This window comes from Tachyglossus aculeatus, chromosome 3, assembly GCF_015852505.1.
Source record: "Tachyglossus aculeatus isolate mTacAcu1 chromosome 3, mTacAcu1.pri, whole genome shotgun sequence".
Taxonomy (NCBI): domain Eukaryota; kingdom Metazoa; phylum Chordata; class Mammalia; order Monotremata; family Tachyglossidae; genus Tachyglossus; species Tachyglossus aculeatus.
The window spans coordinates 82,690,293-82,799,672 of NC_052068.1; the positions used below are offsets into that span (position 1 = coordinate 82,690,293).

Consider the following 109,380-nt stretch of genomic DNA (forward strand, 5'->3'; position numbering starts at 1 on the left):
TGATCACAAAATGACTAAATGTAGCATTTAGGCTGGGAGTGGAAAGTCAAAACCAAAATAAGGCAAGGGAACTATAATAAAATGCAAAACTCAGCTGGAGAAATCATGCAAGATGTGGGTAAAAGATGAAGTTGCATGCAAGAAACTGGAAGGCCATTTCAGTCACTTGTCTGCTGTGTGATCTTGAGCAAGTCATTTCACTTCTCTGGGCCTCATCTGTAAAATGGGGGTTGAGACTGTGAGCTTCACGTGAGACATGGACTATGTACAACCCTATTTAATGTACCCACCCCAGCATTTAGTACAGTGCCTGGCACATAGTAAGTGCTCAATAAATACCACAGTATTATTATTATTATTATTTAAAAAGAAAATACCATATTAGAGACTCAAGTTAAATATGTCATGAAAACACAAAATGGCAAGACAATAGAAAAGCTATCTAGCAGAGATGGGGTGCATAACGGGTTGGTGGGGAAGGGAATGGGGGAATGGAAAGCTTACCAGAGTGAGAATAGTTAATAAGAAATGATCCTGCAAATATATCAAAAGCATATAGCAGACTAGGAAGGTCATATTGAAAAATTAAAACAAATAGCCAAGAGGTTCAGTGGATTCATTAGTTTGGTCTTTGCTGAGGAAAATGTTAGCAAGATGCCCCACACCCAGCTTGTTTTTTGGGCAGGGAAGTCAGGGGAATCAGATTGGATTGTGATAATAGTTCAGGAAATTTAAGTTCCCAATTGATAAATTAAATATGAACAAATGACATCAGCCCCAAACTGGCTGAGGGTAGTTGGTGAGAAAGTTGCCAGACGCCTGGTAAGACGCTTTAAGCCCTCCTTTAAAAAGCTTCCTAAGCAACAAGAGACAAGGAGAAAAAGAGAAGACAGCACTAGGCATTGCCAATGTGAAACATGATAGCACCACAAGGGACACTCATTTTAGGAAGAAAGTAATAGAGCTGGAGAATAAGCAGGAGAGAGGACTGAAACCAAAACATAGGTTGGAGTAGCCTCTACATGAGTTTAAGGTGAAAAGATTGTGACTCCCGTGTGGAAATATCAAGGCTCTTGGGAAATAAGTGTGAAGTTTATGAAAGATATGACTAGGGGGAGCATACAGCTGTTCACTAAATAATAATAATAGAGATAATAAAAATAAGGGTATCTGTTAAGCCCTTATGTGTTGAGCACTTTTCTAAGCGCTGGAGTACATGCAAGATCAACAGATCCTACATGGGGCTCACATTGAATCCCCACTTTATGGATGAGGGAACTGAGGCGCAGAGCAGTGAAGTAACTTGCCCAAGGTCACACAGCAGGCACGTGGCAGGGGAGGGATTAGAACCCCGATGTTCCAACTCCCAGGCCGGTGGTCTTTTCAGTAGGCCTTGCTGCTTCATGACACCAGACCGAGCAGGAGCCCCAGCTTGGTCAGCTGCCACTCCTGGAGGTAGAATCCTGGGCTGGGTGGACCATTTCTCTAACCTAGTAATGGCATTGTTTATAGTCTTATGTTCTTATGGGAGGGTTGTACTGAAGTGATGGAGACCAAGGAGCCAAGTTGAACAGGTTTGTACATAATAATAAGAGTAAGAAAGAGAGAGAGAGAAAAGATTGAGAGAAGCAGCATGGCTAGAGAAGCAGAGTGGCTCAGTGGAAAGAGCATGGGCTTTGGAGTCAGAGATCGATCATGGGTTCAAATCACAGCTCCACCAATTGTCAGCCGTGTGACTTTGGGCAAGTCACTTAACTTCTCTGTGCCTCAGTTACCTGATCTGTAAAATGGGGATTAAGACTGTGAGCCCCCCGTGGAACAACCTGATCACCTTGTAACCTCCACAGCACTTAGAACAGTGCTTTGCACATAGTAAGCACTTAATAATCAATCGTATTATAATACGATTATATACGATTAATATAATAAATGCCATCATCATTATTATTATTATTGAGGCAATAGGTAGAGGGTGAGCACTAACCAAGTTGCGTTTGTTTTTCCTCAATGTGCTATTTAATCAAGTGCTTAGTAAAATGCAGTGTACCCTAAGGGCATTTAGTACATTCTTGTGAACTGAACTGAATGTTCTGCATGAAAAAGACCAAGCATCCAGTGGAATAGAGGCACTCTTTTTCCACAAAGGTACAGAGTTACTGATCAAGGAAGTGGTCATAACCCGCTGAGACAGAGTAAACTGCCCTGGATTGCCTTAATCAGGTAAGTTAAGCAAGAAAAAGAAGGTATAAGAGGCCTCTTATACGTCTGACTTCCAGAGAAGATCCACAGGAACGCTCTTCTTTGTGTTTTTGACTACTATTGCTATAGTAAACATTTCAGGACTGGTAACATCCTACTTCCTCTCCCTTCTGTGTCACCCTTACACTTAGATCTGTACTCTTGGGACAGTACAACAGAGTTGGGAGACACATTTCATGTCCACAAGGAGCTTCCAGTCTAGAGGGCGAAGACAGACATTGAAATAAATCACTGTTACATACATAAATTCTGTAGAGCTAAAGGTTAGGTGAATATCAAATGTTTAAAAACTACAGAACCAAGTGCATAGGCAAAGTAGAAGGGAGGGAGTAGGAAAAATGAAGGGAGTAGTAGTTTGAAAATAAGTGGGAGAGTAGAAATAAAAGAATAAAAGGAATAAGGAGAGTATGTTTACACATATCTAAGACACATAAAAAGGTCTTTGATTACCAGGAAAGGAAATCAATAACACCCTAATGTCAAAAGAGGCGTGCATATTGCAATAAGCATATCTTTCATTCTTTCAATTCATTCCTTCAATCGTATTTATTAAGTTCTTACTGTGTGCAGAGCACTGTACTAAGGGCTTGGGAAAGTACAATACAACAATAAAGAGTGATGATCCCTGACCACAATGAGCCCACAGCCCCGTGGCCGGGAGACAGACAGGGATACAAATAAACAGTGGGTCTGCTGAAGGACGTCAATACAAATAAATGAAATTACAGATATATGTAAGTGCTGTGGGGCTGGAGGGCAGAGGGAAGAGCAAAGGGAGCAAGTCAGGGTGATGCAGAAGGGAGTGGGAGATGAGGAAAAGTGGGGCTTAGTCTTGGAAGATCTCTTGGAAGAGATGTGACTTCAATAGGGCTTTTAAGGGGGGAATTGGGATTTTCTGGCAGATTTGAGGAGGGAGGGCATTCCAGGCCACAGGTAGGATGTGGGCCAGGGGTTGTCAGTGAGACAGGCGAGATGGAGGCACAGTGAGAAGGTTAGCACCAGAAGAGAGAAGTGAGTGGACTGGGATGTAGAAGGAGAGAAGCAAGGTGAGATAGGAGGGGGCAAGGTGATGGAGAGCTTTAAAGCCAATGGTGAGGAGTTTTCGTTTGAAACAGAGGTGGATGGGCAACCACTGGAGATTTTTGAAGAGGAGGTCGATGTGTCCTGAATGTTTCTGTAGATAGATGGACTGGCAGCAGAGTGAAGTCAGAACTGGAGTTGGGAGAAGAAGGAGGTTGGGAGGTCAGAATGTAGCAGACCATATTTTGAGAATTTGTTTGGAAAATCATTACAAAAGAGAAATCCAGTGATGAAATTACTATATTGTCCTGTTTGATCCAGAAATGCTTTAGAAATTACCTCTCTGACCTAATATCACCGTTTCTTTCATGATGTTTCCATGATAACACCACGAGGAGCAGCAGGATGAAGTAGAAAGAACACAGGCATGGATGTCAAAGGACCTGGTTCCTAATCCTACCTCTGCCAGTTGCCTGCTGGGTGACCTTGGGCAAGTCACTTAAATTCTCTGGGCCTCAGTTTCCTCAGCTCTAACATGCGGACTTAATACCCGTTCTCCCTCCTGCTTAGTCTGTAAGCCCCAAGTGGGACAGGCATAGTGTCCACCCTGATTAACTTATATGTACCCCAGTGCTTAGAACAGTGATTGACACATAGTAAGCATTTAATGTGACAATAAAAATAATAATGATGATGATCATTTCTGTGAAAGTGCTATAAATCCAAGTCATCACTGACTCCTTGAATCTAATTCAGCCAGGCCTGGTGCTAGCATTTACTTTATGTCTCTCCTGGAGTAAATATTACTTGAATAATTATTAATACTTCAATAACAATGGCTGGTCATTACCACCATTTCAACATCATCATCCAATGCATTTTAAATGTCAGTTTGAATGTGTCATAGGATTAACTGTCATACAACACAATTTAAATAGGTACATTCCTTGCCTCCTGGGAGCTTAGATTATTAATTAGCAAGGCAAAATAGTCACGAACCTACGGTCATATTTATGTCTAGTTTTAAATTCCTCCTCCTGCAATTGAAACTCATTTCCTCCTCTACATTTTTAAATAGAGTTGGAGACAAAATGATCGCTATCATGCACACAATTTCTTTTTTCTTTAAATCGCAGCTCCTAATCAAGGTGTTCGCAGCCCTCCATTAAGGGACTAGCTTCTGCTCTCTTTTTACCTACTCCCCAGCTACACTATGTTCCAGGAACATTCTCCCCAGATTGCCACATCCTCTCTCTTCCTTCGTTCAAATAGTTTCCAAGGTCTATCCTTCTCCTCCACCTTCTCCACCTCCTTCTCCACCTCTTTATCCTCTTCCTTCTCCTCCTTCTCTTCCTCCCCCTCATCCTTATCTCCTCCTCTTTCTCCTCCTTCTTCTTCTCCTCTTCACAGATTTGCATTAAATAAAAACTTTTGACTTTGATAGTGGTGTCCCCAGACCCTACCCCCTGCTCCAGTCAGACAACCCTATTTACCATTCCTTGTTCACAGCTGCTCTTGGGTCTTCATTCATTCGATCACATTTATTGAGCACTTTCTGTGTGCAGAGCACTGCACTAAGCACTTGGGTACAACAATAAACGGACACATTCCCTGCCTGCAGCGAGTTCCATCTCCTGCCTCTACTTTCTTACATCTGCCATTCCTTTGGCCTCTGAAAAGCCAGAGTATCCTTCAACTCACGGATCATGACTTACCTCTTCTACAGAAACTTCCTCTACTTACCAGTTGGACCCACTAATGCAGCAGTCATGTTTCTGCCACTTGAGCTTTTATACCAATCTTCCCCTCCTGCATCCCCCAGATTTATTGAGTGCTTACCATATGCTCTGTACTAACTCAATAGAGTAAAATAGACACTATACCTGCCTGCAAGGAGCTTACAATCTAATGAGTGCACACATTGATGTGTAACCTCCTTGAGTCCAGAGATCAGAACCGGCTTTCCTCTTTAGCTCCTCACAGCATGTAGTCTACACACAATGAATGTTGTTGAATAGTACTTTCTGTATATGCAGGCTGCCTAGTCAGTAAACATTTATTTTGTGTTCATTTTCTACAGAGCATTATACAAGGAGTTATGGGGAGTTATTGTTATTCTGGACTCAAGGTACCATGTTATCCGGTAACAAAACTATTCCAATAGCTCTTCATTGCTCTGGCAATGGATTTGCTGAATCACAGGCAAATTTAGAAATTAGGAAACTATCTTGTACCTACTCCAGTGCTTAGAACAGTGCTCAGCACATAGTAAGTGCACATAGTAAGTGCTTAACAAGTACCATAATTACTATTATTACTTGGACATACCTCATTTCCTATATATTTGTTTTTGTTGTTGTTTTTATTTATGCAAGTGCAGTTTCATCAACTCTGTTCAAAGTCTTTCTCTGAAGTAGATGGGTCCAGTCACCTATCACTCTTGACTCTCTTTTCTAACTCCAAAATATGGTATGGTTTCCTTTTCTTTGGCCAAAAACTGATTTGAGATTCTCTAAGAGATGTTGTGCCAGTTGATAGTCTCTTGGTAAAAGTTGTTTAAGAAATATTGTTCTGTTTTGATTTACAGTGCATTTGAGTGCTATGTACTTTTCCACGATTTGTTCTTCTGGTCAGATCTTGGTGATTGTTTGATCTAGTTTATCAATTTGGCCAAAAACGTTCTATGTAGTCACCATAATTCATTCTTTCATTCATTCAATTGAATTTATTGGGTGCTTACTGTGGGCAGAGCACTGTACTAAGCTCTTGGGAAGTACAATTCGGCAACAGATAGAGAAAATCCCTACCCAACAACGGGCTTTTGATAATAATAATAATAATGATGATGATGGCATTTATTAAGCGTTTACTATGTGCAAAGCACTGTTCTAAGCACTGGGGAGGTTACAAGGTGATCAGGTTGTCCCACGGGGGGCTCACAATCTTATTCCCCATTTTACAGATGAGGGAACTGAGGCACAGAGAAGTTAAGTGACTTGCCCAAAGTCACACAGCTGACAGTTGGTGGAGCTGGGATTTGAACCCATGAACTCTGACTCTAAAGCCCGTGCTCTTTCCACTGAGCCATGCTACTTCCCCTAAGCAGCTTCCCCTAAGCTGCTTCCCCTTGATCCAAGACAGTGAAATCTATTTTATATATTTTGCACGTGTTTAGGTTTAGGAGCCACTACATGGACACTGCTTCAGGCAGACTGAAGAGTGGGTAAGAAGTCAGGGCTGGAGATACAGATCTGGGAGACATACATGGTAATTAAAACCCTAGCTGAAAGCGAAGTGCAACTGGCTTCCTTTATCCCCCTGGAGTTGGGAGGAGTACAGTGTTTGCGGGAGCACTGCCCCACCCTAAGGCTGAGCATCAGATGTCAATAGTAGAAGAGTCAGGCCCCCCAAATCATCTCTCTGTGCTTTGGCACCAAAGTTCCCTTGGGTTTCCTTCAAATCTAGAGAAGCAGAGTGGCCTAGTTGATAGAGCACAGGCCTGGTTGTTTTGTTCTCTGTCTCCCCCTTCTAGACTGTGAGCCCACTGTTGGGTAGGGACCTTCTCTATATGTTGCCAAATTGTACTTCCCAAGGGCTTAGTACAGTGCTCTGCAACACAGTAAGTGCTCAATAAATATGATTGAATGAAAAGTACCTGGGTTCTAATCCCAGCTCTGTCACTTACTTGCCGTCTGGTCGGGAGCAAATCACTTAATTTCTCTGGGCCTCGGTTTCCTCATCTGTAAAATGGGTATTCGACATCTGTTCTCCTTCTTCCTTATACTGTGAGCCCCAGTGTGGAGCAGGGACTGTGTCTGACCTGATTTTCTTGTATCTACCTCAGTGCTTAATAGCAGCTTGACTTAATGGCAAGAGCATGGGCTTCAGTGTCAAAGGTTGTGGGTTCTAACTCCCGCTCTGCCACTTGTCAGTTGTGTGACTTTGGGCGTCACTTAACTTCTCTGGGCCTCCGTTACCTCATCTGTAAAATGGGGATTAAGACTGTGAGCTCGACATGGGAAAACCCGATTACCTTGTATCTACCCCAGTGCTTAGAACAGTGCTTGGCACATAGTAAGCACTTAACAAATTTATTACTATTATTATTATTATTATTATTATTATTATTATTATTATTACTGGTACAGTGCTTGGCACAAAGCAAGCCTTAACCAATACTTCAATTATTATTTTGAGTGCTGGAGAGAAAAGGGGGCAAGGATACTGCAGGAGATAAGAACTAAGAGGGGACAAGTTTCAAAGAGCTAAGAGGACAGAAATCAATTATGTGGAATCTTTTCAGCCCTTTTGAAAACCTTTGGGTCTTGTCAACCACTTGGGGAGGGGAAATCTGGGAGTCCAAACACAAAAAAGCTACAGGGGTGATTATTCCTATCACCCCCATGGTGTGAACAACTCAGTTTGTAAATGTTTTCTAGACTGGGGTCTGATGGGCTAACAATTCCTAGGTAAACTCAGAGAAAGCAAAGGGAAAAGAGATTAAGTGGTAAGATGGATTAAGGTAAATTTATTTCATAAGAATATATCATTCCATCCAACCCACTGTTTTGTCTCCAAAAAGAGCAGTACAGCATTTAGAGGGTCAGTGTGATAGTCATCTTCCTTCACATACATCCTAGAGACTGGAGATTTACTACCTAATATCCCAAACCTTTTCTTCTGCACTCCTATCTTCCATTCTGCGAGTCCATTTTGTGCCTGTGGTTCATAAGTGTATCCTAGGCCCTCTTAATACCTACTGCTTTCTGTGGCAATAAATTTGACTTGTTATCCCATAGCATTTATAAACCACTCAGTCATTTTTTTATGCACTTTTGGTTTGCCTGCTACTTCCTTGTTCCTTCATCAATTCATCAAAATCCATATACATTCAGTTCTACCAATATGCATGCTTTCACACCATGTTTTGACTAAAGTACAGCTGGGAAATTAAGGAAAGTTTTGACAACACAAACTGGTTTGGAGTCACTGAACCACAGTGTTGAAAGAAACTGTTGTGCACCCAGGGATGTGCTGACATAACATCAGAAACCATGAGTACTACAATGTGGGTTTTTGCAAAACCACATTATAAGAACACTGGGGCTCCTGGCATTTGTTGAGGGAAACTACAAACCATTTTCTTACAGCCTTCCTTCCCAGAGCTACGGGTATTAATTTTTCGCTTTGGACATTAAAGTGTGACTAAAGACATCATCTCCATTAGCAAACACAGCCCGTGGCTACTGTTCTTCAAGCATCATCTTAGCTACCATTCTGCTACTCATTTTGGAGGCCTTGTTCATATATTTGAGTTGAGAGGGGCTGTGTTACATCTTGTACCCTCTTCTGTTCCTCCCCAATGTGGTCTATGCCCACTGCTGTTCCACCAAGGCTCTTGGATAGATACGATTGCAGCTGTGCATCCAGAGATGTTATTTAAAACCCAGCATGCCCATGTCCCCCATCCACTGTCATTCTGCCCCTCCCACTCCCCCGCACTTCTGTGTTGCCACATTCCCTCAAGGATGTGGTACAGTCAAGATGCAGCCCATAAGACTGTTCTCTCCTTCAGCACAGAGGAAACACTACTAAATCCTCTTCTGCCACCCTCAATATCCCCAGAGTGTTCAAACAGTTCTTTCCCTCCATTAGAGCTGTTAATAAACATCCGAACAAAGAGCTAAAAATCTAATACGGCAGCCTGGTTCCAATTTTCCTTCTTTCAAATTGTTTTAACACTATTTTCCTGTGACCTTGGGCTCACAGTCTCAATCCCCACTTTACAAATGATGTAACTGAGGCCAGAGAAGTGAAGTTACATGCCCAAGGTCACACAGCAGTCAAGTGATGGAGCTGGGATTGGAACCCATGACCTTCTGACTCCAAGGACTGGGTTCTTTCCACTTCACCATGCTGCAATTCCCTCATCCCAGTCTCCCCTGTTCCCTTGGCCCTGTCCCTCCATTATTTCTAAGGGCTTTGCTGACCCTGTCCTCCTCAATTTTGTTTTCCTCCACCCTGGTCTTCCCATCTCCAGTGGCTACCAATCAACCTAGGCATCAGGCAGAAACTCCTCACCTTGGGCTTCAAGGCTGTCCATCACCTCGCCCCCTCCTACCTCACCTCCCTTCTCTTCTTCTACAGCTCAGCCCACACCCTCCACTCCTCCGCTGCTAATCTCCTCACCGTGTCTTGTTCTCGCCTGTCCCGCCATCGACCCCCAGCCCACGTCATCCCCCGGGCCTGGAATGCCCTCCCTCTGCCCATCTGCCAAGCAAGCTCTCTTCCTCCCTTCAAGGCCCTACTGAGAGCTCACCTCCTCCAGGAGGCCTTCCCAGACTGAGCCCCCTCCTTCCTCTCCCCCTCATCCCCCTCTCCATCGCCCCCGCCTTACCTCCTTCCCTTCCCCACAGCACCTGTATATACGTATATATGTTTGTACGTATTTATTACTCTATTTATCTATTTCTTTTACTTGTACATAGTTATTGTACTTATTTTGTTAATATGTTTTGTTTCGTTCTCTGTCTCTCCCTTCTAGACTGTGAGCCCACTGTTGGGTAGGGACCGTCTCTATATGTTGTCAACTTGTACTTCCCAAGTGCTTAGTACAGTGCTCTGCACACAGTAAGTGCTCAATAAATACGATTCAATAAATGAACGAATGAATCTCAGCCTGTTAGCAAGGGAATGGGTGTCTCTTTCAGAGATCGGACTCCTGAGTCCCACCTCCAAACCCTGTTGTCCCAGCTTCCTCTTTACTCTCTCTCTCCCCCACCACCCGGGCTCCAGAGTCTCTGCTGCCATCCCCTCCCCACTTTGGAGCTCAACCCCTGTTTGATCCTTGGGTCCCCCAGGACCTCCAATCTCTACGCACAGCTGATGACTTCCCTGCTTCCTTTTGTCTTTCCCCCCTGCCTCTCCTCACTCTCCGCAGATGAGCTTCAGGCATCAACAACAGCCCCTGTCTCCCTGTGTGTTGAGCTGGGACATTATCAGAGAATCTTAAGTAACGCGGTCATTTAAAAAAAAATATGGGAGATTGGGAGGAAAGAAGTGAGAGAGTCTGGAGAGAGAGGAAGATTGCTCAGAACAGACCCGCGTGAGAGGAGGAGGAGTGAGAAGGGAAATGATATCCCAGCAGGGATTTGACATAATGTTGGACAGGGCTTTCAGATCCAGGAGTCCTTCAGCAATTAGTATTTCTCCGGATTTAATGTAGTGTGATTGTTCAGAAGTGGGGATACCCTTGTGCTATGTTTCATTTTCGCCAAGTGGCAGGTAGATCAAGCCTGATAGTCCATATCTGCCAGAGAGTACGAGGGAGATATAAAGCGGCAGAAGGCTCTCACAGTCCATAACTTTCATCCCACAACTCTTATTGTATCTACCATAGCCAGATTTACATGGCCTAGCAGAGAGGATCCTAATAGCTGCTGAATAGCAAAACCATTCCCAATCTTGTTTTTAATTCAGTGGAAACAGGGAATAGATTCAGTTAAACCTTGAGGCTACAGAGCTAGGTCACTAGAGTGAAATTTAAATTTACAGAAGGGAAAAAGGTGTTTTGTTTTGTTTTGCTTTAAATGGTATTTGTTAAGTGCTTACTATGTGCCAGGCACCTAGTAGACACAGTGGGGTAGCTACAAACCAGTCGAGTTGGACACAGTCCATGTCCCGCATGGGACTCCCAGTATTAATCCCCATTTTTCAGATGAAGTAACTGAGGCACAGAGAAGTTAAATGACCTGCCTAAGTTCACACAGCCAACAAGTGGTGAAACCAGGATTAAAACTTGGATCCTTCTGATTCCATGCCAGTGCTCTATCCGCTAAGCCAAACTGCTTTGGAGGTATATCCCGAAATATTTTGGATTAATATCAAGGACAACCACCTCAAGATTTTTCCAAGTATCCTATTGCTACTGTTGAAGATAGAACACTAGTCTGACAGAGACAATAGTCTGGCTCACTGATGGCACTGCTTATGTTCTTACAATCTTTAGACTTATATATTCACAGGGATTCCCCATTATTGTGTGCTCCCCAAATCTACCTTCCCATCATAAACAACTGGATATAATTATCAACTTTTCAGGATAAACTTTCTGCTCACAGTAGACTGAAACTAATATGTGAAATGGCTGTTTCCTCATTCTTAGGAGAAGCTTATGAGAAGCCAGGCTTCATTCATTTGAAATTACAGAACTTTACACAAAAGGTCAAGAAACTTGAGAGTAATGACCTGAAAATGCAGTATGTTGTTGCCTCCACACCTCCTAGGGGCAGGGAAGTGGTTAGGGAACATTTTTTCCCTGGAGTTCAAAAGGTTCCACCCAATCTTAGAAGAGAAAACAATCTTTCATAATAGGTTTGGTGGAGGGGAGGTTGGGGGAGGAGGGGATGCCAGTTTGTTTTGGCCTTGCTACTTATTAAAAGGCAGGTCTTTAAATCTTGTAGCTAAATTGAAAGCAAACTCAAAAGGCCTGATTTTTGCTTTCAATTCTTGATTAATCAATGGTATTTATTGAGCACTTAACTGTGGGTAAAGCGCTGTTCTAAATGTTTGGGAGAGTAGACTGCAACAGAGTTGGTAGACAGATTCCCTGCCCACCAGGAGCCTACATTCCAGAGGGTGAGATAGACATTAAAATGAAGTATGTATAAACATATACATACTTGCTCCATAAATGTATGGAGCTGAAGGTGGGGTGAAAATCAAGTACTTAAAGGATACAGATCCAAGTGCATAGGTGACGCAGAAGGGAGAGGGAGTAGGGGAAATGAGGGCTTAGACAAGAAAGGCTTCATGGAGGAGATGTGATTTTAAGGTGGGGAGGGTGGTGGCTTTTCCAATATGAAGGAGGAGAAGGTTCATTTTACGGTAAGCACCAATTTATGGGGTACAGCAAAGGAAGAAGAGCTGGAATTTTTCATCTCTCATCCCGAAAGCAATTTTTATCAACTGGGATATGTCCCAGATACATGCCATCTGGATCATTCACACTCCCAAGACATTTTGGGGGCTAAATTATCTGGATATTTTAGGTAAGTGGGGGGTTTTGTCCACAAATATATAGATAATTCAGGTCAAAATGCATATTGGACTGCTGATTTGGGTCTATCTAGACCAAATTTGTTCTAGTGATAAATAGAGTAAGGATGTTATAGAATATATTCGCTAAAAGGAATGTACAGAAATTATTTACATAAAATTTCTCCCCAATGAGTGGTCACCTAGGGATTAGTTCATTGAGTCCCTTCCTGCTGGTCTAGATTCCATGTTTTATAGGGCTGTCTCACTAATGGATAGCCACAATGACTATCCCTAAAGTAATGTCAATCAGTAACATTTAGAGAGTGCTTTCTCTGTGCCAAGCACTGTATGAAGCTCTTGGGAGAGTAAACGTCTTACTAAAATGATAATGATAAACAATCATGGTACTTGTTATGTGCCAAGCACTGTACTAAGAGCTGGAGTATAACCAAGATTATCAGGTTGGACACAGTCCCTGTCCCACATGGGGCTCACAGTCTAAATAGTAGGAAGTAAGATTTAATCCCCATTTTACACATAAGGAAACTGAAGTATAGAAAAATGAAGTGACTGATCCAAGGTCACACAGCAGAAAAATGGCAGACCTGGGATTAGAACTCAGTTTCTCCAACTCCCGGGCCCATGCTATTTCCATTAGGCCCCGCTGCTTATCTGCTACTAGGCATGATCCCTGCCCCCAGGGAGTTTACATTCTAACTTAAGGTTTATAAAATGGGGACATTTTTAAATTGACAGCGGTTTTCTGCAACACATTAATCAGCTCAGAAAAAAATTCAAAATGGTGGTGGTTGTGGTGGTATTGCCATCCAAGGGACTTCCCAAGAAGAAAGACTTTACCCTAAAATATCAATAGCTGATGATTAGACATATTATGCTCTTCTTACAAACTCAATCAATCAATCAATCGTATTTATTGAGTGCTTACTGTGTGCAGAGCACTGTACTAAGCGCTTGGGAAGTACAAATTGGCAACATATACTCACTAAGTAAAGAAAAAATTGGCATCTTAGAAGAGCAGCACAGCATTGTAATAGCTACCATTAAGGTTCAGTTTAAAATGGATAGGGAATTTCATCTCCGTACGTGGGCTAATAGCAAGCATTAGAAATGACTGTCACCTTCTGGAAAATGCATTGCAACACTCTTTAAGAAGCATGATACAAGGCCCTACAAGTAGTTCCAAAAGTGATCTGCATAATGACTTCCTCCAGAGTTTCCAAATCTTTGGACCTGTTAGAGTATACTCCTTTCCCTAAGGAAATACTAGAGAGATATGATGCCCAAAGAAGGCTTCTGAAGTTGAAGTTAAACATTTCTTCCTTCTTGCTAACATCATGAATAATGGTAATTAGTTTCTTACATGTTATAAATGGCTGAGCAATAGATATCCAGGAATCCCAGCTTTTACAGTTCACTGCGGACGGAGAAGGTGTCTACAAACTGTTATATGGTACTCTCTCAAGTGCTTAAAACAGTGCTCTGCTCACAGCAAGCACTCAATAAATATGCTTTTTTATGGTATTTGTTAAGCACTTACTATGTGCCAGGCACAGTACAAAGCGCTGGGCCAGATACAAGCTAATCATGTTGGACACGGTTTATGTTCCACATGGGGCTCACAGTCTTAATCCCCATTTTACAGATGAGGTAACCGAGACACAGAGAAGTGAAGGACTTGCCCAAGATCACACATCATACAATAGGCAGAGACAGGATTAGAACCCAGTTCCTTCTATCTCCCAGGCCCATGCTCTTTCTCAATTGATTAATTGATTGATTACATTTTCCATTTAAAATGTGAGGACACCAGAGCTCTGTCACAACATTACAAACCATTTACTGTGGCACATCATCAGGATGCGGAGGTGGATGGGAAACTACTGGAGGTTTGTGAGGAGTTGGGAGATGTGGACTGAAAGTTGTTTTGGAAAAATGATCTAGGCATCAGAGTGAAGCAAGAACTGGAGTGGGGAAATACAGGAGACGGGGAGGTCAGCAAGAAGGCTGATGCAGTGGTCAAGGCAGGAAATGTGGAGTGCCTGGGTCAGCATGGTAGCAGTTTGGATGGTGAGAAAAGGGCAGACTTTAGAGATGGTATCAAGGTAGAACCATCAGGATCTGGTGACAGATTGAATATGTGAGTTGAGTGAGTGGTTACAGAATTGTGAGAAAGACAGGGTGGTAGGGTCGTCTACAGAAATGAAAAAAGACATGGGGAAGACAAGGTTTGGATGGGAAAATGAGGAGTTCTCTTTTGGCCCTGTCATGTTTGACAGGCTTCAAGGCCTCCATCACCTCACCCCCTCCTACCTCACCTCCCTTCTCTTCTTCTACAACCCAGCCTGCACCCTCCGCTTCTCTGCCGCTTATCTCCTCACGGTGCCTCGTTCTCGCCTGTCCTGCTGTCGACCCCCACCCACGTCCTTCCCCTGGCCTGGAATGCCCTCCCTCCGCACATCTGCCAAATTAGCTCTCTTCCTCCCTTCAAAACCCTACTGTGAGCTTACCTCCTCCAGGAGGCTTTCCCAGACTGAGCCCCCTTTTTCCTCTCTTCTTCCCCATTCCCCCTGCCCTACCTCCTTCCCCTCCCCACAGCACTTGTATATATTTGTACAGATGTATTACTCTATTTCACTTGTACATCTTTACTACTCTAGTTATTTTGTTAATGATGTGCATATAGCTATAATTCTATTTATTCTGATGGTTTTGACACCTGTCTACATGTTTTGTTTTGTTGTCTGTCTCCCCCTTCTAGATTGTGAGCCTGTTGTTGGGTAGGGACCATCTCTATATGTAGCCGACTTGTACTTCCGAAGTGCTTAGACCACTCTGCACACAGTAAGAGCTCAGTAAATATGATTGAATGAATGAATGTTTGAGGTATTGGTGGGACATTCAAGTAAAGATATCCTGAAAGCAGGAGGAAATGCAGGACTGTAGAAAAGGAGAGAGGTTAGGGATGGAGAGGTAGACTTGGTAATCGTCCACATGGAGATGAAAGTTGAAGCCGTGGGAGTGAATGAGTTTTCCAAGGGAGTGTAACTAGATGGACAATCTTTGAGGGATTCTTACGGTTTGGGGAAGGGAGACAGAGGGGGAGCCTGCGAAAGAGACTGAGGAAGGAGCAACCATTGAGTAGGAGACAAGACAGCCTCAGTAAAGCCAAGGTTAGGTAACATTTCAAGTAGAAGTGGGTGGTCCACAGGGTCGAAGGCAGAACAGAGCTTGGCACATAGTAAACGCTTAACAAATGTCATTATTATTATTATTATTACACCTACCAAGATCAGGTTGCATTTTCAGGTCATTACCCTCCAGCTCCTGGACCTTTGGTGTTCAGTTTTGTAATTCCAGTTGAATGAAGTCTGCTTTCCCATAAATTTCCCTGTTGAATGAGGAAACAGGCCTTTCAAGTATTAGTTTCAGCCTACTGTACCCAGAGGGTTTATAGTGAAAAGACTTCATTTCTAAGAATCCATGCGAAGGATTTCAGGTGGATTGTCAGAGTAGAAGTGGTATTCATTCAGTCATATTTACTGAATGCTTACTGTATGCAGAGCAGTGTATGGACAGCTTGGAAGAGTACAATACAACAATACAGTCTAGAGCAGGGGAGACAGACGTTAATATAAATAAATAAATTACAGATATGTACATAAGTGCTGTGGGGCTGGGAGAGGGGAAGAACAAAGGGGTTGCTTAGTCAGGGAAGGCCTCTTGGAGGAGATATGCCTTCAATAAGGTCTTGAAGGTGGGGGAGAGTAATTGTCAGATTTGAGGAGGGAGGGCATTCCAGGCCAGAGACAGGATGTGGTCGAGGGGGTGGCAGTGAGATAGGCGAGATTGAGGCACAGTGAGAAGGTTAGCATTAGGAGAGCAAAGTGTGCGGGCTGGCTTGTAGTAAGAAAGTAATGAGGTGAAATAGGAGAGGGCAAGATGATTGAATGCTTTAAAGCCAATGGTGAGGGGTTTTTGTTAGATGCAGACATAGATGGGCAACCACGTAAAACACTGTACTGAACTTCACCTTCCAGATGAGCCAACTATTTTAGTAATAATAACAACTGTGTCTTTTGTAAGCTCTTACTCTGTGCCAGTCCCTGTACCACACAGGGCTCACAACCTGAGAAGAAGGTAGAGTAGGTATTAAATCCCCAATTTACAGATGAAGGATTGAGGCACACAAGGGAACATGTCTGCTAATTCTCCCAGTGCTTATTATAATGCTCTGCACATAGTAAGTGCTCAATAAATACCATTGAGTGATTGATTGATTGATTGATGTGTCCAAGATCACAAAACAGGCAAGTGGTAGAGCCAGGATTAGAATCCAGGCCTGTGCTCTTTCCACTAGGCTATGCTGCTTCGCAATTTTCAGAATTTCTGCTGGAGCTATCTCACAAGCTACCCAAGGTGGTGAGAATCTATGCCACTGTTGTCCCTGCTGCAGCAAATAATCCCCTTCCTGTAGCTGTTTCACCCTCCCTCCACGCTGACACCAAATGGGTCAGATTTACGGTCTGGGACAAGGATTTGCTAATTTTCCACTAAATGGAAGTTGCAGCAATATCAGAAGCTGCCAAGTAGGTCGGATTGTCCTTCGGGAGGCTGGCGGATGGAGTGTGACATCACGGCAGCATGAAGTTCCAGGGCAATGTCAACAACTACTGAGCGACAGCCGTATCCAAACTTTCATCTGGCCGTTCTGTTTGTCATTGGAATTTTAAAAGGAAATCTGTTTGATGATAGTGAAACTACTCAAGAAGTCAGATAGGAATTCTGCAACTTGTTGCACTTACTGTATGTTAAGGACAGTTCTAAGCACTGGAGTAGATGGGAGTTTATCAGCTTGGGTATAGTCCCTGTCTGACATGAGACTCACGGTCTAAATTGGAGGGAGATGGGATTAATCCTCATTTTATCAGTGAGGTAACCAAAGCACAGAGAAGTTAAGTTACTTGCCCAAGGTCACACAGCAAGCAATTTGCAGAGTCTGGATTAGAACCCAGGTCCTGCTCTTTCTACTAGTCCACCCTGCTTCTCTTTTGCCCATGTACACATAAAAAAGTCCCTACCATGATCCTACTGTGGCTCTGTAATTAATTTGCAGTTTTCTCTTTTTGAAATCCTGTGGCCTTTCAGTGTCCTACATCTCGAGCAAGGGTCTGAAGTTGTACCAATTTTTAATTTGGGGTTGGAGGGTGAACTGGGGCTGGATTATCCAAGGGAATGGGGCTTCCAGAGTGGGAAGAAGAGCTGGGAAAAAATGAGAAACCCATGGAAGAAACATGGCCCAGTGGCAAGAGCACGGGCATGGGAGTCAGAGGATCTGGGTTCCAATTCTGGCTCTGCCACTTGTGTGCTGTGTGACCTCGGGCAAGTGACTTCACTTTTCTGTGACTCAGTTCCCTCCTCTGCAAAATGGGTAGCAATGCTGTGAGTCCTATGTGAGCCAGGGACTGTGCCCAAACTGATTAGCTGGGATCTGTCTCAATGCTTAATATAGTGCCTGGCATATAGTAAGCATTTAACAAATACCACAATTATTATTATTACTATTATTAACCAATATCATTTTAAAAAATAAATGGAGTAAGACAAGGGCTGTTCCAATAGGAGCTTACAGGCAGTTGGCAAGACACAGACAGAATCATGACCTTGCAAATGGGTAAGGTTCAAGAACAGATTGAGTAAAAAACATACCCAGTTTAATGATGAGTTCAGGTGCTGAGAAAGCTGCTGTGATGGAGTGACCTGAACAGATAAACTGGAGAAGGTTTCATTTAGGAGATGGGGTTTTAGTAGGATTTTGTAATTTCACAAGGTCTCCAATTCACCAATTCTTGCCATGACTCAGGAAGAGGCAACAGGAAGTCAAGCCATCAGGGGCAGTCAAAAAGATGGGGATATTTTAAAACTTTTGTTATCCAGAGCAGAGGGGTAAAATCCATCCTTTCCTCTCCATCCAAATTGCTCCCATATTAATCCAGTCACTTGTCCTATCCTGCCTGGATTACTGTATTAGCCTCCTTGCTGACCTCCCTGCCTCCAGTCCCTTCCCACTCCAGTCCATACTTCAATCTGCTGCATAGATCAATTTTCTACAATCATTCATTCATTCAGTCGTATTCATTCAGTGCTTACTGAGTGCAGAGCACTGCACTAAGCACTTGGAAAGTACAATTGGCAACAGATAGAAACAATTCTAAAAACCTTCAGTATATGTTTCACCACTCCTAAAGAAACTCCAGTGGTTGCCCATCCACCTTCACATCAAACAAAAACTCCTCACCATTGCTTCAAAGCACTCAGTCTCCTTGCCTCCTACCTCACTTCATTACTCTCCTACTACACCCAGCCCACACACTTCACTCCTCTAATGCGAACCTTCTCATTGTACCTCTATCTCACCTATCTCACCACCAACCTCTCACCCATTTCCTGCCTCTTGTCTGAAATGCCCTCCCTCCTCAAACCCAAAAGGCACTGTGATCTCAGCCTGGCACATATGGCTGAGAAGCAGCATCGTTCAGTGAAAACAGCACGGGCTTTGGAGTCAGAGGTCATGGATTCAAATCCCAGCTCCACCACTTGTCTGCTGTGTGACCTTAGGCAAGTCACTTCAGTTCTCTGTGCCTCAGTTCCCTCATCTGTAACATCTTCTCCGAGAGGCCTTCCCTGACTAAATCCTCCTATTCTTTTCTCCCACTCCCTTCTGCATCACCCTGACTTGCTTCCTTTATCATCAATCGTATTTCAATCATATTTATTGAGCGCTTACTATGTGCAGAGCACTGTACTAAGCGCTTGGGAAGTACAAATTGGCAACATATAAATTATTCATCCACTCTCCCAGTCCCACAACACTTATGTACATATCTGTAATGTATTTATTCATACATATTGAGAGAAGCAGCGTGGCTCAGTGCAAAGAGCAAGGGCTCTGGAGTCAGAGGTCATGGGTTTGAATCCCGGCTCTGCCAATTGTCAGTTGTGTGACTTCGGGCAAGTCACTTAACTTCTCTGGGCCTCAGTTACCTCATCTGTAAAATGATGATGAAGACTGTGAGCCCTCTGTGGGACAACCTGATCACCTTGTAACCTCCCCAGCGCTTAGAACAGTGCTTTGCATGTAGTAAGTGCTTAACAAATGCCATTATTATTATTATTATATTAATGTCTCTCTCCCCCTCTTGACTATAGGCTTGTTGTGGGCAGAGAATGTGTCTGTTTGTGGTTGTACTGTACTCTCCCAACCTCTTAGTACAGTGCTATGCAAACATAAGCACTCAATAAACATGATTGATGGAATGAATGAATGAATAAAACCCAGAACATTGGAATAACTCACAGAATATGGAAATTAGAGCAAGCATCTCCATCCACCTTTGATGGCAAATGGCTTTTTCACCAGACAAGCAAGATGTCAGGCCTAATCAGGACCTTGGGAGGGTGAAGGCGCTGAAGAGAATACTGAATTCTTCCTAGTACTCCTGCCCCACAAGACTGACAGCGGATAATAAGTAGTTTTAGCAGAAGCTGTTTAGGGACGCTTTGCCTCAGCAAGCCAGTGCCAGGTATGCTGAGCAGAGGCGGGTACGAGTTTCTCTTTGGGCTGAAGAGTTTGCAGATGCTTTTGCCTCAAACCTTACAAGGACATGGAAAATATTTTATTTTTTTTCTTCTGAACCTTCTGCAAGGAAACACTCTGTAATCAATTCATACTTAAACGCAGCACTCACATCCACCCAGAGAGGGATTGGCAGGACTCTTGGAAGTTCTCGTGGCTTTGGCTTGAAAGTAAGCTCACTTTGGTCAGGAAACGTGCCTAACAACCCTATTGTACTCTCCCAAGCACTTAGAACAGTGCTCTGCACACAGTAGTGCTAAGCAGTGTATGGGGAAGCAGCATGTCTTAGTGGGTACAGCAAGGGGTAGGGAGTCAGAAGGACCTGGATTCTAATCCCAATTCTGCCATTTGTCTTTGAGAAAGTCACTCAACTTCTCTGTGCCTCAGTTACCTCAGCTGTAAAAAATGGAGATAAGAGTGTGAGCCCTATGTGGGACAGGGACTTTGTCCAACCTGATTCATCTGCATCTACCCCAGCACTTCGAACATCATTATCATCATCAATCGTATTTATTGAGCACTTACTGTGTGCAGAGCACCGTACTAAGCACTTGGGAAGTACAAATTGGCAACATATAGAGACAGTCCCTACCCAACAGTGGGCTCACAGTCTAAAAGGGGAGACAAAACCAAACATGCTAACAAAATGAACAGTGCTTGGCATGCAGTAAGCTCTTAACAAGTATTATTATTATTATTATTATTACTATTATTATTATTATTATTTCTGAGCTTAGCAACTAGATCTGCTTCCTTTCAGCTAGGGGGTGTCAACCACTTTGAAGCCCAGCTAAGTTATCATTCTAGTGTCAAGTGATTGACATGGCAGAAAACAGCCCTGGAATTTGTTTGTATTCAGGAAAAAAATTTTAGGGGAGCTAAAAAGTTGAGCCCCACCTAGATATGCCTAATATCCTTATTAATCACTGTCCATTATGCTATCAAGATTTATTCTTCCATGGGTGGGTGGAGCTGAAAATCAGTGCTTGGATATCAGTCCTATATATAAAGACTGCCTTTAGTTCTCCTAGAAAGCTATGGTATGGAGAATCGGATGAGGATTGCCTGTCTGTCTCTTCACCCCTTGGGCTTCTGGCTGTCTTGACAAAGTGAACCTCAGAATCTCTGCCTCCTGGACCCAGGTTGGTGGCTCTCCATCCCCTCGCCCCCTCCTACCTCCCCTCCCTTCTCTCCTTCTCCAGCCCAGCCTGCACCCTCCTCTCCTCTGCCACTAATCTCCTCACCGTGCCTCATTCTCACCTGTCCCGCCGTCGACCCCCGGCCCACGTCATCCCCCGGGCCTGGAATGCCCTCCCTCTGTCCATCCGCCAAGCTAGCTCTCTTCCTCCCTTCAAGGCCCTACTGAGAGCTCACCTCCTCCAGGAGGCCTTCCCAGACTGAGCCCCCTCCTTCCTCTCCCCCTCTTCCCCCCTCCATCCCCCCCACCTTACCTCCTTCCCTTCCCCACAGCACCTGTATATATGTATATATGTTTGTACATATTTATTACTCTATTTATTTTACTTGTACATATTCTATTTATTTTATTTAGTTAATATGTTTTGTTTTGTTCTCTGTCTCTCCCTTCTAGACTGTGAGCCCACTGTTGGGTAGGGACCATCTCTATATGTTACCAACTTGTACTTCCCAAGTGCTTAGTACAGTGCTCTGCACACAGTAGGCGCTCAAGAAATACGATTGAATGAATGAATGAATGAATGCTGTTACTTTTTCCCAGTATTCCCGACCTCTGTTATGTTGCTGCAGGTGGTGTTCCTGGACAATTCCTATGGATCTGGCAGAGTGGAGAGGGCACAGGCATGGAAGTGAGAGGACCTGGGTTCTAATCCCGGTCCAACGCTTGCCTGCTATGAGACCTCAAGTGAGTGCTTGTGCCTCTGTTTCCTCATCTGTAAAATTGGAACTCAGTACCTGTTCTCCCTGTGATTCTAGACTGTGAAACATACATGAGACAGGGACTAAAGGACCCAAATGTCTGATATGTGACCCTGTGGTCAGTACCGTGGTTGGTACATATTAAGCGCTTAACAAATACCCCAATTATTATTGCCCTAGTGGAGCACACCGTGGAGAAGTCATTTGAGAACACTTCTGCAGTCTCTCCATAATAATAATAATAATAATAATGGTATTTGTTAAGTGCTTACTATGTGCCAGGCACTGTACTAAGCACAGGGTAGACACAGTTAATCAAGTTGGATAGAGTCCCTGCCCCTCACATTCTTAATCCCCCAAATAATAACATTAATAATAATAATAATAGAATCCCCATTTTACAGATCAGGTAACTGAGGCCCAGAGAAGTGAAATGACTTCCCCAAGGTCACACAGCAGACAAGTAATGAAGCCAGGATTAGAACCCAGGACTTTCTGTCTCCCAGGCCCATGCTAAATCTATTAGGCCATGCTGTTTCTCTATACATGGACCGGCTACCAAGAGAAATGATTTTACTTGTAATACCTGTTCTCTGCAAAGAGGTGGGCTGTGTTTAGGACCCCATTGTTTTATTTGGACTGTAAGCTCCTGTGGGCAGGGAATGTGTCTACTAACTCTGTTGTATTGTACTCTCTCAAGTCCTTAATACAGTTCTTTGCACACAGTAAGCTCTCAATAAATACCATTAATTGATTGATTGATTGATACCCACTCTGTTGCATTGTACTCCCCAAGACCTTAATACAATGCTCTACATACAGTAAGTGCTCAGTAAATACCATTGATTGATTGATTGATACTAACTCTGTTGCATCATACTCTCCCATGTGCTTTGTAAAGTACTCTGCTCAAAGTAAGCGCTCAATATATGCCATTGTTGATGACGATGATGATGATGATAAGTAACAAACCGTTGAAATAAGTTGCCCTAATATTGAGTTATAACATTGCAGTGGTCATCAGTGCAGTTATAAACCTCTACTAGTAATAGTATTTTTAAAATGCTTACTATGCAGGAACTGCTACTACTTGAAAAAAGTGGTTCAAGCCACTTTTAATTTAGCATTAGATAATGACAGGTCTCTATCATAGATAATTTCAGAGCACCTAGTTTATTATCACAGAGTGTCTTTTGGCTGAATAGGATGTGAAAGTAATACATGAAATTAAATTAGACATAGGTACAAATTTTAAAAAAGTATTCAAAATCTCAGTACGTATTTAGTCAATCACCTACTTTGTGCTGAACACTCACCCTCCAGTAACTCTTCTAACTCTTTAGACAAGACCTATCATCAAGTGTCTTGAGAGACAGCCCCCACACCCAGACTCTGTTGAATGTTGATCACTATTCTCTGGAGACCCCCAGAGAAAAAGATATCCAAGGGAGAGAGATCAGGAACCGTTCTGCTGAAAGGGCCCAGGATGGGACACCAACAGCTAGCCTGAAGAAAACCGAAATAAGGGAGCAACCTGTACCTGCTGAAGATTTCCACTACAATTCAGATCCACACCTGCCTCCAAGTTCTGCTCTCTAGGAATCACTCCATCCAGCATGCACTGATAGATTAAAAAAAAAAAAAAAGAAAACTAAATCAATAAAGCTTGCTTGACTTTCTGAAGCTTGGCAGACAGTTCCCACAGCAGATATTGTGCCAAGCACCGAGCAGGTAGCAGAGCTCCAGGATACGCTTTAGACTGTAAGCTCGTTGTGGGCAGGGAATGTGTCGGTATGTTGTTATATTGCACTCTCCCAAGTGCTCAGTACAGTATTCTGCACTCAGTAAGCTCTCAATAAATACAATTGACTAATTAACTTCCTGATCAGTACTCCTTGTGGTTATAAGGCTGGGATCTGTCTCACAAGTCTGAGCTGACTTCTTGAATGGCTTCACCAGCACCATCTAAGGACCAAACTTAATGTCAGTGGTAAATGGCAAATCAGGCTCACCAACAGCCTATCAACCTAAGCATCAAGCAAAAACTCCTCACTCTCAGCTTCAAGGCTCTCCATCACTTCACCCTTTCCTAACTCACCTCCCTTCTATCCTTCTACAGCCCAGCCCACACCCTCCGCTCCTCTGTGGCTAACCTCTTCACTATACCTCATTCTCACCTGTCAATCAATCAATCAATCAATCTTATTTATTGAGCGCTTACTATGTGCAGAGCACTGTACTAAGTGCTTGGGAAGTACAAATTGGCAACATATAGAGACAGTCCCTACCCAACATTGGGCTCACAGTCTAAAAGGGGGAGACAGAGAAAAAAAACCAAACATACTAACAAAATAAAATAAATAGAATAGATATGTACAAGTAAAATAAATAAATAAATAGAGTAATAAATATGTACAAACATATATACATATATACAGGTGCTGTGGGGAAGGGAAGGAGGTAAGATGGGGGGGGATGGAGAGGGGAATGAGGGGGAGAGGAAGGAAGGGCCTCAGTCTGGGAAGGCCTCCTGGAGGAGGTGAGCTCTCAGCAGGTCCTTGAAGGGAGGAAGAGAGCTAGCTTGGCGGATGGGCAGAGGGAGGGCATTCCAGGCCAGGGGAAGGATGTGGGCTGGTGGTCGATGGTGGGACAGGCGAGAACGAGGTACGGTGAGGAGATTAGCCGTGGAGGAGCGGAGGGTGCGGGCTGGGCTGGAGAAGGAGAGAAGGGAGGTGAGGTAGGAGGAGGCGAGGGGATGGACAGCCTCGTCGACCCCCAGCCCACATCCTCCCCCTGGCCTGGAATGCCCTCCCTCCACACATCCGCCAAGCTAGCTCTCTTCCTCCTTTCAAAGCCCTACTGAGAGCTCACCTCCTCCAAGAGGCCTTCCCAGACTGAGCCCCCTTTTTCCTCTCCTCCTCCCCACCCCCCTGCCCTACCTCCTCCCCCTCCCCACAGCGCCTGTATATATGTTTGTACAGATTTATTACACTATTTATTTTACTTGTACATATTTACTATTCTATTTATTTTGTTAATGATGTACATTTACCTTTAATTCTATTTATTCTGATGATTTGACACCTGTTCACATGTTTTGTTTTGTTGTCTGTCTCCCCCCTCTAAACTGTGAGCCTGTTGTTGGGTAGGGACCATCTCTGTATGTCAACAACTCATACTTCCCAAGCGCTTAGTACAATGCTCTGTACACAGTAAGCGCTCAGTAAATACGATTGAATGAATGAATGAAAATTAATCAGGTTGGACACAGTCCCTGTCCCACTTGGGCTCGGTCTAAATAGTCGCTAAACAAAGGATTTACTTCCAAGAGAGCTGCTGACAGGGGTTGTATTTTGTAAAGGACGGGTATCGTGTTTGATTTTGCTCACATTTTTAGTTATTTTTGGTTTAAGTTGATGCATTTTGTTTTCCTGTCTTCCCCATGTCCAAGTCATACAGAAGAGAATCATAAACACTTTCAGGCCTCCTGGGGACCATCTGATACATTACTTGCTATCTAAGAATGATTTAGGCAATGGAAGACAAGCTGGCTCTTTAATTTCTAAACACATCAATGAATTAATCAATGGTATTTATTGAGCAGTTCCTATATACAGAGCACTGTTCTAATCACTTGGGAGAGTACCATACAATGGAATGAGAAGGCACATTCCCTGCCCATAATGAGTTTATTTATTAGTACGGTCCCCACTCTGAGGCATTGGAAGACTAATTTTGTACATGGGGTGTCAGCTTTCCAAAATAAAGTTTACAACTCAATACAGACCCTGAAACATGCTTTTTCATTATTGTTTGATTCTTTTGAATGTGCTTATCTCAAAGAAGGCATTAATATGTTCAAATAATTAATGTAGGGCAGGAATCATCAGTTTTTCTCTACAGTAGAAATATTACTTCTCCAATGCCCTGGCTTTCTGCTCTGATTTTGGAATGTGTTCCTTACAGACTGGAATGAGGGAGTAATTTCCGAATGATAATTCATTTTTCAATGGACTGGTTTTCCCCTGACATTCCTTTGCTTTTCCACTTCTTCTGGAGCACATACCTGATTCTGAAAAAAAAAAAAAGATTTTCTCCCTGGTGGTGACAGGAAAGAGATGGTTGTTGATTTGATAGAGAACCAGAAATAAGTTGAAAGACAAAAAGGTACTGATTTTTTAGGACATCTGAATTCTATATTTTCTTATGTACTATCTCGACTGTACACAAATAAATGGTATTAGAATAAATTGAATGCCTTGATAAGGCCAGAGATGCAGTAAGAGAATTGGGCAAAAAATTGGACTGTTAATTGTCTCTCTGGTGATGACAGGTTGGTGATGATTGTGGTATATATTAAACACTTAATAGGTGTCGAGCACTGTACCAAGCATTAGGCTAGATACAGTTTACTCAGATTGGACACAGTTCTAGTCCCACATGGGACTCACAGTCAAAGTAGGAGGGAAGACAGTTATTGAATCCCAGTTTTGCAGATGAGAAAACTGAGACCTAGAAAAATGAAGTGACTTGCCCGAGGTCATAGAGCAGGTAAGCAACAGGGCCATAATTAGAACCCAGGTCCTCTGACTCTCAGGACTGTGATCTTTCTACTTCACCATTCTGCTAATTAGAATCAATCAATGGCATTTATTGAACACTTACTGTGTGCAGAGCACCATACTAGGTGCATGGGAGAGTACAGTGCAACAGAGCTGGTAGACATGTTTTGTTACACCACATTTCACAATAGATGGGTTCTCAACTGAGAGGCAAACTATGCTCCTTTCCTTCTTGCTCCTCTTGTCCTTCCCTCCCTCTCCTTTCAGAACACTATGTCTGCCCGCCATCTAAAACTCAACATTGTCCAAGACTGAACTCCTTTTCTTCCCTCCCAAACCCTGCCCTCTTCCTGCCTTTCCCATCACTGTTGACGACACTACCATCCTTCCTGTCTCACAAGCCCGCAAACTTGGTGTCATCCTTGACTCCACTCTCTTGTTCACCCCTCACATCCAAGCCGTCACCAAAACCTGCCAGTCTCAGCTCTGCAACATCGCCAAGATCTGCCCTTTCCTCTCCATCCAAACCGCTATCTTGATGGTTCAATCTCTCATCCTATCCCGACTGGATTACTGCATCAGCCTCCTCTCTGTTCTCCCATCCTCTTGTCTCTCCCCACTTCAATCCATACTTCACGCCACTGCCCGGATCGTCTTTGTGCAGAAGAGCTCTGGGCACATTACTCCCCTCCTCAAAAATCTCCAGTGGCTACCAATCAACCTACACATCAGGCAAAAACTCCTAACCCTCGGCTTCAAGGCTGTCCATCACCTCGCTCACTCCTACCTCATCTCCCTTCTCTCCTTCTACAGCTCAGCCCACACCCTCTGCTCCTCTGCCGCTCACCTCCTCACTGTGCCTCGTTCTCGCCTGTCCCGCCATCGACCGCCGGCCCACGTCATCCCCCTGGCCTGGAATGCCCTCCCTCTGCACATCCGCCAAGCTAGCTCTCTTCCTCCATTTAAAACCCTACTGAGAGCTCACCTCCTCCAGGAGGCCTTCCCAGACTGAGCCCCCTCCTCCCTCTCCCCATCCTCCCCATCCCCATCCCCCCACCTTATCTCCTTCCCCTCCCCGCAGCACCTGTATATATGTACATATGTTTGTACGTACTTATTACTCTATTTATTTATTTTACTTGTACATATTTATTCTATTTATTTGATTTTGTTAATATGTTTTGTTTTGTTGTCTGTCTCCCCCTTCTAGACTCTGAGCCCCCAGTTGGGTAGGGACCATCTCTATACGTTGCCAACTTGTACTTCCCAAGCACTTAGTACAGTGCTCTGCACACAGTAAGCGCTCAATAAATACGATTGAATGAATGAATGAATGAATGACTGAACCCTAAAGGTAAAGGAATGAGAAGGGTGAGGCTCTTTTTTTTCTTCTTCTTCAAAAGACACATCACTCTAGTTTGACAACTTTTCTCAGTGAAAGAACTGTACTGAGGTGACAAATGCAGTCTCACCCTGCCTCGCATCAGTTCTGGAGGAAGAATATTCAGAGAAGCAGCGTGGCTCAGTGGAAAGAGCACGGGCTTTGGAGTCAGAGGTCATGGGTTTGAATCCCAGCTCCGCCACCTGTCTGCTGTGTGACCTTGGGCAAGTCACTTAACTTCTCTAAGCCTCAGTTACCTCATCTGTAAAATGGGGATTGACTGTGAGCCCCACGTGGGACAACCTGATCACGTTGTATCCCCCCGCCCCCCCAGCACTTAGAACGGTGCTTTGCATATAGCAAGTGCTTAACAAATGCCATTATTATTACTACAATATTGGGTTAATAATAATAATAATGGCATTTGTTAAGCGCTTACTATGTGCAAAGCACTGTTCTAAGCGCTGGGGAGGATACAAGGTGATTAAGTTGTCCCACGTGGGGCTCACAGTCAATCCCCATTTTACAGATGAGGTAACTGAGGCTCAGAGAAGTTAAGTGACTTGCCCAAGGTCACACAGCAGACATTTGGCGGAGCCGGGATTCGAACCCCTGACCTCTGACTCCAAAGCCCGTGCTCTTTCCACTGAGCCACGCTGCTTGGAAAGTGTCACCGGGGGACCTTATGAGAAGTAGCATGGTGTAGTGATTAGAGCACAGGCCCGGGAGCCAGAAGGCCAAGGGTTCTAATCTCAGCTCTGCCACTTGTCTGCTGTGTGACCTTGCACGAGTCATTTCACTTCTCTGGGTCTCAGTTACCTCATCTGTAAAATGGGGATTGAGACAGGGACTGTGTCCAACCCAATTTGCTTCTAGCCATCTCAGAATTTAGTATTGTGCCTGGCACCTAGTAAGTGCTTAACAAATATCACAATTATTATTATTATTATATTAATATATCAATAATATACTATTATTAATTATATTAATAATTATATGATAATTATATTGATGATATTATTGATAATAATAATAATAAAGAGAAAAAGTTCACGAGGAAGCAAGTCTGACACTGAACATGGGGTACACAACGGCCCCTAGTGGCCTGAGAGAGTTCCTGCACCTTCGCAAGCATCTACCCAGGAAGGGATTTGGGCAGGTAGAGAAGCAGGAGCTGACCTCCCTCCTGTTTTGTGTAATAGAAGGAAAAGGGTGTAAAGATCCCCAAACAAACATACGAAAAGGTTAGGGGACACTACCCCCTTGGTTTCCAGGCAGTCGCTGTCATGGCAATGAATCAGCTCTCAACTGTCCATCTAAAAGAATGAGAGAACTCCCCCTCAGCTCTGTAATAATAATAACAATAATAATAATAATAATAATAATAATGGCATTTGTTAATCAGTCAATCGTATTTATTGAGCACTTACTGTGTGCAGAGTACTGTACTAAGCGCTTTCACTGTACTAAGCGCTTGTACTAAGTGCTGTTAAGCGCTTACTATGTGTAAAGCACTGTTCTAAGCGCTGGGGAGGTTACAAGGTGATCAGGTTATCCCACGGTGGGGGCTCACAGTCTTAACCCCCATTTTACAGATGAAGCAACTGAGGCACAGAGAAGTTAAGTGACTTGCCCAAGGTCACACAGCAGGCAATTGGCGGAGCCTGGATTTGAACCCGTGACCTCTGACTCCAAAGCCCGGGCTCTTTCCACTGCGCCACGCTGCTTCTCTGTAGATACTGCCTTCAAAGCACCAGGAAACTATTTTACTTGCACATATCTATTCTATTTATTTTATTTTGTTTGTTTGGTTTGGTTCTCCGTCTCCCCCTTTTAGACTGTGAGCCCACTGTTGGGTAGGGACTGTCTCTATATGTTACCAATTTGTACCTCCCAAGCGCTTAGTACAGTGCTCTGCACATAGTAAGCGCTCAGTAAATACGATTGATGATGATGATATCTATTCTATTCATTTTATTTTGTTAGTCTGTTTGGTTTGGTTCTCTGTCTCCCCCTTTTAGACTGTGAGCCCACTGTTGGGTAGGGACTGTCTCTATATGTTGCCAACTTGTACTTCCCAAGCGCTTAGTGCAGCGCTCTGCACACAGTAAGCGCTCAATAAATACGATTGATTGATTCCAGCCAATAGTATCCATCAGTGGCATATATAATAATAATGCATGTATGTAATAGTACATTGATATGAATATCTAGGGTATTTAGGGTTTTGACATTGATGTTGGGACATTTGGTACATTTGGTACTTGTGGGTACATTTTTACTATCTAGAGAGCTTCCTCTCTAGGAAGGGGCATCCAAAACCTTTTTAAAAAAGGAAGAATGGAAATATCACAAAATGTCAGAGTTGTTGGTGAAAACAAATTCCTCAGTCAAGGTCAAAACCCTTCACCAGGAACTATTTGCATGACTCTGTGTTATTCATGCACAACTAAATTCAACCCTGGGTCATTTTCATGCGCCTCCCATTAACACCAACAGAAATTGCGTGCGAGGATTTGAGGGCAGAATTTTGTTGAATGTGTTTAATAACTGAAGGGTGTTGCTACTACACTTCCTGAGAAGCCCCATGATTGACACTTATTTATGGCAATTAGAGCATTAACGTTTTCTTGTTTCAAAAGAAGAAATAAACTTCATTGCTGTATTTCATATCTGATACAGAAGTGATCCTTTGCATCTGCTTGGCTCATTTTGTATCCAGTCTCCCGGCTCCAGCCCAAACTTCACTCTGCTGCTTTGATTATTTTCTAAATGCCAAACTGCTCACATGTAATCCTGAAAAACCTCTAAAGGTTGCCCATTACTCTCTGCATCAAACAGAAACTACTAACCATTGGTGTTAAAGTACTCAATCAGAGCTTCCCCTCTTTCCTTTTCGGTCTCTCTCTTTCCCTCTCTCTCCTTTATTTATCCACTCCCTTCTCAACTACCATACCACCTCACACTTTGTTCTTCTCAGGATAATACACTCTCTGTACCTCATTCTTTTCCCACTCACTTCTTGTTCATGCCTCCCCCGGCAAGCCTGGAGCTCTCCATTCAAAATACCATGGCTCTCCCAATTTTCAAAGTCGCCCTGAGATCATATTTCCTCCAGGAGGTCTTCCCAGAGAAACCAATCATTTTTCCCCCTTGTATCCCGCAACTATTGCCTGCCTCTCCCCTCCCACAGTACCGAAACTACCTTTAGTCATTAAAACCTCTACATATATATAATAATCTGTTTTATGTAGGATGTATATATCCCATGTATACATATATATATATCCCATAAAACCGATTTTTCCCCTATCTGAAACTTCTTGTTTCCTCTCCTATACTGGGAGCTCCTAGATGGTAGAGACTCTGTCCTCTAACTCTATTGCATTCTCAATACTCACTCACAAGCACTTAGTGCAGTGATCCAAGCACAATAAAAGCTCCATAAATGCTATTGATGATGATGATGAGGAGGAGGAGGAGGAGGAGGATTAATATACATGCTTAAGTTAAGCAGATAACAAAAGTTTTCTAACTTGTTTGTGCTACAAAATAGTGTTGGTGTTTATTTTTTATTATATAATAATAATAAAAATAATAGTGATAATAATTGTGGTATTAATTAAGTGCTTAGTGTGCCAGACCCTGTACTAAGCGCTGGGATGGATACAAGCAAATGGAGCTGATACAGTTCCCGTTTCATGTGGGGCTCACAGTCTCATTCCCCATTTTACAGATGGGTTACTGAAGCCCAGAAAACTAAAGTGATTTACCCAAGGCCACACAGCAGACAAGCGGTGGGGATAGGATTCGAATCCATGACCTTCTTACTCCCAGGCGCTTGCTCTATCCACTACGCCATGCTACTTCTTTAAGCAGTGATTGATGTAAAATGTCCTGTTTTTCCCACTAGATCTTTCTTCGGTTGAACTTGCTTTTTTCTCTTTTTTAGCCTTGAAGAACATTCCATATTTTAAACTTGATTATACTGAATCATCGTCATCATCATCATAATAATGATGGCATTTGTTAAGCACTTACTATGTGCAAAGCACTGTTCTAAGTGCTGGGAAGATACAAGGTAATCAGGTTGTCCCATGTGGGGCTCACAGTCTTAATCCCTATTTTACAGATGAGGTAACTGAGGCACAGAGAAGTTAAGTGACTTGCCCAAAGTCACACAGCTGACAATTGGCGGAGATGGGATTTGAACCCATGACCTCTGACTCCCAAGCCCGTGCTCTTTCCACTAAGCCATGCTGCTTCTCATGTGGAAGATCAAGAACACTATATGGGCTGTTTTTGCAATACAGAAAATGTAGATGGGAAAAGCTTTGCTATTATACACAACTTACTGTCAAAGTCTGTTCTGCAAGATACATACTATAGGGTTTGACATACTGTGACATATTCTGTCTAGCTTTAATATTGTTACTAAATATTTTCCAAGGATTGGATGCTTGCCTCTGACCAATTATCTGTTTTGAATAAGAAGATTACATAATCCATTTGATTGTCCTGTTGCTCAGTACACGTTTTGTAATGTGCAACGAATTGCATTCACTTTTGAACTCGAAAACACCCACTGAGTCTGAAAAGTGGAGCGGGATGATTTCAGATGCAATTAACGGGGATTACCGTAGATGAACTTTTAAACTCGCTTTGAAAAAAAAAATCTACGTTTTACATATTGTGACGTGATTTTCCATTTGTTTGCCCCGTCATGTAATGTCTTCATTTTCAAGGTTTAGTTATTTGAGAGGATCCTGTCTTTTGGCATACATACTGTAAGCTCGTTGTGGGCAGGGAATATGTCTACCAACTCTGTTGCACTGTACTCTCCCAAGAGCTTAATAGAGCACTCTGCGCACAGTAAGCACTCAATAAATAGGACTGGTTGATATATATGGTTATGCCAATATGTCAACTGGGTTTCTCTTGCTTTTGGCCACTCCTGGTTGATCTGGGCATTGATGGGCTGTCAAACTAGTATCCATTCCTTGCATCCACCATTTTATTTCTTGGTGCTTTTCACTACTGAGCCCAAGGAAGGAGCAGACAGTCCACCATCCTGAGACCCCATGACCTCCGACCTGAATACATAAAATCATGCAGGGCGTGCAGGGCAGAGAAGCAGCATGGCCTATTGGATAGAGCACAGACCTGTGAGTTAGAAAGACCTGGGTTCTAACTTGTCTGCTGTGTGAACTTGGGCAAGTCACTTCACTTCTCTGTAACTCAGTTACCTCATCTGGAAAATGGGGATTAAGACTGTGAGCCCCATGTGGGGCAGGGACTGTGTCCAAACTGATTATCTTGTACCTATCTCAGGGCTTAGAACAGTGGCTGGCACGTAGTAAGAACTTAACAAATACAATTAACAACAGCAACAGCTCACAACTCACAAATTATAGCATCATGATGTCATATGCAACATTTGGGGGAAATGTTTAAAAGCTTAAGCATTTGCTTGTTTAAGCACCCCAGGCATTCCACCTCTGCCCCACTAATAGATCTCCTGCTTCCAAACAATCAGTCAGTGGTATATATTGAGCATTTACTGTGCACAGAGCACTGTACTAAGGATTTGGGAGAGCACAATACAATAGAGTCATTCATTTGATCGTGTTTATTGAGCACTTACTGTGTGCAGAGCACTGTACTAAGCTCTTGGAAAGTACAGTTCAGCAACATATAGAGACAAGCCCTACCCAACAATGGACTCAGAGTCTAGAAGAGGGAAACAGACAACAAAGCAAAACAAGTATTTGGGCATCAATACCATCAAACTAGATAAATAGAATTATAGATATATACTCATCATTAATAAAATAGAGTAATAAATATGTACAAATATACACAAGTTCTGTGGGGAGGGGAAATATTTTTGCAGTCTGGGATTTTGTGCTACATCCCATTGTCCTTTGCCTTCTAAACATCCCTGGGATTTTGATTTTCTGTATCTGCCTTAAAATGTTAAGATCCAGATGCCAATGATGGTTCCAGTCTACAGGGATGAAGCATTTGAGAACTGAAGGAAATGCTTCTTGCTCTGAGAATGATGGGCTGAAAGTTGCTAAAATAAAAGCTAATTCTCTTCTCTTTCGTAAAGCAGTGGAGGAAGCTGAAGCAGCAACTTGCTATATAATCCACATTTTTTCAGAACCATAAATGGAAGGTGTTGGTTGTTGAATATGAGCTTAATGATGCATTCCCTACATTCTTCCTCATACTTTAGCTTATGCCCTAGATGTTTTGAGGTGTGCTTGGTATGCTAAATAACACGTGGCCAAAGCACTCAGACAGAAGCTCAGTGGATCTAAGTAAATAGTCCTCATTCACTAGGAAAACAAGGAAAAAAAATAGTACTAGAAAGCAAAAGCTTGTCTTAAAAATAGCACTCTGAAGAATTAGATTCAACACTCTGGCAACACAAATTTTTCACTCCCTTCTCTTTCCTTTCCTCTAATCACAAATAAATAAATGCTAAAAGAAAAGTCCGTACCCAGCCCAGAGCAGCTAGATGAAGGGCTTGAGGAAGTATCAAGAAGTGAGAAACACTAAAATAAGTAAAGAGAGTGTGGGAGGTGGGGGAAGAGATTGACTGATTGATTGACTGAGGGAGAGAGAAAGATGACAGAAATTAAGGGAGAAGAGAAAGGAAAATGCCTGGCCTTTTTTCTGCTCTTTCTTCCACATTTGTTCACCAGAGCTCTATCCCTTCCTATAGCAACAATTTAAGAAGATGGAAAAGAAAAATGGGATTTCCTTCCACAGTGGGGAATGGGGGCTTTGCTAATGCCCTGTGAGACCAATAGGGAATAATTTTTCTGAATAATTTTAGGCATTGTCTTAAAAACTTGGGGAGAACAAATTTAGAAATATCAGGTTTTTTGTTTTGTTTTGGTTTGTTTTTTGACTGAAGTTCAGAATGTCAGTAGCCTGCCTGTGCTAACAGTTTTCTGACAGTGACAGCCTTTAGGACACTGGGACATTAGCTTTGAAACAGAGTGACTTAAACCTCAACAGTGGGGAGGGAATTAAGAAAGGAGGTCAGTAACTCTTCCCCCCAAACAGAAAAAGTAGTCATATAACTATTGCTGATTTTGATTGGCTTAGTTCGTCTTGTTTTTTTCTCTCTACTTCTCTCTTTTTCTCCTCCCCACCCTTTCACTCCATGTAAATTGTGAGCCATGCAGAGCTAGGTCTTAATATATGTTCATGGGTTCTTCCAAGGACATTGTAAATGCTTAATAAATGCTTAGAGAAGCAGTGTGTCTCAATGAAAAGAGCATGGGCTTGGGAGTCAGAGATCATGGGTTCAAATCCAGTCCACCAATTGTCAGCTGTGTGACTTTGGGCAAGTCACTTCACTTCTCTGTGCCTCAGTTACCTCATCTGTAATATGGGGATTGAGACTGTGAGCCTTCCGTGGGACAACCTGATCACCTTGTAACCTCCCGAGAACTAAGAAAAGTGCTTTGCACATAGTAAGTGCTTAATAAATGCCATTATTATTATTATTTTATTATTTGATTGTTCATATTCAAACAACAAATCTCATCGACCAGCAGGTAAACATGTGAAATTCCTTTGAGCTCTAAAGGAAAATACAGCTCAAACTTAAAGTTGAAATCCTGCTAATAATAATAATAATGCACTATGTGCTAAGCACTATTTAAACTCTGGATAGATACAGTACAATCATATCAGAAAAAGTCCATGTCTCACAAGGGGTTGCAGTCTAAGTGATCCCCAAGACCCTCGGGGCCTTAAAAAACCCATTTATTCATACTTCAAAATACAATCTCAAATCTGATTTTTGAATGGCACCCACACCCCCTCAAAAGGACAAATTTAAGTCTTAGTACAGTGCTCTGCACACAGTAAGTGCTCAATAAATATGATTGAATGAATGAATAAGAGTCCATGTGCCTATCTGACACAATATTCTCCAGATGCACAGAATTCCGGGGACTTATTCTTCATTTCCTCCACAACCTTTTGTAAAGTTTATTTCAGGAGAGATATCATTTACATTCCTGTCTCTTATCCACACCCTATTTCAAGTCAGCTATACAGCAGAATCAAGATTTCGTTTTATCTTTATCCACTAATATTTGCAAGTCGCATTTTTTTCTGAAAATACCCTCCCGTGTGTCAAGAAATCAAGCGCAGGTCCTGCGATCATTGAAGATTTACTCGAACATCAGCTCTGGAGAAGTGATGTGCTCACTTTTTCAAATAAGGTAATGCATGGATTGACTCCAGCTATGTGCTTTTGAACTTTAATATAAGTAAGCTATCAACACCTATTAATTAAAAGTGCTGAAGTAACTAGCCACGGGAGCTGCAAGATTTTACAAGACCTACCCCTCTGTCCTTTGAAATAAGTTAACACCCTGCTCGAGGAGTATTGAAATTCTGTATTAAGGAGAGTTAGCCTAATGTAAACTTCAAACAGAAATCAAGGGAATGTCCCAATGAAAAGAGCACATACCACTCCTGCCAGAGGAATGGAGGTTGGGGTGATATAAGATTCCCAGTTGAATCTCCTTGACTACCACCCAATATTGCAAGTACTGGGCACCTACTCCATGACCCCACAACCCTCTCCTTCTCCTCCTCCTCCACCACTACCAGCCCTGAGTCTGGTTCTTCCTCTGGATTCCTATTTTGTTCCCTTTCACTCCCTGAAATCCATCCTGCCAAAACTAGTGATAGAAAACAGAAGCCCTAGTTGGGTCGGGGGGATGATAGAAAAAAAATGTCTTTTGTCTTTGCCCCCTTTTTTGCCCTTGGGCAGCCTAAGAAAATGGATCTAAGAAGGAGATGGCTGAGGATGAATTCCCATTGATAAAAATAATGATGGTATTTGTTTAGTGCTTGCTATGTGCTGTGAAATGTAACCAGGGTATGTACCCCAGAGCACAGGGATAGATACAAGTTTATCAGGCTGGACACAGTCCCTGTCCCACATAGCATTCACAATCTCAATCCCCATTTTACAGATGAGGGAACTGAGGCCCAGAGAAGTTGAGTGACTTGACCAAGGTCACACACTAGACAAGTGGTGGAGCTGGGATCAGAACCCAGGTCCTCTGACTCCCAACTACATGCTCTATCCACTAGGCCATCCTCCTTCCCATAGCTATCTATCACCCAGCACCTTGCTTGCAGGCTTTCATACCCTCACAAAAGAAAGGTGGGGTGGAAAACTGTCATTGGCATGGAAGGCGATCAATCTAGGCTCCCATTGCCTCCTGGGTTTGATTCTGAACTCATTTTTCCAGGTGAGGGAGGAAAAGTGCTGAGATTCAGGAAAAGAGAGCAGGACCGAAGCCAGGACTGGCTGCGCTTGAAGTGTAGATTACAGACTGCTGAATCACAGAGCCGACAGAGCTGTTTAATCCCTGCCACCCGGCAGGAAAGCTAAACTAGTCAGGACAGGAGGTGTTTATCCCAGTCTTAAAGAACTTCAGTCCCAGAGATTGATTGGTGACCTTTCCAGGGTTGAAAAAGTCATGATCAGGCAGTTCGTCCTTAGAGCTAGCTCAAATCCCTCTTGTTTTGATGTAAACCTACTGGGTGGTTGTTTTGTGGTTTTTTTTGTTCTAGCCTCTAAGTGAGAAGAGAGCAGCCTAGAAGACCCTTCTGTGAACAATCTCTCAACTACCTTGAAAATTAATGTCATTCATAACCTTTTTTAGCCTAAATAGAATCACCCCCCACACACACACCACTCAACTTTTACTCAGGTACTATTTTCCACCTTTTAAGCATTCTCTGCATTCCCACTAAAATGTGGAGGCTAAATCTGAGAAGCATTCTTTAATGAGACTCCAAATGCAACCTGAAGGATCAAAGAGTTAGTTCCCGTGTGATGTTCCAGTTAATGCACCTCAGCTTCAACAGGACTGTATCAGTGACTCATATTCAGCTTGTGGTCCACTATGACCCCAGGATCTTTTCAACTGCATCAGTAGCCTTCGGACTGGTTGGATGTTTGTCTCTTCCCTTCTTCCAAAAACAAGATTCTAGTCTACCCAGTGCTTGTGACTCCTTGATTTATAACACTTCTGGAAGTGAGTTAATTCTTTTAGATTCCCAAATTATTATTCCTACAATTGACTGAAAGACTTCCTGTCCCCAAAGGAGTAAATGAGCCCCACTAAACACCCAAGTTATTATCAGGGAATCTCTTTGACATTGCAAAGATTTGGACTTTTAGAATGCTTTATAACTGTTAAGCCTAATGTGTCTAATAGGAGTCTAATCGCTCTTTCATTTTCCTTTTTTCCTAAATAGAATGAAGTGATCCTGAGCCCACAAAGACCAAACCATCCCCCTGTGGTTGTCCAGGGTCCTGAAATGAGCATTTCACTTAGCCCAGTTCTGTCCAAGACTGTCAGGTAGTAAAGTTGTCTCGAGAAGGTGATGCGAACTTCTTTCTGGCAAAAAAGAGCAATGAAGAGCAGTTTTACCTGTGCTTCCTTCAGAAAATGAAAAAGTGTAACAAAAAATGCGTATTTTTCCAAGTTCACTGGCAGTATGGCCAAATGGAAAGATCACAGACGTGGGTTAGAATCCCAGCTCTGCCATTTGCCTGCCGTGTGATCTTGGATGAGTCATTTAACTTCTCTGTGCCTCAGTTTCTTCATCCATAAAATGGGGAATCGATGCCTGTTCTCTTTCCTAGTTAGACTGTGAACCCCATGTGGGACAGGGATTGTATACACATTTGATTAAGTTGTATCTACCCCAGCACTTAGAACAGTGCTTGACACGAAGTAAACACATAACAATTATCATTTTAAAAAAATTATTATTATTATTACTTGGACAGACATTTATTTTTGTTACGCATTAATGTTTTGCATATATAGAGTCATCAATATTTGAGTAAATCATCTTTTTCTGCTTTCCCTCAATAACAGTATATATTAGATACTTGCTGTCAATCAGTGTCATAAATGAACTCCTGCTGAGTGCTTAGCACTATAATAAAAACTTGCAAGAGTATATGGAAGTAATAGATTCATTCCCCAACCCCAAGGAGTGTACAATCTCACAGGGAAGTCAGAGGACCTAGGTTCCAATACTGGCTCTGCCACATACCTGCTGTGTGTGACATTGGGTAAATCACTAAACTTCCCTGTGCCCCAGTTTCCTCATCCATAAATGTGGAGTTGATACCTGTTCTCCCTCCAAGTTATTCCGTGAGCTCCATCTGTGTCTCTCCCAGCGCTTAGCACAGTGCTTGGCACATTTTAAGCCCTTAATGAATACCACAACTACTATTTAAAATGACGTATAAATAATAGAAGTAGGAGGAAGATATAGCTAAAAGTAACACAAACCTATCGGGATGAAATAGTTGAATGAGTAATTTGAATATACACAAAAATATTGAAATAAATATTCAATGAAAATATATTTCTGCAATTAATTACAGAGGATAGAAATGCAATCCGCAGATTTTAAGGATGCCGTCAGGTAGACATGGCTTGTGATATTAGGAATTAATCTGAGAAGACTTCATAGAGAAACCTTCAGCATGTATGTCCTTGCCTTGCTGGGCAAGGGACATGTCTGCTCACTTATACATCCTCCACAGGGGCTATGTACCTGCAGGAATTTTATTATTAATAATAATAATAATGGTACTTGGTAAGCACTTATTATGTGTCAAACACTATTCTAAGCACTGGTGTAGATACAAATTAAGCAGGTTGGACATAGTCCCTGTCCCGATATGGGGCTCACATTCTTAATCCCCATTTTACAGATGAGGTATCTGGGACCCAGAGAAATGAGGTGACTTGCCCAAGGTTGCACAGCTGCAACTGAGGATAGGTCATGAGAGCCCCACTGGGCTGTGTCACCAGAGGTCACATTTCATAAATGGGATTACTGAAGGGTGGGAGGTGATCAGAAGTTCCCTTAAATCCCCTAGGAGGGAGTTAGTTCCAGGCCCTGGGGACAACGTGAGCAAAGGGCCTGAGGTGGGCAAGATCAGAACAGGGCATAGCCAGAGTTTGCGAAAAGGGGAGAAATGTGGAGGAAGAAACAATGTACTAGTTGGTGAGAGAAGCTAGTAAAACCTTGAAGCCAGTGGTAAGGAGTCCTTGCTCGATGCAAAAGGTGATGGGCAACCACTGAAAGCTTTGGAGAGATGACAGGGTCTCCAGAGACCCCTTTCCCACAACCTACCTCCAGCCTGGAACTTGCTTCCCCTCCATATACACCAGACCACCACTGTCCCACCTTCAGAGTCTTATGAGGTCACATTTCGCCCAAGAGGTCTTCCCTAATTAAGCCCTTTTTCCAGTTCCCCCTCCCTTCTGCGTCATCTATGCGCTTGGATCTGCGATGTTTGGACTTTAGACATTCAGTCCCCCTTCATCTCCACAGCACTTATGTACAAATCCATTAATTATATATATAGATAGGATTTTCTTCTTCCAGTCTTTGTTCATTACCAGCAATTGTGATACTCCAGGAGGATATTTTTATCATCAAAGATCGATTCGATTTTATTACACAGCATTTCTAGTTTTCCTCCTCCATCCCAAAGATTCTCCTGATAGTCACCATATCTCAAACCACTCTTGTAGCTTTGACACCTTCCTGCTCTAAATCCTGTCCTTGAGATCAGTGGGCCTCGAGTCCATCTGGAGCTGTTTTCCCTTGGCTGAGACTTTTCCTGGTTCTCCCAGGTCTACTACTCTTTGGCCTGACTTGTGGCAGCAGCAATCGGAGCAGCATTTATCGAGGGCTTGTGAGTCATCATCATCATCAATCGTATTTATTGAGCGCTTACTATGTGCAGAGCACTGTACTAAGCGCTTGGGAAGTACAAATTGGCAACATATAGAAACAGTCCCTACCCAACAGTGGGCTCACAGTCTAAAAGGGGGAGACAGAGAACAAAACCAAACATACTAACAAAATAAAATAAATAGAATAGATATGTACAAATAAAATAAATAAATAAATAGAGTAAAAAATATGTACAAACATATATGCATATATACAGGTGCTGTGGGGAAGGGAAGGAGGTAAGATGGGGGGGATGGAGAGGGGGACGAGGGGGAGAGGAAGGAAGGGGCTCAGTCTGGGAAGGCCTCCTGGAGGAGGTGAGCTCTCAGCAGGGCCTTGAAGGGGGGAAGAGAGCTAGCTTGGCGGATGGGCAGAGGGAGGGCATTCCAGGCCCGGGGGATGACGTGGGCCGGGGGTCGATGGCGGGACAGGCGAGAGCGAGGTACGGTGAGGAGATCAGCGGTGGAGGAGCGGAGGGTGCGGGCTGGGCTGTAGAAGGAGAGAAGGGAGGTGAGGTAGGAGGGGGCGAGGGGATGGACAGCCTTGAAGCCCAGGGTGAGGAGTTTCTTCCTGATGCGCAGATTGATTGGTAGCCACTGGAGATTTTTGAGGAGGGGAGTGATATGCCCAGAGCGTTTCTGGACAAAGATAATCCGGGTAGCAGCATGAAGTACGGATTGAAGTGGAGCTGTACATCTCAGCTCCTCTAGCTCTCTCTTAGGGGTCATGGAAGTGCTGGGTTATTCCCAGAGGAAATTGGCTGATGAAGAGTGATATCAGCCTTCCACCAATTGTCAGCTGTGTGACTTTGGGGAATAATAACAATAATAATAATAATGGCACTTGTTAAGCGCTTACTATGTGTGAAGCACTGTTCAAAGCGCTGGGGGAGATACAAGGTCATCAGGTTGTCCCACGGGGGGCTCACAGTCAATCCCCATTTTACAGATGAGGGAACTGAGGCCCAGAGAAGTTAAGTGACTTGCCCAAAGTCACACAGCTGACAATTGGTGGAGCTGGGATTTGAACCCATGACCTCTGACTCCAAAGCCCATGCTCTTCAACTGAGCCATGCTGCTTCTCTGTGCCTCAGTTACCTCATTTGTAAAATGGGGATTAAGACTGTGAGCCACCCGTGGGACAACCTGATCATCTTGTAACCTCCACAGCACTTAGAACAGTGCTTTGCACATAGTAAGCACTTAATAAATGCCATTATCATTATTATTATTTTGTAATTCTCAGTAGCCACTGACATTCTGGGGGGTTATGATGCTGCTTTCAAAAGCAGCTCCACCAGCATTCTCCTCCTCCTCCCCTCCCCTAGCAGTGGAACTGTTTCAGTCCATTGATTTCTGATTCTTCCTATCAATGAATATCATTTGCACCTCTACCCCTCACTTTCCACTCTTTTCTTAAAGCTTCCTTTGAATGGCTTCTTTCCTTACTATTGACACATTTAGAGAGCTTCAGTGCATTTTCTTTGAACTTCTATCACTGTCTGTGACCTATTTACTCTTCCCTGACTGCTTCATTTTGTTTCTCATTTTCCAGTTTTCTTGAAATACTCTAGCTCCAACTTTCACGTAGCATATTATCTAATGCTGAGCATTATCTAGTTTTTTCCTACCCAAAAGAGAGTAAGACGATCCCATGGCAGGTTTACAGATAAAAGACGATTTTGTGTTATAACTCATCCAAGATCTTTTGAGTCTGGTTTTCACCTCTCTGCTCCAGGTGGTTTTAAGAATGATTGTCTTCTAGACTGTGAGCCCATTGTTAGGCAGGGACCGTCTCTATACGTTGCCAACTTGTACTTCCCAAGCGCTTGGTACAGTGCTCTGCACACAGTAAGCGTTCAATAAATATGATTGAATGAATCTCGATTGCCATTTATTGAGAGCCATCGCTCCATCTCTCTCCAGTGTTCTCTGCTTCTACCAAGCTTGGGGAGGGAAGAAGAAGGAGGGTGAAGAAGGAAGAGAGAAGGGGCTGCCCACTGTCTTAAGTATAAGGTGATCTTAGGTGGGCAGGGGCTTCAAGTGGAAGAGGCCAGAGACTGATGAAGGAGAAGGGGAAAGGAAGTATTCCCATCCACCGCCTTTCTCATGCCATCATAACCTCCCAGAATTGCAGTGGCTACTGAGACCTGCCCAGGTGGGACCAGCTAGATTGGGGCCACTGTCAGGTGTGGGCGGGCGAGGAGATCAGCCCCTGCTCTGAAACTGAACCCTGAGTTTCACCAACCACCCCCCACCCCAATCTCCTGCTCTTCCTTACACTATGTGAAGTAGAGGGGGGATGGGAAGGGAAGGGTGTGGGGGACAAAAGGGGCTGGAAGGACGCTTCCCCTGAGCTCATTCACTCTAGCAGGAGAGTCTGAGTACTTGCTGGTTGGTGGGTAGGCAGTCTATCGGCTCTCATCTTTATCCCTGCTGCCTTTTGGAACTGATTTCTAGGCCATTTTCCTTTCCTTGTTCTATCTTGTCTCTTGCCTTTATGATCACTTCAGAAGAGTGACGGTTACGTCCAGAAAAACAATGTGGGGTTTTGTGGCGGTGCCTTCCCCAGAAAAAGGACGGGTCTCGGCAAACTGCGGATGGCTGCATTTCACTGCAGGAAGAAATTTCAGATTTAAGGGGTTTTGCAACCCAAACCCTTTCAAGTGATGCCTGAGCACCATCTGCTGGGGAAAGCTAGCTTGGTTTCACAATCCTCATCTGCAGTCATATTAACGATATTTAGTATGAAATTGCAGTGGACTGAGGGAAATAGCTCCCTTTTCATCTGGTCGAGAAGCACTAACCGCTTAATCAATACCACCCATCTGGGTACATATTGGCATCTAGTGGGCTCAATTTTTAATGCATTTTCCATATTTTCCTTTGTCTTAGACTTTTCCTGTGAGATTGCCTAAACGGATCAATTTTGGAAATATAAATACAAAAACTAATAATAATAATAATAGTGGTATTTGTTAAGCGCTTACTATGTGCAAAGCACTGTTCTAAGCGCTGGGGAGGTTACAAGATGATCAGGTTGTCCCACGGGGGGCTCACAGTTTTAATCCCCATTTTACAGATGAGAGAACAGAGGCACAGAGAAGTTAAGTTACTTGCCCAAAGTCATACAGCTAACAGTTGGTGGAGCTGGGATTTGAACCCATGACCTCTGACTTCAAAGCCCATGCTCTTTCCACTGAGCCACGCTGCTTTGAAATTCTTTATATAGACATTGACTTATGAAACTGATGAGATGTTTCGAAAATTGCCTTCCATAAAATGTATATCCATTCAGTGAAAACCGCAATTTTGCTAGCACTGCATCACTTCTGGATTTAGTTGGATGTATGAGAAGTTGATTGTATTCAATGATACAATTAGGGCAGTGAGATCTTGTGAAAAGACCACAGGTCTGGTAATCAAAAGACATAGGTTCTCTAGTCCCAGATCTGATAATAATGATGATAATAACAGGTATTTGTTAATTGCTAACTGCATACCAAGCACTGTACTAGATGCTGGGGTAGATACAAGATAATCTGGTCGGACACAGTCACGGACCTACATGGGGCTTGCAGTCGAATGGGGAGGGAAATTGCATGCTGAATTCCCATTTTACAGGTGAGGAAATGGAGCTCCAGAGAAGCAAAGTGACTCGCCCAAAGTCACTCAGTAGGCAAGTAGAGAAACCAAAATTAGAACACAGGTCTTCTGACTCCCGGGCCCTTGTTTTTTCCACTAGGCCTCGCTGCTTCTTTGGCATACTTGGTTACCTTGGGCAAGTCAGTTAATCATTTAATCTCTCTGAGCCTCAGTTTTCTTATCAGTAAAATAGGGATAATATAGAGTTCCATGTGGGAGAGGATCTCTGCCCACGTCATCTGTGTCCATATCACATTAGAGATGCAGCGTATCTCAGTGGAAAGAGCATGGGCTTTGGAGTCAGAGGTCATGGGTTCAAATCCCAGCTCCACCAACTGTCAGCTGTGCGACTTTGGGCAAGTCACTTCACTTCTCTGGGCCTTATCTGTAAAATGGGGATTAAGACTGTGAGTCCCCTGTGGGACAACCTGATCACCTTGTAACCTCCCCAGCGCTTAGAATAGTGCTTTGCACATAGTAAGCACTTAACAAATGCCAACAATATTATTAGAGAAGCAGCGTGGCTCGGGGAAAAGCATGGGCTTGGGAGTCAGAGATCTTGGGTTCTAATCCCAGCTCTGCCACTTATCAGCTGTGTGAATTTGGGCAAGTCACTTAACTTCTCTGTGCCTCAGTTACCTCTGGAAAATGGGGATTAAGACTGTGAGCCCCATGTGGGACGACCTGATTGCCTTTATCTCCCCCAGTGCTTAGATTAGTGCTTGGCACATAGTAAGTACTTAACAAATATCAAGATTATTATTATTATTATTATCAGTTGTGACCAATCATTATTTTCTATGTCAGTGCTTAGACTATAGAAAGTGCTTAATAAATTCCATTATTACATTCTCAAGTTCCTTATTTTTTAAATTGAAATCACCTCAACTTGTGACACTCACATAAGGCAAGATTAGCATGACATACACAAGGGAAACAATAAATGTTCAAAATAAAGAACTACGCTCAGAAAAATCTGTACATTTTTGCTATGCGATCTTACCTTAGCCCAATGCTCTAACACTTGGAAAGTATGTCATTGGCTGTATAGCCAAATGTTAGGAAAACTGCTCTCTTTCTACATAGTTTTTTTAAAGTAACAAGCTACTACAATATTGCAAGTTTGCTGTAGGGATTTTAGAGTAAAAGGTGAACAAAGAGAAAGGTAAGAAAGAGAAGAATAATACAAATATAGATGCATAAAGAATTGGCACCTCTGTAATATTGTCTCCATCAACATGTCTTAGCCCATCAACTGCTGGCTTGTCCATTGCCAGTAGCAGAGACTCCTAGAAATAATTCTACTGGTCATTCTTTAAAAACTTACACTCATTAGGCAGGCTCACTACCAGTCTGCATTATGAAATTTAATCTGTGTCATAAATTAATGTTTTTCATTCTTTAATCACTAAAAGTAAACTCTCCTTTTTCCCAATTTCTGCTTATGCCACCTCAAAGCCTGATTCCTCCAGAAAAAGTATAAGCAATTTATATCTTCCCTATATATTTTTGATTACCTGCCTCCACCTACCAAAGAACCATACACATTTGCAGTGCCTTCCCTGGTTAAATAACCCCAGCATTCCAGCTGTGAGTTGTACATATGCCTACTACCTGCTCTTCTGCCTATCTGCTTTCCTCTCCCACCCCAGAAGAAAGTTGAGCCCCTTTTTCGGTATTTGATACTACTCAGAACTCCGTGAGTCTTTAAAAATAATGGTGTCTACTCAGTGGACTTCTAACTCGAGCCTGAAATAAGGATTAGAAGAATACAGAGTACATCAAGTGAGCAGGTGATCTGAAAATATCCATTTCTTGATAGTATTGCTTCTTGAAAAGTTTTGCGGATGAATCTCTGCCTACGTGATGCCTTCTAGACTGTGAGCCCGCTGTTGGGTAGGGACCATCTCTCTATGTTGCCAACTTGTACTTCCCAAGCGCTTAGTACAGTGCTCTGCACACAGTAAGTGCTCAATAAATACGACTGAATGAATGAATGATGTATGTTACCAAGAGAAGTCTCTCTGAATATCAGAGAAAAGAATAACCATCTTTCTAGAGGAGTTCAGTATAGTCTTACTGGGAATCATGAGGTAGAACTGGCTTCATGCTTCTCCATATGGGGACAATAATCGTTGTGGTATTTGTGGAGCACTTATTATGTGTCAAGCACAATGCCAAGTTTTGTGATAGATGTGATATAATCAGATCAGACACAATCCCTGTCCCATATGGGTTGCACAATTTCGGGTAGGAGACAGGGAGATCAGGCATTTAATCTCCATTTTGCAGATGGGAAAAATAAGGCACAGCAAAGTTAACAATAATAACTATGGTATTTGTTAAGTGCTTACTATGTGCCGAACACTGTTCTAAGCACTGGGGTAGATACCACGTAATCAGGTTGTCCTATGTGTAGCTCACAGTCTTAATCCCTGTTTTGCAGATGAGGCACAGAGAAGCACAGAGAAGGCACATGAGATGAGGCAGATGAGGCGGATGAGGCAAAGAGAAGTAAAGTGACTTTCCCAAGGTCACACAGCAGACAGGTAGCAGAGCAGGGATTAGAACCCAAGACCTCTTTCTCCCAGGACCTTGCTCTTGTCACTAGGCCATGCTGCTTCTCTAAGTGACTTTCATTCATTCATTCATTCATTCATTCATTCAATCGTATTTATTGAGTGCTTACTGTGTGCAGAGCACTGTACTAAGCGTTTGGGAAGTACAAGTTGGCAACATATATAGCCCAACAATGGGCTCCCAACTAGAATTGGGAGACAGACAACAAAACAAAACATGTGGACAGGTGTCAAGTCATCAGAACAAATAGAATTAAAGCTAAATGCACAGTGCAAATGACTTGTCCCAGGACCCACAGCAGGTGTGTGGCAAAATTGTGATTGGAGCCCAGGTATCCTGACTCCTTCCTCCATGGTTTTAAGAGACCTCTGCTCACTATCAGTCAACCTAAGGGATTGATCAGTCAATCAATCAGTCAATCAATGACTTGAGCACCTACTTTTTGCAGAGCATGATACTAATGCCATCATCCTCCCAGAGCCCTGACAGTGAGCTCGGGAATGGGGAGCAAACCGGGAAGGGTTTAGGCAAAGCATGGGGGACTCCGGTGGATGGGGGTCTCGGGAGGCCTGGGGGGTCTGGTCATGGGGCTGGGCCTCCTACAGGGCTCCACATACAGTGAGCGCTCACTCAGTCAATACATTGATTGATTGGGGCGGGGGTACAGGCCTTGGGGAGGCAGGGCAGGTTGTGCGGTTCTTTGCTCCACTGGTTCAACCCCCCGCCCCCACCCCCTTCTTCCCGCTCTGACTCTGGGCTGACCCGCCCTCACTGAATGTCCCCAAATCTGATCCTGATCCTCAACTCCCCAAACCCTCCAGCCCTAATAATAACAATTATGGCATTTATGCCAGGCACTGTTCTAAGCACTGGGGTAGATACAAGCTAATCAGGTTGGACACAGTCCCTGTCCCAAGTGGGGCTCACAGTCTTAACCACCATTTTACAGATGAGGTAATTGTGGCACAGAGAAGTTAAGCAACTTGCTCTACCCACCCCTTGCCTCACTTAAAGTTCCTTCTCTCCCTACCCCAGTTTTGCTGAGTGCTTTCTGTCCCTCATCCTGCCCAAACCCCTAGTCTCGTTTATTCTATCTGTAATTTATTTATTTTTTTATCTGTTTGTGTATATTAATGTCTGTCTCCCCCTCTAGACTGTTGTGGCCAGGGAATATGCCTGTTGTTGTATTGTGCTTTCCTAAGCACTTAGTAAAGTGCTTTGCCTACAGTAAGTGATCAATAATTATGATTGAATAAATGAATGAATCTGGGGGACAAGAATGGAAGAAAAACATATATTCTCCCTGCCTTTATATATATATATGATCCAGACCCAAAATTACTTACGGTTAGGAAAACAAAAAAAGACAGTGGAAAGATGGATATTTGAATAAGTGAAATACACGATTACTTAAAGAGGATTACTTAAAGATGCAAAACAAAAGTGCTATGGATAGCTGTGAGTACATCTGTGCTGATAGGGTGCTCCATTGGGAGGAATTTAAATACAAATGTTCTTTGAGTGACTACAAGCCCAAAAGGGAAAATGCCATCTAGTCCTTGGAAATACCAAATTTGAAGGAAAGCCCCACAGAGCCTTCTAATAATAATTATTATGATATTTGTTAAGCACTTACTATGTGCCAGACACCGTACTAAGCACTGGGATGGATACAAGCAAATTGGGTTGGACACAGTCCCTGTCCCACATGGGGCTTACAGTCTCCATTTTACAGATAAGGTCACTGAGGCACAGTGAAGTGGAGTGACTTGCCCAAGGTCACATAGCAGACAAGTGGCAGAGCTGGGATTAGAACCCAGGTCCTTCTGACTCCCAAGCCTGTGCCCTATCTAATAGGCCACACTGCTTCTGTGCCCATCCTCTGTCCAAGGATACCCATCTTTCTTTTCCTTTTCAGTCTCTCTTCACATCTCTCAACTTGTCTCCTCTGGCTGTTAGAAACCCTCAGTGGTTCCAGGGGGAATTCTTCACTGAATAACTTGTAAAATTAACCATTGCACAAGCCCGCACATCTGGAGAAAGTGCTGTAACAAGGGATGAGGAGATCTGAGCCTGCATAACTACCATGCCGTTAGTTCCAACTGCTTGTTAGCTCCCTTCACTTCCTCCAGCCACGACTTGCACTTGAAGAATACAGATGAAGTTGTCTCTCCGGTCATTTAGGGAATGTTGTTTTTGACGGAAAGGTTATCTCAGCTAAACCAAGACATGTAGGGAGCACAGATGAATACTTCGGAGTCGAATTTACCAGCATATATTCATATTTTCATTTCATTTGGTCTAGGAACTGCTAACCAATACAGACATGCCACACCCCTATATATCCTTACTCCAAAACTGAAAATCTCTATTTCTTGAGTTTACTGCATAATAACTGCATAATAAGCTCTTACTGTGGCCAAGCATTGTATTAAGTGCTGGGGTAGAAACAACATAATCAGGTTGGACACAGTCCATGTCCCATGTGGGGCTTAAAGTCTAAGAAGAAAGGAGAACATGCATTTGATCCTGCGGAGATGGAGGCACAGAGAACATAAGTCACCTGCCCACAACAGGCAAGTGGCAGAGCCAGGATTAAAACTCAGGTCCTCTGACCTCCAGACCTGTGTTCTTTCCATTACACCATACTGAAATTGCCCCATTTCCCAAAGATATGTAGGCTTGTTGAAATGGCTACTGATTGTTTGACCTGCAATCTTTCTGGATGTTGACAAAATCAAAAATATTTCCATTGATCAGGCAACAAATTCTGTCTTGGGGTTTTTTTTCAGGTGTTACTGTAACTAGTGACACCTAAAGGCACCCAAAAAGCTAAATTTGAGGTTGGTGTTGGACCAGTGCTCTGCACACAGAAAGCACTCAATAAATATGATTTAATGAATGGATTCTTACAGGGATTGTTAAATTAATGCACTACTAAATTGATTCAGTTTGAAATTGGTTTTTCATGTTTTTTGTTTCGTTTTTCACCTTGGAACCTCTCTGACCCAAGACACCTTTGCAAACATGTTGCATTGAATTCACTAGAGCTCCAATATTATCAAGATTTTTTTATTTGATTAAATCTAAAACTACCCTTTAGATAACCACACAGATCTAATGTAAATACGATGGACTCTGGCCTTGGCGGAGCTTACCTCTCTCTGAAGAAACTAGGATAGATAACCCATTTGTTTGGGCTGCTCTAGCAGAGCTCTTCTTCCTCCAAACAGGGAAATGAACTATGAACCCCAAAGGGCTAACATAGCCCTGAGATTTTATCTGTGGCTGATCTCAGGGAAATGAGCTTCTGTGAGGTCTTGGTCATGTAAGAAATTTGATTTTTTTTTAATGGTATTTGCTAAGTGCTTCCTATGTGCCAGGCACTGTACGAGCCCTGAGGTAGATCCAAGCTACTTAGGTTGGACACAGTCCACGTCCTTTGTGGGGGTCACAGTCTTAATCCCCATTTTACAGGTGAAGGAACTGAGACACTCAGCTAACCCAAGGTCATAGAGCAGATATGTGGTGGAACCAGAATTAGAACCCAGGGCCTTCTGACTCTCAGGCTCATGCTCTATCCACCAGGTCATGCTGCTTCTCAGGACACCTCCAGAAGTTTGAGATTCTCACAGGAGGCTGGAGAGTGTGTGTGTGCACATGCGCGCACACACACGCACACACACGCACACACACACACACACACACACACACACACACACACACCCTTTTCATCTCCTGGCTTTTTTATTGCTAGCACTTGAAAGGTCACAGAGTTGGTTTTGGAGATGCGAGTGAGAGGGATGGAGGAAGGGCAGCATGTGATTTTAGGTGCAGGGGAAACTGTTGGCAGCCTTCAGCTGGCAAGCAGAATGTTAAAAAATATGTGTGACCTTACAAAGGCTGTGAATTTTCTGGGGGTTAAAGCCTCTGGACCACTTGCCATGGCTACCCCATGGAAAGCTCACCCCTGCCAATCTCCACACTGGCTTCTAACCTCCCTTCCTGACCTGCTCATGGACTTCATCAAAAGTTCTGTGGATAGAAAGGAGATGTGCACACCAAAAATGGATCACCCTGTACCATATCTTCTTTTAAAAGCCAAGGGAACACAATCATATCAATGCCTTTGACTTACCTGATAGTGATTTTAAAATAAATGATGGCTTTTACTGTCTAAATAGCATCAATTCTACAGCCCAAAAGATATTTCACATCTGCCAAAGCGAAGTAGAGGGTGATATTAAGTTGCCCTTAAGATAGAGAAGGAGTGTGGCCTAGTGGTAAAAGCATGGGGTTGGGAGTCTGAGGACGTGGGTGCTAATCCTGGATCTACCACTTGACTGTTGTGTGACCTTGGGCAAGCCTCTTACCTTCTCTGGGCCTCAGTTACCTCATCTGTAAAATGGGGCTGTGAGCCCCACATGGGACAACCTTCTTACCTTGTACCTACCCCAGAGCTTAGAACAGTGCTTGGCAGATAGTAGGTGCTTAACAAATACCATGATTATCATCATTATTATCATTAGGGCAGATTAATTGCCTGATCCTCGCTGAATCTAGGGATCTTCTTAAACTCATTTTGTTTCTTGAAGAAAAGCTGGGCCAGGATGTGATCAGCTGTAGCGTGGAAGTAATCATCCATGTCGAGGGTTTGAAGCTGCAGAAGAAAAGCACAGAGCAACATATATGATTATTCAGTCATCCTCTAGACTGTAAGCTCATTGTAGGAAAGGAACTTGCCTACCACTTCAGTTGCATTATACTCTCCCAAGAGTGCTCTCAGTAAGCACTTGATAAATACCATTGATGGATTAGACTCTATAGGGCACTCCCAAGCACTCGATACAGTGCTCTGCATATGACAAAGTTAGCTCCATGAGTGCAAACATCATGCCTATTAACTCTATTTTAGTCTACCAAACGCTTAGTTCAGTAGACTGTAACCTCCTTGAGGGCAAGGCCTGTCCTCTAAGTCTAGAGTGCTCTCCCCAGCACTCAGGACAGTGTTCTGGACAGAGTGAACCCTCAGTCGATATGACTGCTCCATCGTCTGATGATTCTGTTTGAATACGATGAATCTGAAGGTTTTAAAAAACCCACAGGTTGGATTCTCTGCACAATCCGAGAGGGATTGTGGGTGCAGGGCACCTCTGCTTCTTGCAGCCCCTAGCAATGATGGTCCCAGCAACGTTGAACATGCAGGTACGACCCTCAAGTCCCAGCACAGACAGAGGGTGGCCATTCAGGGAGAGTCAGGTGGAGCCTGGGCCAGACCTGAGGGAAACAGAAGTTGGGGGCTGGGGTCATCTGCTACAATACTTTCTGGAAACGAGTTCTCTGGTGGATTGGCCAACTGATTCCCTGCCCGAGCGAGAAACCAATTAGGCCACTCACTACTCCCTTCACGAAATCTGTGACTGGCTTGGCCTAGCAGAAAGAGTCCAGGCCTGGGAGACAGAGCACCTGAGTTCTAATCCCGGCTCTGCTATTTGCCTGTTGTGGGACCTTGGAAACTCACTTGACTTCTCTGGGTCACAGTTCCTCAACTGTAAAATGAGGATTCAATTTCTATTCTCCTTCCTACTTAGACTGGGAGCCCCCATGTGGGACAGAGACTTTGTCCAACCTAACTTGTATCTACCCCAGCACTTAGAACAGTGTTTGACATATACTAAATGCATAAGAAATACCACAGATATCATTGCAAACTCCTTCAGGGAAAGGACCTTGTCTTCATCTTTCATTGTTAATAACTGTGATATTTGTTAAGTGGCTGCTATCTACCTAGCACTGTGTTAAGAACTGTGGGAGATATGAGATAATCAAGTAGGTCAGTTCCTGTCCACACGGGGCTCACAGTTTAAGTATGAGGGAGTAGTATTTAACCTCCATTTTACATATGAGGTTTGTTATCCAAGGTGGGGTGGAAAACAAGGATTTAATCCTCCTTTTTACAGATGGAGAAACTGAGGCACAGAGAAGTTAACTGGTTTAATAAAGATCACACAGCAGGCAAGCGGCAGAGCTGGGATTAGAATCCGCCTCTCCTGGTTCCCAGCCTGTATTGTTTCCACTAGGCAACACTCCTTTTTATTTCCTAAGGCATTTGTTCAGCAAATTGAGGCCCCTGCTTCCCTCCCAAGTTCTGAGTTCGGTGCTCTGAACTCAGTAGGTGCTCAGTAAGTACCATTAGTTGGTTTATAGTGTCCTTCCTGTACCTAAGTTTAGAGTTGCCCTCAGGCACATTGTAGAATGGAACATAGGCTAATCTTGGGAGCATTTACTCACAAGCATGGGCTATGGCCTATCCTGATTTGTTGATCTTTCTACTGCTACATTTTTGCTAGTAGATGTTTAGGTAGTTCAAGTTCCCAGATCCTTATCCAGAGCCAATTTAGCACAGCTGAACAAAGAACCCTCAGTTTACGTCAATTTATTTACTGTAAATATCTGTAATTTTTCTTAATGTCTGTCTCCCCCTCTAGACTATAAACTCTTTGTGGGCAGGGAACACATCAACCAACTCTAATGTACTTTACTCTTCCAAGCGCTCAGGACAGAGCTCTGCACATGGTAAGTGCTAAATAAATACGACTGATTGATCAATCGAATGATTAGGCCCCCTAATTCTGAGGCAGGGAAAGTGCTGGTCATGGAAGCATCTCAGAAGCCACTGCTTCTCCTCAGCTCAAGCAGCCTTTGCCATTTTTGCAGCACTTCACAGTGCTGTCCTACCTGCCTGGCCTCTGCTCTGAAGTTCTGTGCTCCTACAGTTCTCTTGCAAGGAGAGGCAGGGCAAACCAGGAGGCAGGCCTAACTCACAAGACAATGACAGTAAATTGCGAGGTCGGTCCTCCTTTCAACCCCAAGACCACTCGTTCCTTCTTCCCTGAAATGCTCTCAGGCCTTGGATTTCATCCACACAGGATTAACCTGCTTCTCCTCCTCACTATCAGCTACTTAGTCGCACTGACTGGCTACTCTTCCACCTCACAGAGAATGGTGTCTCATAAGGCTCTCTTCTGGGTCCACTGTTCACCCTCTGCACCCACTTTCTCGCGGAGCTCATCTGCTCCCACAGCTTCAGCCTCCACCTCTAGGATGAGGACTTTGAAATTCTACTTCTCCAGCTCTGACCACTTTTCTAGCCTATAACCCCACATTTCCTTTTGCCTCTACAGCAACTCCACTTAGATGTCCTACGGATGCCTCCAACTAAACACGTCTAAAACTGAACTAATTTATCTTTCCTCTGAAACTTTCTCATCTCTGTTGATGATACCACCGTCCTCCCAGTTCCAGAAGCCTCTACCCTCAGATTCATCCTTGACTCTTCATTATCTTTTAACTTTCACATTCAAGTCACTGCAAAATTCCGCCAGTTCTTCCGACCCAACAATTCCAGCTTCTGCCCATTCTCCTCCACCTAGATTGCTCTCACCTTGGTGTTAGCGCTGGTCAGTTTGAGATTTCCTTGTTGGTCCCCCAACTTTCAACCTCTTCCCATTCCAACCCATACTCTAAGCTACTGCTGCCCAGATCATCTTCCTGAAGATAGCTCATCTCCCCATCATCCCGCTTCTCCAATCCAACCAGTGGCTTCCCATTTCCATCAGTATAACAGAACACTTCCCATTTGGCACCAAAGCTCTCCAACAACTCTCCCTTTTTCCTGTGTCAGCCCCCTCTCCTTCTCATTCTCCAGCTCACTCTCTTCATTCCTTCCCAGCCAACCTCTATTGTGCTGTCCCAAGCGTTTAGTACATTGTTCTACACTCACTAAGCTCTCTAGAAATACAACTGGCGTGGATGAGTGAGTGAAAATGACAATGCTACTATGGTACAGGTGACTGTAAAAGCAGCTCCGAACCCCAAAGCAGAGGCAGCCTGGCATGCCATCCTCTGGCAAGAAGCGATGTGACCTAGTGAAAGGAACACAAGCCCGGGAGTCAGAGGGCCTGGATTCTAATCCCCAGTCAAATCAGTCATATTTATTGAGTGCTTAATGTACACAGGGCACTGTACTACGTGCTTGGGAGAGCACAATATAACTATAACAATAGTAATACTTGTTAAACGCTTACCATATGCCAAGTAGTGTCCTAAGTGCTGGAGTTAATTAGGCAGGACTTGGTCCCTGTCCCACATGGGGCTCAAGGTCTAAGTAAAAGGAAGCAGGATTTAACTCCTATTTCACAGATGAGGTAACTGAGGCACAGATAAGTGACTTGTCCAAGATCACACAGCATACAAGTGGCAGAGCCGGCATTAGAACCCAGGTCCTCTGACTCCCGGGCCCATCCTCTTTCCACTAGGCCATGCTGGTTCTATGACCCACTATGACTGCTTTGTGACCTTCAGCGAGTCACTTAACTTCTCTGTGCCTCAGTTATATCATCTGAAAAATTGGGGTTAAGACTGTGAGTTTCACGAGGGACAGGGACAGTGTATTTTGCACACTGCCTGGTACATAGCAAGCACTTAACAAATACCACTTTTTTTTTAAAGTACATCATGGGTTTCCAACGTCTATAGTTGGTCACGGAAATGTATTCAAATAGAAAGTTGTTCACAAAATATGAAACCCTTTGGAGAATTTTTGTTCCCTTTCAATGCAGCCACCCAGAATTCTCACCTGGTTTCCAGTATTGAAAGCAAGAATAAGAAGCAAGTCCTCAACGCACGTGCTCTTCAGGTAATGCTGGGTTCCAACAGGGAAAAACACAACGTCTCCAATGCCAATGTTAAAATCTGTGGTGCCTTTGGTGCCAATAATTCCCACCTGGACAAGAATTAGAATAAATTCTGTGCATAGGCTTGGTGATAAATGTTCTCAAATCTTCCAAGTGAAGGGTCCGTGCACCTCACAATACAACAGAGTGGGTAGAGTGGATAAACACATTGCCTGCTCACAACGAGCTTACAATCTATTACTAGAGAAGCAGCGTGGCTCAATGCAAAGAGCCCGGGCTTGGGAGTCAGAGGTCATGGGTTCAAATCCCCGCTCTGACAATTGTCAGCTGTGTGACTTTGGGCAAGTCACTTAACTTCTCTGTGCCTCAGTTCCCTCATCTGTAAAACAGGGATGAAGTCTGTGAGCCCCACGTGGGACAACCTGATCACCTTGTATCCTCCCCAGAGCTTAAAATAGTGCTTTGCACATAGAAAGCACTTAACAAATGCCATTATTATTTTTTTCTTTTTTAAGTGCTTAGTACAGTGCTCTGCACACAGTAAGCACTCGATAAATACGATTGAATGAATTACTCTTATTGGGTGCTCCTCTGTGCTTGACGTAGCACGAAACGCCCAGGAGGCAATTGGTAAATACTAATGATGAATGGATGAACGAATGAGTTTAAATGATGAGTAAATAGAGTATTTCATCAAACATATTGCAAAAGAGACACAATTTTTTTTTTTTATCCTGAACAGGCAGTCCACAGCTTCCAATTTTCAAGTTACTGTGAGTGATGCTCCCAGTTTGAAATTTAGACCCTGTTTCAGGTTCAGATTCAACCATGCAACACTAGTTTCCTTCAGAGCATTACCTCAGAGAACACAACGGGTGGAGGAGAGGCATGCGGGAGCCACAAGGAAGTGAGGAAACAATCTTAAATACTAGGTATGTGGGGAAGAAGGCTGGGTGGTGGTATGAGAGGCAGGAAGTCAAGGGAGGAGTTACCTAACCACCAGAGTGACTAACTAGGGAAAGTCAACGTACCCATTTTACTTCTTACTTCATGATGTAAACGTCGGCTAACATAATCATTCATTCATTCAATTGTATTTACTGAGTGCTTACTATGTTCAGAGCACTGTACTAAGTGGTTGGAAAGTACAGTTCAGCAACAAATAGAGACAATCCCTACCCAACAATGGGCTAACAGTCTAGAAGGGGGAACAGACAACAAAACAAAACAAGTAGACAGGCATCAACAGCAATGTTCCATGGAATCTCTCTGATTCAAAATAAATACATTAATGAGGCTATAGTATTCATCTATGATAGACTGAAAACACAATTCTGGATAATATTGGTCATAATAAGGTATCTGACCTTGGTTCAGAAACCAGTCCCTCCATCTTATGAGAAACTTGGGTCCGACAGACAGCGATTTGATTTAAGAAAGAAGTTTTCAGGATCAAATTGTTTAGAAAATCCAAGAAATGCCAATATAATACATAATTCTAAAAACCAAGTAGCTATTCCAAGGCTCAGCACCAAGTTAATACAAGTCATTCTCCTAAATGCATTCTCTTTCTTTCTTGGCGCTCGTATCTTCTCTCTCTATTTCACCAACTTGTGAGCTCACTGACTGAGTGTGGCTTCTACTCTGCTCCGTTCTGTGTCTGGATCATCACTGGCGCTGGCTAAAGGGTAATAGTTACAGCTGAGCTGGAGGTCCTTAGGAGGAGTGGTGGCCAGAGACACAGTATGTCATCCAGACATCCTGCTAGAATGTGGAAGAGGAAGAGGAAGGAGGGAAGAGGAGGAGGAAAAGCGGAGACAGAATCAGAGTCTCTCCCTGATGGAGCAGGAGTTCAGGGAAGAGCCCCAGGGAGAGGTGAGGGATAGAGCAGGGGGTGAAGGGGGGAGTAGAGAAAAGGGGTCACACAGAGTATCTAGGGGTGGCATGCACTCAATAAATACGATTGAATGAATGAATGAATGAATGAATGAATGAATGGCATATCTGGCTCTCGCGGGGAAAGGAGGGTTGATCCCACAGAGCCTTGGTTCTTGGGAATGTCACTGTTTATTGTATTGTACTTTCTCAAGCATTTAGTAGAGTGCTCTGCACACAATAACTGCTCAGTAAATACAGCTGAATGAATGAATGCTCTGCAAACAGTAAGCATTCAATAATATAATTGAATGAATGTGGTAAAGTGGGAGTCATTGATTCATTCATTCATTCAATCATATGTACTGAGCGGTTACTGGGTGCAGAGAACTGTACTAAGCTCTTGAGAAGTACAATACCACAATAAATGGACACATTCCCTGCCTACAATGAGCTTACAGTCTAGAGGGAGGAGACAGATGTCAATACAAATAAAATAAATTACAGATACGTACATAAATGCTATGGGGCTGGAAGGGGGGAAGAACAAAGGGACCAAGTCAGGGCAATGCAGAAGGGACTCGGAGAATCAATCAATCAATCAATCAATCGTATTTATTGAGCGCTTACTATGTGCAGAGCACTGTACTAAGCGCTTGGGAAGTACAAATTGGCAACATATAGAGACAGTCCCTACCCAACAGTGGGCTCACAGTCTAAAAGGGGGAGACAGAGAACAAAACCAAACATACTAACAAAGTAAAATAAATAGAATAGATATGTACAAGTAAAATAAATAAATAAATAAATAGAGTAATAAATATGTACAAACATATATACATATACACAGGGAGAAGAGGAATGGGGGGTAGGAGGCTAGCCTGGGAAAGCCTCTTGTAGGAGATGTGCCTTGAAAAAGGCTTTGAAAGGGGGGAGAGTAATTGTCTGTCAGATTTGAGAAGGGAGGGCGTTCTGGGCCAAGGCAGGACATGGGCCAGGGATTGGTGACAAGACAGGAGAGACCGAGGCACAGCCTAGTTAGGAGTTGTTGGCCAAAGTGTGAGACTGCCAAAGACTAAGCTGTAAGTGGTTAGCTTGTTGTGGGTGGGGAATGTGTCTGTTTATTGCTTTTTTGTACTCACCAAAACACTTAGTACAGTGCTCTGCACCCAGTAAGTGCTCAATAAAGACAAACGATTGACTGACTGACTGGCCCAGCCTCCAATCTGCTGTACCCAAAGGCTGGCCCTCACCTCTAGGAAGGAAAAGCCAGAATCTTGTTGATGATGTGCTTCTAAGAAATTACCTGTCCACATCCGCTGATGACATAGCCCAGTTCGTTGGCATTGAAATGAAAGTGAGGCTGGCGTAACCCATTACTGTAAATTCTGAGGGTTCCAAGGGTTAGAGTGTTCTCATGCTGAAAACAAAGAAATGAAGTCATTGAGGCCCCTTGACAGTTCATGCCCAGGGAAGATACAAGTTTCATTATCACCCAGAACGTACAGTTCAGAGGTCCTAATGCCCACCCGAAAAAGTAAAATCCAATGACCTGATTCAGAGATTCGCTGAAAATTTTCTCATTGGCATTTAATCCATTTCCATTTTTCCGGTACCGAGCCCATTGAATTATTCCTCCTGGAAGTCGGAATTCTCTTGAACCTGAATTGGAAGAAGACAAGAGCATCCATGAAAATGATCATGTTCTAAAGTTTACCAAAGAGAAGGTGGAACCAAAGCCTGACTCTAGAGCCCCAGGGGCATCAGGGGACTCTGGTAGGAGCAGGGACAGTAGCTGGACCTGTTGGGCATCTGGCTTGGAATAGAATAGAATAAACCGGGGCTTATTTTTTTAAATGGTATTTGTTAAGTGCTTTCTATGTGCCAGGCACTGTTCTAAGCACTGGGGTAGATAAAAGCTAATCAGGTTGGACAGAGTCTAAATGGGGTTCACAGTCTGAGCCTGAATTTTACAGATAAGAAAACTGAGGCCCAGAGAAGTGAAGTGACTTGCCCAAGGCCACACAGCAAGCAGATGAGTGGCAGAGACAGAATTAGAACCCAGGTCCTTCCGACTCCCAGGCTCGTGCCATATCCATTAGGCCATGCCGCTTCTCAATGGCAAACAGCTGTAATCTGCTCATGAAAAGGTAGACCATTCTGCCTGAGTGCTTTACCAAATACATTTCACTTGGGCCTGACACCCTCAATAATAATAATAATGATGGCATTTGTTAAGCGCTTACTATGTGCAAAGCACTGTTCTAAGCGCTGGGGGTTATACAAGACGATCAGGTTGTCCTACATTGGGCTCACAGTCTTCATCCCCATTTTACAGATGAGGTAACTGGGGCACAGAGAAGTTAAGTGGCTTGCCCAAGATCACACAGCTGACAAGCGGTGGAGCGGAATTTGAACCCATGACCTCTGACTCCCAAGCCTGGGCTATTTCCATTGAGCCATGCTGCTTCTCAGCCACTTGAACCCCCGAGACACAACTACATTCAGAGAAAAGGTGAAGAATGACAGAATTGTAAAGAATATCCAGTCCCTATTCAACAACCTGCTTCTCCCACAGAGTTAGCTAAAATTGGGCTTTGCTCTAGTTAAGAATATGGTTTGGGAAGCTTTCAGCTCATAGGTTTTCACCCTCTAGATGGTGAGCTCCCTGTAGGCAGGCAAACTATTTACCCACTCTTGTACTGTATGCTCCCAAACACTTAGTACAGTGCTCTGCACACGATAAGCACTAAGTAAATAACCATGGATTCGTGAGGGCTTGGGGAGGAGACAGGTGGAACAGAAGTTTTTAAAGGGATTCAGGGTCGTGGTAATGGCTATTAGGGATGATCCTGCCTCTTTTGATTTGATTTGATGATGGCATTTGTTAAGCGTTTACTATGTGCCAAGCACTGTTCTAAGTGCTGGGGTAGATACAAGGTCATCAGCTTGTCCCACGTGGGGCTCAAACTTTTCATCCCCATTTTATCAGATGACGGAACTGAGGCCCAGAGAAGTGAAGTGACTTGCCCAAAGTCACACAGCAGACAAGCGAGGATTCAAACCCATAACCTCTGACTCCCAAGCCCGGGGTCTTGCCACTGAGCCATGCTGCTTCTAGCTCTCCCTCCCTTGCAGAATGCTGTCAGGACAGACAAACTCTAGTTATGTCTATACAGGCAAAGAGATGTGAAAAGTGCTGCAAAAAGTTTTAGAATAGGGATCCTTTTTTTTCTGGTATTTGTTAAGTGTTTACTATGTGCCAGGCGCCCTAATAAGCACTGGGGTAGGTACAAGCTAATAAGGTTGAACACAGTCTATGTCCCACAGCTTTAATCCCCAGCTTAATCCACAGTTTAATTTCAGATGAGGTAACTGAGGCATGGAGAAGTTAAGTGACTTGCCCCAGACAAGTGGTAGAGCTGGGATAAGAAACCAGGTCTTCGGACTTCCAGCACTGTGCTCTTTCCACTAGGCCATGCTGCTTTGTAAACTCCTTCACTCACAGGACTTCTACTACCATCTGGATGCCAATGATTTTCAAATTTACCTCTCCAGCTCTGACCTCTCTCCTTCTCGGCAGTCTCACATTTCCTCCTGTCTTGAGGACATCTCTACCAGGTTGTCCCTCTGACACCCTACACTGAACATGTCAAAACACACCTCCACCTTTTCCTACCCAAATCCTGTTCTGAAACTGCCCTCTCAAGTCACCAATGACCTCTACTTGCCAAATCTGATGGCCTCTACTCCATCTGAATCCTCCTCGACCTCTCAGCTGCCTTCAACATTGTCGACCATCCCCTTCTCCTGGAAATATTACCCAACCTTGCCTTCACTGACACTGTCCTTTCTGGGTTCTCCTCTTAGCTCTTTGACTGCTTCTTCTAGGTGGCAGACTCTTCCTCTGCCTCCCACCCCTAAACTTTGGGGGCCCCTCAAGGTTCAGTTCTGGGTCTGCTTCTATTCTCTAGCTACACCAACTCCCTTGGAGAACTAATTCACTTACATAACTTCAACTACCATCTATATGCTGATGATTCCCAAATTTATTTCTCCAGCCCTGATCTCTCTTCTCTGCATATCCTCCTGCCCTCAGCACATCTCTACCGGGATGTCCTGCTAACACTGCAAACTGAACGACCAGAACAGAACTTCTCATCTTTCCACCAAAACCCTGCCCTCTCCCTCACTCAACTGTATTTATTGAGCACTTATTGTGTGCAGAGTTCTGTACTAAATATTTCAGAGTGTACAGTATAAAGAGTTGGTGGACTCATTCCCTGCCCACAGTGAGCTTACAGTATAGAAGAGGAGACAGACATTAGTAATATAAATAAAGAAATTGCAGATGTGTACATAAGTGCTGTGGGGGGTGAAGGAGGCTGAATAAAAGGTGTAAATCCAAGTGCAAAGTCAATGCAGAAGGGAGTGGGAGAAGAGAAAATGAGGACCTAATCAGGGAAATGCCTCTTGGTGGAGTGATGCCTTTAATAAGGCTTTGAAAGTAGGGAGACTGATTGTCGGATATGAAGATGGTGGGCATTCCAGGCCAGAGGCAGGACATGGGCAAGAGCTTGGAAGCAAAATAGATGAGATTGAGGAACAGTAGGTTGGCATTGGAGGAGCCAAGTGTGCGGGCTGAGTTGTGGATGGAAATCAAGGAGGTAAGGTAAGAGAGAGAAAGGTGATTGAGTACTTTAAAGCATATAGTAAGGAGTTTGTCTTTGATGCAGAGATGGATAAGCAGCCACTGGAGGTTTCGAGGAGTGGGGAAACATGGACTGAATGTTTTTTAGGAAAATGATCTGGACAGCAGAGTGAAGAATGGATTGGAGTGGGGAGAGACAGGAGGCAGGGAGATTGGCAAGGAGGCTGATGCAGAAATAAAGACAGAATAGAACAAGTGCTTGGATTTATGTGGTAGCAGTTTGAGTGGAGAGGACAGGGTGGATTTCAGCGATGTTGTGAAGGTTGAACCAACAGGATGTGGTGACAGACTGAATATGTGGGTTGAATCAGAGAGATGACTCAAGGATAATGCCAAGGTTATGGGCTTGTGAGACAGAGAGGATAGGGGTGTTGTGTAAAGTGACAGAAAAATCAGGGGGAGGGAAGGGTTTAGGTGGGAAGATAAGGAGTTCTGTTTTGGATATGTTAATTTGAGGTGTTGGTCCCTTTGGCATTACCTCAGTCATCTCTCTCATTCAACCCACAACCAAATCCAGTCAGTTTTTCCTTCATAACAACACTAAAATCCATCCTTTCCTCTCCCTACAAACTGCTCAAAATGCTCGTCCAAGTGCTTACCCTGCCCTGCCTTGACGACTGCACAAGCCTCCTCACTGATCTCCCCGCCTCTTGCCTCTCCCCACTCCAGTCCATACTTCACTCTGCCACCCGGATCATTTTTCTACAAAAGCATTCAGTCCACATTTCGCCATTCCTCAAGAACCTCCAGGGGCTGCCCATCCACCTGTTAAAGCACTCGATCAGCTCACCTCCTACCTTGTCTTGTCTTATCATATGCTGTCGAGTCGTTTCCGACCCATAGCGATTCCACGGACACATCTCTCCCTGAACGCCCCACCTCCATCTGCAATCGTTCTGGTAGTGGATCCAAAGAGTTTTCTTGGTAAAAAATGCAGAAGCGGTTTACTATTGCCTCTTTCTGCCTTCGTACCTCACCTTGCTGATTTCTTACCCAGCCCGCACACTTCTCCCTTCTAAAGCCAGCCTCCTCAGTATATCTCAGTCTTGTGTATCTCAATCTTATCTATCTCACCACTGACCCCTTTCCCACATCCTGCCTCTGGCCTGGAACTCCCTTCCCCTTCATATCTGACAGACCACCACTCTTCCCACCTTCAAAGCCTGGGGAAGCAGCGTGACTTAGTGGCAAGAGCACAGGCTTGGGAGTCAGAGGATGTGGGTTCTAATCCTGGCTCTGCCATTTGTCTGCTGTGTGACCTTGGGCAAGTCACTGAACTTCTTTGTGCCTCAGTGACCTCATCGGTAAAACGGGAATTAAGACTGTGAGCCCCATGGGGGACAATCTGATTACCTTGTATCTACCCCAGCACTTAGAATAGTGCTTGTCACATAGAAAGCGCTTAACAAATACCATTATTATTATTATCATTAAAATCACATCTCCTCCAAGACGCCTTGCCCAACTTTAAGCCCTCATTTTTTCTACTCTCTCTCCCTTCTGTGTTTCTTATGCACTTGAAGCTGCACTCTTTGAGCACTTGATGTTTACCCAACACTCAGCCCCACAGCACTTATGTACATTCATTCATTGAATGGTATTTACTGAGCACTTACCGTGTGCAGAGCACTGTACTAAGCGCTTGAGAAGTAGAAATGGGCAACATATAGAGACAGTCCTTACCCAACAATGGGCTCACAGTCTAGAAGGAAGAGACAAACAACAGAACAAAACATGTAGACAGGTGTCAATAATTTTTTTTTCATATTATTGTCTGTCTTCCCCTCTAGATGGTAAGCTTGTAGTGGGCAGGGAAACTGTCTACCAATATGTGACTCTGTTGTACTGTACTCTCTCAAGTCCTTAGTACAGTGCTCTGCACACAGGAAAATGCACAATAAATATTACTGATTTATAAGTAGACCTTGAATGAAAATATAAATGAATCAGTCAACTACATAGAATGTGTGTTGCTCCATTCTGCATGAGTGGGTTTCTCATTTCATCCTCTCCACGGGGATATTTGTGTCTTACCTTTAAGATCGTAAAAGTACTGCCAGACGAGGTTGTCTGGAGACTGTATGAAGGTAGCATTCATGACTAGCTCTGCCAGATTTGGTGGAAGGTTCACAGCCTGATCCACTTCTTGTTTCTCGAATGTTCTAATGAAATTAACTCCACCTTGAGGCTAGACATATAAGAAAACACAAAATATTGACTATTTACTTTCCCTCTTTGAGTCACAAACGATGTAAAAACGTAAATAAATCTTGCACGGTTCAAAAGAGTTCCCAACTCTCAGGAAGCCCCCAGAAATTTAGTCTAGGCTTGTACTGCTATCACCCACTTATACTTGCTAATATCCTCCCAGCCCCACTTTTTTATGGTAGTTGTTAAGCACTTACTGTGTTCCATTCACTGTACTAAGTGCTGGGAGAGATACAAGCTAATCAGGTTGGATACAGTGCCTGTCCCACATGGGTCTCATAGCCTAAGTCCCCATTTTACAGATGAAGTAACTGAGGCACACAGAAGTGAAGTGGCTTGCCCAAGGTCATATAGCAGACAAGTGGCAGAGTCAGCGTTAGAACCCAGGTCCTTCTGAAACCCAGGGCCATGCTCTATCCATTAGGCCACACTGCTTCTCACGCTTGTTTTCAACCCCTCCCCAGAGAATGACAGCATATCTGCCACAGGCGAACATGAGCAGCCCGGCCAACCGAGCTCCATCGAAGTCATCATCATCATCATCAGTGGTATGTATTGGGCACTTACTGTGTGAAAAACACAGTGCTAAGCACTTGGGAGAGCACAATATAACAGAGTTGGTAGGAAAGATCCCTGCCCACAATGAGCTTAGAGTCTAGAGAATCAACAAAAAGGAATGGGAAATATATTCAGTGGGTTTTAAATCTGTTACTTGATTTGCCTTAGAGTTTCAGCCTGATTTCCTTTAGGACCGTTCTGATTTCTTTTTATTTAGGCCTTATTAAGGTCCTATCTTCTCCAAGAAGCCATCCCCAAAAAAGCCCTCTTTTCCCCAAGTCCCTCTCCATTTTGTGTTGTCTGCGCTTAGATCTGTTCCCTTCGGCCACTTGTTTTCACCCCACCCTCAGCCCCTCAGCACTTATGCACATAGACATAATTTATTTATTTATATGACTGTATTTCTCCCACTCTAGATTCTTAAGCTCACTGTGGGCAGGTAACATGTCCACCAACTCTGTTGTATCATGCTCTCCTGAGCACTTAATACAGTGCTCTGAACCCAGTAAGTACTCAATAAATACCATTGATTGATTCATTAATTGATTCTTTTAGGCCCCAGTGCTGACAGGATGAAGAACTTTACACTGTGACTTGTTCACAGCCAGGATACCAACCTTAAGGGATCTGGATGCTATGTCCTCTGGTGTGGAGAAAAACACGTCATCCACATCCAGGGTCTGCAGTTCATCATGTGTGGTAAAGAAGAGCAAGAATAAGCAGTCCTCCTTTCCCACATTCTTTAACCAGTGCAGAGTATTTCTGGGGAAGAAGATGACCTGGCCAGCGGTGACGTTGTATGTGGTGGCTATGTTGCCTCCTTCATCGACCACGCCGATCCAGGCGGAACCCTGAGGTGGGAAGCAGAAGACACCAACCAGATCAGGTCATCATCTTAAGAGCTGTCTTGAGGGTTTTCGTGGTTTTCAGTAGCATTTCTTCAATGAAAAATCTTGGCTTTCAAACCCGTGGTGTGACTGGGAAGCTGTCTAATCACGATGAAGAAACATTAATTATATGGTTTCCTTTTTTATGGTATTTGTTAAGAGCTTACTATGTGCCACACACTATACTAGGCACTGGATGGATCCATTTTAATCAGGTCGGACACCGTCCGTGACCCATATGGGGCTCACGGTCTGAATCCCCACTTTACAGATGAGGGAACCGAAGCTCAGAGAAGTTTAGTGACTTGCCCAAGTTCACACAACAGGCAAGTGGTGTGGAGTTGGATTAGAACTCAAGTCCTTCTGTCTCCCAGGCTTGTGCTCTATCCACTAGGCAATGCTGCTTCCTAAAACAAATACAGGCAGTGGCTCGGTTTTCCCTTCGGGCCCAGGAAAGTGCTTCTCTGAAGGCAGAGGGGAGAAGAGTTTCTTCTTCTGCCCTCCTGCCACCCCTAACCCTTACTTAGTCTGTGACCCCCCCCCATATGGGGCAGGAACTGAGTCCATCTGATTAGTGCTTGGCACATAGTAAGCACTGAACAAATACCATAAAGAAGAAGGACCAACCTGCCCGCTCTCCTGTATTTCTGAGTCCCTAGAGGTTTGCACAGCCACCAGAAGGGGAATGATACCACCAACATAGGTAGGTGCACATGAGAACTTAAGTGAAAATTTCTGGGCAGTCAGTCAGTCAATAGTATTTATTGAATGCTTACTATGTGCAGAGCACTGTACTAAGCACTTGAGAGAGAACAATATAACAATGTAACAAACACATTTCCTTCCCACAATGAGCTTACAGTCTAGAGGAGGAGACAGACATTGATATAAATAAATAAAATTACAGATATGTGCACAAGCGCTCAGGGACAGGGAGGGAGGATGAATAAAGGGACCAAGTCAAGGTGGTGCTGAAGGGAGTGGGAGAAGAGGAAGGGAGGGCTTAGGCAAGGAAGGCCTCTTGGAGGAGATGTGCCTTCAATAGGCTTTGAAGGTTGGGAAAGTAAATGTCTGTCAGATAAAAAGACGGAGGGCGTTGCAGGCCAGGGGCAGGATGTAGGCGAAAGGTCGGCAGCTAGATAGATGAGATCGAGGTACATTGAGGTTATCATAGAGGAGCAAAGTGCAGGCTGAGTTAAAGTAGGAGAGTAGATGCACATATATTCATAGCTATTCACTGTTCATGTCTGTGAATAACATCCATCTCCACATCCTCTTTAAAGCAAGAAAATCTTTACAACATGAAAACCAAAGAGTTCAAGATTTGGGGCTCATGACTGTCCCTCCCCAGGAGCCCCAGGGGACCTTTAGGAAACTAATTCAATCTTCCAGTGGCCAAATCTACTCGATTGGACATGATGCCGCAGGTCAGAGTAGCACATTTTAGCAGTTGCTTCAAGGGTCCCTGATCCTGTTTCAGTGACACTCCTTGAGAAGTGAATTAGCACGAACGGCAATGGTTCAGACAGCTCAAAATGCCGGAAGTGATTTGAGAAGGAAAGGTTCCGGCCGACGTCTGTGAAATTCATACCCAAAAGCTGCCGTGCTTAAACGCATCGCCAAATCCTGGGGTGTTGCCCTGGATTTTCGGAAAGTAGGTTTCTCCGCAACTGAAACAATACCCTGCAGCTATGTAAGAGGGCGGTTGGCAAGGGAAGGAAGGCAAACAGTCTATACCTGTAAGAGATAGCCATGCTCATTGGCATTGAAGTGCCAGTGCGGAGCCCGGAGCCCGTTGCTTTTGATTCTCAAGGTCCCAAAAGTCATGTGAGACTGCTGGCGGTTGAGGCTGTTCCCGAAGGCTTTCTCTTCCACACTGGAGTAGTCGCCAGCATTGTTCCTGAATCTGGCCCACTGGATAGCCCCACCTGGAAAGCTGAACACCTGGAATGCCGTCCACATTATCGGTCAGCAATGGGAAAGCCGTGAGGCTCCACTTACACTGAGAGGAAGGCTTGCCTGATCTAATGCTATAATATAATAATAATTATTATAGCATTCATTAAGCTCTTACTGTGTGCCAAGCACTGTACTAAGCACTGGGATAGATACAAGAAAATCAGGTCCCAGCTGGGGCTTACAGTCTAAATAGAAGGGAGAACCCCAAGGCCTAGTAGAGAGAGCCCAGGCCTGTGAGTCGGGAGGCCCTGGCTTCTAATCTCAGTTCCTACACTTGTCTGCTGTGCGAACTTGGGCGGATCATTTCACAAAGTAAAAACAACTGTGGCAAAAATGTTCATGTGAGTCAATGACCTCCATAACTGACCTGGAAGAGCAAGGGATCACCTATCTCGATATTCCATAGGATGATAATCAGTTACCTCATCTGTAAAATGGGGAGTAAGATAGACAGGCAGTGTGGCTCAGTGAAAGAGCACGGACTTTGGAGTCAGAGGTCATGGATTAAAATCCCGGCTCTGCCAATTGTCAGCTTTGTGACTTTGGGCAAGTCATTTAACTTCTCTGTGCCTCAGTTACCTTATCTGTAAAAATGGGGATTACGACTGTAAGCCCCCCATGGGACAACCTGATAACCTTGTAACCCCCCCAGTGCTTAGAACAGTGCTTTGCACATAGTAAGCACTGAATAAATAACATTTTTATTATTATTATTATTATTATGTGGGATATGGACTGTGCCCAAACTGATTAGCTTGCATCTATACCAGCTCTTAGTACAGACTGGCACATAGTAAGTGCATAACAAATACCATAAAAAAATCTAAAACAAGTATTAATCCCCATTTTTACTGATGAGGGAACTGAAGCCCAGAGAAGTGAAGTGAATTTTCCAAGGTCACACAGCAGATAAGTGGAAAAGCCAGGATTAGAACCAAGGTCCTTCTGACTCCTAGGTTCATGCTCTCTCCATTAGGCTACAGTAGTATTTACTGAGCGCTTACTGAGTGTAGAACACTGTACTAAGCCTCTAAGGGGGCACTGCACCGTGTGGTTAGATGTGATGAGCACAGATTTAGCAACCACCCAGCCCAACCACTGTTCCCCTCATGGCCCCTTTAAGGGGAAACTTGGGTCCAGCCCAGATGGGCTCATCTTCTCTCCCGCACTTGCTACTAGATAGCCAGGGAAGAGTCTATCACCTGGCCTCCAATCATCTTCCACTCCAGCCAGATGTGGTCTTAACCGGGAAGCAGTATGGCCTGAGGGAAGCAGCGTGGCCTACGGGAAGCAGTGTGGTCTAGTGGCAAGAGCACGGGCTTGGGAGTCAGAGGACGTGGGTTCTAATCCCGGAACCCTCCTCGCTCAATCTCTCATCCTATCCTGACTGGATTACTGCATCAGCCTCCTCTCTGATCTCCCATCCTCCTGTCTCTCCACACTTCAATCTATACTTCACGCTGCTGCCCGGATCGTCTTTGTGCAGAAACGCTCTGGGCATGTTACTCCCCTCCTCAAAAATCTCCAGTGGCTACCAGTCAACCTACGCATCAGTCAAAAACTCCTCACCCTGGGCTTCAAGGCTGTCCATCACCTCGCCCCCTCCTACCTCACCTCCATTCTCTCCTTCTCCAGCCTAGCCCGCACCCTCCGCTCCTCTGCTGTTAATCTCCTCACTGTGCCTCGTTTTCGCCTGTCCCGCTGTCGACCCCCGGCCCATGTCCTCCCCCTGGCCTGGAATGCCCTCCCTCTGCACATCTGCCAAGCTAGCTCTCTTCCTCCATTTAAAGCCCTACTGAGAGCTCACCTCCTCCAGGAGGCCTTCCCAGACTGAGCCCCCTCCTTCTTCTCCCCCTCCTTCCCTCCCCCTCCCCCTCCCTTACCTCCTTCCCCTCCCCGCAGCACCTGTATATATGTATATATGTTTGTACATATTTATTACTTTATTTATTTATTTTACTTGTACGTATTTATTCTATTTATTTTATTTTGTTAATATGTTTTGTTTTGTTGTCTGTCTCCCCCTTCTAGACTGTGAACCTGCTGTTGAGTAGGGACCGTACCTATATGGTGCCAACTTGTACTTCCCAAGCGCTTAGTACAGTGCTCTGCACACAGTAAGCACTCAATAAATATGCTTGAATGAATGAATGAATGAATGAATGAATGAACTTGTCTGTTGTGTGACCTTGGGCAAGTCATTTCACTTCTCTGCCTCAATTATCTCATCTGTAAAATGGGGATTAAGACTGGGGGCCCCAAATGGGACAGGGACTGTGTTCAACCTATCTTGTATCTACCCTAGTGCTTAGAACAGTGTTTGGCACATAGTAAACACTTAACAAATACTATTATTATTATTGTTATTAATAATAATGTTGAGACATTGCCTAGGAAGCAAGGCCCATCATTCATTCATTCAATCGTATTTATTGAGCGCTTACTGTGTGCAGAGCACTGTACTAAGCGCTTGGTAAGTACAAGTTGGCGACATATAGAGACGGTCCCTACGCAACAACGGGCTCACAGTCGAGAAGGCAACAGGCATCATTCATTCATTCATTCAATCGTATTTATTGAGCGCTTACTGTGTGCAGAGCACTGTACTAAGCGCTTGGGAAGTACAAGTTGGTGACATATAGAGACGGTCCCCACACGACAACGTGCTCACAGTCTAGAAGGCAACAGGCATCAGTGTACATAAACAGAATTATAGAAATATACACAAATGCTGTGGGGCTGGGAGAGGGGTAGAGCAAAGGGAGTGAGTCAGGGTGACGCGGAGGGAAGGTGGAGCTAAGGAAAAGGGGAGCTTAGTCTGAGAAGGCTGCTTGGAGGAGGCGAGCCACTGAGACCTCTTCTTCAGTTCCTTTTGTCATGAGTAAAGCAGCACCTCATCTCATTTTTCCAACTCTACTGAGTTCACAGAAGTCTTTCTTCACAACCCACACAGGTCTCACCTTAGATTTAGGAAGATGATTGAGAAACTGAAATTTCAGGTCGACCCTGTCTTTGTCTGAAGGAGCTGTCGGCGTTCTCTGAGGGCTCAATTCCCCCTTGGGAGACATACTTATTCCGGGCCTGGTGTTGCTGTTATAGACCAAAGACAGAATCAGCACTCCTGCTGCTGTGGTGACAGTGCCGGCCAAGAGACACACCAAGAAGAGGGTCAATAGAGACCACTGGGTCTTTGTTTCCTGTGAGAAATCGGAAGGGAATTATTTTCTGTTCTTGACCCAGTTTGAAAACGAGTTTCCTTCCTCATTGTTGGCTTTTCCTGCTCTTCATGGAGCAAAGCTTTCAAAACGACCTGCTGAAGCTTATGATGACTCTGCTCAGAATGACATTGTATCATTGCTTCAAAAATGTGCTAATCTGTTTGCCTTGAGCAACAAAAAAATCACTTAGCCAAGGCCCAAAAAACGGATTTCAAACAGATTTCATAATTATACAGTAAAAAATAGATCAACTGAGCCCATAGGTGGAGGGATGTCAATGATTGGACTCAATCAATCAATCGATAATATTTATTGAGCACTTACTATTTGCAGAGCACTGTAGTAAGCGCTTAGGGGAGTACACTCAATTAGTCAATCAGCGTTATTTATTGAGCACTTACTAGGTGCAGAGCATTATACCTAAGCATTTGGGAGAGAGCATAATACAAGAGAATTAACACAACCATTTCCTTCCCCTAACAAGCAACATAACAGAACTAGCAGAAAGTCTCCTTGCCCACAATGAGCTTATAGTCTAGAGGGTCTGGAAATCTGGATATTTGAACCAACTGGTCAGTTCAACCAATCAATCAATCAATGGTATTTATTGAGTGCTTACTATGTGCAGAGCACCATACTTAAAGCTTGGGAGAGTACAATATAACAGAACAGTGTTTTATTGCACCTGTGACCTGTGACCTCTGTGACCTCAGACAAAGCAACTCAATTTAGCTAATTAATCTGAGTTTATTGCATTATCATTATTATCTGAGCAAACTCCATTTTCGGTAAAAAAACCATACAGAAAACAGATGTTCAACAACTGGCTTTTTACCGTATTTTAGTCTCCTGGAACCAAACTGATTTTTCACATTCACTTTGAAAGTAAAAACAATTGCGGCAAAAATGTTCATGTGAGTCAATGACCTCCTTAACTGACAGGGAAAAGCCAGGGATCACCCTATCTTGATATTCTGTAGGATGTTTTTGCCCGCCTCAGGCCTGTGCACATAGAAGGATAACAACATAAAACTGGGAAGCATCATGGACTAGAAGAAAGAGTTCGGGCCTGGGAGCCAGAGGACCTGATTTCCCAACCCGGATCTGCTACTTTTTTCTTCTTTTTAATGGTCTTTGTTAAGAGCTTACCATATGCCAGGTATGTCACACGAAAGACAAGAGCACGAAAGACGAAAGACGAAAGAGAAGCAGCTTGGCTCAGTGGAAAGAGCACGGGCTTTGGAGTCAGAGGTCATGGGTTCGAATCCCAGCTCCACCACATGTCTGCTGTGTGACCTTGGGCAAGTCACTTAACTTCTCTGTGCCTCAGTTCCCTCATCTGTAAAATGGGGATTGACTGTGAGCCCCACGTGGGACAACCTGATCACGTTGTATCCCCCCCAGCGCTTAGAACAGTGCATTGCTCATAGTAAGCGCTTAATAAATGCCATTATTATTATTATTATTATGATTATTAAGTGGCAGGATTAGAACCCAGGTTCTTCTGACTCCTAGGTGAGTGTTCTATCCACTAGGCCATGCTGTTTCTCTGCTGCACGTCCTTGGGCAAGCCACTTGACTTCTCTGAGCTTCAGTTTCCTCATCTGTGAAATGGGGATCCAATATCTGTTCTCCCTCCCACTTAGACTGTGAGCCTCATGTGAGATAGGGTCTGTGCTCCACATGATTATCTTGCTCAGTGGAAGGATCCTGGGCTTTGGAGTCAGAGGTCATGGGTTCAAATCCCAGCTCTGCCACTAGTCAGCTGTGTGGCTTTGGGCAAGTCACTTCACTTCTCTGGGCCTCAGTATCCTCATCTGTAAAATGGGGATTAAAACTGCGGGCCCCCCGTGGGAAAACCTGATCATCTTGTAACCTCCCCAGCGCTTAGAACAGTGCTTTGCACATAGTAAGCCCTTAATAAATGCCATTATTATTATTATTATTATTATTATTATATCTCCCCCAGCATTTAGTACATTGCTTATAGTAAATGCTTAACAAATACCATTATTATTATTACCATTATTAATTATCCCTTTGAAGTTTTCTGTAAAGCATTTACCACGCTGCGGATTTGGGTCCTCGACACAATTCAAACTTCATTTTAAACACCACTTTAAACCCAGTTTGAGTCTGTTCCCTCCGACTCTATTTCCACTTCCCTTTTCTGAATTTTAAGCTGGCCATTGAAGAGCTCCTGGTTAAAAATGAGGTTTATATGAGTGTGTGATTCCCTGGAAGGATGCTTTATATTCATGGGCTCTATTCCATGCGACGTATACACTACAGCCCAGCCGTACTGAAATCTGATTTCAAATTACAAAAGACTTGAAGTGGTTAAAGTTCATCACTCATACTTCATTATGAGTGATACATCATTACTTCATACAATAACTGATCTAATTTTAACAGCTTTTGAAGCAAGATGAGATTTCATTCCAGGGATTTTCTGAGCAGTAACAAGGTTTGGGCTCTGTTATCTGGACTGAAAAGCTGCTTTGAGTCCAGTTTCTCAATGGAGTAGCTATTAAATATTGATAGGAAGCTGGTTTATTATCTTTCTTTGAATCACCCAGCTTATTTCTGAAAAGACATTCATGAGTCAGAACCTTAGCAGAAAAGTATTAAAAGGCATGAAACTAATACAAGCAGACCTGTAAGGTTTTAGTATTTGTCTAAAATGCCCATACTTAGAGAACTGAACAGAGAGAAATAAAATTCAGAGAGGAAAAAGAGGCAGAGAGAGAAGGAGGAAAGAAAAGGGAGATGGAGATCAGAGAGGATAAAGAGGACAGGGGAAGAAACAGAGGGACGAGGAGGCCAGAGCAGGGTGATGAAAATGATCCAAAACTCCAATCACTTTGGAAGAAACAGTTCAGCCACAGTGTTGAAGACAGTGACTGCAGTGGCTGCCTCTGCCCAATAATAATTAAATAATAATTATGGTATTTGCTAAGCGCTTACTACGTGCCAGGCACCGTACTAAACACTGAAGTAGATACCAGCAAATTGTTTTGGACATAGTCCCTGTCCCACGTGGGGCTCACAGTCTCAATCCCCATTTTACAGATGAATTGAGGCACAAAGAAGTGACTTGCCCAACATCAAAAAAGCAGACAAGTGACGGAGCAGAATTAGAACCCATGACCTTCTGATTCCAAGGCCTGTGCTCTATCCACTACACTATGCTGCTTCTCCTGGCATCCTCTTCAACACCCCTGCCTGACTTCACTTACTTGTTGCAATCTTTTACCACCCCATTCTTCCCCTGTCCAGACCCAATTTTCTGAGCAATAATGAAGCCTTTTCTCACCTTCCTTCTTCTCTCACACACTGATCCCCAGGACTTTGACATTCATTTAGACTTTCCTGACGATCGTCCAAGGGCCCACTTCTACCAGCGTTTAGGTATTTGTCTCCCCTGCCGGATTTTCAGCCCCTTGAGGGTAGGGATCACGTCTACTAATTCTAGTGTATTCGCCTAAGTGCTTAGTACAGTGCTCAGCACACAATAAGCACTCAATACATACCAATGATTATTTTAAAACTATTATCTTCAAGGTTTAACATGTACCTCCTTGTCTTGGTGTCCACTAGATTGTAAGACCTTTGAAGGCAGTAATCCTGTGAACTTTAGTTTACTCTCCCAAGCACATACTACAGTGCTTTAAACACTGCAAGCACTCAAAAATCACCACTGTTGACTGAAATGAGTATTCAATAAATGCTATTGATAGACTGACTATAAGCTCCTTGTGGCAAGGGAACATGTTTACCAACCCTATTGTGTTATATTCTCCCAAGCGCTTAATACAGTGCTCGGCACACATTAAGTGCCCAGTAAATATCATTGATTGATTGAAATAAATGTTCAATAAATGTCATTGATTGAGTTAATTGATTGTGGGATTTGGTTGACAACAGTTCTGTGTTCACCTTATCAACACACTCCATGATTTGGAAAGTTTCAGTCAGATCGGAGATGCAGTGAGGCCTAGTGGAGAGAGGACGGGCCTGGGAGTGAGCAGGACCTGGGTTCTAATCCCGGTTCTGCCAATTGCTTGCTGTGGGACCCTGGACAAGTGATTTAACTTCTCTGTGCCTCGTTTCCTCAACTGTAAAATGTGGATACCCATTCTCCCTCGTACTTAAGCTGTGAGCCCTAAGTGGGACAGGGACTGTATCCGACCTCATTTGTACCTACCCCAGTTCTTAGAACGGTATTTAGCACATAATAAGCACTCAACAAATACCATAAAAACCCCAAATGTCCCTTTCACCCTTTCTCTCTCCACATTGAAGAGTTTTAAATCTCTTCAGTCCATCCTCAAGCAAAAGCTCCATCTGGGCACTTATCTTGGTTGCCCTTCTCGTACCTTCTTCTTTACGTAAGATGTGGCAGCCGGAACTGCACGCAATATTCCAATGGCTTTGGCAATGCCCATAACATCACCATTTCATGAGGTGGGGCACGTAAGGAGAATGGAGGATAGCAGGGTACCCAAGCAGCCTCTGAATGGTGACGTGATGGGGGCACACGCAAGCAGAAGAGCAATCAATCATATTTATTGAGCACTTACTATGTGCAGACCACTGTACCTAATACAACAGAATTAGGATATATGGTCCATGCCCATAACGAGTTTCCAGGCTAGTGGGATATGACTAAATAAGTAATTAATAATGTATCATTTAAAGATATGTACATAAGTGCTGTGGGGTTGAGGGTGGGGCGAAGAAGAGCAGAATAAACCATTTAAAGACAATTTGATTCGAGACACCATTGTTTGAGAGACTAGCAAGGGGAAGGCAGTGATCACAAGAAGGATCGGTCTCTGTGAGCTAAGGCTTTGCAAAGACTGGGATATCAAGAGACCAACTGGAAAACAGAAACAGTCATTGTACAGGAGAAACCAATCTGAGCAGCAATCTCTTTGGGCACCTTATTTGAAAGGAAGTCTATTCAGCCACAAAACTCATTCACGGCTAAAGAGCTCCTCCACTTTAGAAACAAAGGATCACTGGGATAAGAGGCAAGTATGGCCTAGTGGATTGAGCACAGGCTTGGGAAGTCACTTATCTTCTCTGCACTTCAGTTTCTACTTCTGTAAAATGAAGATTAAATCTTTGTTCTCCCTCCCCCTTTGGACAATGATCTCCATTGAAATCAATGGACTGTGTCTGATCTGATTATCTTATATCTACCCCAGCTCTTGGCACATTGCTTAGCACATAGTAAGAACTTAATAAACACCATATTGGGTGTGTGTAGAGTGGTGAAATGTATTGTTTTGTTTTCTCTCCCCTTCCTGTTGATGTACAGCATTCGGTTGGCTTTTTCAGCTCCTGTCACACCTGTAGGATGGCTCAGTGGAAAGAGCACAGGCTTTGGAGTCAGAGGTCATGAGTTCAAATTCTGGCTCTGCCAATCGTCAGTTGTGTGACTTTGGACAAATCACTTAACTTCTCTGTGCCTCAATTACCTCATCTGTAAAATGGGGATTAAGACTGAGTGCCCACCGTGTGACAACCTGATCACCTTGTAATCTCCCCAGCGCTCAGAACAGTGCGTTGCACATAGTAAGCACTTAATAAATGCCATCATTATTATTAAAGCAATAATTTCAAACAGCATAAAGCATAGTTATTTTTAAATGCCTATGCCTAAACAGGAATCTGTTTTAAGATGCACACCCTTTGTTAAAGTCGACAAAAAATTCAATGGCTTCTATGTCAGCAAATAATAAGTACTTTTTTTACAAAATGGGAGATGCCATGCTTTTATCAATCTATCAATCGATCCTATTATTGAGTGCTTACTGCACACAGGGCACTGCACTAAGTGCTTGGGAGAGTGTAATATAACAGAGTTGATAGACACATTCCCTGCCACATTGACCTTACGATCTAGAGAGGGAGGCAGACGTTAATATAAATTAATAGATTATGGAGATGTCCATAAGCTGTGGGGCTGAAGGGCTGATGTGCATTCATTCTTTCAATCATATTTATTGAGCGCTTACTGTGTGCAGAGCACTGTACTAAGCGCTTGGAAAGTACAAGTTGGCAACATATAGAGACGGTCCCTACCCAACAATGGGCTCACAGTCTAGAATGATGTGTACCAATCATCCAGATTTACCCCTCTGTGTTTTGGTGTAAATTGCATGACCTAGTGGATAGAGCATGGGCTGGATTCTAGTCCCGGCTCCACCACCTGTCTACTGTGTGACCTTGGGGAAGTCACTTTAGCGCTCAGTACAGTGCTTTGCACACAGTAAGCACTCAGTAAGTACGATTGAATGAACTTCACTTCTCTGTGCCTCTGTTGTCTCATCTGCAAAATGGGGATTAAGACTGGGAGCCCCATGTGGGACACGGATTGTATCCAACCTGATTACCTACTATCTACCCCAGTGCTTAGAACAGTGCTTGGCACATAGCAAGTGCTTAACACGCACCATAAAAATTAAAGAAAAAAATGATTTACCCCAGTCAGGGAAGTGGGAAATCATTGTGGGTGTGATCATTAACCAGATCAGCCTCTTCCAGGCCCAACCAGGGAGGGACTTGCCATCCACCTTATTCATTCATTTATTCATTCATTCAATCCTATTTAGTAAGCACTTACTGTGTGCAGAGCACTGTATTAAGCGCTTGAGAAAGTACAACACAACAATAAACAGTGACATTCTCTTCCTACAACGAGCTCACAGTCTAGGGGATGGGGGAGACAGACATCAAAAGAAATAATTTAAATTACAGATATGCACATAATTGCTGTGGGGCTGGGAGTGGGGGGAAGAGCAAAGGGAGCAAGTCAGGTGACACAGAATGGAGTTGGAGAGGAGGAAAAGTGGGGCTTAGACAGGAAAGGCCTCTTGGAGATGTGCCTTCAATAAGGCTTTTAAGTCCGGGAGAGTTATTGTGAGGTCTGAGGAGAGAGAGCCTTCCAGCCCAGAGGTAGGACATGAAGGGGTTGGCAAGATCAAGGCTCAGTGAGAAGGATAGTACCAAAGGAGAGAAGAATGCAGGCTGGGTTGCAGAAGGAGAGAAATGAGGTGAGGTAGGAGGGGACAACTTGACGGAGTGCTTTAAAACTAATGGTGAGGAGTTTTTGTTTGATACAGATTTGGATGGGAAACTACAGGGGATTTTTGAGGAGGGGTGACATGCCCTGAATGTTACTGAACTATAAAAAAAAGAGTAAAGGTAAAAGCAATATCCTATTTCCCACTTCCAATTCTCTCCGCCCCCATAAAAGCTTACCTGCCCAGGGATAAGTGACTCCCTCCCATGAGGTGAAGCGTTTTGGGACAGGGTTTCTTGCATTTCAAAAGCTGAGTTTTCCATTGGAAAAAGAGGCAATCCAGTGCCAGAAAAAAAGAAAAGGCTCGAGGTGTGAAACTAAACTCAGAGAAGCCCTCTGCTAAGCTCAGAGGACCTAGTGGTTTTGTAGAGCAGCCAGATGAGGAAACAAAAGAAAAGGAAATGACTCTCTCTTTCAAGGCAACAGCTGGAGTGTTACAACTTTGGAAGAATTAGCAAATGAGAAGGCAGTAAGCAGGAAAGTCTTCTTTCTCAAATCCACATCGAAATGAACCAATTCCTTGGCTCCTCTCATCTAGACAAAAACTCAGAAGGAAGTAAGTGATACAGGCTATTTAAAGAAGACTGCATCAATAGGTTCTGCTGAGGATGGGCTGAGAGTGGTGAGTTCTGTCTTCAGCTCCGAATCGCAATCATAAACATTTATGAAGCATCTGCCTAACACAGTGTTTTGCCGGGTGCCATATTAAGCAAATGAGGCACCTTGCTTGCCCTCTGGTAAGCGCTCAATAAATATGATTGATGATAATCACACAATGTTGAAACACACGGAAACATTTTTAGTTTTGTAATGAGGCCGGGCAAATTGTCATAAGGCCACCGAGCCCCGTTCTCCTGAGAATGACTCACCTTCTCCCACTTCCCCACAATCGCAGGAAAAGGGGAAACAGACTCCCCTTGACTCCTAACATTGCTTTCACACCATCCAACTCCCTCCATCCTCATCTTGCATTCATTTATTCGATCGTATCTATTGAGCCCTTACTGTGTGCAGAGAACAGTACTAAACTCTTGGGAAAGTACAACAATAAACAGTGACATTTCCTGCCCACAATGAGCTTACAGTTAGAGGGGAGGAGACAAACATCAGTAAAAATAAATAAAATTACAGACATCAATGGAAGTGCTGTGGGGCTGGGAGTGGGGAAGAGCAAAGGGAGCAAGTCAGGACAACGCAGAAGGGAGTGGGAGGTAGGTGAAGCCTCACTTACTTGACATCTTCAAAAGCAAAGCTTACTCTAAGCAAGCTTTGCAGTGGAGGCAGGCATGGCTGCTTAGGAGACGGGGCTGGTGGAGGGATTAAGGAATTTGGACTCAGTCAAAAGCAGGAAATGAACAAATTGCATTTATGTCTAGGGGAAAATATAACCCATAATATGATGGTAAGAAGACATCAACATTTTTGAAGGATATGTTACTTGCACATCTGGAGAATGAATGAATTTATTTCACCTGTACATATTTATTCTATTTATTTTACTTCATTAATATGTTCTGTTTTGTTGTCTGTCTCCCCCTTCTAGACTGTAAGCCCACTGTAGGGTAGGGACCATCTCTCTATGTGGCCGACTTGTACTTCCCAAGCGCTTAGAAGAGTGCTCTGCACACAGTAAGCGCTCAATAAATACAATTGAATGAATGAATGAATGAATGAATGAATGAGGAAAACTGGGGCTTAATCTGGGAAGGCCTCTTGGAGGAGATATGCCACAAATAAAGTTTTGAAGCAGGGGATAGTGGTTGTCTGTTGGACATGAAGAGGGACTGGAGTGGGGAGAGGCAAGGGGTTGGAAGGTCAGAATGTAACACCATATTTTAAGAATTTGTTTGGAGTATAATTAAAATAGAGAAACCCAGTGATGAAATTTGAAGCCCAGAGCCGTGAGTGGCTAAGGGCCCCAAGAGAGTGGGGAGCCACTTGATTGGGAGGCAGGAGAGAGTCCAGGAAAGTCCCGTATATATGTATACATGTTTGTACATATTTGTTACTCTATTTATTTATTTATTTTACTTTGACATATCTAGTCTATTTTATTTTGTTAGTATGCTTGGTTTTGTTCTCTGTCTCCCCCTTTTAGACTGTGAGCCCACTGTTGGGTAGGGACTGTCTCTATATGTTGCCAACTTGTACTTCCCAAGCGCTTAGTACAGTGCTCTGCACACAGTAAGCGCTCAATAAATTCGATCGATTGATTGATTGATTGAAAGAAGGGCAGGTAGTTTGAGCCCAGGCTAGAATCTCCCCGTGTCTCCTCAGGGACAGCAGAGCTAGAGCAGCTAGCCCCCTCACTTGAGGGATGAGCAAGATTGGGAAGTCGCTCTGCTTTAGCGTGCTCTATCTTCCATGCAATGCACCCACAGCTGTCTTCTTTGCATACTGATTTTCACTGAATTTGATTTATATAGTTTTAGGCAGTTGGGTTCTCATTAAATGGGCCTTTTTCATGGCTTAAAGTCATTTCCTTTTAGCTCAGCTATGAACCACGAAAATTTAATTCTGGCAGTGAATTTTCTTGAAAAACTTTCAAGGAATCTAATGAATAAAGGTGCGAACTTCGTCCATATTAAGTACGAGCTGAGTGGATAATTCAAGGTGAACCATAATAAATCAATAGGGCTCTACTGAAATCTGAAGCAGAGCGTGCATATATCTCAATTTATTGCCACTCATTTTTAATTGTACAGGACAGTTGATTAGAATTCTGACCAACCTGTCCACCTGTTTAGGCCAGAATTTCCTCTCTCCATTATTTGATCTCATCCTGATATATTTGTACTACTATCTGTCAATAAAAAGTACCATAGCGGGAATCAAAGGACCTTGTGTTCTAATCCCAGCACTTCCATTTGTCTGCTGTGTGGCCTTGAGCAACTTAACTTCTCTGTGTCTCAGTTTCTTCATCTATAAAATAGGGATTTAAAACCTGTTCCCCCTCCCCCTTAGCCTTTGATCCCCATGTGGGACAGGAACTGTGCTGATTGGTGTAATCTCAATCTACCCCAACACTTAATACAGTGCCTGGCACATAGTAAGCAGCTAACAAATAGCAAAATTCTATTTTTACAGTGCTTCAGATGTGTAGGATTCACTTGGTGCCTTAGGACTGAGAATACTTTTGAGACGGACACAGACAATGGATGAATTTCCATTATTTAAGGTCTCTGAGCATTACATATTAATGCTTCTCCATTCATACTGTCTGCCTTGTCCATTGCCCACTCCAGCAGTTTCAGACTTAACTCCCTCCTCAAACCTTCTGTCCTCCAGACAATCTCTTGGCTCTAATGATCTTGCCGCATATTTCATAGATAAAACAGAAAGCATTAGGCATGCTCTCCATAAAATCTTGCCTGTGCCTCTCCTTGCCCACCCTCCTCCTACCTCCTTTTTGACTCTCCCATCCTTCCAAGCAGTATCTCAAGAGGAGATCTCCCATCTCCTCTCACAAACTACCCTCTCCACCTGCACTTCCAAACACACCTTATCAAAACACTTACTCCCTCCCATCTTCCCTCCCTGACAGCCGTCTTCAACCACTCACTCTCCCATGGCTTCTTCCCCACTACCTACAAACCTGCCGCCTACCTATCCCTTATCCTAAAAAACACCTCCATTGATCCTACAGCACCCTCCAGTTATCAATTAACCTGTCTCCCTCCTATCATTCCTTTCCAAATTCCTTGAGTAAATTGTCCTCACCTGCCTCCTCCACTTCCTCTCCTCCAATTCTTTGACCTCCCTTTGCAACCTGGCTTCTCCCCTCTTCACTTCACAAAACAGGTCCTCTGCCCTCTCTAAGGTCACTAATGACTTCCTTCTTTCCAAATCCAATGGCCTCTACCCCATCCTAATCCTCTTTTGATACTGTGGACCACTTCTTCTCCTGGAAATATTATCCAGCCTTGTGTTCACTGACACGATTCTCTTCCATTTCTCTTCCTATCTCTCTGGCCGCTCCTTCTCAGTGCCATTCTCCAGCTCTTCCCTCTACCTTCCACCCTCTAATTGTGGGAGTTTCTCAAAGCTCACTTGGGTCCCCTTTTAGTCTTAATCTACACAAACTCCCTTTGTTTTTGGTTAATGGTACTTGTTAAGTATTTACAATGTGCCAGATATGGCCCTAATCCCCCATGGGCCTCACAGTTCAAGTATTGGGGGGTGAATAGGGGTGACTTTGGGCAAGTCACTTAACTTCTCTGTGCCTCAGTTCCCTCATCTGTAAAATGGGGTTTAAGACTGTGAGCCACACGTGGGACAACTTGATTACCTTGTATCCCCCCCCAGCACTTAGAACAGTGCTTGGCACATAGTAAGCATTTAACAAATACCAACATTATTATTTAATCCTTATTTTTTCAGATTAAGTTACACAAATGACAAGTGGCAGAGTTGGGATTAGAATCCACGGTCCTCTGTTTCCCCAGACCATGCTCTTTCCACTATGATTCCCGAATCTATCTCTCTGGCTCTGACCTCTCTCCTCTGCAGTCTTGAATATCCTCCTGCCTTCGGTAATTCTCTACTTGGATATGCCACCACCACTTCAAATTTAACATGTCCAAAATACAACTCCTCATATTCCCACTTAAACCCTATCTTCCCCCTGACTTTCCCATTCCTGAAGACTACACCATGGCTCTCCCTGTCTCACAAGCACGTAACCATCACATTATCTTTGTCTTAATCCTCAGCCAACTCACATAGTCAATCTGCTACCAAATCCTGTTGGTTCTACCTTCACATCATCTCTAGGATTTGCCTTTTCCTCTCCATCTAAACTACTTACCATGCTGATCCACACCCTTACATTCTGCCTTCAATATTATGTCAGCATCCTCACTGTCCTCCCTGCCTCCTGGTTCTCCCAAGTTCCCACTTCACTATGATGCCCAGATCATTTTTCTTAAAATCCACTCAGTCCACATCTCCACATTCCTTAAAAGCTCCAAGCAGCTCTCACCCTCTTACCTTACCTCACTGACATCTTACTGCAATCTACCTCACACAATTCACTCCTCTAATGCAAACCTACTCACCACACCCCTATCTTGTCTATCTCACTATTGACCTCTTGCCCATGTCCTCCCTCTGGCCAAAACTCCCTTTCCCTTCATTTCTAAGTGACCACTACTCTCTCCCCCTTCAAAACCCTCCAAAAATCACTTCTCCTCCCAGAGGCCTTCCCTAAGTCATCATTTCCCCTTCTAGCTCTCCCTTTTGTGTCACCTATGCATTTGGAGCTGTACCCCTTAAGTATTTGCTATTCACCCCACTCTCAGTCCCACAGCTGGTATGTACATATCCCTTTACTCTTCCTTTTCCCTAATCTGTGATTTATTTTAATGCCTGCCGCCCCTTCTAGTCTTTAATCTGTTGTGTCTACCAACTCTTCCAAGTGCTTACAAAGCTCTGCACGCAATGAGCAACCAATAAATACCACTGAGTCACCTATTGACTGGCTAATTGGAGAGCCTCAGTAGCTTTCCATAAGAGTCTAGGAAAACTGGGATTGGGCTGGAAAAACAAAACAGTAAATATCTGCAGTTTGCTTTCTTTTATTTAGAATCTAGCTGAAATAGTTGAAACTTAGCAAAGACAGCCATCTCTTCACAATCAAGTTTGAAGCGGTTCTTTTCTGAATAACGGCCTTATGAATCTTAAAATCTTCATTCATTCATATTTATTGAATGCTTACAGTGTGCAGAGCACTGTACTAAGCACTTGGGAAGTACAATTCAGCAACAGAGACAATCCCTGCCCACAACAGGTTCACAGTCTTTGTACTACCTCTGTTTTTTTGTTTTGGCTTTTTTGGGACACAGGATTTTCTAGTTTCTGGTTACTTTTTGTTCCTTTTCCCAATCAAATTTAAAATTTCCATTTCGTGTTTTATGTTTAGAATTTTGTATGTTATTCTTCTGATTTGTTTTCTCATGAAAAAATTATCGACATAAAAGGATCAGATAGCAACAGATCAAGAACTCATACTACAATATTTTAAAATGACTGTGCACAATTAAATAAATGTAACTAGCACTAGCAGTACTTTTCATTTCTCTTCAAACTGAATATCTAGACTTTGTTGCCCAGATTATCTTTCTTGAAAGCTAAAAAAACCATGCTTGAAATATACATGGTCGTTCAAAGAAATAGAAAATTAGAAATAGAAAATTAGAAGCAGCATGGCCTGTGCTTTCTGGGAGTCAGAAATCCTGGGTTCTAATCCCACTCCCCCACTTGCCTGTGTGACCGTGAGCAAGTCATTTAATTTCTGTAAAATGGGAATTAAGACTGTGAGCCCCATCTGGGACATGGACTGTGTCCAACTGGATTGGCTTTTATCTATGTCAGCATTTAGAACAGTGCTTGGCACATAGTATGCACTTAATAAATACCATAAAAAAAATAGAAAAAACAACAATTCAAGAAATCAACCATTTCCTTTGGGAAGATCTGACAGTGTGGTGCCAAATTGAAGGTCCAATGAGAACTTGTACTGTGTAACTCTCTAACCAGCTATGAGACCGGGACTGTAAGCTCATTGTGGGCAGGGAATGTATCTGTTTATTGTTATATGTACCCTGCCAAGCGCTTAGTACAGTGCTCTGCACTCAGTAAGTGCTCAATAAATGTGATTAAATGAATGAATGACTGAATGAATGAAAGGTGTGAAAGACGGGCATTTAGCAGGATACCCAAGCAGCTGGTGTTCATTCATTCAATCGCATTTATTGTTCAATAAACTGAAGGGTGATAAACAAGAATATTAGAAACATTTAACAATGAAACAGTCTCAAATGCAGCATAAACTTTCTATTAGAGAACTGCAGCAGAACCCCTCAGATGTATCTGCTTTGCAGCAACAAAATAGGACAGCACCTTAGAGAGGAAACTTCAAGATGATCATGAATCTAAAGGATGTTCAGAATCTAAAAGAGTGGTCAGGCAGTGCAAATAGCGAACATAACTGAGGATTAAAGGATGAGTTTTAAAGTGAAGTGAGGAGGGGGCTGTCAATCCCATGGATCTTTTCAGTCACACCCACCCACAGGGTATAATCTTAACATCAAGTAGGTGTAATATTCAAAGGCAGCTATATCTGTGATGACTTAATTACTCAGCCCCTACATTCGATCAATCAGTCAATCAATCAATGCTTTCTATTGAGCACTTTGTACTAAGCACTAGAAAGAGTACAATAAAATGGGGATTAATGTTTTAGATTCTCTTTGACCTACTTGTTGTCTCCGCTTTCCAAAATAGAACACTTGAACAGAATTGTTTTATTGGTAATTCATTCCCTTTTCTCATAGAAATAATAACACTTGTTCAAATGTATTTTAAAAAGGGGTTGCTGTGAAAATAATCTTTCATATATTTTCACTAAGATGTGTTCTTTTACTGTTGGAAAGATGAAATCAGGACCCCAAATTAGGTCATTTCTGTTCTGCTGCAGAAATTCTCCACCATGGTTAGGAAGTTCTGTTTCACAGTCAATTTGATTTTTCAAATGAATAAACACACTTTTAAAGACATTTTAAAAACATTTTAAAAACACTTTAATTTAAAAGTAGTCATTCATAAATATATTGAAAAAAGGCGATTTGTTAGGGTTTTCTTTTTCCCTTATCTTCACACTGAGTTTTTTTTATCCTACTTGCTGCTGGAATCCTCAACTAGACCTCTCAGACGGGACAAATGGTGCAAAGCCCTTTATTAAAAAAATACAAAATATACAATGAACCAGTATTACCAATTGAAAATACAACATACATACTGAGCTAAAGGAAAACTGTTCTCACTTGCCCCTCCAGCTTCAAAATTAATGATATAATTTTTATTTTTAAGTAGCAATGAAGAACATCCCATTTATAAAAGTATTACTTTTTCCTGCCCGACTTCCTGACTTCGTTGTTCTACTTAAATTCTTAATTTCAGTTTTGGGTTAATAAATAGATTACCTCAGGTTCTCAACTCTGAAGGAATGTCCACATCCATGAATTCCTTTTCAAAAAGAGATTGTTACAAAAATTCAGGGAATTGCGCTTTTATTATCTGATGATAAATCTCTTTATGTTCATAATGTTCTGAATTTACCCAGAGGAATGTTTTAATCTAATCTTATGGTTGTACATATTTATTACTCTATTTATTTATTTATTTTACTTGTACATTTCTATCCTATTTATTTTATTTTGTTGGTATGTTTGGTTCTGTTCTCTGTCTCCCCCTTTTAGACTGTGAGCCCACTGTTGGGTAGGGACTGTCTCTATGTGTTGCCAATTCGTACTTCCCAAGCGCTTAGTACAGTGCTCTGCACATAGTAAGCACTCAATAAATATGATTGATTGATTGATTGATTGATTGATTATAGGATATTCTGGTAGGGTCCCACATAATGCATGTTTTCTTTACATGGTTTGACTAGACCTTTACTGATAAATTAGGAGATATCTTCCAACCACATGTGTTTCTAACTTCTCCGTGGCTGAGGACATCCACGTCCGAAGAACTGTTTTGCACAGGCTCCTGGCATGCACGCTACAATTGTGAGTTTTTGTAAGCCCAAGTTTCTTGTGGATCACAGTCTCTGTATTACAGAAAAGCTGATTGGATTGTGGGGGAGAGAGGGGGATCCTCCCTATAGGATTCCAGGCTCGTATCTCCTCCTGCTTTCAGGACATCTCCATCTGGATGTCTGTACACCATCTACAACTCAATGTGTCCAAGACTGAACTCCTTATCTTCCCTCCCAAACCCTGCCCTCTCCCTGACTTTCCCGTCACTGTAGACGGCACTACCATCCTTCCTGTCTCACAAGCCCACACCCTTGGTGTCATCCTTGACTCCGCTCTCTCATTCACCCCTAACATCCAATCTGTCACCAAAACCAGACCGTCTCACCTCCACAACATTGCCAAGATCCGCCCTTTCCTCTCCATCCAAACCGCTCCCTTGCTCGTTCAATCTTTCATCCTATCCCAACTGGATTACTGCATCACCCTCCTCTCTGATCTCCCATCCTCCTGTCTCTCCCCACTTCAGTCTATACTTCACTCTGCTGTCCGGATTATCTCTGTGCAGAAATGCTTTGGGCACGTTACTCCCCTCCTCAAAAATCTCCAGTGGCTGCCTGTCAACCTACGAATCAAGCAAAAACTCCTCACTCTCGGCTTCAAGGCTGTCCCTCACCTCGCCCCCTCGTACCTCACCTCCCTTCTCTCCTTCTACAGCCCAGCCTGCACCCTCTGCTCCTCTGCTGCTAACCTCCTCATGAACCTCATTCTCACCTGTCCCGCCGTTGACCCCCGGCCCACATCCTTCCCCTGGCCTGGAATGCCCTCCCTCCGCACATCTGCCAAGCTAGCTCTCTTCCTCCCTTCAAAGCCCTACTGAGAGCTCACTTCCTCCAGGAGGACTTCCCAGCCTGAGCCCCCTTTTTCCTCTCCTTCTCCCCATCCCCCCCCACCCTACCTCCCTCCCCTCCCCACAGCACCTGTATATATGTTTGTACAGATTTATTACTCTATTTATTTTACTTGTACATATTTACTATTCTATTTATTTTGTTAATGATGTGCATCAAGCTTTACTTCTATTTGTTCTGATGATTTTGACACCAGTCTACATGTTTTGTTTTGTTGTCTGTCTCCCCCTTCTAGACTGTGAGCCCGTCGTTGGGTAGGGACCGTCTCTATGTTGCCGACTTGTACTTCCCAAGTGCTTAGTACAGTGCTCTACACACAGTAAGTGCTCAATAAATATGACTGAATGAATGAATGAATTGATGGAGGGGCCTCAGACCAAGAACCTGCACAGAAGAACTGACTGCTCTCATTGCTCCCAAGAGGTTGTGGACTACAAAGCTGAAGGGCTAATTGAATTAGAGAAGCATTTGGGATTCCTGAGGTTCCTCTCCAGAGGAAACTCCAGAGTCTAAGACACGACTGTCCTGCCCCAGACAATCTCAAGAGAACAAATTGGCTGACACCAACTTAGGGCTGTAGTTGGAGCCTCAACTACGGCCCAAATGCCCATCATGATGATAATGATGATAATAATAACTGTGGTACTTGTTAAGTGCTTCCTATATGCCAGGCACTGTTCTATGCACTGGTGTAGACACAAAGCAAACAGGTGGGACACGGTCTGTGTAATTCTGGTACTTGTTGAATGCTTACTGTGTGACAGGCAATGTACTAAGAGCTGGAGTGGATACAGGCAAATTGGGTTGGGCCCAGTCCCTGTCCCACATGGGGCTCACAGTTTTAAACGCCATTTTATAGAGGAGGGAACTGAGGCACAGAGAAGTGAAGCCACTTGTCCAAAGTCACACAGCAGACAAGTGGCAGAGCCGAGACTTCTGACACCCAGGCCCAGCTCTATCCATTACACCATGCTGCTTTAAAGTCGGCTGCCTCTTCTCGACTCATGTCATCACTCTAGACAGCTGCACAGTGGTCCTAGGTCGAATCGACAGCTTTCCTCTGCCAACTTGGGCAGTGGGGTATTTAATACAGATCTCAGAAGCAGCAACAGCATCAGACACAGCAACAGGAGGTCCAATAAATATCCCATTCTCTTCCTCCAGGTCTGTGGATTGACACAACCACCATCTTTGGCTGCCAATGTATGACTAGACTACAGTATTTAAGTGCAGTTTGTAAATCTTGCCAAAAAAAAAAAAGGATAAGGATTACAGGTAATCCTGCCTCTAATAACCTGAGTTTTAACAGACCTCGAAGATTTACTTGACAGATTATCACATTGAGAAATTCAGTTAACCATTTATACATGACATTTTTATTCCCAATTTGCCTCAGTGCACTGACTTTGGAAGAACAAAAATGCTAAATGGAGTTTTTGGTGTTTCATCCTATGCACAAAATGACTAAGTGCTTAGTACGGTGTTTTGCACACAGTAAGTGCTCAATAAATACGATTGAATGAACTGAGAATGTGGATAGTTAAATCAGTTGTAGGTGTGAAAGTGTACATACACTCTCATCTCAAGGAGTGGGTTAGAAAGGAGGAGGAAAAGGGACATAAAAAAATTGTGGGGATTTTGTTTTCCAGGCCAAAAGGTGGTGGTGGTGGTGGTAGTACTACTACTACTACTACTACTACTACTACTAGTAGTAGTAGTAGTAGTAGTAGTAGTAGTAGTAGCATTTGTTAAGCACTTACTATGTGCCAAGCACTGTTCTAAGCGCTGGGGGGCACGTGGGGCTCACAGTCTTAATCCCCATTTTACAGATGAGGGAACTGAGGCACAGAGAAGTTACAAAGTCACACAGCTGACAAGTGGCAGAGCTGGGATTAGAACCCATAACCTCTGACTCCCAAGCCCGGGCTCTTTCCACTGAGCCACACTGCTTCTCTATCATAAAAGTATCATACTTTGGGATGTGCCAAACAGACAAGTTGCTTCAAACAATATTCATTCTAGTTTAACTGGATGTCCTTGGGAAAGTTGTCTGCTTAATGCTGCCACCTTCCTTGGCTAATGATTAAATAGTCAGTTGGTGCAAACTTATTATTGATGTTTAAAAGTTGAGTGCTCTATGGGCCCATCTAGCCCAAATTATCTGGCTGCCTTAACGTCCACAAATAGAAGGTTAAGTGGCCCAGTGACAACTTCAGTTTGGAGACAACTTCTACCATTCTGCTGACAGACAGCCCCTGGCTACTGCAGAATTTAAACTCGACTATTTTAGTTATGTTTGCGTCAAGGTTACCTTTGGGCAAATTAGGAGGTTGAAAGTCCACGATCCAGTCAGGAATACTTCATCTCCAGAATGTCAATGTGAGTCTTTTGCTCCTGGAAGGACTAAACTTCTTAGGTCTACAAGCTCTCTGGTGACGTACCCACCAGACAGCATTCATGTGGACTACTATAACTATTTGGAAGGGAAAAACTTGAAGTCCATTCCTCCAGTTCAATTACCCTAGGGCATTCATCAAAATTAGACCATCTCTAAGATGCATATCTTATTCAGATGCAAAATGAAAGTCACCTGTAACTTATGACAGGGCCCTTCAATGGCACTTATGACCTATGAAAAATTGCAAATTGAAAATGTAATAGGGTACCTAGCTTTATGGCCACTAACTCAGATGAAAGTGAAACTGCTGAAGAACTTTACATCGCAAAGTCCCCATTCATTCCTGCTATGAAACCAGAGGACTTAAATCCATCATTATATTAATCGGGATAGAAAACATTTTACTCATTTTTCTACATTTAACTGGGTACACTTACTTTTGAAGAGACCTAGAAACAGGAATCAGTCCTTCACATTGTAATCCAGCAGTTTCTTCCTCTGAAATCTATTAATGAAAATACCATTTAAAAAATTAGTAAATCACAAAAGCAATAAAGTTCATACTGACAGCAAAAGACAAATTGTTGAATAAAATGTAACCATTAAAATTTATTTGGAGAAGTAGAATATTTCCCCCCCAACACACACCATCTTTATATTAAAAGATTTATATTAAAAAGTAAATTATCCTTAAAGTTAATGTATAAAAGTGAACTTGGAAAATAAGATTCTCTCCTTTTCCTCAAACTGTTTTGAGATCAGTAAAATGTCAAATAAAAAATAAGAGAAATAAACTTCAAAAGACATGCAGCTTTTTCAAGTGCCTGTGGGGCTCATTTGTAATGGAAATTTTCTTGGGCTAATGTAACTCAGTGCAAGACAGTTAAACACCCACAAAGTAGAATCAGTTAAAGCAGTAATAATTGATATGCAAAATTCCTAAGTGAGGTGTGTGGGTATGTATAAATAGAATCCTTCAAAGGCCTCAAATCCCCATAAAGATCTTGAAAGGACGCTGAAGGCAAACACTATTATAACAATTATAATATACAACGATATTCCCAGGAAAGTCTGTAGAAGGGAAATGAAGACAAAATTATTGGTGTAAAGTTATTGCCAGGGAACAAAAAAAGGTGAGTTGTGGAACAAATGCACTCCATTCAATTGTATTTATTGAGCATCTACTGTGTGCAAAGCAGTATGCTACATGCTTACTCTAACACTATGACCAATAAATAAGAGGGCAAGTGCTATTTAACAAAATTTCCGAAATATTTCCAACCTAGCAAATAAACAATATTCCTTTCATTGTAACAATGACATAAAAGGAAAGAGCATCTTCTAAATTTGGTAGTCCTTTGGCATTTATGGATTTTTTCAGCTTTTGCCTACTTACAATTAGACCCAACACAGTCCCCGGTTCCAGCCCTGTTATCTCTGGTATCTAGACTATACGCTCCTTGTGGGCACTAAATGCATCTGTTTATTGTTATACTGTACTCACCCAAGCACTTAGTACAGTGCTCTGCACACAGTAAGCACTTAATAAATACGACTGAATGAATGAATGAATGGTCAGTATCAGCCACAACTCCACCTTCTCAGTGACTGATTGTCATCATTCAACCTACCCCCAGAAAGCCGAGAGAGCCGTGGGTTGCTAAATACCGTTTCTAGTGCATTAATTATAGTTGTCGTTGGGCCCGTGAATACCCAAGGATTATTGTACATCATGTATGACCAGAAGTCCTAGAATAGTGGGCTTGAATTTTGAAGCACTGATACAAAACTCTTACAACAGAACCATTGCTTCAAATGCTAAGGGTTACTACAGTTCTATAATTTTGATTAAAGTTTATCAGAAGTTCAGCACACTGCACCATGGGCAGGACTAAATAAAGGTGGCCAATAAATCTTCATATTTTAAGATCACAGTACCATTGGAATACACAAAATTAGAAAGAATGTGTTCTTAAATCATAACTGAAGTTGGCTTACTTTGTTAACTTCCTCATTTTGCTCTGCACTTTCACTCCGTTTAAAGTTTTCTTGCACAGCTTGAAGATTAAATAACATTTGTTTTAAAGCTTCAACGGGACCGTGATGATTTCCTCCAGAGAGGGTATTTTTCTAAAACCAAAACATATATATGGTTGAAATTTCAGATCCATAAGGGTGTCAGGTTAAAAATGCCAATCTGCTGAATTGTACTGTTGGCAAGATTCTTTTTACAATTTGACAGTTGTAAATATCCATTTTCTCTTATGCTGGAGTACAATAAACTAAATTTAGCCATATGTCCAACCTGATTCTTTGGACTCTACCCTGGTGCTTAGTTCAGCAGGTGGTGCATAGTACGTGTTTAACATATGCCACAATTATTAACTGTCTGGATATTGTATTGTCACCCACTCTCAGCTTCTACCCGGTGAAACTACTGCCCAAATACGTATCGACAGGTTGAATTTCAGGACCTCACTCTTGTTTTTTTGATATGGAGAATGGCTCCTAGATAAATCCAGGATTCCCAGCCACAAAGGAAGATTGGACATTTACTACAGTGCGAAGACCTTTAGTCTGGTTTGAAGCTTGATAATTGATTGTCTTTATGTTCTTTCCAACAATCTCCCAAAAGGCAAACTGGTCTTTCAGACTCAGTTTTCTACAGCTCGTTGTGAGCAGGGAACGTGTGTTGTATTGTACCCTCCCACGCACTCAGTACAGTGCTCTGCACACTGAAAGCACTCAATAAATATCATTGATGATGATAAGGATCTTTGAAACCTGAGCAATCAGGTTGCCTGTTCTTCTTCTACTCTAGAGTGTGAGCCCCATTTGGGACAGGAACCATGTTTGATCTGATTAACTTGCATTGTCCCCAGTGCTTAGTTCAGTGAGTGGCACAAAGTCCTTAACAGATACCACAGCTATTTATTATTAAGATTAAAAGGACTTAAAAAGAAATGTATCCCGAGGAGACAAATCCTTTTCTTACAATTCACTACAGAACTTTTTTCTAAACTTAATAAAAATGCATTTTTTACTCACCTGACTATCTTTATTTACAATACCCTCAGGAAAAGCATTAACGCAATTTGCCTTCGGGGTTTGTTGAGGGTCCTCATCACAGTGCACAGGAACAGGAGATTTACTAAAGGAGAACATAATAACCAGCTTATATTTACAGCTTTCAAAAGTTCAAGTTTTCAAAAGATCACTGGGTGGTGCTGGGACCAGGAGACAAAAATTATAGAAAGAGGATGGAAATATGCATCTCCCAAGTATCTGTTTATAAAATAAGTAGATGACTCTTACGGGAACAGAACCAATATATATGGTAAGCAAAGGCAAACAAAAAGAGAAAAGTAAGAATGTTAAAGCAAAAGTGTCAAAGTGAATTTCAATTTTTTTAATTCTCTGACTGTTTACAGCTCCTCCTAACTTAAAGAACATGCTCCCAAATCCTCCACCCCAATACTTGATAAAAATCAATCCTACTGACTCAGAACAAGATCAATCAATCACTCCACGTTATTTGAGCACTTACAGTGTACACAGCACTGTACTAAGAGTTTGGAAAAGTACAATACAACAGAGTTGGTAGGCACAATCCCTGCCTTCAAGGAGCTTACAGTCTAAAGGGAGCAACAGACATTAAAAGAAAAGACAGGCATTAAAATATCTCAAATACACCTAGCTAATTGATTATTACTTCATTCAATTGTATGTATTGATTGCTTACTGTGTGCAGAGTGCTGTACTTAGCGCTTGGAAAGTACAATTCAGCAACAGAGACCATCCCTACCCAACAACGGGCTCATTCAGTATACCCTTCCCGCCAGTTGCCGATTCAGACCATTTCCTTGTATCTTGCTGATAAGAATACATGCAATCAAAACCTTACAGTAAAGTCCAGACCTATGACATCTAATAGGCAACTCTACTAGGGAAAGTTGGCAAAAATCAAAGACATTTACATTGATCTGACTTGATTTGGTTTTCATGAAGTCCCTTTACCCTGTTTTTCTCAGAGTACCACTAGGGTCCATGATATGTTCCAGGACCTTCTCAAGTATTGAAGATAAACTGACCTGTCAAAAGTTTCAAGGATTTTATGTTTAATAATGCTCATTTCCATTCTCAGGCTCTTCTCTGGGGCTTGAGAGAAAAGTCCTATTACGTCCAATTAAATGATCACCCCTACCCTAAACAGGAGGAGGGAGAGCGGGAAGAAGCAGAAAAGGAAGAAAGGAAACCTCAGGGGATATATTGTACCGTTGGAACTCATTACAGTGTCGGACAGCTGCATATTTGAATAAACAGTATTTGGATAATTGGAGAACAGTAGGAACAGCATAAGGAAAAAGCACAGGCCTGGGACTCAGAAAACCTGGGTTCTAACCCGGGCTCTGTCAGGTGCCTGCTGTGCGAACTTGGGCAAGTCACTTAACTTCTCTGCGCCTCAGTTTCCTCACCTGTAAAATGGGGATTCAATGCTTCTTCCGCCCCATACTTAAACTTGGAACCCCACGTGGGACCAGGACTGTGTCTGATCGGATTAGCCTGCACCTACGCCAGAGCTTAGAACAGTGTTTTACAGCTAGGAAGTGCTTAACAAATAATAATAATAATACTGTTGAAATAAATATCATTGCAGCTTCCAGTGATGGGGAGGATGAATGGGAAGCGGGTTCTGAACTGACTGGAGGCAAGGAGGGAAGTGGTTTGAGGCAACTGAGGGAGCTGAGTTCTGTCATGCAATCCCTCACTAATAGCGACAGTATTTACAAAGCATTTACTGTATGCAGAGCACTGTATTAAGTGCTGGGGGAGAATACACCGAATACACAAAGCTCAGTCATTTGCCCCAGGATTGCAGGCATTTGTCCAACCCTCCATTCTTCCCCTTTCGGCAACTGAGAGGCTTACTTTCTGGATATTTGCCTAATTTTCTTACGAACACAATAAAAATATAATTTATAGCACACGAGCACCTTCTCATAGAATCGAGACCATGATAATTTCTTTACTAGACTGCACAGGCATCATTGGCACCCATACTTTGCACATAGCAAGCGCTCAATAAATACGATTGAATGAATTTAATAAATTGATCATTTCCGTTTCACTACATGAAACAGCCTAAATTTTTTTCCAAAGTATTCCATACTTTGTTTTTAACATTTAGTTTTAAAATAACATAGGAACTCATGTTATGAATTTCTATAAGAAAAGTTTACAGCATTCATTCACAATGAAATCTGCTTTATAAGAATTACCTAAGCACATTATATTGAATTCATTTCTCCCTGTGTTAATGTCTTTGAGTTCTTTATTTCACAATTCCTTTTTCTTTCTCCTCCACAACCACCTCATCTTCTTATCATTTAACTTAAATCTTAATATTAGTGCTTCTCAATATCCTTCTTTTGATGTCTTTCGGTGTCATTAATACTAATGACGTTTTTCATTCAACACTTACTCCGTGCCAAGCACTTTACTAAGTCTTGGGGTAAATGCAGCTTAATCAGGTTGGACACAACCTCTATCCCTCAGTGAGCTCACAGTCTAGGAGAAGGAAAATGAGCCACAGAAAAGTTAGGTAACCTGCCCAAGTTCACACAGTAGGCAAGTGGAAGAGCAGGAATTAGAACCCATATCCTCTAATTCCCAGATCTGTGCTCTTTCCACTATTGTTTTCAATCACTTCTGAATTTCAGATCAAATAAAGTAACTTGCCCAAGGTCACACAGCAGGCAAGTGGAAGAGCCAGAATTAGAACCTATACCCTCTGATTCCCAGATCTGTGCTCTTTCCACTATTGTTTTCAATCTCTTCTGAATTTCAGATCAAATAAAGGAGAAATAAATTCTCAAACCTCACATTTGAGTAATCTAATAGAGGAATTTTGGTTTTGGGGTGAGAGCAGTATGCTGAAACAACTCCACCCCCTTATTACATTTCTCAAGTAGGTTTTTTATCTCAGTCTGAAAATTTAGCACCAAACCAGACCCTGAAGTATTTCTTTCAATATAATGACTTCTAACTCTTAAAATTCTTAACTGTGTAATTAATGTCTCACCTTAACTATTACAATCCCTTCTCTGATAGCCTTCCCAAGTTACTATATGAGTGTTTGTATTGTATGAAAGTAATGAAAATAGAAATGGAGCTATTAAAATACAAAACTTTTACAAATACTGTTCTGCTCCACTTAACACTAAGCAGACTGATCCATTGTTAAAATCATCCTCAAATAGGAAATCTGAGGAAGCAGAAGTTTAAAAAAACTTTCTAAAGACCATAGTTTAGCAGTGATGAATAAGAATAAAAAAGAACCCAAAACACCAAGAATGATAAGGGTTTTTACTAAAGGATGCTAACCAGATCTGTGGGTCAGTAAAAACCTAAACAGAGGTAAAGTTCTCAAATTAAAATTAAAATTTAAACTACAGGTAGACCTTCCTGTTGGGGAAATAAAATAAGCTTTGTTCCACAAGAATGTGTGCTTCTTCTAGACTGTAAGCTCCTTGTGGATAGGGAATGTTTCTACAAACTCTGCATATTGAATCCTGCCAAGTGTTAAATAAAATGCTCCGCACACAGTAAAACTGATTGATTGATGCCACTATATGTTCTGGCTAAAACACGATGGCGGAATCAGGACACATTTTTCCAATAACACAAAATGTATCTGGTCAGAATACCAAGAGGCATCAAAAAATCCAGTTAGGGGAAAGTGCACAGAATTGGAAATGGGGTGAACACTATGCACATGTTTCCCTAAGGCAGGGATCAGCTTTATAATCTCCCAAGAGCTTAGTAGAGTGCTCTGCACATAGTAAGTGCTCAGTAAATACGATTGATTGACTGATAAGAAGGCTGTATGTACTGGAACAGAAGGCTCCCAGCAAAAGAGATCTTTAAGAACAAACAACACTCGCCCTGGGAAGTAGCATTATGCTATTACATCCCCATCTGCAACTTATTTTAGTGTCTTGTCTTCCTGGCTAGGTTATAAACCTCTGAGAGTGGGGATCACTAAAAGTATTCTATTCTCTCCTAAATGCTTAGTACAGTGCTCTGCCCAAAGTAAGAGCTCAATAAGTACTATTAATTTATTGACTGAAGGTATGGGTCATTTCTTTGCCTGACAGCTGGATTGGTTCTGTAATACTGAACTTAAAATTCAAATTGTTTAACGTTTACCTTTAAATTCAGTAAGAAAAATGACACAGAGTATTTCCCTCAGCCAGCTAATATTACCAGCTCTAATGTAACCTATCCTCCCATTTTACTACATGCTAATAATGATGATGGCATTTGTTAAGCGCTTATTATGTGCAAAGCACTGTTCTAAGCACTGGGGAGGATGCAAGGTGATCAGGTTGTCCCACATGGGACTCTCAGTTTTAATCCCCATTTTACAGATGAAGTAACTGAGACACGGAGAAGTTAAGTGACTTGCCCAAAGTCGCACAGCAGACAAGTGGCGGAGCTGGGATCAGAACCCATTAGCAAGAATACTTGCTAATACAGAATACTTGCTAAAATGCTTAGGAGTTGGAATCATTACTTATTACTAGATAGGTTAATAAGTACACTAAGGCCAGAGTATTAGGGTAGATTTTATTCTCAACCCTAGCAATAACCTGCTGAGCTACCTACTGATAGACTAGACTGTGAGCCCGTTGTGGGCAGGGATTGTCTCTATTTGTTGCTGAATTGTACTTCCCAAGCGCTCTGCTCACAGTAAGCGCTCAATAAATACGATTGAATGAAAGAAATATGCTTTGTACTTAAAAGGCTTTACATGTGGGGAAAGTCATATGAAGAAACCGAGGGCCAGGGAAGTCAAGCAAACTGAAGGCAGCTGATTGAACTTTTAGGCCTTAATAACAATCTAAACAGATATGCCGACAAAGAAAACTGAGAGACAATTGAAGTAACGCAGATAGAATATGACTACTAAAATGAAATGGGGAAAAGCAAGCTTTTGAGAATGTGCTTACTTTCTCTCTACCTGTAAAACAATTCCATGTCTCCCCTTTCCTTGGAATGAAACAGGAAATAAAATAGCCATGATTTATGGAGAAATAAAAGGAAAACAATAAATATCAAAAATGTATAGAACAATATACTCTAACTGGAATATGAGACAATGCACCATCTAGTGGGAAAAGTAAAAATGGTAATTTCTAAGATGCAATACCAAGGCATTTGAAGACTACCCTCCTTCATCTCCATCATTAAATTGCCTGGAAAGGAATAAACCACTCAACAAATGGGGTGAAAAAGTATATTTTTTCCATTTGGATAGCAAAACAATTTTCTACTTTTTGTTACTCACAAGGGAACAGGAATATTTTCCCATGATCTTTCTTCTTCTAGTATATCTAGGGAACAGGGGCTGCCTGAATTTTCCCCGGTATTTGATATTACCTCAGCAGAATACTCTAAAGTTCTCTGGGCCTTCAGGATAAGCAATTCAATTTTGTCATCTAAAAAAAAAAAAATGATTAATTATATTGTTAAGATTAGACTGTGATTAGATTAAGATTAGATTTAAGATTAAGTCTTAATTAATTAATTAAGTCTTAATTAAGTGTTAAGATAAGACTTTTAGACTGTGAGCCCACTGTTGGGTAGGGACTGTCTCTATATGTTGCCAACTTGTACTTCCCAAGCGCTTAGTACAGTGCTCTGCACACAGTAAGCGCTCAATAAATATGATTGATTGATTGATTGATTGATTATTTTAGCAGAGTGAAGCATATCACTACATATTCCCAGGTTACAAGTCTCAATCTGATGTACTGAAACATAATTCCTACTTATGTGAACCAATGGGCAATGTCTAGAGGTAAGCGATGTTACAATATAACATATTGAGTAGAGAGTAACATAGAGAGTGGAAGAGAAAAAACATATAGAACTTCTAGTTGCATTAACTTACCATTGCATATGAGACTATATACAAATATACAAAATAGAAGAATTCTTCCCACTAGATTGGTAAGCTCATTGTAAGATGGGAACATGTTTGCTAGCTCTTTTGTATTGTACTCTCCCAAGTGCCTGGTACAGTGCTCCGCACATAGTAAGTACCCAATAAATAATATCGATTGACTGATTGCTCCCCACCCTGGGATAAACTAACTCATTCAAAAGCTTAACCAAAAACGCAACTGATCATTCATCTTTTAGCCCTGGGACCATCTTAATTTCTTAATTAGTCGGTTGAATAAAAAAACTAAAAAAGAAAATATGCATTACCACTGAAGGCTTGTTTGGAGTGTCTTGAGAAAGATATACTTTCAGACTGGAAATGGTCACATTCGCAGTCCCATTCACAACCATCAGTTAATACTTTCTTGCCCCTCTTTGGATCTAAACGGCTATGGCGTTCAAATGAGTGCTCAACACAACCTAATTTGTTCACAGACCGAGAATTCTTCTGCCTCTTGCAAAGGCGTCTAAGGGGGTTGGAGTCTTCTGCCTGAGAAACGTTCTGACTTGCTGAATCGGATAAAAGGTCTTGATTGTGAAGCCAGGCTGGATATTTGAAATCCGGTAAACTAGTTAAGCCAGACACACTCAGATCAGACTTTTGGCTTGTAAGCCACCTTGGGTAATTCATACCACCACTGTGTTTTGGACTTCCTTGCAAAGGAGGCTTCTCTGAAGAATAAGCTGATGAGGAAGAATTGCATTTGTGAAGCTTATTCTCAGTTTTAGATTTTAACCCATTATGCTGACCTCCTCTGGCACTTTGGCATGAAGAAGCAAAGAGAGTCTCATTTCCCTTAGGGCTGTAGTGATGCGGAAAAGCAAGGTTTTTTTCATCATCAGATGAAGCTGGTTTTGTAGGAACCTTCTTATTTCGCTTGCTCCCTCGGGACACTGATCCGACAAATGTGTCGGCAATGGGTAACGATCCGTCGGCTGGAAATGCCAATAAATCATCAGTGGTGAGGCTTAGCAGATCGAGGTCACTAATAATGCATCTTCTACAGGGTGCAGACATGGTGCTTGACTTTCTGTGGTGGTTGAAGTCTTTGGAAGCTGGGAGAAAAAAAATATACATTTTTACTTATTTACCAGGTGAGGGTAAATTTCCCTTCTAGACTGTGAGCCCGTTGTTGGGTAGGGACCGTCTATACATGTCGCCGACTTGTACTTCCCAAGCGCTTAGTACAATGCTCTGCACACAGTAAGTGCTCAATAAATATGACTGAATGAATGAATTTGAAAACCAAAGTGGTTATCAATATCAACGATCTTCACCAACCAATGGTATTACTAAGAGCTTATTCGTTGAGGGCAGGGAATGAATCTATTAATTGCTATACTGCACTGTCCCAAGCGCTTAGTACAGTGCTCTGCAACACTAAGTGCTCAATAAATACAATCGACTGACTGTGAACAGAGCACTGTACTAAGTGCTTGGGAGAGTACAATTCAAACAGAGCTCTGCAAGGAGCTTACTGTCCGGAAGGGTTTTAGAGCAACGTAACTTGCATGATACATGAGCCACCGATTTTCCCCCTCAAATTATCGTTATGGAAAATAAGAGAGTGCCCACTTTCTGTCACAGTGGAGTGCTCCTGGGTAACATGGGCACCAGAACAAGTTGAGTGAGGGAAACAGCAATTCTGACCGGGGTACAGGTAAGCTACCACTGTAGATTCTATATGGACTGACCGAAGACTGAACGAAATTAAACTTTCTTTAATTTTTTAATGGTATTTGTTAAATGCTTGCTATTTCACAGACCCTGAACCAAGTGCTGGGGTAGATACCAGCTAATCAGGCTAGACACAGTCCACGTCCCACAGAGGGCTAAAAGATTTAAGCCCCATTTTATAGATGAGACAGCTGAGGTACAGAATAGTGAAGTGACAGCAGATGAGTGGAGAAGCCAGGATTAGGACCCAGGTCCTTCTGAGTCCTAGGCCCATGTTCTATTCTCTAGGCCATGCCACTTCTCAGGAATCTTGTACATATTTACTATTCTATTTATTTTATTTTGTTAATATGTGTTATTTTGTTGTCTGTCTCCCCCTTCTAGACTGTGAGCCCGCTATTGGGTTGGGACTGTCTCTATATGTTACCAACCTGTACTTCCCAAGCACTTAGTACAGTGCTCTGCACACAGTAAGCACTCAATAAATATGATTGAATGAATGAATTGAATGAATGAATGAATGAATCATATAGGAGGGGGAGGGAAAGCTGATCTGAATTGATATGATCCAGATATGAATTGATAGATATGAATTGATAGAAAAGCAGCATGGCTCAATGGAAAGAGCATGGGGTTGGGAGCCAGAGGTCACGGGTTCAAATCCCAGCTCTGTCAATTGTCAGCTGTGTGACCTTGGGCAAGTCACTTAACTTCTCTGTGCCTCAGTTACCTCGTCTGTAAAATGGAGATTAAGAATGTGAGCCCCACGTGGGACAACCTGATCACCTTGTATCCTCCCCAGCACTTAGAACAGTGCTTTGCACATAGTAAGGGCTTAACAAATGCCATTATTATTATTATTATTATATGTCCATAACTGTAAAGCCCAGTCGTCATCATCAGTGGTATTTCCGAGAGCTTACTGGGTGCACAGCACTATACTAAGTGCTTGGGAGAGTACAATTCCACACAGTTGGCAGACCCATTCCCTGCCCAAAATGAGTTTAGAGTGTAAGAATTACTGCAATATAGTAACATATGCTGCAATATTATCTAAAACATTTGGTTCTAGCTGAAACAGTAGATGTGACTGACAGTCACGGAATAGACTGCATACGCCTACATGTTAGCTCCCCTTAACTTACCTCTGTTTTTGTGGAGTCACAAAACCAGGGCAAGGGAGGAAATGGAGGGAAATGGGGATGGGGGATATAATTGGGGCTGTTAGAGTTGCTTCCACATTCACATTTGTGCAAAGCAGACGGGATGCACAGTGAGTCTAGAAAACAAAGGGCTGAGTTAACTGGTTCAAGTTGGGCAAGACTCAACCTCATCACTCCATGGCCAACTGCTGCTATCTAGGACTGCTCTTTAGACCACAGGCTCTTAATAAAGGATCTCCAAAGAGCAAGGCTAATAAGAGCCTCTTTTCATGACACGGTGCAATAATAATAATAATAATGTTGGTATTTGTTAAGCGCTTACTATGTGCAAAGCACTGTTCTAAGAGCTGGGGGAGATGCAAGGTAATCAGCTTGTCCCACGTGGGGCTCATAGTCTTCAACCCCATTTTACAGATGAGCAACTGAGGGCACAGAGAATTGACTTGCCCAAAGTCACACAGTTAAGTGGCGGAGCCGGGATTAGAACCCACGACCTCTGACTCCCAAGCCCCGGCTCTTTCCACTAAGCCACGTTGGGTAACAGGGCAACTGCAGGAGAAGCAGCATGGCTTAGTGGCTAGTGAACGGGACTGGGAGTCAGAAGGACCTGGATTCCAATCCCAGCTTTGGCACTTGTCTGCTGTGTGACCTTGGGCAAGTCACTTTGCTTCTCTGGACCTCGATTACCTCATCCGTAAAATGGGGATTAAGGCTTGGGCCCCATTAAGACAGGGACTGTGTCCGACCTGATTAACTTGTATCTACCCCAGTGCTTAGAACACTGCTTGGCACATAGTAAGTACTTAACAAATTCCATAATTATTATTATTAGCCCTCTCCACACAGGAATGGGCGGGAGAGACCATAGCATTGCAAATGATCGATTAAACACCGCTTGAGTAGGTAGACTATACCTTAAGGAGAAAGAACAAGGTGCAACTGGCAATTTCAGTCAGTTTCCAAACTGTAAATTAAACAATTCACAGAATTAAACAGTACAACTTCCCAAAAGTATCAAACTCCTCCAAGAAACAAAATGGAAGCACAAACAATTGGTGACATTATGCATCAAAAAACAGTGAAAAGCATACCACAGTTTTTAGAATGAAATCCCAGGATTTCGAAGCTCTTAGAAGAATTTGGATCAAAAATAATCTTTCCATTGCATGGCCTAGCAGAAGTACGGCTTAAATCAAAATCCTCAATGTAGGCCTCAAGGGCTTGAGAAGCAGAGCTGTACACTTTATCTTTATACTGAATCAAGCTGGTTGCTTTAATAAAGGAGTTGCTGTTTTCCGGGCTGCGACTTGCAAGAAGAGAAGATACTGTAGACTGAGGAGAGTAAACACCACCTCTTTTCACTGACTTTGCCATGGTGTTCTCAAAACTGTCTGTTGAGATTCCAATTATCTTTTAAAAATACCTGTAAATACAAAAAAAAACCCATAAATATTCCATTAAAATATGGCTGGATTCATACACATCTTCTATTTTTCTCAAGTATTCTACTCTCAAATGTCCATATTTAGGGAAAATGTCCTGTATAAACTAAAACACCAGAAAATCCACATACCCAGTATCCGACGACTGGATGCCTGGAAAAGACAAAGTCAGAGGAAGGGAATGGAGAAGCACAGTAAAATATTCAAATAAGCCAATGGAATGAGGTATCTCCACATATTCCTAGACCTATATCTGCTGGATTGTTTTCCATATACCATTACTTCCTCTCAAAATAAGTAAGAGCGAGTAGGTCTTTAGATGGAGGTGGTCTGCAAATGGAAAGTGTTTTTGATTCCACAGGCATTTTGAACTGCTTCAGATGCACTTGTTCTGAAATGGAAAGAACATGTAGGAATGTCTTTAAATTTCCCAGTAATCTCCTTATCTCCTGATCCCTCCCTTTCCTTTTAAACAAAAATACTGTAATGGTGCTGGTTTTCTGCTGAGTAATTTAAATAGGGTTACTTTGGCTTAATTTTACAATTACTGAGGCCTTTTAGAATATATTTTAGGCATCATGCATCAGCATACTGCTGATAGAACAACACGGAGGGAAATGAAGCTAAGGGACCCATAGCCAGGCAGTGGGGGAAGATTACCTATAACTGAAATTACTTTTTAAGCAAATATAGTCAACTGTAATTTCTAAAGTGATTTCCTTCCATAGGCCTTCCAGAGGAGCAGGCATTTAGTAAATAGTAAATATTCATTCAATCCTGTTTATTGAGTGCCTGCTGTGTGCAGAGCACTGTACAAAGTGGTTGGGAGTGTGCAATACAACAAAGTGTGCAATACAACAATGGTTTTGCTATTATCTGCATTGGATTTATACATTACTCGGGACTGACTTATCCAAGGATTTGCTTTAGCAGCCGCAGAAAGTAATGTTGGAAATATTTTTGGATCTTTCCAAGGTCAAATTCAGATTTAGAGAATATTGCTAGTACCTGGACTCTATTAAACAGAAACCTGGCTCTTTATAGCTATAGAGTATAAATAGTATCTGCATCATCATGCTTTCCAAACACAAAAAGTGCACAGGTAAAAAAACTAGAAGAAATGAAATTCTGAGCTCATGAGAGTACATGGTAAAATCTAAATGTCTGAAAAAATCCCTTTGCTGGATAAGTATTTGGCCAACATTAAGACTTTCTAAAACTGCCTCTTTGAAAAAAATAAACAATACTTTGACTGAGGATGTATGGTGATAGCACCAAAAAGAGCTTACTGGTCTGTACAAGTTCTCTAAAAGGCAAGTGGGTTAGTCAGTTTCATTAACACATATTGGTACAGTATGTAACATCAAATTCTGAATAAAGCCCCAGAATCCTTACAGTATAGAGAGGAAGGGAAATGAGAAATGAGACACGTTTAGCTATATGACCTTTAAAATAATCCTAGGCAAGTGATGATATATACCTGTATATATGTATATATGGTTGTACATATTTATTACTCTATTTATTTATTTATTTTACTTGTACATACCTATCCTATTTATTTTATTTTGTTAGTATGTTTGGTTTTGTTCTCTGTCTCCCCCTTTTAGACTGTGAGCCCACTGTTGGGTAGAGACTGTCTCTATATGTTGCCAATTTGTACTTCCCAAGCGCTTAGTACAGTGCTCTGCACATAGTAAGCGCTCAATAAATACGATTGATGATGATGATGATGACAAGTGAATACATTATATTTTATGTAATTTCTATAGCCACAAGAGTTTGAAAAATACCACTTCTCTGAGTTCTGTTAGTGGCTGTTGACCGGAAAACAATTTAAGAGTAAGGAAAAGAGGCAAAGCACTGAGCTCAACACAAGACTGATTCTGAAAAGGAGTATAGCACAGATGAAATAACATTGGTATGTGTTGGGAAATTATCGCTATTGGTCCAACTGTATCTGTGACTACAAATGGCTAGGTTTTCATAATCAGATTACTCAACAACCAAAAGGAAGGGGTACTCATGAATTCTATTTATTTACACTGACGCCTGTTTACTTGTTTTGATGTCTGTCTCCCCCCTTCTAGACTTCAAACCTGGTGTGGGCAGGGACTGTCTTTATTGCTGAACTGTACTGCACTTAGTACAGTGCTCTGCACACAGTAAGCACTCAATAAATACAATTGAATGAGTGCATGAATGAATGTTGGTACTTCCTTCCCTTCTTCCCCACAGACACACCCCTCTGAAGTCTAAATTTACCTGATCCTCTAAACGCATATTGCAAAATCAAGTGTTGAGACTATAACAAGGATTACAAAATGATGTTAAAACATTTACAGTGAAATGCAATAACTGATGGGATGTCACAGGCCAGAAAAAGATCATATACCAAACAGTGACACGCAAGGCTGATGTGTGTTCAGTCTGGCTTTAATACTAAATGAGTCTTCAGATTTTTTCTTTGCGGTTCATCTTGAGAAAAAGCTGTTGAATTAGTCCTGTGCAAAAGACAGCATGTGTAAACTTGTTCTATTGTTCGACTGTCAATTTAATCTACTAGACTGGTATAAATCATATCCATAATTATAATGCATTAAGGTTTAATCTTAGTGAAGACAGATTTTAATTAACTTTGATCCAAGAATGTTGTTAAGCCTAAGACTCCTTAAATGTTAAACAATTCAAGAAACCCCATGGGAAAATACACTTGGGGACGCTAATTAACAGCCCTGATTTGCCACGGATAGGCAGTGGTGTCTAATGTTATTTCAATGCAAACAAACAAACAAACAAAAACCAAACACCACAATTTAATGATTGCATTAAGTTGCATGTAGCATTATACTCAGGGTCTTCAATCCCTTGGACCTAGGCACCTATAATAGACCTCTGGTTAACCAGGGAGGTTTATTTGGGGGCATGTCACCTCCCTGATTTCTAGAGTTCCTAATCTTCTGCCTCCTCTCTACCCCAAGGGCACAGACCCAAAGCCATGGTAATCAACAATATTTTAGTCCCCATAAAATCCAAAGCAGTGCATGCCTACGCTTATCTGTGCCTCCTTTCCACCCACTGGGGCCCTACTTAAAATGTCTTTTTCTCTCACGAACCACAGCTAATTTTCTGTCAGCAATGTCCCTCTCTCATTTCCTATCATGGGTCCGTCCACTTACCCTTATTAAAAATAATAATCATTGCAGTTCTTGTCAAGCACTTACTATGAACCGAGCACTTTGATTAGCTGTAGGGTAGATATGCCCTCCCAGGGTCGCACCTGGAGAGTTTCCAGTACTCTACCAGTCTTGGCTACGGGAGGGAGCGTCAAATAGAGCCCTACCCTTGCCATGCCCAGCTTGGGCAGCGGTTAGCGAGTGGAAGGCAATCTGTTACAAGTCAAGACTCCCCTGTGCTGGGCAGCAGTGGCATGGGGGAGAGTCGAGGGCGGAGACTCAGGTTTGGAAGAAGGCAATGGTAAACCACTTCTGTATTTTTACCAAGAAAACTCCATGGATACACTACCAGAACAACCGCAGATGCAGGTGGGGTGTTCAGGGAGAGTTGTGTCCATGGTGTCGCTACGGGTCGGAGATGCCGCGACGGCATAAGACCAGGGTAGATACAATAAAATCAGAGCAGGCATAATTCCTGAACCATATGGGACTCGTTATCAGCTGGTGAGGGAGAACAAGGATTGTATTCATTCATTCATTCACTCAATCGTATTTATTGAGCGCTTACTGTGTGCAGAGCACTGTACTAAGCTCTTGGGAAGTACGTCGGCAACATATAGAGACGGTCCCTACCCAACAATGGGCTCACAGTCTAGGAGGGGGAGACAGACAACAAAACAAAACATGTACACAGGTAGGACGCTTAGGCGTGGATGTATGAAGTGACTCGCCCATGGTCAGTAGCAGGCAAGTTCACTCATTCATTCAATCGCATTTATTCATTCATTCAATCGTATTTATTGAGTGCTTACTGTGTACAGAGCACTGTACTAAGCACTTGGGAAGTACAATTCAGCAACAGAGACAATCCCTGCCCACAACGGACTCACAGTCTAGAAGGGGGGAGACAGACATCCAAGCAAGTAAAGAGGCATCAGTAGCATCAGTGTAAATAAAGAGAATTAAGTGGCAAATGGCAAAGGCATTAAAACCCACGTCCCGTGAACCCCAGGTTTCTGCTCTTTTCACTGGGCCACATTATTTTCCTCCCTTAGCCTTCCCCTCCAGGGATTCCTCTCACAATGCACCTTCTCCCATGCCTGGGACACCTCTTGGATTTCATTCTCCCACTCTGCAGGGATTCCTTTAGGTTTACATTTCCTCTTTTTCCCCAAGGAAATCCTCCATCCTCCAGGAAGCCCTTCCCCACAGGTTATGTTCTTCCCTAGACTGTAAACTCATCATGGGCGGGGAGCATGAGTGATAATTTTTCTTTTTTTAATATTCGTTAAGCACTTGCTATGTGTCAGGCACTGTATTAAGGCCAGGGTTGATACAAGATAATCAGGTTGGTAATAATTGTGCAATTTCTTAAGCACTTACTAGGTGCCAGGCACAGTACTAAGCGCTGGGGTGGATACAAGCAAATCGGGTTTTCCCCAGTGGGGCTCACCGTCTCAATTCGTTCATTCATTCATTATTTATTGAGTGCTTACTGTGTGCAGAGAACTGTTTTATAGGTGAGGTAACTGAGGCCCAGTGAAGTGAAGTGCCCAAGGACACACAGCAGAGAAGTGGTGGAGCTGGGATTAGAACGCATGACCTTCTCACTCCCAGGCTCTAGCCACTACACCCCACTACTAGGACTCCGTCCTCTCCTGGTTCTCCTTTTATCTCTCCGGTCGTTCAGTCTCAGTCTCTCTTGCAGGCTCCTCCTCCCCCTCCCATCCTCTTACTGTGGGGGTTCCCCAAGGTTCAGTGCTTGGTCCCCTTCTGTTCTCGATCTACACGCATTCCCTTGGTGACCTCATTCGCTCTCACGGCTTCAACTATCATCTCTACGCTGATGACACCCAGATCTACATCTCTGCTCCTGCCCTCTCCCCCTCTCTCCAGGCTCGCATCTCCTCCTGCTTTAAGGACATCTCCATCTGGATGTCTGCCCGCCACCTAAAACTCAACATGTCCAAGACTGAACTCCTTGTCTTCCCTCCCAAACCCTGCCCTCTCCTTGACTTTCCCATCTCTGTTGACGGCACTACTATCCTTCCTGTCTCAGAAGCCCGCAACCTTGGTGTCATCCTCGACTCCGCTCGCTCATTCACCCCTCACATCCAAGCCGTCACCAAAACTTGCCGGTCTCAGCTCCGCAACATTGCCAAGTTCCGCCCTTTCCTCTCCATCCAAACCGCTACCCTGCTCGTTCAAGCTCTCATCCTATCCCGTCTGAACTACTGCATCAGCCTTCTCTCTGAGCTCCCATTCTCGTGTCTCTCCCCACTTCAATCCATACTTCATGCTGCTGCCTGGATTGTCTTTGTCCAGAAACGCTCTGGGCATGTTACTCCCCTCCTCAAAAATCTCCAGTGGCTACCAATCAATCTGCGCATCAGGCAAAAACTCCTCACCCTGGGCTTCAAGGCTCTCCGTCCCCTCGCCCCCTCCTACCTCACCTCCCTTCTCTCCTTCTACTGCCCAGCCCGCAACCTCCACTCCTCCACCGCTAATCTCCTCACCGTACCTCGTTCTCGCCTGTCCCGCCGTCGACCCCCGGCCCACGTCATCCCCCGGGCCTGGAATGCCCTCCCTCTGCCCCTCCGCCAAGCTAGCTCTCTTCCTCCCTTCAAGGCCCTACTGAGCGCTCACCTCCTCCAGGAGGCCTTCCCAGACCGAGCCCCTTCCTTCCTCTCCCCCTCGTCCCCCTCTCCATCCCCCCATCTTACCTCCTTCCCTTCCCCACAGCACCTGTATATATGTATATCTGTTTGTACATATTTATTACTCTATTTATTTTACTTGTACCTATCTATTCTATTTACTTTATTTTGTTAGTATGTTTGCTTTTGTTCTCTGTCTCCCCCTTCTAGACTGTGAGCCCACTGTTGGGTAGGGACCGTCTCTCTATGTTGCCAACTTGTACTTCCCAAGCGCTTAGTCCAGTGCTCTGCACCCAATAAGCGCTCAATAAATACGATTGATGATGATTGATTTTGTTGTCTGTCTC

General features: G+C 43.0%; 1 protein-coding gene across 1 annotated transcript; it reads right to left on the minus strand.

Moving 5' to 3' along the window:
- Positions 1-51,382: 51,382 nt before the first annotated feature.
- C3H18orf54 (chromosome 3 C18orf54 homolog) lies at positions 51,383-103,153 on the minus strand. The gene is made up of 13 exons (XM_038744190.1): positions 102,850-103,153; positions 99,185-99,973; positions 98,259-98,409; positions 92,957-93,059; positions 91,907-92,038; positions 70,712-70,948; positions 67,530-67,736; positions 65,523-65,756; positions 64,174-64,327; positions 58,981-59,090; positions 58,735-58,848; positions 55,496-55,642; positions 51,383-51,517 (listed from the first exon to the last, which is right to left on the minus strand). Exons 1-13 carry the CDS (start codon positions 103,130-103,132, stop codon positions 51,383-51,385), a joined length of 2,796 nt encoding a protein of 931 aa, XP_038600118.1. The 5' UTR covers positions 103,133-103,153.
- Positions 103,154-109,380: the final 6,227 nt, after the last annotated feature.

Coding starts and splice junctions, on each gene's coding strand:
- C3H18orf54 (XM_038744190.1), bottom strand. CDS start 103,132: ATGGCAAAGTCAGTGAAAAGAGGTGGTGTTTACTCTCCTCAGTCTACA. Junction 92,039..92,956: donor TTGTAAATAAAGATAGTCAG/GTGAGTAAAAAA, acceptor TTTTGGTTTTAG/AAAAATACCCTCTCTGGAGG. Junction 67,737..70,711: donor ATCATCTTCCTAAATCTAAG/GTGAGACCTGTG, acceptor ACGGCATTCCAG/GTGTTCAGCTTTCCAGGTGG.